The following is a 143,576-nucleotide window of genomic DNA, read 5'->3' as shown; positions in this document are numbered from 1 at the left end:
AATAGACTTTGACAGAAGTATTTTACCCCCTAGTTTTTTTTTTCTTTCAAATTTTGCCCTTGTTTATAAGTTTCTTATCTTATAGATTCTATTTCTTTTTATTTTCTCTAATGTGAGATATATCCCTCACACTTGTTATTAAGTAAGAATTAGCCCATTTTTTAGTTGCTCCCCTCCAAATTTAAATAAGATTATATTGTTTATCATTCTATAAAAGTTAGCTTTTATATCGATCTAACTGTTGAACTACAATCACTTATTATAAATTAAAGATCTTTTTATATAAAATTTGAACATTCAAATCAAAAGACTATATTCCAACATTTCATTTTCATTTTCATGTACATTTTAAACTTCTATATTACGATCAATATTGATTTATAAAAGGGTGATCAAATTATTTTAGATTGATATGAAATTTTATAACCATAATGATCGATCACATTATACAAACTTCTAAGCCAATGATAGATTTTGCATAAAACTATTTAAATATAAGAAATTATTCCACAATATGACATGGAGTGAAACGTCCACAAGTGTCATTATATTATATATATACACACACATTATTCATCCGAGTGTCATTATATATAAAAAAAAAAATTAAGATTTCAAATGATAATTTTTTAAAAAAAAATGAAAACTTTTGTCTTTTGAAATCCTAAATTTTTTTTTAAGAATATTTTTTTTATTTTTTTATTCACCGAATAATGTTATTTTTCAAAAATACAGAATAAATTAATTTTAAAAATTTAATCTTTTTAAATTTTGGATCACATAATATTAAAGGTGCGTAGAGAGAGTGGGAGAACAGAGTATAGAAGTAGAGACAGAAAAAAAAAAAAGAGAGAATTCTAATTTGCTCAATGTACAGAATGATGAATCTAAATTAACATTGTTACAACAATTAGCTATATATAGTGTTCATCTAACCAACCGAGTTAGAATAATTAGGGGCTAACTGAATTCTGTTATACCCATTATGACTAACTAATCAATTAGTGCTAGGTTACTTGTCTAACTAAACTTGTTACTACAATTAATAATTCAACTAACTACTTGCTAAGCGGGAACATTAGGTAACACATAGTAAGAGTACAAAGACGTATAGAGAAAAAAAAAAAAAAGAGAGAGAGAGAAAGAGAAACAATGATACATGTAGATCCTTCTTTTAGGAAAAAAAAAAAAAAGAAGAGCATACCTTTATATACTATGTAAAATTGTAATATGTGTGTGATTGTAAATCCATCAAAAAGCATGGTTGCAATGGATAGTGTTGGTGAAAACACCACTTTGAATTGTCACAATAATTTGTTCATTATTTGTGTAACCTAGGAGGAAGTAGGAGCTAGCCAAAAAATAGCTTAAAATAATATAATGAATTGAACCAAATGGTGTTGCATGTTGGTCAAGTCTTGTTTCATATAATGGATGCACAAAAACAAAAGAGACGTCTTGTTTCATATGTTAAGTACTATCTTAGTATCTTCTTTGTCTTTGGCTGGCAAAAAGAAAATTCCAATGGGAGAAAAGTGAAGACTAGAGTTAATTCTGGAAGACTTTCATCCCGAAAAAAATAAAGCTTTTGTTTTTGGCTTTCCTTTCACAATGCTATCCCTCCTTATGCGCTTCGGTTCAATCGCAAGTTAACATTCAACAGTGATATTTATTTGTAAGAGGTGCGGTGTCTATTCTGAATTAATTCTGTACTATTTTAAAGATTGCGATAGGGTTAAAGTAGTTTGGAATATCCTCTATTCTTTGTTCATTGAGATTAAAAAATCGTCCGATTTAACTCCGTAGCTCAAACAGAACATATCGAGTAAAGACTATCTCTTCGCATCGAGAATATGATGGATATAGAGGCATTAGTTGATGTCATGAGGTTTTTAACCCGCATGAAGTTTGATTCGATAAAGTGGCAATACTAACTAGAAATATGAGTTTTGATCTTAGAAATCTTCGGTACAACCAATTTATCTATTCAAATATTCAATAAAAATTCAAGTGGGAGTCTCCATCCAACGGCACTTTCAAGGTCAATTGCGATGCTAGCGTTCTTTAGGGAGCTCAGCGAGCTGGTTTTGGTTTTGTTCTAAGAGATGATAAAGGGAGATGGGTGGTGGGCCATTCAGGTGCTCTTCTTTTTTGGTCTATTTGTCGTTGTGAGCTGTTGGCATCTTGGCACGGGCTGATGATAGCCTGAGAAGTTGGATGCACGCATGTTATTCGTGATACGGACTCGATTCATGCTTATCTTGTGTTGAGTAATATAACCAGTCACAAAACAAATGGGAGAAGAATATTGTGTTAAAACCCCAAGATCTTTTGTCCAAAGACTGGGAGGTCCAGTTCCATCTAATTCTAAGAGAAGCTAACAGTATTATTGACTGGTTGGCTGAATCTGGAGCAAGAAGTGAATCAACTCATGTTTCCTGGATCAAGCCTAGTATAGATTTGAAAAGCAAATTCTAGTGCTTGAGGCTATCATTTCTAATTAGTTTGGCTTGGCTTGTATTTTGTTTCTTTATCTTTTGTTCTTTTCGGTCACTAAAAAAAAAATTACTATCTTTTTTGTCATATTTTCTAGCTATTTTATTTTAATTTTAGAGATTATAGTCCTAAGTTTATAACAAAAAAATTTGGTAACTAAAAATATTAGCCAAAAATAAACATAATTTATTTTATTTAATATTTATTAATTGTTATAAATATTAAATAAGACATTTAATTCTAGTTTTTTTTTTTGTTTCTCTAACATTATTACCGTTTTATAATTAATAACATACAAATTTGTGAAAAATATTTTCCAATACTGTAATGCTAAGTAAACGAAAAAATAGTCCAAACTTACTTTATTTAACATTCATTAATTGTTACAACCATTAATAATAAATACTAAAATTTAGCTAACTTAGGTAGGGTTTCAATCTTATACGTCTTAATAAGCTAACTAATCTTATTTGAAATTATCATTGAAATTTTTATGATATTGCGTAAATATATTAGGTTTAGTTTGGTAAACAATTTAATTAAACTCCTTTTAAAAAAATAACTTAAATAATATTAAAAATAGATTATAAATAAATTGTTTGTATTTGATTTTTTAATTCTAAAAGTGCTTATTTTAAAATAAATATGATAAAAAAATTTATTATAAAAAATTTATTTTTTTAACTTCTTCATAAACATTTAAATAACTTTTTAAAAAACTACAATTTAATTTTAAAAATTATACCAAATATTAATATTATTACCTTTTATAAATTAAAAGCTCAAGAAAATAATTTTAAAGCTTTTCAAATGGCCTTTAATCCAAGAATAAGGATTGAGTAACCAATATAACGGAAAGGCAAAGCAAAACTCAGAACTAATAAACATTACCAAAAGTATACAAATTAACTATTTCTCAATGTGATTTTGTGATATACGAGTAGTTGAATCCGTAAAAACATATATATATAAACCCTAAACCCTAAATTAGAGACTCTTGTAGTGTAATACTAATTTTGTGAAAAACATTTCTCAAGTAGAAGTCAATGAAACAATCTAGGGTTAGTTTCAATCTTATACGTCAGCTTGCTAAATAATCACTTTGCTGAATTGTCGTGTCTGTGTGTCGGACACATTTTGGACACGACACTCACTGACACTCGTCCGACACGTGTGTCTGCTGTGTCCAAACCGTGTCTCAATAAAAAATAAAAAATTCTTCTCCGGACACATTTGGACACACCTAAATACCATCACGTGTCAGTGTGTCCGGTCTTATTCTTAATATATATTCTTAAAATAAATTTAGATATAGTATATATTATTATTTATTAAAACAAAAAATATTTTAAATACTTGATATAATTAAAATAAGACATTAAAAACAATTTAAAAATTAATTTATATTTTAATATCAATAAAATATAAAAATATCATTACGATTTATCTAAAAAATACTTTATATTTTATATGTATGCGTGTCCCCGTGTCATGTCTCGTGTCCGTGTCAGTGTCCATGCATCATAGGTCCAAAGAGAGATATATATTACTTTATATTAATTAATAATTTTCAAATATCCAATAAAAATTTTTAAGAACTTATTAATTGATATTTTAACTATTTTCTGTGTGATTTTACTAAAAAAATAAATAAAAAGATAGTCGGGTATCATGTGTCGATAATTTTGACATATACTATTATATTTTATGTTTTGATTCCTTAAATTGTTAAATTAATTTTCTTCAACCACATTATCTTTTCATATAATCTTAATTAAATTAGAAATAATTATTAAGAAGTATAATTCTTTCAATTTGTTGTTAGACAAAAAATTGTAATTACTAGAATTATATAACCCTATTTTCTTACAAATTATTGACATCAACACTTAGTAAATTAAAGAACTACACTTATTACAGACATCATAAACGAAAATTTTAAGCTGGTAGGAGGAAATTGCAGTTAAATATTCAAATCAGCTTATTTTATATTTCATCACTATAACACTTGTTATAAATAGCGGCGGTTTTTTTGGAATTTGCAGAGAAGAATTTTTTTCGTAAAAAAAATTGAATTAAAAGTAAATTTTTTATTAAATTTATAAAAAATATATATATTGCACATTTTTTTTTGTGTAAAATTTTTTTTCTAAAAAAAATAATTTTCACTTTTCATTAAAAATTCACTGATCACCATAGCATTATCTTTTGCGGCGGTTAGCTAACTGTTTAGAAGTCTTTTTTATTGATCTAATTATAAGTGATACATACAATAATTTATGTATGCATGTCAATATTAACGTTAATGCCTATTGTATATAATTATAAAATAATAATAATAATGTTTTTAAAGGTTGGATAATATCAAAATATATATGATAATGATATTCATATACAAATCAAAGATGAATACGCTGTTTTAAAAACACTAGCTAGGGTTCTTATTTAAAGCTCATTTTAGAGAAAACATAAAAGCGTGTACATCATAACTTTGAAACAATTGAAATGAAAAACAAACTAACTAATTAATTTGATTTAATAAAAAAGGTAATGACAAACTTTCACTGTCTTCTCTAATTTTTGAATATTTTGTTTTTATCACAATTTACATGGTTCATAGTTTTCCAGCAATAATTGTAATATTAATCCCCAAAAGAAAATCAATTGCGGTCACTTCGGTTCCATATTTTTGAGTCTGATCTTTTTGTTTGTTCATGAACATTAATTTGTAAAAACATAGTATAGTAGATAAGTTTGAACACCAGTATGTTCTGGATATGTATACTGTCATATAGCATTTTTTTTTAAAGATAATAGTGATATTTTATTCAATAAAAAAATAAATATAATATCTAAAAATCAGGATAAAAGAAATAAAAAAGGAATTCTCAACTATTCGTGAATAGGTGAAATTGTAAGAAAAAAATAATATAAAAAAAATATAGAAGAAATATTAGGGCACTATGCATAAAGCAAAATAGATATATAACTCCTGGTTTAACTTAAGCGATATTACTAGCACTTTTTTCGGAGGCTCTTGGACATGTTCAAAAACTGGTCGACACCTCTCCTTTCAAATATTCCAAGTTATATCAAAACTAGTCGAGTTCTTTGAGAGCTTGTTCCTTGAAATCTAGTTTGTATAGTAACACCGAATCCCTCCACCAATTGAAGAACAGGGAACATCTAGAATCTGAAATGAGGTAAGACAAAGAACTCTTCTTCCACAATAGATTAGCGTCTCCACATAGACAATGCATAAGTGATTCTGGGACTGACTTGCAGATTGGACAAGTTGGCGGAGTGGATGGGAACTGTTGCTGGATAAGAAGCAGAACAGGAAGCTTACTATGTAGGATTTTTTACGCAAAGAATAAAATCTTATGAGAGATTTTCAATTTTTATAAATGGCTTCAAACTGGCTTCTGTTGCATGAAGTTCGGACAAAATTCAATGGACTAAGTATGGTAAAATTGATAAGCAATCTTGTACCCTGATACAACATCATATGTTTTTTCTTTGTTTATCACCCATTGAATTGTGTCTTTACCTTCTCTTAAAGTTATGGAAAAGATTTCCTTAGTAATTTCTAGAGAAAAAAATTTGAGATTAATATTTAGTTCTGCTGTTTATTTGATAAAAACAGATCTTTCACTCATAATAGATAGTAACTATCTGATAATAATGCCGCAAATAATGGTACAGTGAAAGAGTAAGGAAGAGGGAGCCATGGTTCAACAAAGATTCGAATATCACCAGAACTTACTTTTTAATTAATATCTTTCTTTATAATTCGCCTTCCTTTAAAAATACTTTACCAACCCTAAAAAAGTAATTTTAGAGATAAATCTTCTTTTGGTCTTTATAATTTAGAGTGGAAATTAAATTTGTCCATAATTTTTTTTTTAATAAAAAATCATCCCTAAAATTTGTTTTCCGTTAGAATCATCCTTTTGTAATTTGCATAGATCAAAGTTGATTGACTGAAACATATAAAATTAATATACAATTGAATTAAATGTAATCTGAAATTAAATTAAAGAAGATGTGTAATGTCATATGCGAATTATATTATTGTGAAGATAGAAAAGCACAAAGTTGAACAATGTCATCAGCTATTTTGCCACTTAGGACATTTTTTTTTCTTTTTTTTTAAAAGAAAGAAACAATAATAAAACATCGTCAAGAGTAGAGCTAGTCTAATTTTGGGATATTTAATTAATTGGTTTGATTTCTTCTGTTTCTAATAACCTATATCTTTTTTAATCATTTATTTGTTCTTTTTAATAAATATTTTTTCCAATATTTAAGCTCAATCTTATTGCTTATGATACTAAAAAAGTTTATCGTTTATCAACTAATTTCAAATTAATTATTATCATTACAAATTGTATTTAAATTATAATATAAACAGAAATGTGAATCAATAACACACAGAAAGTAATGCTTATTATTAATCCATTAGTCGTATATATGTAAAAAATAAATAGGCGAAAATTTTTAATTAATAATTACAAATAATTATTCAGGTTATTTTAAATACAGAACTCCATATATACCTTTCTTTCTAGTATTTATTTTCTAATAAAATACAACTTAAAAATGAATACTTTTTCCAAATAATTGCATTTTAGTTATATATTTAATAATTATACATTCTCATATTATTAAATGTTACATATACAATTATATGTCTTGAAGTCTTAATTAAAAATTAACTAGCTAATTTTTTCTTTTTCGTTTAGTAGTTAGAAAGATAAATTATGATAATTACTTTTTCATGATTATTTGTTTTCTTGGAGTGGATAAATTATACGTCGACTCTTTTAAAAATAGCGGTGATAGATACTGTAAAAGTACTTCAACGTTCAAGTTAATAAGATTGTAAAGTAGTAAGAATGATATTTAGAATGAATCACGTACCTCTATCAATTAAGTCTTGTTATATTTATAAAGTTGTTGCATCTGTAGACAATTATCATTATTTTCGAAACCGTTAAGAAGCTTTTGCCAATTATATGGTAATTGTGTTTTAATGATTCGTTTAAATTTGTGTAAAAATATTTACGAAGAGTGATTCTTGCGCTGATTTGGACTTACGCAAGGTTATTTGTATTTCGTTCGGTTTTCGAGTTCATAGGCTCTTATTGAGGCCGAGTTATAACAAATGGATCAATATATATAAAAAGTTGAACAATGACATGTATAATCTTATTTTTTTTATATTATAAATGATATTAATTAATTAATTAATGGTTTTCACACGGTTATTTTTTTTTTAATTTTCCTTTCCAAAATGTCCACAAAATATTAAAAATATACAACAACATACATAGCAAATATCTAAGAAAATTATCTGTATTATGATATTTTTCACCCTTTAATATTTTAATACCCTTTTAGCAAGAGATAACCATGTAACAACAAAGTGCCAACTAAAGGACAGTGGCCACTAAAGGATAGACATTCCAAGACCTATAATTTCCACTATGCAAATTTTATGGGGCGGTGTAGATTATGTAACAACATTTTTTCTATACATAGAAAGGGTTTTATTGATTAAAAATATGGTTCTTTTATATAACTTTTAAGACCATTATTTCATGGTATAGTTGTTACTAGACATTCTTGTATGTATAGTGTACTACACGTGCCTTTGCTTAATTAACTATGTTTTGCTATTGGTACAAAGTTTAATTAATTAATTAATTATTAAACCTTTTTACCAATGCTAAGTGCCTATGTTGTGATTGGCCAAGCCTAGCCAATAAAATCAATCTATTTTTGCTGGAGAATCTAGTGAGTTTTTGAGTTGAGGAGTTCAAAACTCTTGTCCAACCCAAATTCTCTAATTTATTGCAAAAATATTGGAATGACCTTTCATCATCAAAACCAAACCCACTTTTTTTTAATTAAGGCTCTCTCTTATTTTAATTTCAAGGGTATTTAACTAATTTGAGTTATTCAAACAATTAACTCACTTATTTATTTAAGGGTAAAGTATATTTTTTGTCCTTGAAGTTTGAAAAAAATTTCAAAAATATCCCTAAGTTTTATTTTGTTTCAATTTTGTCCCAAAAGTTTTCGATTTGCATCAAATATATCCCTACCGGCTAAATTTTCAAAAAAATTAAGACCAATCTAACAATAATGTATGAAAATTATGCTTGATTTGCTTGTGTTGAGGGTTGTTCTTATGAAATTATTGTTGAATTGGTCTTAAATTTTTTGAAAAATTAGCTGTTAGGGGTATATTTGATGCAAATCGAAAACTTTTGGGACAAAATTGAAACAAAATAAAACTTAGGGATATTTTTAAAATTTTTGTCAAACTTCAGGGACAAAAAATATACTTTACCATTTATTTAAATAAGTGATAATAATTTAAATTTTATCTTGTATATATAATAATTTGTTGACCAACAAATAAAATTCGTATTTATAACGAATTAATTTTTAATTTTTTAAATTGAGAGATATGATAAATTAAAAAATTCAAAAATATAAACAATGTTGCTTAATTAATTAACTTACTTCTTGAAATCAACATATTTAATAAAATTAATGATAAGTTATATTTTTTACTTCATACATTTTTGACATTTTTATCTTGGGTGGATTTCATATTCTAAAATTGACTTAATAAATAATGGGTTAAATTCCTTTCTTATTTTTTATTTTATTATTTTTCTAACTAGGAGCTTATTTACATAATAATTTTAGTAACAAAAATGAATTTCTTCTAAATACTTTGCCACTCAACATTTCAACTCCATGAGTCATAATTTTCTCCAACATTAGGTTCCTTTTTTTGTGCAACCACTAGAGTATGGTTTTGGAACAAAAAAACTTTTGGTCATGAGAATCTCTAGTTCTCTACTACTTCTTTCTTTGTTAACTTCTTTTTGCTTCATTCCTTATATGACCAAAACTCTTTTCCCTTATATGGGAGCCCCACAAACACATTGAAACACAAAATATATATGCTTAATTGCTTATGAGGAATAATGTGACACAAAAACATTGTAAAGTGGGGTTGTGTTCAATAATGGTGATGCGTGTTTTAAATATTCGTGATATAAAAAATTTAAATATTATTTAAAATTATTTTAATTTATATTTTTAGAATGTTCAATTTAATTTGATATATTTTAATTTTATTTATTTAGTTATTAAATTAGACTTTATATTTATGGATCTAGAATTTTTTTTTTTTTATTTTAACATAATATATGCTTACGAAGAATAATTGTGACACAAAAAACATTGCAAAGTGGGGTTGTGTTCAATAATTGTTACATCAAAGTGTTACAAAAGGGTACCATGATGATGCAACAAATGTTAATATAGTTATGATCACAATTATATTGTTGGTCTACTATTCTACCCTACAAAATTGACTTTCAATTTCTTAGAACCCTAGAAAAGAAAAACACTACTTTATTTTATCCTTGCAAAGATGCTATATATATACACTCCACCTGGTTTACAATGCAATTAGAAGGAGTTGAAACTTCTCTTTCAAATTAAAATTGGATTGTTACATGCTCTCTAGTCTCCACTAATGTCGGGCACTAATTAAGCATTTTGGCATAACATCACCATGCAAGAACCCTAAAAACATAGTATTAAGATAGCATAATGTGATTAATGCATTGGACCAACACCAAGGTATACATCAATCATATCATAATTTTTTATAGGTCGTCTTTACTCTAGAGATATAATCATTCGTATGTCTCGTTTATTTTTATTAATTTAAAGTTTTAAGAATAATAATAATTCTATGATATAGTATTATAAAGTTTTTATAACAAAAAAATTTAAAATTCAATCCATATTAACTCTAAAAAAAAATTTAGTATATATGACAAAAAAAAATTATACATAATTCATGCAAATTCAAAAAAAAATTCTTATATGAAGAAGATATATGTTAAAGAATACAACTATATTTATTTATATGTCTCTCCAATTTAAATTTTTGAAAAAAAATAATTTCATAACATTAGCGATATAAAAAAAAAATATTATCATATACAAATTGAATTTTTCGATTCAAATTTATTTCAACTCTCAAGATTAAATAAAGTCTTAAATTTGGTTACATTAAACATTGGCATGCCCAATAACTCTTGATAACAATAACTAAGGCTTATCTTGGTAGATGGATCACAAAAAGCACTTTTGCTTCAAAGTGAAATTAGACTAAATTCCATCAAGGTTTAATGAATTCATTATGATATCCTTTAATTTATTTGATGTTATATTTACATAAATATTAACTTATATTTTACAAAATACCAAAATACAGTACCCAGATGCATGATAAATATTAGAATAAACATTAAAATCAATTTTCAACGAATTTTAGATTAATTTTTTAGTAAATATCGTTTTTGTCCTTAACGTTTGGGGTAAATTCTAAAGTTGTTCCTAACGTTTTAACCGTCCTATTTAAGTCTCTAACGTTTCAAAATTAGCTCAATGTTGTCCTGCCATTAGGGATCTGTTAACAGAATTGACGGTGAAACAAAATTGAGACTATTTTGAAACGTTAGCAGGGACTTAAATAGAACGAAAATATTGGGGACAAAAACGATACATAGAAATAAATTTTAATTTTATCTTTCAATAATATCAATTTTTTACTGTACGTAATATTCAATTATTTTTTAATCACATCTAATAAGTAAATTACACTTAATCACCTTACTTTTATTCTAAATAATTTTTTTTTATATTTTTATATTAACTTATAACTTTAAGTGTAAAATAAAAAAAAAGATTTATTTAGAATGAAAGTAATGTGATTAAATGTAATTTACTTATTAGATGTGATTAAAAAATAATTGAATACTATGTACAGTAAAAAATTGATATTATTGGAGGATAAAACTAAAATTTATTTCTATGTATCATTTTTGTCTCTAACGTTTTCATCCTATTTAAGTCCTTAACGTTTCAAAATCATCTCAATTTTGTCCCGCCGTCAATTCTGTTAACGGATCCCTAACGACAGGATAACATTGAGTCAATTTTGAAACGTTAGGAACTTAAATAGGACGATTGAAATGTTAGGGACAACTTTAGAACCTATTCCAAACATTAGGCATAAAAACGATACTTTACTCATTTTTTTTGTTGGCAAATTTTTATTCTATAAAATTTTTGAAAATTACTTTTACCAAATATATTGGTTCCGTGGTATTTTTAGTGCGTGCTGAACAAATAAATCTTTATTAAATTTTATTATAACCTAATTTAAATATCTAGAAAGATTATTATAAGATAAATTAATTTTTCTTTAAAATGATAAAAAAAAAACTAGTTTGTATAACAAAAGTAATTTAAAGACTTTTAGAGGATAAAATTTATGAAGCTAGTACCAATAATTAGCTCTATATCACCAATAATCATTAGTCATTATTCCTGCTAAATGGGAGTTTATGAACTCTTCTAATACCTGCATTATCTGATTCAATTCATATAGAAAACTCTTTCATCATAATATTATTAAAGAATAGTTCAAGTCCAGGAAAAGTGGAAAACCAATGGAAAATGAAGCATCATGAACAACTTTATCAACTTATTAATGGATGTAACACGATGACTAAACCAGAATTATTTCAACACAAACCAATAGATCTTATGTAATTTTACTTGGGACAAATCAAATAAATGGAGTATTCTACATCACTATTAATGCCTAATGCGGTCAGCAGTGACTAGATCATCAAATATAGAAAACATAATAAGTACTAATTAAACAAATTACAAAAATATTGACATAAATAATTATTACCGACTAACACTTATAACGATTTTGATTATTATTTTATATGTGTGGTGAGTGGTCCCTGCTGATTCAGTTAAAATATAAATACTTTATCTGATCTATCTAATAATTAATAAGCCAGAGTAAAAAGTTCATTTGCTACCCAAATAAAAGGATCAGAACCAATGACATGACAAAGTGTGAAGATCATGCGTTATTCATTGAGATAATATTCAAATTGTTCTCAAAATTATACTAACGTCTGTTTTAGTTTACTTAATTATTTTTCAACCTAACATTTATGACTCATCTTAATATAGATAAGTTCTACCTTATTTTATTTTTTTTAATTTTAAATAATTTTGACTTTTGTGAGTTGATTTTGTCCTTATTGCAAAATGTTAGATTGTTTGACTATGTTAGATAGTTAATATTCAATTTGGTCATGAAGTTATACGCGAATCTCAATTTAGTTCTTGAAATTTTAATTATTTTTATTTAATCTCTAAATTTTATAAATGTGTCTGATATTAGTCCTTAACATAATTTTTAATTCAAAAATATTAATAAAGCGTTGAAATGGACAATCAAAAGTCACACTGAAACTTGTAAAATGATATAGTTTTAGTTTTGGCATTCAAATAACTCAAAAATGATGTCGCATCGCTTATTTTGTTAGGTAAAGTTTCAATAAACACCACTTATAATGTTGTTTTTGATTTATTTGAGTGTCAAAACCAAAACAACATCATTTTACAGAGTTTCTATACATTGAAAATTATTTCAAGGACTAACATGAGTCATATTTACAAAATTTAGCGACTAAATAAATACAATTAAAACTTTAGAACTAAATTAAGGCTCGTATGCAAATCCAGAAACCAAATTGAATATTATCTCATCATTAGTAAAGTAAAAAAAATCTTTCACATAGAACAAAAAAAGGGGCAATATGTTTTTTTAACTCATTTGGATAAAATAAAAAATAAGAGTAATATATCAAATTAATCTCTTAAAAAATTTTAATAAGACAGTTTAATCTTCAATAAATTTTAATTACGAAATTAATCTCTAATTTTTTATTTATAAGACAATAATTTTATATTAAATTTTAATAAAAAATTAAACAAATTAATTTTTATTGTTTATTTAATAAAGATTTGACACCTCTTAAAAATTTTTAAAATTTTAAAATATAATTTTTTATTTAAACAAATATATATTTTGATATAAAAATAAATTTGTCTAATAAAATAAAAAATTTTGAGATTGATTAAAATGTTCTACTAAAAAACTCTCAAGAACAGGTTTGGAATAGCAGCAAAAGATAGTGTTCATTTTATGGGACCGGATCATTATCAAAGTTTTTTTTTTTTTTGGTGACTGAAAATATTAAAAAACAAAGAAACAAAACACAACCAAGCCAACTAGTTAGAACCCGTTGCCTCTTGCATTAGGTATTGCTCCAAATCTGCACCAGGTTTGATTCAAAAAACATGAGCTGAATCACTTCTAGCTCCGGATTTAGCCAACCAATCAGCGACACTATTAGCTTCCCTTCGAATCAGACGGAACTGGACCTCCCAATCTTTGGACAAAAGATCTTGGAGTTTTAACACAATATCCTTCACCTCATGTGTTGTGTGGCTGGTGATGTTACTCAACACAAGATAAACATCGAGCGAGTCCGTTTCACAAATAACCCTCTGGCAACCAGCTTCCCAGGCTAACAACAGCCCCTGCCAAGAGGCCAGCAGCTCACAACGACAAACAGACCAAAAAGGAAGAGTACCTGAACGGCCCAACACCCATCTCCCTCTATCATCCCTCAGAACACAACCAAAATCAGCTCGCTGGGCTCCCTGAAAAACACTCGCATCACAGTTGACCTTGTAGGTGCCGTTGAGTGGAGGCTCCCACTTAAATTTCCTTTCAATATCAGAATAGATAATCCGGTTGTAATGAAGGTTTCTAAGATCAAAGCTCATATTTCTAGCTAGGATCGCCACTTTCTTATCGGACCAAACTTCATCCGGGTTGAAAACCTCATGACATCGATGCCTCCATATCCACCAAATTCCGGATGCGAAAAGGCAGCCCATACTAGATATGCCCTGTTTAAGCCAAGGAGTTAAATCGGACAATCCTCTAGTTTCGCTGAACGAAGGATCAATGATATTCCAAACAGCTTTGGCCCTATCGCAATCTCTAAAACAATGCAGAATTGTTTCCGAATGGGCACCACATCTCTTACAAATATCACTAGGTGTTAACTTGCGCTTGAACCGGATCGCATCAGTAGGGACAGCATTGTGAAGAGAAAGTCAAAGCAAGAATTTGATCTTCGCCGGGATGAAAGGCTTCCATATCCAATTCCAATCTTCGCTTTCATCCCATTGGAATTTTCTTTTCGCCAACCAAATATATCCACTTCTAGAAGAATACTCTTTTGTTGCGGCAGCAGCCCAAATCCACCCTGGGCCATAGTGGTTGTTACCAGGAACAGACAACTCAATTAGGGACGAACGGATATGATGAGGAAGAGGAGAATAGAGGTTGCTAAGATCCCATCGACCATTGCAAATAACGTTATCTAGAGAAAGGTGGAGGTCAGTTATATGAACATATGGAATTAAGTCTGCAAGCTTACCCAAAGGAGACCATTCATCAAACCACAAAGATTGATCCAAAGTACCACAGCACCACGCAAAGCCATCTTTCAAGCTATTGAACGCTTTAATCACACTTTTCCAAACGTAAGAGGCCCCAATAACCTCCACAAAACTTTTTCCAGCAGCCAGATACTTCTTGGTTAGGAGTTGTACCCATAGTTTCTCTTTGCAATGAAGAAGTTGTCAAACAAGCTTTCCCAGAAGGGCAATGTTTGCACACCTAGAGTTCCTCACCCCTAGGCCTCCATGTTTTCTCGGAGCGACAACCTTAGTCCAATTCACAAGGGGTAGTCCCCTCCCATTAGTCTGACCCTTCCAAAGAAATTGTCTCATCATCGAGTCAATTTTTTCACAAGCATACGAGGGAAAAAAGGCTACTTGCATATTATACACTGGAATGGAAGTCAATACCGACTTAACCAAACATAACCTTCCTGCCTTATTAAGAAGCCTACCTTTCCAGCTAGCTAGCCTCCTTTGGACCTTGTCAATAACCTCTTGCACCATCTTTTTCGCCGCTCTATCATGGCCTATGTTTACCCCCAAATATCTGTCTATGTTCTGAGTTAAGTGAATCTGAGAAACCCTTGACAAGACCTCCTTCCTCCGATGAGTGATGTTCTTAGAGCATTGAGCCTTAGATTTAGCCAGATTAACTTTCAATCCAGATGCCTTTGTAAAGAGTTCAAGAACCTGTATAACCATTTCAACCTGCGACCTTGTTGCTTTGCAGAAAAGGAGAAGGTCGTCAGCAAACATAAGGTGTGAAATCCTAGGTCCCCCTTTGGAGATGGCAACAGGCACCCAAGATCCATTAGACACATAATGAGAGATAAGGCACGCCAATCGTTCCATACACAAAACGAAGAGATACGAAGATAGAGGGTCACCTTGTCTTAGCCCTCTTTTAGGATTAAAATTCAGTAATCTCTCGCCATTCCATAGGATTGAAAGAGAAGAAGAGCAAACACACCTCATGATTAGGCTAGTTATAGTCTGAGGGAAGCCAAAACTAGTAAGAGTATGTTGAAGAAATCTCCAATCTACCCTATCATATGCCTTCTCTAAATCAATTTTAAAAATCATAGTACCTTATGATTAAGGGTGAAATCTTAGTACTTTTAATGTAAATTTAATAATTAAGAGTTACTCAATTATCAACTTCTCATAAAATTAAAAATTAAAATTATTAAATAATTTAATAAATTTAATTAAATCATCATCTAACAACTCTAAACTATGAATTTCATTCGATGATAACTAAAGCACTAATCTAACCATGTAAAAACATGACCCTAAACCCATATTGAAATAGTTACAAAATGCAAAACATAATTCCCAAGAGGAATTGTGGCAAGGATCAGTATGAAGGCTTTTAATCAATGCTGGAAGTTACATTGGAAGCATTAGACAGTGCATTGAAAACAAAAAAACACAATCGACAAAAAGTGTTGGGAGAAGTCTAGGTTGTCAATCCATACTAGAATGCAACCCACGCCTTTTTCTTAACACCCTTTTTTTTATTTAGAAGAAGTTGCGCAGTGTCACATTGCAATAGCTTTGCAAGGAACAGGGGTCTTCTTCATTCATCATTGACCAAATTGCCCTTTTTGCTTCAAAAACACTGCCATTACTACCCAATGTTTGTTCTTCCAGCTCAAACCTTTTACTATAACCATCATTTCCATGCCAGTCTTTTTCTCTTTTTAGATACCCAATTGAAAAAAGATTTGAACTTTACCATCAAACATGTCGAAGTTTGATTGATTTTGTTGTTCCCAAAAATCCAAACAGAGAACCCTAAACCAAAAGCAATTAAAAAGAAGAAAGAAAACAAAGTATTTTGAACTAAAGGAATAGAAATTGAAACATAGAAGTAGAGAGTTGTTGAGGAAAGAAGAAGAAGAAGAAGAAGAAGATAGAAACAGCGCCGCCACAGGACTGAGGATTGAACCATGGAAGTGTGATGAAGTAGAAGTGCACACGTTGTGTTGGGGTTTTTCTGCAGGCCTAAAATATAAGACCTTGTTTATATTGGGCTTTTTGGTCTAATGGGCTATGGGCCCAAACATTCTCAAAGAAAAAAGTATAATACCCTTTTACACAAGTATCCATCTCTGATTTTTAAGTTTATAATACTTGCTAGACCAAAAAAAAAAGGTTTACAATTCTTGCAATAATCTATTCTATTATATAAAAATCGGATGTCTGCACTTAATGATAAAACTGACGTAGCATATTTTGGAGAATGTTTCTCGATTTAATTATTTTAACTCATTCAATACAATTTATTGCACTGACTTAATTATATCAACTAATTGATTTGATTAGATATTTAAATATTAATATAATTTATTATAATTTATATTACTTAATTAATTATATTACAATTAATTCGTTATATTAGTGAATTAGTCTTTTCATTTATAAAGTCTAAAATAAAATAAATAAATTGTTATTTATTCTAATTAAATCTATTTATATACTATATATGAATTAAGGTTAAGTTATAAAACATAAAACTTGTGGATTGTGATAAAAACGCAAATCAGGAGGAAAAAAACGCATACAATTATAGAAGAATTAAATCTATCCTCTTTATTTATTTCTAACCATCGTTTTAGATTTTAATTTTCTTTAAAACCAGTGATAGCGGAATTTTATTGATGCTAGATAAAATTACAGAAGAATCAAATCATAATTTGCATTTATTGATGCTAGATAAAATTATAAATTGTTGCTCTTTCAATCAAATCATACCACATACAAAAATAAATTAAATTAAATAAATCGAATTTGCATCTCTATATAAATCGAATTGAATAAATTCGATTTAGGTAAATACGTGGTAAATTAAATTCATAAGGTTCGAATTATATGCAATTCTGAATAATTATAATGTTATGGGCATTTTATATAAAAATTAATACAAAAATAATTTAAATTCTGTACAATATTTTTTTTTGTATTTATGAGCTATTAAAAATGAACGAAAAAATATTATATGAAATTTGATTTTTTTTGTATGGGTTGTTGTATAAAATACTAATATCATTATAATTATTTATTTTGAAACAGAGTACAACTAAGATTTTATTAATAATTTTAAATAAAATATTTTTATAAAATTTTAAAATTTTTTATTATGAGCACTTTTTGTAATTATTATAAATAATTTTATAAAATTTAAAAATGGCTTAACAAATGTTATGAGTAAATCGTCTGACAAAAAATTTCATTACAAAATCGGTCGTATATGTGATTAATCGGTGAACCGTTAGAACTGGTTGGTTTTTTTAAAAGGTTTCCGGTTTGTTAATACTCCTCCAAACGGTGTCGTTTTGACTTAAAAAAAAAAACTGAATCCCCAACGACTTAAGCCCGTAACCCATTCCCACTCCCACACTTCTCTCCTCTCCTCTCTGAAATTGATGTGAAAATTAAAGGCCAAATCTATAACAGTTGAGATTCTTGATGAAAATGAAAGGCCAAATCTACATGGAGCTATTCAAAATTACATGGTACATGGTCCATGTGGTCCGTACAACAAGAATTCACCTTGCATGAAGAATGGATCATGTTCAAAGTTCTATCCTAAAGAGTTTAGACAGCGAACACTCATTGATGAGGCTGAATTTTCCAAATATAGGCGTACTTATAACAGTCGAACAGTGAAGAAAAGGGAATGTGTACTAGACAATAAGTTCATTGTTTCGTATAATCTAGAATTGTTGCTCAAGTTCGGGTGCCACATAAATGTGGAATACACATGCCAAACAAGTTCTATTAAGTATCTGTTTAAGTATGTACACAAGGGTAATGATCGCGTAACAGCTACTCTATACAATGCTGGTGATCCGTCAGAAGCCACACAAGTTGTTGACGAAATTAGGAATTACTATGATTGTAGGTACATTTCAGCATGTGAGGCAGTCTGGCGTCTATTTGGATACGAAATCCAAGAGAAAGAACCATTTGTAATTAGACTTCCATTCCATTTGGTGAATGAGCAACCTGTGGTTTATGGTGAAACTTCTAATGTGAATGATATCGTCGAAAGAGCAATATCTCATAAGTCCATGTTTTTGTGATGGATGGCGGCAAACATGTCATATCCTTATGCTTAAAGTCTGACTTATGCTGAGTTTCCAACCAAGTTTGTTTGGAAGGACGATTCTTCAAAGTGGTTTCTTCGAAAGAAAGGTTTCGCAATTGGAAGACTCATATACCTACAGGTAATGACGAGTTTATATTCAATTTTGATCTTACTTATTTAATGATTTAAATTTAAAATCTTAACAGCCTATACCCCACGTCCATTTTATTCGATTTATCTACACTAAAAAATAAATGTTCAAATAACTTTCAACAGTTATAACCTGTAGATTATACAATTTTTTTTTCTATATTTTTTAGGAAAATTATTCTTATGCGGATGTGTAGCTACATAATAATTAAAATAGCATAGCTTAATCCATTTAACAACTTAAAAGTGGAATTTTAACCAAATTTTTTTCAGCAAATATTGAAGAATATTACCAACGACTTCTCTTGAATACTCAGAGAGGATGTATGAGTTTTCGAGATATAAGAACAGTAGGAGGAACAATTTATGCTATGTATAGAGATGCATGCTTCGCCCTTGGACTCTTGCAAGATGACAAATAATTCATTGATGCAATTAAGGAAGCAAGCTCATGGGCCTCAGGATCATATGTTAGGAGATTATTTGTCATTCTATTAACATCCAACAATATCTCAAGACCAGAACATGTCTGGGATAGATGTTGGCATGAACTCTCAGATGATATTTTGTATCGACAAAGAGCTGTGATGAACATGAGGGGTGAGTTTTTATTAATTATAATGATAAAAGTTCTTCCTTATTGATCATTTTTAGTTTGATTGAATTTTTACAGTATCGTATAATATGCAGAGTTAACAATATCAGATGATGAGATTAAGCAGTTGTGCTTAATGGATATAGACAAGATCTTACATTCCTATGGTAAAACCTTGAAAGACTATCCTCCAATGCCTTTAGCAACTGAAGTTGATAGTTCTTTGTTAACCGAAAGGGTTATTAGGGAAGAGCTAAACTTTAACAGGGATGATTTAAAGAAAAATGTCTCAGACATGTTAGCCATCGCAACACCTGAGCGGAGATATGCATTCGATAAAATTGTTACAGCTGTATATTGTGATGAAGGGGTTTTTTTCTTTGTGTATGGTCATGGGGTACTGGAAAAATATTTCTCTGGAACCTTATGTCTGCTGAGATTCGCTCAAGGGGTGATATAGTGTTAAACGTTGCTTCGAGTAGTATTGCATCTTTACTTCTTCCCAATAGAAGAACGGCACACTCAAGGTTCAAAATACCGCTGAATATAACTGAGGATTCTGTATGTAACATTAAACCTGGTTTCCCTCAAGCAATGTTGCTGTTGAAAGCCAAACTTATAATTTGGGATGAGGCTCCAATGATTAGTAGGTACTGCTATGAAGTGCCTGATAAATGCTTGGGTGATATCATGAGGTGTTCTCCAACATATAGCAAATATTTGCCATTTGGAGGAAAAGTGGTTGTACTAGGTGGAGACTTTAGACAAATTCTTTCTGTCATTTTACAAGGATCGAGACAAGATATCATTCATTCAACCGTGAATTCGTCTTACCTTTGGAAGTTTTGTCAGGTGCTCAAACTAACAAAAAATATGAGACTCTCTGTAAGGACGACTGCTTCAGATCAAGATGAGACAGAGCAATTTGGTGAGTGGTTATAGAAAGTTAGTGATGGTCTAATAGGTGACAATATGGATGGTGAATCTGAGATATGTCTTCCAGGAGATATTGTTATTCCTTCTTCGGACCAGACATTTGATGAGTTGGTTCATTTTTCTTATCCAAATATTTTAGAAAATATGTCCTCAAAAGATCTTTTCAAAGCAAGAACTATACTGGCTCCCACACTAGACATCGTTAAAGAGGTCAACAACCATCTGATGGCTATCATTCCTGGAGAGAAAAAATTATATCTTTCGGATTCCATTTGTATGGATGAAGGGAATATAGAGAGTCAGCTAGATCTCTATAGTTCTGAATTACTGAATAGCATAAATTACTTTGGTTTGCCTCCACATAAATTAATACTCAAGATTGGTATTCCGGTGATGTTACTGAGGAATATTGACTAATCCAGTGGTCTTTGTAATGGTACAAGGCTACAAGTTAGGAAGTTTGGAAATCATGTCATAGAATGTGAAGTCTTAACAGGTAACAATGTTGGTCATATTGCTTTGATTCCAAGAATGAATATGGTACCAACAAATGAAACCGTCCCAGTTAGATTCTAACGAAGACAGTTTCCTATAATAGTATCGTTTGCCATGACAATTAACAAGTTTCAGAGACAAACTTTATCTCATGTTGGATTGTGCTTGCCCAAACCAGTTTTTACACATGACCAACTATATGTGGCACTTTCAAGAGTTAAAAGTAAGAGAGGTTTAAAAGTTTTACTTATGAATCATGTAGGAATATCTGCAAATTCAACCATCAATGTTGTTTATAGAGAAGTCTTTGAAAAAATAGTATTCTAATGTAAATATTTTAATTTTATTTTAAATTCTGTATCAGTGTATAATTATTTTACCTTAAAAAATATAAAATAATTATTACTTACCTTTTTTAAGTTAAACTTTGATTTTAATAATAATTTTATAAATTTCTTAAAATAATAATTATTTTGTACTTTTGTTTTAAATATCGAAACATATATTTTTTTTTTTACTTTTATAAATTTTTCCGTGCTGAACTCGGGATCATACACTAGTTATGACAAAAACAGAAAATGTAAATAAATAAGTAGGATTGTAGGAAGAGTATTTTTTAATAAAAAAGGTGAAGATTATTTTTTTCAATGGATAAAAAAAAAAAATAAAAAATAAAAATATTATATACAATGCACAATTTTTTAAAAAAATTATGATTTAAATAGTTTTATTTGGGTTTTAATCTCAATTACATTTGATTATTATGATAAATCAAACATATTTTGTTAAGTTATATCTTCGTATATTAACTCATAATTCTTTTTAATTTTTATTGTTTTATATAAAAAATATAACTAATAAAATAACATCGGTTAACAAAAAGAGTATTTAACAAAGCGAAAGGAAATACGCGTAATATTAATTAAAACAGATTTTTTTTCAATTATAGTAGTTTCTTTCTATTATTTCACATAAATTTCTATTTCTCAAAATTCTTTGTATTTTTTAATTTATTTGATCTATATATTCTTTTTTTTAAACAATGATTTAATTAATCTATATTTTTTAGATATATGTTAAGATTATTATTAGTATATATTTTTTAAACTTTTTATTTTAATAAATATACATCAAAATATTAAACACTAAATTTGTCCATATTTTTTTGTATTTTTTTAATTAATAATTTTAATATGTATTTTTAGAACAGATACTAATTAAAACCCTTCAAACCATTATTACTGCTTACTATGAAATAGTTGACTTATATTTCTTCAAATTCGTCATCCGTTATTTTATATCTTTTACAGTTATTATTATAAGATCCATTTATGAAAGGGAATTATTTAATTTTTTTATTAAATTTAAGAAAAATTCAATTAATTAATTCTCAAGCAATAGCATACTCCACACACACACACACACATAAATATATCACAACACAAGCTTCTGTTTTCTTTATGCGTTTTTCTTCTCTCAAACGCCAATTTCAAATTGTTTGTTTCTGGGGAAAATTTATTTCTCTTTAACGCTTCCTTTTTCCCGGGATTTTTTCTTCATCGTTCTCGTCCCAATCTGTTGCCGAAATCCAAATCAAACGCTTCCAAACTCTCACAACGCGATTCGCAAAATCCAAAGAACAACAACGACAACAGCAATTCGCTGATTTTTCCCCCTTCTCGTTCCTCCTTTCGTTGGTCGCGTCATTGTTCGATTCCGAGGGTTTTGGAATCGAAATTCTGCGCGCGTTCTTGTTGTTTTTCAGTGTTTTTTTAATTCGTCAGAGGTGCGAGATTCCAACGTGTTAGTTGGTATAGGAATTAGGAAACTGATGTTGGCTTGAAAGTTAAGTCCTGAATTCTTGGAGGTTCTGTGTTGCACATCGTTTCGATGTGAAATTAGGGTTTTTGTGGACAGTATGATGGTCAAGCGGACAGTGAGAACCGAAATGCCAAACCTGAAAAGGTGCAAGCTGGAAGAAGGAGAGGAAGCAGAGCATGATTCTGAGAGCTATGGTTGTTCCGGGAATCAGAAGAAGCGGAAGGTTAACGAATTATGCTCTCGCGATGCTGAAGATTTCAGCAGTGGTTCTGGCTCTTGGTGCAGCGAAGGAGCGTATTGGAATGGTGGTGCTGAGGTTCAGTCCAATTCAAATTCCGTACAGCTGAACGGTAAAATGGCACCGCGTGACGGCGGCGGAGATGGGACTCGGCCGCCATTGTTGCGGTCTACACGGGGCCGCCATCAGTCCTTGCCGTCGAGGTTCAATGACTCGGTTCTTGATTCATGGAAGAACCAAGGAGTCAAAGTGGAGGACACGGATTCCAGCTTTGAGGATGATGCAGAAGAAGAGAAGAAAAAGAAGGGTGATAATTATTGTCGTCTTGAAGTGAATATAGAGATGGAAAAGAATGGTTTTGTTAAAACTGAGAGTAACAGTTCTGTGCTTAGTTTTGAGGGTGGTGTGGAGCAGAAGGTTAAAACTACTGCGAATGGTGGTGAAAGGAGGAAACAGGTTTACAGGCCGGAGGATTTCGCGTTGGGTGATATAGTTTGGGCGAAGTGTGGGAAGAGGTACCCTGCTTGGCCTGCTGTGGTGATTGATCCTATCTTGCAGGCTCCGAAATCCGTCCTCAGCTGCTGCGTTCCTGGTGCACTCTGCGTCATGTTCTTTGGCTTTTCGAAAAATGGGACCCAAAGGGTAAGCTTTCTATTAGGAATTTTACATGTGGTGGTAAATTTATGTGTTGGTTATGTGATTTTTTAGTGAATTGAATGAATGTTGATTTGCAGGACTATGCTTGGGTGAAGCAGGGAATGATATTCCCTTTCTCTAAGTTCATGGAAAGGTGTGTGTTGTTGAATGGTTTTGGCTGCGGTTGTTTCTGCAAGAATGCAGAGCGGTTACTCATTATAAATTTTTGCTTATGTTCAGATTCCAGGGTCAGACACAGTTGTACAAGAGCAAACCGAGTGACTTTCGCATGGCATTGGAGGAGGCAATGCTGGCTGTAGATGGTCTTCTCAACTCACAGCTGGAAGTAGAGGAAGTAACTTATGTAAATGCTTATCCGAATGGACATTTAGAGGCCCCAGCCATGCCTGTTGATGATGAATACCACTGCGAGGATCAAGTAAGATTAATTTCTTTTGTTTTTTCATTTTGTGCTGAACGACATCATGGTTAGTGGAGAGCATTCATAAGCTTTGTTTTACTTTCTGAATAAGAAAGAGATATTTTACTCTTGTTGATATGTACTGGACCAAGGCTGCAGTAGTCGTTCCTACTAAAATTTGGATAATAGCTAAGTTCATAGAAATGCCTCTTATGTACACTCTCTTTGATTGTGAATTCTTATCTGTTGAATATATTCTTCAGGATACAATATCTTGTGCTGGCTGTTATTTGATGTTGCCATGCAAAACGATGAAGAAGATTAAGGACCCAAGTGGTGCATCTCAATTTTATTGCAAACATTGCTTTAAGGTTAAGCAGAATGGCTCATTTTGATTGCTTGAAAGTCTTGACTCCATAATTTATAGAAGTTAATTTTTAAAATCTTTTATCCTTTTGTTACAGTTACGAAAATCAAAACAATATTGTGGCATTTGCAAAAAGATTTGGCACCATTCACATGGTGGGAATTGGGTGAGATAATGCATTTCTTTTCAATTAGATGGATGTTCTTTAAATTGCTAATATATGTTTGTTTGAATAAACTCAAAATTTTAATATCTTCTGGGGCTGAACTTCTTGAATTAGGTGTGCTGTGATCGCTGTAATGTTTGGGTGCATGCTGAGTGCGATAAAATATCCATTGAACTTTTCAAGGTTCTGTACCATGATTACTATGTTATTTAATATCTCTTTCTCCTCAACTAATATTACTTTCTTACCAATTTCTTTTTCACATAAACTAGTGAAAGATAAACGAATGGTTTCTTGTTGCAGGATCTTGAAAACACAGATTACTATTGCCCAGCGTGCAAGGGAAATTTCAATAAGAAAGTACCCATACCCAAAACAAGCAAGTCAAAAAAGAAGTATAATGTGGAAGACAGATTGGTAGAGAATAGCCAAAAATCTATAGTACCTGAGACGGTAACAGTGGTGTGCAATGGCATGGAAGGACTCTACTTCCCAAAGCTTCATTTGTAAGCATTCCTTGCGCTTCTTGGAGCTGATAATCTGATTTGAATATTTCTTCTTGTTTATGGTTTAAAGCAATTTATTTTTATGTTCTGTCCCTTTTTTCCTGAAATTCATATTTCTGGAGATTCTCTCTATTTAAATCTTATCATTTGCAACCAGGAATTTCATAGAGCTAATCCGTGCAAATAAATCTGTTTTATCTGTATGAATTTTTGTGACACTCATGTACCCTCAAAAAACAAATTTAGTTGACAATGGCATTGGCATGATCCCGGGATTATCTTGATCCTTTAAGATACTACAATTAATATAGATATTTTATCAACCTAATTAGGCTTTGTATGTGCAAAACAGTTTCTGTTCGGACTCCCATAATTTAAAAGAACCATAGGTTAGCAAATTATTTGAAGATTTCATTGAGTTGCTTGTGGTTGCATGCAGAATTATGTGCAAGTGTAGCTCTTGTGGTTCAAGGAAGCAGACACCAAGTGAATGGGAAAGGCACACAGGTAGCAGAGCCAAAAAATGGAAACATAGTGTGAAAGTGAAAAGCATGATGCTCCCACTAGAAAAATGGGTTTGTATTCTTGCTACATTAGACTTAGAGACATCAAATATTTCCTATGGGTATTCTGTGAGGTGGTTGGCTATTACTAATTTAATAGTCATGAAGTAGATCTGTATCACTTGGATTTGCCTATGATGATACAGTGTCATATTGGGGTGTATTTATGTATTATTTTGCCTTTTTGCTCATTTTTTATTGGAAATAATTACTTCAGATCACAGAAAACATTTCACAAGATGGAGTTCCACAGCAGTTAGATCAGCAGCAGGTGCTTAGCTTTTTGCAAGGTAATTTGCACTTCATATGAACTTCTATACATTGAAGGCGTCAGTTTTTAGTTTCCCAGGTCCTATGGTACTTGCCAATGTATCCTTTCACTAGAATACATCTTGAAGAACAAATATTTATTTTTCCTTTACCTTATTCTCGCAGAAAATTATGAGCCAGTTCATGCAAAATGGACAACAGAAAGATGTGCAGTTTGCAGATGGGTAGAAGATTGGGAAGATAATAAAATTATTATTTGTAACAGGTGCGTCCATTATTGTTCATCTCTTTGTTCTTAATTCAGAATTATCGGGGATGCTTTGTATTTTGTTCAAAACTTACAAGGCTTAAAGATGGAAACGTCTATCAAGATATATGTTTTCTTTTTCATTATGCAGGTGCCAAATAGCAGTCCACCAAGAATGCTATGGGGCAAAGAATGTTCAAGATTTTACTTCTTGGGTTTGTAGAGTATGTGAAACACCAGATGTGGAGAGAGATTGTTGCCTCTGTCCTGTAAAAGGTATGTCATACTTAGTATTTTGTGCATTTACTCAGTATTATGTGCATTCTATGGGTATTCTGAGTCCTGTAAAAGCAAGACCTCTATGTCATGCAATATTTTACTTCTTGGGATGAAAATGCTTTGCAGGTGGTGCTCTAAAACCAACTGATGTTGAGATGCTATGGGTTCATGTGACATGTGCTTGGTTTCAACCTCAAGTGGTTTTCCAAAATCATGAGGCCATGGAACCTGCGGTAGGAATACTGAGAATTCCTCCTAATACCTTTGTTAAGGTAGAACTCTGAGCTAAAAAGGTTATTTTGGCTTTTGTATTAGTCATTAATTCCAAATTATGTTGGTAATCTTGACATTTTGGCATAATTTATTTATTTATTTATCACTATTGAAATTGGCACTTCAATTTTACTTTTGATTTTTTCCATCGACATATAGCTCATTCCTTCCAAATCACTTTGGATGAGTATTCCCAAATGTAAAACTAAATATTTTTCTGCTAAAAGTACATTATTATTCATCGACATTGCTCTCTCTCTCTCTCACTCACATTATGTTTACATGGTTTCTTGTCATTGTAACTGCAGACCTGTGTGATCTGTAAACAAAGCCATGGTTCCTGTACAAGTTGTTGCAAGTGTGCTACTTATTTTCATGTGATGTGTGCTTCGAGAGCGGGATATAGCACAGAAGTAAGTTTCACACTTCTGATAAATATGAGTAGGTTAATTTGAAACTGTAATCATGGGCTTTCTTTTGGAGGGCATGGGCACCCTCTACAGTTTGAATTAAGTTATATGAGGGTTAGAAGAGCTGTGGAAATATGTTAAGTTGATATATTAATGTTGTTTAAACTTACAGTTGCATTCTGTGGAGAAGAATGGGACTCAAATAACAAAGAAGCTAATATACTGTGCAGTTCACAGGTTTGAGCTCTGGCGATTGAATCATCTTTAATGATATCTTGGTGTTCTTTTAAGTTATGTATGTTTATGCTACTTTGATTTCAGGGTCCCAAATCCAGAATCTGTATTGGTTGTACATACTCCCCTGGGGGTTTTCTCTCCCAGAGCCTCTCTTGAAAATCATAGAAGATGCTTCCGGGGGTCAAGGCTGGTTTCATCAAAGAATGTAGAGCTTATTCAATCTTCAAACTCTGAAGGTGACAAGATTGAGCCATTTTCTGCTGCAAGATGTCATGTATACCGTAGATCACTGAATAAGGTGATGATTCTAGATATATAATTATGACTGTAATAATGTGTGTACATATTGAAACTTGCCTAATCTTTTGTTATTACTATGCTGTCTTCTTTTTCCCAGTTCCATTCCTTCATTAAGGCTGCTAATATTATTCTGTGCTAAGGATTTAATTACTTTCATTAACCACTTTCTTTCAATTTGGTCTGATTCAATTATTGTCTCACGTATTGCCAGAAGGCTGAAATACCAATAATTCACTTGCTGAAGGGACCCGGCCATCATTCTTTAAGTGCAATAACTCAGTTGAACAGCCATAAGGTAATCTTTCATGGTCAAGGGGTTATGTGTTTGATCTTCTTGTCCCTCTGATTGTGATTGTGTTATGTGATGAAAAGTAAATTTTGTATGTCTTGATCTGATAGGATGCTGAAGATTCTAAAGTATTTACTTCTTTCAAGGAACGACTTCATCATTTACAGGTTAACCCCGTGTGCTCCTGTCAATTACTTCATTTTAATTTCAGAAGAGGGGGGGGGGGGGGATTTATATTCTGTTTTTTTAGTGAAGTCTTAAAAGTTTTCACTTTGATATCTCAGAAAATGGAAAAGCTTCGAATTTGCTTTGGAAAATCGGGTATCCATGGATGGGGTCTTTTTGCTCGTAGAGATATACAAGAAGGAGAGATGGTAACTTACTATTCTAAGATGGTCAATGCGGATGACATATTAGATGAATAGTTGCTTCACCTTAATTGTGTTTACGTTTGTGTGAAGGTTGTTGAGTATCGCGGTGAGCGGGTAAGGCGAAGTGTTGCTGATTTAAGGGAAGTGAAATACCGTGCAGAAGGAAAAGATTGCTATGTGAGTCTCTTGTGATTTATGAAACATCCTCCATTATTTTCTCTGTGCTTGAAATGCCTGTTTCAGACAGGTTACTCTTTTATTTCTGATCTTAACATGAAACAATAAATAATGCAGCTGTTCAAGATCAGCGAGGATGTGGTAATTGATGCAACGTACAAGGGCAATATAGCACGGCTAATAAACCATTCTGTAAGTTATAATCAAACACTGCTGTAACTTTATAAATGTTATCTCTGTATTCCTTCATCAATGGAATGCCCCATGGATTTGCCCAATTTGCCCTACACCTTAATCCTTATTTGTAAATAACGGAGTGGTTGGGCAGGCCGTCGCAGCAACCTAGGGTGCATTTGGTTTTTGTTTTTATTTTCTGAATTTGGGATTCTGTGAAGAAAAAAGAGAAAACAATAAAAATGATAAAAAAAAATTTCCTGTTTTTTTAGTTTTACCTTCTGTTTTCTCTTTTCTCTTTACAAAATTCTGAAACAGAAAATATTGAAAATGAAAACAGAAAATAAAAACTTACACCAAACGCACTACAGTCTAAGGCTTTTATTCTATATTTTGATTGCTAGATGAAGTATTGATGTTCATCCTGACTTGCTGCAGTGCATGCCAAATTGCTATGCAAGGATTATGAGTTTGGGTGATCAAGAGAGTCGGATCGTTCTCATTGCCAAGACGAATGTTTCTGCTGGCGAAGAATTAACGTACAGTTTGTTCTGTCTCTACGTATTTATGTTAATGGCATTATTCTTCATTGGCATTATATTTTGGATTAATATGATATGTAATCCCTTTTCTTTGATGTTGCAACAGGTATGATTACTTATTCGATCCAGATGAGCAGGATGAACTGAAAGTTCCCTGCCTTTGCAAAGCCTCCAATTGTAGGAAATTTATGAACTAGGGTTGACATTTAACTTTTTTTTTTTTTACTGGAGCAATAGCAGATTCCTAACCATAGGCCATAGTATAGAGTAAACAGTAGTCCATTGATAGGTATATCGTTTTTGCAATCTCATTATAATTGTATATCCTTTTGCTCATCATAAATTAGGAAAAAGATATTCAGATCAATGAATTAGAGGCATTTTTGTAAATTGCCTCTCCCATTCTTGTATATTCTCCAAAATTTTTGACATGACATTTGGAAAACAAAATATGCATGAACAGAGCATATTCTTATGTATATTCATTTCAGGCTCAATAATGAATATACAGCATTTTTTGCATGCAGAACTCTTGTGATTGTGTGGCTAAAGTTTACATTTATCTAATGCAAGAAAGATATGGAGCTTGAAATGATTAAAAAGAAAAAGTCTGGTTTAAATATTTAAGGGTTTAGATTTTTTGGTTAATTGTGACTAAAGTGTGATTGAATTAATTTCATTGTTTAATTTGATTAAACTTTGCAGCTTTTGTTGTAATATAATCTTAGTATACTCTGGGATATCCAAAAAAGTACAATAAAATTATGCTCTTAATATTATTGGACAAACGGTACAACTAATTATCACTATCATAATTCTCTTGACAGGTATCTTATAATCTTTATGTTATTATTTTTCTACAGCTTTTGAATCAATATTGAGTTGTCGTATGTTAAAACATAATACTTAAGTGATGACATTACCAAAGCATAATACAGGAAGTTAATTACAAAAAAGAAAATTAAATTAAATTAAAACGATGAGCATAAAAAGCATATTCAATTTTACACCACCTAAAATAATATTCATTTAATAATTAAAATAAAATACTATCTCCGACCAAAAAGAAAAAAAAAAGGGTTATTTACGTAGCGATTTCAAATTACGGTTATATCTCTTATGAAATTATTTATTCATTTGAAATGAGAGGTTTTGGCGCGACTATATAAAGTGTGGGAAGCTCTGAGAACCGTTGTGTTTAGAGAGAGTGGTGGTTCTCCTTCCGCAGCTTCAACTTCTGTGAAGTTCAGAGAAAGAGAGAAGAGAGAGAGAGAGAGAGATAGAGAGAGAGAGAGCTAAGCTTTGATTTCCGATCAAGCATGGGGAAGCAACTTCGCAGTGACACTACTTCCCCCGCCGTGGATGTGCCGGCGGCAAAGAGAATCCGGCGAAGCAAGACTATCTGCTCGTGCTCCTCTCCTCGTCCTCCCTTCCTCTCTGCTCATTCTACTTTCTCATGGTTCTCTCTTTCGCTCTCTAAAATCTTTTTCAACTTCGAAATTTCTATTTCAGCAACTTCGCGCGTTTATATATTCATAGGAATTTGAATTATAAATGTGGATCTGTGGTCGCTGCTTGCAATGTATGCATCTCCGAGTTACCGATCGGATTTTCGTCTGGATCTGTTGCTGTTTGTGATTTTTCTTAGTAGCGATGATCCGTTTGGCTCAGTTAGCTTCTGTCATTCTCAATCGTTCTTGTTCTGTTAGCTGGTTTTTTCTGCTTTGAATAGAACGAACCACTGTGCTTGTTATGACTTATGAGATTCGCTCTTACAAAATATCATTTATGATATATATACGTTAATTCTGATATCTCGGTTGGTTTTGAATATGCGGTGTTTTGATCTATGATATGGTGCTCGTTTTGCTCGATGAAATTTTGAATAGGATTCCGGAAATCGGATTCGGATTTTGAAATTACTAGCTGAATATATCGTGTTCTTGTGAGATTGTTTGAGGGAAGAGGAATTGATGAGAGATCGCATCATCCGTAGCTGGTGTATGATTTTTGTGATTTGAAACATTTGCTTCATTCCGAATGTGTAGATCGTTCATCTCCCTTATCAGTGAGAGCTATCTGCTCAATAATGCACGCGCGTTTTTTAGACCATCACTCTGCCAAATCTTGTTTGTGGATATTTGAATATTTGAAAAATTTACACTGCTTGATCCCGTTAAACTCTGTTTTTGTGTTAGAATCTGTGTTTGGTTGTGGCAGTTTTTTTTTTCCATTCTAAATAGAAATGCTAATAGAAACGTTCAAATCGTCGTTGTCTATAGCTTCTACTTTTAGCAAAATAATTCATGCAATCTACTAACCGAGTCAATCTTTTTTCGCCCATTAATGTTTTTTTAATATTAAATTTTAAACTCTAAATTTTAAATTCTGTAAAAAAAATTAAAAATTTAAAAAAATAATTTTATAATAAAAAAATTAATAATATTACCTAAGTAAAGATTAGTTTCTTGTACTTATCTTTATTACCTGAGAGTAATACTATTCGTTAATAATAATTTTGTGAGATTTTTACTAATACAATAAAAATAGAGCTTAACTAATATTTATCTTTAAAACAAATATTAAGATTATCATAATTAAGAGTTTTAAATATTTTATTTTAATAAATATAAAATAAATATATTAAAAATTTAAATTTCTTATTTTTTTCATAAAAACTGTTTTTCATTGATAACCTTAGTCTTAGTATGTCTTAAAAATACATCTTAGCTGAATCTTAAAAATAAATACCAATCTCACTACAATTAAATACTTCATTTCTTTTAACGTATATAGCGTATACTTTTTAATGTCTACTCTTGATTGGTTAACGTTGTAAAAATAATAAATATCATTATTTTTTCGATAAATGATTGTGAATAACTTCAATTTATTATTATTATTTTATTCTCTGAATTAGTATTTTGCAATTCCCAATGCTTAACGTGAAGGTATGACGAGGACATTTGGACAGAAATTGCTAAGTTTTTGGATGGAAAATCTCTTATTATGCTGGCAGCAACAAACCAATGGTTCAGCCGCGCAATTATGGATGATGGTATATGGAAGTTCGTTTGCATTCGTGATCTTCAGGTCCCACCCCCTCAACGCGTGGCATTCAGTTGGAGTCAGCTGTATAAATCAGTATTCGGTAAGATCTAAAAACCCTTACCCTTCTTGAAAGTTCAAAAAAGTTTTTTCAATACACTAACAAATAGTGTATATTATACGAGTCATAGTATTACTATTTGTAATTTTACTATATAATGAACTAAGTGAGTGAATTACGATTGGCCAAGAATGGGTAAGGAATTCAGAGTAGGATAACTGGGAACTCGAGAAAATATGAATGTGTACAGTCAAAGGGAAATTTCTTTAGAAAAAGGAAATTTGCTACTTCCTATTATAACTAAGTCAACTTATATTGATCCAATACCTGTTACAATGCATTGTCACTGCCCAATTTACTTGGATTTTAAAATGAATTATGCAGATGGAAGCCACTCCTACATGTTCCGTCAGCAGGAGAAACACATTGGTGAGTCGGTTCTATGTTACCCTGACATCACTCCACGCCAGTCGCCAAAGGATTTATCTATTTTTGTATTTATTTAATGAAACTAGAGGTTTGAATTTTCTCAAGGAGCGATGGAAAAATACTGCCACAGAAGAAGACAAGAATTAAACGTAGGAGACGATAATATTATTGCAAAGGCCGTGTAACTCACAACAAATTGTAGTAGATTCCATGCACAATTGTTAATGTGTTCACAGGGAGCATAAGCAAAATTATTGATCTTGTAACTAACTGTTTCCAATGTGCTATCAGATTGGATGCGTATTGGCGCTTTTTCTTTTGATTCTTCAGTAGCCATCCTGGCTGAGAGGCTTTCTTTTCCGGGGAAGATCAAGGAGCGTGAAACCTTGGAAAAGATGTTGCGGTCCCAAGGTTGTTGCGTGGTAGAAAACGTTAAACCTGGAATCTGGATAGCTGGTACCTCCCAACCAAGCCAACTTCTATATCTCAGGACTATAGTATTGAAACCAAATTAAATCATTTTCAAAATAAATAAATAAATCATCAGGAAAAAATTAAGAATGAACTTTTTTCAGCCAACAATCATTGAAGATATCTTTCCCTTTAATTTTTTTTCTCCCTTTAATCTTTACTCATCCATTATTTTGTTGGCTGAAAAAGGTTCCAAAACTTAACTTATATTTGTTGGTGCCATTCTTATACCTATTGAAAAGAACTTATATTTGTTGATACGGTTAAATTTTCAGACCTGCAGCTTGTACGATGCCCAGTTTGTGATCTGAATACTTGTGATGGTAAATTGAATATTATGAATGAAATACTGCACATCCTATTATACTGCAATTGTCTTTGTAATTTGGACATGATAAATAGAATCTTCACGAAAACTTAGGTTCTGCCATTAGGGTGGACAAGATTAAAAATAAATTTGACAGATTTTTCTTATTTGATATAGGAACAATGCAGACATTAGATGCAAGGCACATAGAACTATTCCTCTGTGAAGGGTACAAAAATGGGAGCTGGGATTACCAGTTGGTGGGATCTCATGATATCAAGAAGCGAGCAGATGGGGCTGCTGGCGCCATTTTTGACGCCAAACACTTGGAGGACTCTTCCACATCTGGTAGCCTTTTGATACTTCAAGCCTCATCAAATGTGTTCTTAAGGATAAATTAATGTTAGTGCATAAGGAAATCACATTCGGTTTATAGGACCAGAATTATTTGGAAATTTTCAGTTTCAATTACAAAAGTTAACTTTGCAGAAAAAGAGTGAATTCATATACAGATAATCCATAATAAAAGAATATTATTAGCCTCAAACAATCTGTTTTTAATTAATTTCCAAAATTATATGACAGCGGTATTTGATTACAAGTCATGGATTGGAAAACCAAATGACTGGCAGCCCAAGGCCATGATTGCTTTTCATGCAGTTGCTGTGAACACTAATTTACAAGAAAATGAAGGTAAGAGGCTTAAGATTTCATATATTCCTGTATTTATCACTGGAATGAATCTCAATCTCAGCAAAACCAAAATCCCAAATTTCTTAATTACATTGTCCTTAGTCCTTAGGCCTTAGCAATTTATCAGTTTCATTTGATTTTTATTTTTAATACACTTACCTTGATTTTCATGATCTTTTTCATCTTTCTTTTAATATAAGCAGGTATTAATGTGAAATACCATGCCATGAGGGCAGGACCTGATGGAGAAGTTGTCTCCATAAGAATCTCTCAGCAGCTCCTGTGATTCAATCTCCATAGTTTCTACATTAGCCATTAAGCTGCCTTAGCTTCTTGACATTTTTTTATACTACTATAGGCTTATACCTGAGAACAATTATTTGTATGGATTTTTCTACGGTGCTGAAAGAGAAAAGCATCCGCTGATGCTAATGATGTAGTGTCACAATGTTATACTTCAGACGTGTTCCATAGGTATTTTGACTGTAAGAAGTGTTGAGTGTTGTGTTAGTATAGGGTCCCACAAGAAAGAGTTGTTGTCAGTAGATAAAAAAAAAAAAGAAATTCACTTGAATAAATTGTTCAAAGATTAAAATTATGCAAATGTCTTAAATTTAAATTAGTTACAGGTAGATCCTAAATAATTCTATATAAATTGAAGTTAGTAATTGAATTATATCCATACAAGTAAATCGAATCAATTGAATTTAATTTACACTTTATGCTAAATTGAAATAACTAAACTTGACTTGGTAAAAGAAAAAAGTTTTATAATAAATCGACACAAATAAATTCGATTTAGCTGAATTTATATCACTAAATATAAATCGAATGGATTTACATTTTTTTTTTCTGACGGTAAGACAAAAGGAAAGAGAGCAAAGGAACAAATTTACATGGTAAGACCTATCCTTCAATTCAACTTCAATTAATTATTATATTATTTTTCACTTCAATTGCTTTCAATGCAAATATATGTATTTATTTATTAAATACTCGTATTTATGTATACATCATATTGTATTATATAATATAAAAATATAAAGCGAACTCAATTGATTCAATTTATGTGTATTGATATAATTTTATTTAACTAGATTCTATTTACATAAAATTATTTAGCACAGACATATAATCAATTTAAATTTAGAATGTCTATATAATTTTAATCTTTAAATAATTTATTCAAGTGAATTATCCATTATAAAAAAGTAATTAGGATTGAATTTATTCATTGTAGTGTGTTAATGATTCCTATAAAAATGAATTTAATAATAGGTGGTGTGTGTAAACCAAGTGAACCCTAACAATTTTTTTTGGTGAGGTGGGCCTAAGATGTTGTATTAAAGATTTATTTAGAGAATTTTCTTTGGGCGCTATAGGAAGAAAGACATAAGATGATCCATAATAAAAAAAACTCATTATGACATGTGTTGAATTAAGAAATTAACTAAATTAATTAGTGATGACAAATATTATTTTTGGGCAAAATAAATAATTAGTGTTGTTTAATTTTAATCACTTATTTCTAATTATTTATTGCAGATCTTAATTCAATATTAAGCAGCCCAAATGAAATGCAAAACAAATAGCAAGGATGATGGGCTGAAAGCAAAAATCAAAAGCCCAAGAAAAAAAGCAAAGAAAGAAGCCAAAGGAATCAGATGGGCTGAACGGGTTACATGAACCAAACCGATCTAAGTCCAAAGTGAATTTCAATTCCCTCCATCTTGCCTTACCAAAAGTAACGTTACTCTCCTCTCTGATCAAGTCAAATCAAAGCTTCAGAAAAGTAAGAAAGAGAAAGAGAGAAAAAAGCTTCTTCCCTAAGCTAGTAACCAAAGAAGCAAGAGAAATAAAGTTTAAACTTGAAACACAGAAGCTAAAACAGAAAATCCAAACCAAATCAAGCTTAGGTTAAAGGTAATCCATCTCATCTTGCATGCATCAGATCTTCTTCTCTTCTTCCCAACTCTTTGCTATATCCGAAAATGGCATTCAAGGAAAAGTTGTTCTCTGCCCTATTCTGGTGTACATCTACGGTCACAAGTGATACTTGGGGACCAAGTAGTTTCTCAATGGCTAAGATCAAGTTGATTATGAGAAGATTTCTATAGTTACTGTTTTATGGCTTTCGGTCAAGATGAAGAAGTCAGAAGCAAAGTTTCTACTCTAAGGTTTAATGTGAAAAAGTGAATCTGTGGGTTGGTGAAACTCAAGGCTCAAGGTGTTGATCTTAGAAGAAGAACCAAGCAACATGCAAGAAGATAAAAGAAGACCTTCTGCTCATTTAGAAGCAAGGAGAGAAAACCAGTGAATAGAGGTTTTGTTCTGAGAGAGCTCTTTGAAGAAGTTCAACTAACTGGACAGTGTAACTTAATCAAAGGTGCATTCCGCCAGTATGAAGAACTGAATCAGAGGCTTGCCAATCTGGTTTTTCGCATAGCACAGAGGCTGTTGATGAAATCAATCTCCTTCATGTTTTACAGATTGTAATGTACTTTTCAATGTTTATCTTTCTGTAATTTCTTGAGAGAAAAGGCATTGTGAGAAAGCTCAAGTAAAAGCCATGAGTGGAAAAAGGCTGAGTGAAACACTTGAGAGAAAAGCCTAAAGTTATTTTCAGATTTCTTTAGGTATGTTTATGTCTTGTATCTTGTACCTGTGAGGTATCTCTTTTTTAGTTGGGTTAGCACTAAGAGTGAATAGTTAGGTATTAGCATAGCCAATGTCAAGTTAGGTTAGAATTTGAATGTGAAAGGATTGAGTCAATCCTGTGAAATTGGTGTATGTAATACTGTTAACTATAGTAAAATTCTTAGGAGACTGGATGTAGATTGCATAACACAAGGCAACTGAACCAGGATACATGCTGGTGTTAGCTTTTCTCTTCTCTGCTGAGCTCTGTTTTCTGATATTCATGAGACAAAAATAAATTGTCTCATAAATTTCCGCTGCTGAGTTCAAACAAAACTTGAATTGAAAGTTTGTTTTAAAATGGTAGTAACAGCAACTTAAAAGGAAGGCATAGATTCAACCCCTATTCTCTAAGCTTACCACAACCTTCAACATGAGACACTAAATAATTTTTCACCGAAGATATGTTTCTAAAAACTGAATGAGCCTATGATCCAAAGAAAAAAAAAATTGAATAAGGCTATGAGCCTATGACAAAGTAAATAGTTCCTAAGAGTTTGTCATTTATTTGCCAATTAAAACGCATGTATTTAAAAACAAATGGAACTGACATTATTATTTAGTTATCAATTAAAAGTGACTGTAGTTATTACAATTCATGGTGTGTATAGCTACAATAAATTTATTTGGGTTTAAAGTTTGATGGTTTGTGAAGGGCCATAAGTCGAAAAAGACAGACACAATGATTGATGCATTAAGAGTATAATTAAAGTGATTTCAATTTTTAAAATATTGGGACATTTGGTTATTTCAATTTTTAAAATATTGGGACATTTGGTTATCAAATATTTTAACGTGAGTCTAATTAGTGACTTCATAGCAATTCGACAGATTAGTTTTGGAGTAGTCATGAAAAATTTTAGTGGAAAGAGGTTTATGGTTGTAGTTATAATTAGGGACGATGTTCGGATTTGGATTTAGTGTTTAGGTTTAGCAATTAATTAGTTTGATTTGGGAAAAAATTAGGATTACATTCGGATTATGGTTACACTTGTGGTTAAAATTAAGATTAGGATTAAGTTTATAGTCAGGGTTAGAGTAACGGCTATGACCGTGGATAGATTTAAGGTTAGGATTGTACTTAGGGTTACAGTTATGATTGGACTTACGAAAAGAGTTGTCATAGAATTAGAGAATAGGAGAAATATGAGATGGGCTTAGAATTAGGGTATATTCATAAAGAATTTTCAGAGGGTAGGATTAAGAATGTGGTTAGGATTAGTGGTTTAGTGCCAAGATCAAGTTTAGGGTTACATTCTGATTTAGAAGGTTTAACTGTATTTCAGTAATTCATTATCAATGCCTAAATTTACCTCATGTTCAGAAGAAAAATAAAAATAAAAATAAAAATAAAAAATATTAGTTTTTTTTTTTAAATATTGACTTTATTAAAAAATGAGTTAATTTAACTTAAGACTTATCAACTATGATGCACGGACACTGACACGGACATGGGACACGACACGACACGGGACACACCGACACGCGAATTTTAAAATCATACATGACACGGGGACACACATATATATAAAATATAAAGTATTTTTTAGATAAATTGTAATGATATTTTGATATTTTATTAATATTAAAATATAAATTAAAATTTTTAATTATTTTTAATGTCTTATTTTAATTATATCAAGTATTTAAAATATTTTGTTTTAATAAATAATAATATATACTATATCTAAATTTATTTTAAGAATATATGTTAAGAATAAAACTGGACACGCGGACACGTGATTGTATTTATGTGTGTCCAGGCGTATGCATATCCGGAGAAGAATTTTTTTTTTTTTTTGTTAAGATACGGTTGGACACAGCAGACACACGTGTTGGACGAATGTCGGTGAGTGTCGTGTCCGAAATGTGTCCGACACGCAGATACGATAACTCAGCGAAGTATCCGTGTTTCGTAGCTTATCAATAATCCGAAAAGTTCTAAAAATTTAGATTTAAAAAATGAGATATATATAATTAATTAACTAAGAATTTTTAAAATAGAGAGAGTATTTAAAATAAAATTTAGTGTATACAATTCTTTAGATAAATATAATATTAGGAAATAAAATAAATTCAAATGAATATAAAATTTTTTGTGGTTCTTAATCTAATAAAATGATGTTTTTGAGTTAATTCTTTGTGAAATGTATGACAGATATTGTACCAAGTCGGTTAAGTAAATATTCATGTTATAAATGTTAGTGAAGTATATACTGTGACTGAAAAATATAGATTAAATATTTGTATGATGGATTTTGTTAGATCATGCGTAAAATGTGTGAGCGTGATTAGAGTTAGTTAAAATATTGTGTGTCATAAAGTGTGATTGTTTGTGTATATATATATATGCACTAGATGAATAATAGAAGAGTGTGAGAATGTAATTACTAATTAACTGTTTAAACTTTTTTAATTTTTTTTATTAGTTTATAGTTTTATAATGGTTCAACTCTTTTTAAATTAAAAATTAATTAGTTAATTTTGTTCTGAATTCAATGGGATGTTGTGCAGCGTTATAGAATATTGGTATATTTTTTGGTGAAAACTCAAGTAAAGTGGACTTCATGTGAAGTTAATATTTGAGAGCCGTGAGATGATTTAACTGATTTGACTAAATTTTTATTTAACGGCTCTTAGGTATCAATTTCACGTAAAGTCGACTTCATCTGAGTTTTCACCATATTTTTTTATGGATATGAAATTATTTTTTTTAATTTAAAAATCACAAATTAGAGACTTAGATTTTGGGTGTGGTGAATTTAAATTTTTGGTTAGCATAGATTAGAGGCTTCAATTTGTGTGGGCCGGAGTAAATTTTTTTAAGTTGCAACAAATGAGTAAGATGGTTTTGAAGTTAAAAAAATTTTAAATTATAAAAATCTAAATTAGTGCTAAGAATTTGATTTCACCATGTTAAAAATTTGGAATTTTGATACTTTAAATTTTGTATTTTATTTTAGAGAATAAAGTATAATTTTTTACTATTTATTTTATAAATGAGACTAAAAAAATCAAGGTTGCGAGAACCGGACCGGTCAATAAACCGATGAGGTTACTGGTTCAATGGTTCACTGGTTCGACCGGGGTTCGACCGGAGTTCAACCGGTTTAATTAAATATTAAATAAAATTATTAAAAAATCTAAAAATAATTTTAAATATATAAATTCAATAATTTATAACTTAATAAAATTTAAAATTTCACGTAATAAATTATCCATAACTTAATATTAGAGGTTCACAAACAACTTCAAATATCAAAGTTTATAACTAAACAATTTCATAGATCATTAAGGAAGAGAAATATAGTGATACTAAGAATTTGAAAAGTACCACGTTCAACTCTTAATAGCAAGTTTAAAAACAGAGCAATTTCTAGAAATTTGGGTAGCAAGTAGCAGCAAAATATAAGCACATGAATCCAAAAATTGCAATTAACATGAGAAAAGCATGGATTGCATGTACAGAGGCAGCATCAAACTTAATTTCACATGTACAATTCAGCAAGGCAGCAGGTAGAATCAGGTCACATGAAACAGAAACAGCACAGTAATGATCACACCAACATCATTCAGCAAACAAGCAGTATTAAGCCATGTTGGATAATCAAGAACTGAGCAATTATCCGGCCTAGAATCCTCTAACCACAACCTAGCTTCCTAACAGCATATATATCTATCTATCCTAACAAACAGAATTAATCAGCAATCTAACAAAAATTAATAACAGAATTAATAAAAGAAAATAAAGAAACAGAGCAGGAAGCAGGGATGAGGCAGGGACCTGGAATGTAGCAGAGACAGACTGGGAAATAGAAAGGGGAAGAAGAGCAGAAGTAGTGCCGCCCAGAGTTGGTGGTGGCCGGCTGAGCTCGCGGCGGCGCAGAGGGCGGCGCGAGTGGCGGAACAATGCAGGGCAGAGAGATTCAGCTTCTCTCTGTGGCAGTGACGAGAGCTGAGTGAGGGCAGAAGCGTTCGAAGGGAGGAGGAGAGGCGAGAAGAGAAGAGGGAAGGTAAGAATGGTGGTCAGCTTGCCGGACGATGGGTCGCCGGAAACTGCTGTTGTTGGCTGAGAGAGAGACGAGGAGGCGGTGAATGCTGTTGGCTGAGAGAGAGAGGGACTGCTGGCGCCTGGCTGAGAGAGAGAGGGAAGTAGCGCCGTAGTAGGTTAGGGATTTGGGTGGGTGAGACTGATGAGAGTGAGGGAGAAGGGAGAAGGGAGAAGGGATGCCGTGGTGGTTGCCGTGGTCAACGCCGTCGCTGCTGTGGCCGTGGGATGCGGTGGCAATGGCGGTGGGATGCGGTGGCGAAGAGGGGCTGCTCGATCATGGCCGCGACGGTGAGCGACGACCCGCGACGGTGGCGCTTGCTCCGGCGTCTGTTTCGATACACGGCGTCCGTTGACTGCCGTCTGCAACAGCTCCAGCCTCGAGCCTAGGGTGGGAAACTGGGAATGTGAGTGTCTTGGAAGGTTTTGGCCTTTTGGGGGATTAGGGATTTTCGTGAAGTGGGCAAGTGGCTGTATCGATGGAGCTCTTCAGCATTTTTTAATTTTTTTTTAAATTCAAACGACGCCGTTTTCATAACATGGGGGGAGAGAACCGGTGCTTTCAAAAACCGGACCGGTTTGTCCGGTTCGCCAGTTAATCACTGGTTCGCCCGATTTTTCCACCGATTTTTTATAGGGCGGTTTTGTAGATGGACCGGACTGGCTAGGTGACTGGTTTTCGATTAATCCAATTGAACCGGCCGATCCGATCCGATTTTCAGAACATTGAAAAAAATTTAAAAATGAGAGATCACACCTTACCTTCTCATGTAAAAATTTAAAATTAAAAAATGGAAGATCAATTTTATACCCATCCAAAATCGAGTCTTTGATTTGTGATTTCTAAATTAAAAAAAATTAATTCTATTTCCATATATAAGAAATATACCAACACTTCGTAATCCTCCATAATACACAGATTCATTACGAAAAAAATTAGCAAGTTATCCATTAGTTATAAATGTTTACATATCATGCATAAAATTTTTACATATCATGTATAAATTTTTATCTTTATATAATAAAAAAATAAATAATAATTAAAAAATTTGTATAAATTTTACATGTCAAAATGTCTAAATTTGTCTCTGAGAGTTGTATTCTCAAAATGAAAAAGTATAAGTAGACAATAATTTCTGTGAACAATGTGAATAATGAGTTAAATAAAGTAAAAATACATTACATTCTTAAATTACTCACCTAAATTTTAATATTAGGATAATCATCCATACACTTAATAAATTGAACATCCGTTGTTCATATCGTTCAAAAAGGTCATTAATTACCTAACACTGCTCTCTCAAAATTTTTAATTTATCTGAATTTTATGTAGGTTTCTATTTGAAAAACGACCCTCAAGAGATGAGTATTCTCCTCAGTCGATTGAAGGAAAAAGAAAGAAAAAGTTGAAATAAGAAAGAGAGAGAAAGCGCTCATAACTGGCATAATAAATTCTCGAAATTTTATGGAACCTATTTTCACCTTCCCCTCTATTGAGAATACGAATCAGTTATATTTACAACAAAAGTAACAAAATTATTATAAAAAGATTAAATTTATTTTATTTTATAATATTTTATAATAAAAAATTATATATTAATGTAAAATAATCACATTTTATAACCCTATATATATTTTGTTACTAAATATTTGACAAATTGTTATATAATAGAGTTTCTTGCATTCAGTGATTTACTCTAACTTGTTCTACTATTCATAGTCTTTGTTATGCTCCTATTTATTTAAGTTATAACCTGTATTCAACAAGCAAATTTTGAAAAATATCTAATATTAGAGATTTTGTTCTTTAAAGAGTTAAGCTCATACGACATGTCTCCTTTTTTATAATTTGTTACAACGGATTACTTTATACCTTATTTTTATATAAACTGCTGCATTTTATAATCTATGGTCTAATTCTTTCAGAAATCACAATACTTGTAGTAGTTTTTATTTTGCACACATTTCAATAGCGAATTACATGCATATTATAATCGGTTACATATAGATTAAAAAAATATAACTATGTAACCTATTTTTTTTTGAAAGGAAGAGCTCAACACAGCAAGTGGAGCATAGAAATATCAAACAGAAAAGTCGCAATTCTAAAGGAGTACCATATAAGAAATACTAATTGATGCCCCTGTCATCTTTGACATTGTCATCAGCAACAGAAGGGATCCACACCTATCCTTATAGTTCATGGAGGACTGGTAGATGATATCGTCAACCCATTTTTCTTCCTTCTGAAAAATCCGCCTATTTCTTTCCAGCCAAATATTCCAACAGAAACATACCATCTACCTGTTGCGCTCCTGTTTACTAGTTGATAACTTAGTCCAACATTGAAAATGTTCCTTTAGCGTTCCCGAGCATGACCATTGCCTTCCAACAAAAGACATCCATGCACACCACACCTGCCAAGAAAATCCACAACCAAGAAACAAGTGGTAACCAGATTCAACACTTTCATTACACAACACACAGACAACATCTTCCTGGTTAACCACTCCCAGCCGACTCAGCCTCTCCTTCGCATTGACCTTTCCAGTCAAGACAAACCATATGAACAATTCAACTCTAGGTGGGACTAAACCCTTCCAAACTGTCCTAGTAAAGCTGTAGCTCGCTATATCCTCCAAAAGCATTTCCACCTGCATCAGTTGCACAAAGGAGTTAGTAGAAAATACACCCTGTTTATCAAATTTTCACACAACTCTGTCCTCTCCCCATATACTAGATTAACCAGTCTTAATGTTTCATGCAACTGGTTCACTAAGTCCAACTTCCATTGGAAAGGCTCTCGCTTCCATTGGAAGTTCCATCTCCACTCTAACCCGTCCCAAAACCCACAATCCCTTATGACGGATCCTCTTTGGTTTGAAACTGAGAAGAGCCTTGGAAAAATGATCTTTTAGGGTCCCACCACGCAACCATACATCTTCCCAGAACCGAGTTCCTCTCTCATCGCCAATCTCTATAGACAGCCCATTGATCATCTTCTGTTTTAGTGTTGATCCTTGAACTGTAGTTGACAGATATCCTTCCATGGCCCCCGGGTAGGTAACACCTGGGATGACAACATCACATTGGGGTTGAGGTTGTTACAAGAGCATATCACCTTCTTCCATAAGGGGCAATCCTCCTTCGAAAACCGCCACCACCACTTAAAGAGAAGGGCTGTGTTACGCACCATGGCATCCCCGACACGTAGTCCCCCTAGTTTTTGGGGGGCCTGCACCACCTCCCACCTAACCATTGCCATACCAAACCTACCATCCTCCTTACTCCATAGGAACCTTCTCTGTAGGGAAATCAGTTTCTCTACAACAGCCTTTGACATTTTATACAAACTCAAATAATAAACTGGTAGGCTATTCAAAACAGATTTAATAAGCACCAGCTTGCCGGCTTTATTTAGAACCTTGGCCTTCCAAGTTCCAAATGCTCAGCTTCTGCTCCACTTTTTCTATAACGGGCTTCCAAGTCTTCATCAACCTCAAGTTCGCTCATAGTTGGATCCCCAAATATTTTATCGGAAGGGAGGCCACCTTACAGCCCAGCACTCTAGACATACGGTGTATCCACTGAACATCACAATTAACAAGAATCAGGCTAGACTTATCAAAATTAATAGTCAGCCCTGACATGAGCTCAAAGCAACGCAGGATTTTCCTGTAATTTTTTATGGTTTCTTCCTCCGGGAGACAAAACAGAACAGTATCATCCGCAAACTGAAGATGTGACCGCTCAACGTGATCTCTACCCACCAATAACGGTGAGATTCGCCCATTTCTTACCGCCTCCCTGAACATCCTATGCAGAACGTCAGCAACAAGAACAAATAGAAATGAAGACAATGGATTCCCATGTCGCAAACCTCTTCCCATGCCACAAACCTATTTTAAAAAGTTGCAATTGCATAAATTTTAAATCAATTTGATTTATTTATGTAATTTGTTCTCAACAAAATTAACTCTATCTCTATATATAAAAAGTACACCAATACTTCACTCACAATGCTGCATAACACGCCGAATTGAATCCATTTCGAAAAAAATTGGCGAGAAGTTATCCCTTCTGACGGTATATGCTCACAATTTGAGCAAACTCGGCCATCTTCGTACAGGGCCATCGGACCGAAAAAACTATGGTCCGGATAAACAATTTCAAAAAAGACCTCACACTATTATTATATTCTTTTCCAGCTGCGTCATTAGAATCATCGTTACACTTACCATGTTCAAATCATCTTTCTTAATGGGATATTAAATCATAACTAAGAGACAGCTACTGTTAACTCCCACTTCTACATATGCCGCCATCGCACACAGTGAGAATTCACAGAAATTCACGTAGAAATAGGGATGTGCATGGACCGGGTGAAACCGGATTTGATGTGACACAGACCCGGCTCGAAATATATACCGGGCCTATTTGTTAGACCCGAACCCGACCCTAGACCCGATGAAACCTATACACTTTCGGGCCACGATTATACTAGGTAAAAACTAGGTGAAAATCGGGCCGTTAACATTATATTACCTTGATACTTTCTTGTAAGTTAGCATGTAAAAATATCCAAATTTCCAAGACTCCAACCATTATTTGACATGGTAAAATTCACTTAGAAAAATATAATAAAAAGTAACTCATCTCTAAAATTAAAGTATAACCATAATCAATACTGATATTGCCTAATAACACCAAATATTTAAATTAATACAAATAACACAAAATTATGCATTAGTCTAAAGTCTTATGCATTTTAAACATAAAATATTAACTTATAGTGTTATATATAATGACTAATAACACAAAATATTAAGGTTTACAATACTTAAATTTCACATAATAATAGCCATCATCCATCACTAATAACACAAAATATTAATTGTGTATGATGACCGGGCCGATTTCGGGTGACCCGAGTTATGGCCCGGACCCGACCCGAAATAATGACCGGGTCTACTTTTGAGACCCATATCCGGCCCTAGACCCGATGAAATCACATCAAATTAGCCCCTAAAGTGTTCGGGACCGGGCCGGGCCGGGCCATGCACACCCCTAAGTAGAAATTTGGGAGATGATTATCCTCGATGGGTTGGTACTGAGGATTGAAATCTAGAAGATGCAGCACGTTCGGATCAAATCCATTTCAATTCCTCCACTTTGCTCTAACGATGACTTAACAAGAAAATCAAGAAATGTTGAAAGGTATCATGTGAAGGATTTGAATTAGTAATTCCAAGTAATTTACTAACTTAGGTTGACATTGAATTAGTAATTCGCCGATGAGTTATAGCTCAAATGACATAGTCTTTTCATACTCAATTAAAAAGTTGTGAATTCGAGTCTCCTATTTTTGGTAAAAAAAAAAAGAATTAGTAATTCTTCACATAGCTGCCGTAAGCCATACTCTTACCTTCTATATATCTCTGTCACTCACTGTCAGTCTATTTTATTACATTAATACGCAATATAAAATATAATTTGACTTTCAAGTTTGTTATATAAAATTCGATTGAGTTTTGACTACAGTTTCTTCTTCTTTCTCTTCTTATAAAGTCCTTTTCCTATTGCCTAATTTGTTCACCTTAAGTTAGAGAGCAAATGGGAACCCTAACGAAGAAGATTCTTTCTCTTTTCTTCATCTACCCTGTAATATTAGCTTCTGACTGCGAATTTTCTTGGTGTGAAAGCATGCTCATTCGTTTCCCCTTTCAACTTCAAAGCAACCAGCTTCAACATCCTTATTGTGGTTACCCTGGTTTCAAATTAATCTGCACCAATGACGCCAAAACAGTTCTAGATCTTCCATTCTCTGGAGAATTCTATGTACGCAACATAAACTATCTAACACAGCAGATACAAGTCTATGACCCTGATCAGTGCCTTCCAAAACGTCTTCTAAGCCTCAATCTTTCGGGTACCCCCTTCATTGCCATGTTGAGTCGCAACTACACTTTCTTAAGCTGCAATTCTCGCAACGCAGCGTCGCGGTCCGTTCCCATTGATTGTCTTAGCAATTCAACATATTTTGTATCTGCTGTGCCTTCAGGGGACTTGGCCAATAATTCATTGCCAGTTTCATGCAAAGTTATTGGAAGGCTTTCAGTTCCATTTTCAAGCACAACAGTTGTGAGAAATCTTGGTGATGATCTTATCCAAGATCTTCAATTAACATGGAATAAACCTGATTGCAGAGTATGTGAATCACAAGGAAAATTGTGTCAATTTGAGAACAATACCAGTGATAGAATTCGTTGCTCCGATGATTACAATACAGGTAAAGATTTTCTGTTCTTCATTCTTCATTCTCGTAGGAATCAAATAACATATTCATAGGACTAACACAGGAGAATTATTTTTACCAATTATTTTTTGTGGAAACTCAGGTGCAGTCGACTTCACGTGAAGTTGATAGGTGAGAGCATTAGATTAAAATTTAGTCAAATTAGTCTAATCATCTAACGCTCTTAGATATCAACTTCACGTGAAGTCGACTGCACATGAGTTTCCACCATTATTTTTATGTTCAAAAATGTTATTTGTACACCAAAATCAGCCACTAATATATTTGTGTATAAATACATATGGTAGTTTCATTTATTTTCAATATATATTGATATTTTAACATATATTTTATACGAGTAATGTTACATGTACATTAAAATTAACCATCAAAATCAGCTATCAATAATAAATACATGTTAGAATATAAATATACATTAAAAATAAATTAAACCACACATATATTTATATACAAATATATTAGTGGCTGATTTTAGTGACTGATTTTGATGTACAAATAGTATTTTTGATTTTATAATGGTAGTTGATTTTAGTGGTTGATTAGTTGTTTTATGTTTAATTAACTTAACTCCTAATAAAGAGAGCAAGAATAAACATGGTATTCATTTACATGCTCAAGTTACAAACATCCATTCCAAAAATTTAGGTCAATGGTTTACCATCACTAACGATAACAATGGGAGTTTTCTTTTTTGTTGGTTTGTTTATAACGGTTGACTTTATGATTTAATTTGCATGTTGGCATTAAATTAATGAAAAATTATGCTAGATTGCTAGGTAAAGTGACATCCGTACATATTCAAATAAAAAAAGTCAAATCATCGCTGCTAATGAATATGTTGATTTGTTTTCTCAATCAAATTCATCCCTATACATACACAGTAGTACAGTACTACTATATTACTAAATTTTTAATAGCAAAGTAACAAAGTCAGATTAGTAATTTAAACATTAAACCCACCAGCCTATTGCTTACCAATTCCGCTACGTTATCAACATCATTTCTGCTAACTTTTGTCAACTCTTATTTATAACTGTATTTAATAAAAATGTTTTTGTAGATATATCTAATAAAAATACTTTTCTAGATGTATCTCTTTATATATGTATTTAAAATATAACAATTAATTATTATTAATAATAAGTTAGTAGATAATATATTGATATCCTATACTTTTCTATTGCTTACCGTGTTTTATTATATTATTATTTTGATTGCAAGTTACTAAGCATACAATAAAAAACTTGCCTGTATCTATCAGCTACGTTACTTCGTTCTTATGATAAGATTTTACAATAACCAAATTCTATTGGTGATATCATAATTAGGAAAGGCTAGCCATCACATTGCTTTCTAAAGTTATATACAATCAGATATATAAGAATCATATATATAAGAGTAACTCAACCTATGACAGAAAGAGAATACATTACTAATTACTATACTCAGATATTTATTCATTTCATTTTAAAAAATAGGTATATACAATAAAAAGAATGATTTCATTTGCATACACTGTCACTATAAAAAAAATTTACATGATCAGTTAATTATGTACTATCGCATTAATAAAAGTAACTAATAATTATTAAATTTATTACTTTAATAATTATCTAAATGTATGAAATAGATTAGATGATTGACTGAAAATTTTTACCTGTCCGTGCATTAAGAAATAATTCCAATAAAAATATAACAATACTTAGTACTTTATTAAATATAACTGCTAATCGTCACCAAAAAAAAAAAATATAACTGCTAATCATTATCTAAATTAACAGCTAATTTTTAAATAGATTTTGATAGAATAATAATCATTACTGTATCCATCTAAACTTTAGTTGATAGTGTAAAAAAAAATGGAAATGTTTGGTAACCAAAGAAAATTAGTCAAAAACAGCCATAATTTGCCTTATTTAGCATTCATTAATTGTTGCGACAATTAATGAATGCTAAATAAGGTAAATTCTGGCTGTTTTTTTTGTCTCCCTAGCATTACCCAAAAAAAATCATTTATAGTTACAATATTACATTTATTTACAAATACAACTAAATTGTCGAATTTTATTTAGGGTAATGCTAGGGAGACAAAAAAAAAAAATAGCCAGAACTTGCCTTATTTAGCATTAATTAATTATCGCAACAATTAATTAATGCTAAATAAGACAAGTTATGGCTATTTTTGGCTGATTTTCTTTGGTTACCAAATATTTCCGTTTTATTCATATATCAATTCCTAAAATGTGTGTCCAAATGATGCCTAAAGATTAAAGTTGCAAATATCATTTCCTTATGTATTATGTTTATTTGGTTTGAATCTTTATTAGGTGGTACATCAAAGGGACTTTTAGCCTTCAGAATAATCACATTATGCATAATTGGACCAGCTTGTATCTTTGCTGTTGTGTTAGCATGCTGTGTGTACTACAGAGATAGAGTTTCCAATGCTAATGCTGCAAGGAGAGCACTACAATTAGCAGCAATAACACCACATCCTCCTGAACCTCCCATTACCACAACTTTGGGATTGGATGAAACTACAATTGACTCTTATGAGAAGCTTGTGCTGGGTGAGAATTTATATAATAATGCATATATAAATATTTCAATTTTGCCCAGTATTCATATGTTACTAGCTACTAGGTTACAATTACATTAGACATTTTCTAAGATTGTATATTTGAAAATTAGGTTTAATTAATTTATCAGTCCCTAATTTTTATAGTTTCATCAAATTTTTAATATATTATATTTTGTAACTAAGTCCTTATTATGACAAACATGTTAATAGAATATTTTGTTAAACAAAACTAAATATTCAATCAAGTATTAAGCAAGTTGGTTTTGTTTAACGGAATATTTCTTTAGTTTCAATGTATAGGGATCCAATTGAAAAGAAAGAAAAATATAAAGAACTAACTAAAAATTTAATGAAATTATAAAAACGGATAAAATAATTAAACTTAAAAAATATTATACTCAATACAAATATGTATATAACAACATCTTATGAACTTGAAAATAACATTATAAAAGGGAAAGTGATAATATTTTTTGCTTTCTTGTTATTATATCTATTATTTAGAACAATTCATTATATATAACATATCATAATTATTAATTAAGACAATGCTATAAAAGCTTGATTAAGAACATTATAAATATTCAATATCATGCTACATAGTAAAATTTAACTTTTATATACAGTCAATGTAGGAGAGTTTTATACAAACAATTAATCATGTACTATCACCTCAGTGAATATAACTAATTTTTAACTACATTACTTAAAAAATTATCTTAAATATATGAATCTAATTGGATGATTATATAAAATTTTGTTATATTAACAGTACTATGAAGATTAAACTCGACTTAATAATATTGCAATATTGGTGTTTACATTTTATTTATATAAGAAAATAATCATATTTGTATTATTATGGAACATAGGTGAGAGTAAGAGGGTGCCAGGACCCAATAATGGAACATGTTGGATATGCTTGGCAGAGTACAACTCCAAAGAGACCATTAGATGCATCCCTGAATGCAAACATTGCTTCCATTCAGATTGCATTGATGAGTGGCTTAGAATGAATTCAACATGCCCAGTTTGCAGGAACACTCCAACTCCATCCCCTTCATGATATCATGTCTAGTAGTGCACCTTGATTGCTCAATCATTAAAAAGTTGTATCTATGTGTAGATACCATTGCAAGATTCACATTTTATTTGTTATCTAATAACTAATAAGATGTCGATGGTGGCAACTTGTAGGGAATGTGAATATAGGCAACCAAAGGATGAAAAAAAAAATCCCGTTAGAGAGCCAATAAAATATTTGTACAATGTGTATAATAAACTATTTATTTGGTCTAATATGAGTTAAAAAATGAACATTCAGGATAAAATACTATTAATTTCTCAAACACAATACACCCATATTATTCAGAATAACCATCCGGATACCAGGGATAATAAACATATGATATGAATCGAACATCTCTAAAATCCCATTCTACACATTGTAGAGATACTCCATTAGCTCCCTATACTTCTTCAAAAAAAAACTGCTTCATATAACTACCCATTCTTTGAAAAACTGCCCTTCATGGCATTAGATATTATTCTTGTCAAATATATATACTTTAATTTTGTGTATAAAAATAACATGGCGCTAAATCATTTAGAGATAAAAAAAAACATTTTTTGTTTACATCAAATAATAACTTTAACATTTATAAAGGAAAAAAAAAAGGACGATAATGAAGTACTATATACAGTCGTATCGAGTTGGTTTTTGTTAACATGATATATATAATATAGGAAAGTTTTCAAGTGGTCCAGACCACTTTTCTGGATCTCTGATGATCCATGTACGGCCGGTAACGTTTTTTGAGTTTGTCCTGTAGCGGTTTGTGAAATTACGTTAATGTCCCTGAAGAAAGGCAAAAATGACGACAGGAGGAGTGCTCAGCTCAAAGGAAAAGTGAAGCCGAGTAGCCCCTCAGCAAGCTGGCGTAAGAGGTAGAGTGCTTGGGCTGTAATACGCTGTCGTTTTGGAAAACCCCATATGCCCTAATCTGATAGTGTGGTCTCACCCATGGAGGCTTCGAGGCCGTCTTCATCCGTCATCGTTTGTGTTGTTTGTGTATGTAGTTAAAGTGACGGTGGCCTTCGACTTGTGGATCGGTGATAACGGCGGAGGTTGGAATGTAAGTAAATGGCTATCGCAGCGGAGGCGTTGTTTATCTCACCCGCCCGATCGCACGAGTTCTCACCATAGATCGCGGGTCGTGTTAATTAAAGGCGGTGGAGATCGCACAATTTTGTTCGTCGACGCGTGGGTCCGATCGCCCTGTGTAAGTCCGTCGATGCGTGGAACTCATTCTGCCATTTTCCGTTTTGTTTCCAATTTAATTTTTCCATTGTGACATTGTTGCTGAAAGTTTAATCTGTCTCTGAAATAATGGAGTTTTTACTACCCTAATTTGATGTTGTTGTTGTTCTTGATAATTATGAAAAGATATCGTATGCGGTTGTTGAAAATTTGTGTGATGTGTTAATGTTGTTTTAACCCCATTCTTGATCTAATGAGATGATTGAGCAAAAATTGTCGTCTGAAAAAAGTTGAGGTAATTGATTTTGTTGCTTAATCCGGTTACAAACCCTTGAATTTGGTGCTCCAAAGAATGCGTTATTGTACTCTGTTTTTTTAAGAAAAAGCCGTCGGCATTTATTTTTTTACAAATTGCTTTGTACCTACCTGTATTGTTAGTAATGTTAGGAGTTAACGGTGAACGTGTTTGCTTCTTTGTGTCGTAGTTGTAATGCATGTGGTGTTTTTGGAAGTTTGTGTATGTAGTAGGGAAGTGGAGGCTGTGAGGATGTTGGAAGCATGTTGGATAGTAGATGTGGTGGTAAAGTAAGGGTTTTTGATGTATGTAAGTGTCATAATTTTTCATTGATAGGCTGAGTCAGTTTTGATTCGGGCAAGTTGATTATAGTAACTGTGGCAAAGAAGTTTGTGCAATCCCTAGTTTATTGTTTGTTATAGTTTGACATGTTTGGCTTTCAGATAATAATGGCATCAAGTAGCAAGTTTTGCAAGGATGCGTGTATGTGGAATGAGCCTCTTGTGGACAACTGGATGGAGGGCAATGCTGGTGTGTCGAATCCACAGGTACGACGGGTATACGTGCCAATCTGTATAGTGTGTGAGTGGATTCGAATTGGATGGGAACGGTCTGTTACACCAGCTGGGTGGTATTGTTCATGGGGTTTTACTCTTAGCAGGGGTGAGGGTTATGCTGTGAGAAGTTATATTCTATGTGGTGACTATGATGTGACGAGTCTGATGCGTATAAGATTGCATCTGCAAAATATACACTGAGACTAATTTAAAATGCAAGGCTTTGATGTTATTTAGTGTTAATATGCATGGATATGCAATATTTAAACAGAATGCATTCCACATAATGGCAGCTGGTAGCATAATGTTTGTCTTCTTATTTCAGGACACAATGTATGATACCAGAGTGGAGGAAGATGCTGAGTCATCCGATTGGGAAGGTAGGGGGGCTTCAATGTTGCCCGTTTTTTTGGGTTTGGATGGGTTGCGAGCTGAAGATGTTCTTGAAATGGAGTTCTCTTCACCTCAGGAGGCTAGCGGCTTCTATAACAATTACAGCCGACTAAAGGGCTTTGCATCAAGGCGAGGCAAGACGGTTAGAAACACTGCCGGAGAGATAGTGCGGTACACGTTTGTTTGTAATAGGCAAGGATTTCGAGAGAAGAAATGGTTGGAAAAGGTTGATCGCAAAAGGGAGCATAAGGCTGTAACCCGATGTGGATGTTTGGCGGAGATGAGGATAAAGAGGAAAGAGGGTAGTGGGAGGTGGTATGTGTCGCGTTTTGTCGAGGAGCATAACCACGAACTTGCGTATGGGAAGCTTGTTGATTATCTGCGGTCACACAGGAAGATATCTGAGGTAGAAGTTGCTCAGCTAACAAGCATGAGAGAGATTGGGATTAGCATACCTAAGATTTATGAGTCCTTCGCAGCACAACTAGGGGGTTTTAACCTGGTAACATTCACAAAGCAAGATATGTATAATGAGATACGGAAACAGAGAGGTCTGCAAGGCGGAGACGTAAGTGCAGCTGTTAGGTACTTGGAAGGTCTGGCACGCATGGATGGGAAAATGTTTTGGCGCTACAAGTTGGGATCAGGGCAACACCTATGCAACTTGTTTTGGAGCGATGGTCGTTGTCAGGAAGATTATGCGATATTCGGCGATGTGCTAGCATTCGACGCTACCTATGGCCGCAACAAGTACAACCTACCTGTTGTAGTATTTTCCGGAGTAAACCACCACAACCAGACATGCGTATTCGGAACAGCAATGGTGTCATGCGAATCGCAGGAGTCATATATTTGGGTTCTTCGCCAGTTTCTGGAATGCATGCAAGGTAAGGCACCGCAATCAGTCATCACGGATGGCGACCCGGCCATGCGTATAGCAATCCGCACCGTTTTTCCTGACGCACATCATCGGTTGTGTGCCTGGCATCTGCTGAGGAACTCGACTGCTAACATAAGCGACCCGAGATTCACACAAATGTTTAGATACTGCATGCTGGCAGATATGGAAATCGAAGAGTTCGAAGCGTATTGGGAGTCAATGGTCAATGAGTGCGGTGTCAGGGAGGTTGAGTGGGTTAAGGACTTGTACACCAAAAAGCACGCTTGGGCAACCGCATACATTCGTGGTAGATTTTTTGCTAGAGTACGGACAACCTCTAGGTGCGAGTCACTACACGCCAAACTAGGGAGGTTTGTTGAGAGCAGGTACGGGGTGTTAGAATTTGTCAGAAATTTTCAAAGGTGTGTGGATTTTCTGCGTGACACCGAGGATGAGCTAGACTTTCGTTCATGGTACGGAACACCTGTGCTACAAACGGAGTTCGTTGAGCTGGAAAAGTCTGGATGGACTATGTTCACCCGCGAAATGTTTCTCAGATACCGGGATAGCCTGAAACGGTGTGTTCGTGTTAGAATATGTGAATTTGATGACAGTGACAACCCTCATGCATATACTCTTCAGAAGTATCGGAGGCCTGAGATGAATTGGAAGGTTTATAGGGACCATATCTCGAACAGATTTACTTGCAGCTGCATGCGCATGGAGTCGTTTGGCATTCCTTGTGTGCATATCCTTTCCGTTTGTGTAAGGCTAGACTTGGTGGAAATCCCTGAAAGCCTGGTGCTGCGTAGGTGGTCTAAGGCAGCCAAATTGGAGATACATAACCAATGTGGTGAGCAACACACTGCTGAACCAAGTGTGACCTATAGGACACGATTGGGTGCTTTCTCCCAGCTGTGCAAGCGTTTAGGGCGCGTTGCTTGCATGAGCGATGAAGACTTCAAGGTTTACTCAAACAAGCTTATGAGCGATGCTCTGTTCCTTGAAATAAAGTACGGCTTAAGACCATTAACGGATAATATGACAACAGCAAATGACTGCGGGGTGAAGGACCCCATTCGTGTCAGGACAAAAGGCACGGCTCGGATGAGTCAAGCAGGCGGTTCTGCGCCGAAAACGAAAAGAAAGTGCAGCACATGCGGGAAGCTCGGGCACCGGAGGACTAGATGCCCCATCGGAGGCGCGCAACCTTCAACGAGGAACAAAGAATCACTTGCTGGCAGAAATAAACGCAAGCGAACGAAGGTTACCACCTAACTTATTCCTGCATGGTCTATTTAGTATACGACGTTACCAATAAAACTAACTCTATGGAACGGTTTAATATTAATGCCATTTAAATCTCTGAACTCAACTAAACGGTGTTTTTGGAGCAGCAGTAGTTATTTCATTATTATGTTCCTGCACATATGTTTTCTAAAAATTTTAGAAAATTAGTGTGTGCGTAAATAAAATACAGTTAGTGATTAATGCACGCAGGCCATTCTCTATGTGTAAATTTTTTGATTCCCATTGAACTGTGTGTTAACATGTTACCTGTTTTGCCGGTATATACAATGCCCGACGATGGTATAGCGGCAGTCCTTGTTTTAATAAGATTAAACTCACAAGATACTACTGGGCTTTTATTAAGGCAGCGTCTTTACAAATCGTTCATGCTAATCATTGTGTGCATAAGTATGATTTAGCCACTACAATGTTCATGCTGCAAGGCGTTCCCTTATCATTGCCTAATTAGTGTCTTAACAGCTATGTGGTTTGACATGCTTGTTAATATGCAACAGGCACCCGTCGTTGTCCCAGATAATTGTCCGCCTGAAAATGCATGTCAAGCTGGATGCGACTTATGGGAACAATTTTCGCTTGCAGACCCCTGACGACGGTCGACTTAGTTGTGGGCTGTTATTCCAACTACGATGTTAAGGACGACATGTTAGCCTGAAACCGAATATTATCTGATTTCTTATGTTTGCATATAAGGATGTTGTTAATAATAAACTGGTAAATCTAATTTCTATGTTATTCGGTGGCTACAATGTTAGACTCTGCTCGTACTGACGTTTATTCATATGAACACTAGGTCAGTTGTGGTTTCTTATAATAAATTCCATAATGGACGGGATTATGCGGATTAGTTGTATTTTATGTGCTGTATTACCCATGATTTTGACGTTCTGCGTTGAGGATTCATGCATGAAGGTATTGATTTAGGTAATGTAAACCGTGATGTGTTCCCATATGGCCCCAAAAGTGACATAAATCGTGCATGAAGGTTTGCCCTTTCACCCATTTGGGTTATTTATATATTCAACGTCATAACCGGTAAACCGTTTCAGATGGGGTTTGTCCAGTTACGCAATGATCGGTGTTTCATTGGTCCACGAGTACACCGATCCAGATTCAGTATTTTAACTATATGCATTCATACCCTAATAGTTAAAAAAAAAATCATGTGAACAATTCATTAAATGCAGATATTCTAATATGGCCTATTTTTTGTTTTTGCAAACATATATAATCTGAAATTTTTTATCTATAACATTCAAAAATAAAGAAGCTTTAGCCTAGAAGAGCTGATTGTTATTGTTAAATATCATAATAGGTTACAGTTTCAAAGCAATGAAATTGAAATTTAAGAATATTAAAACTTTAGAAGAATAAAAAAGCTTTAATCTACCACAGCTTGCATTTACGGTAGTATTACTCTAAACAGATTAAGCTATGATTATTAATAGTGAACCAACATTTATTGTTTCCTAAATGTTATTCATATAATCAATAGTCGTATGGATGAACGAGTGTTGTGTATTTTTAATTAGATCTAAAATTTATTCCAAAACTATTTTTATGATTATCATTTCATACCATACCGTAATATTGCTTCAGAGTGGATATAGCAACAATTAGATATCATCGTTAAACCTTTTCTTAATGAAGGGGAGTAAAATCGACTGTCAGATTTTGATCCCTTTTCTTGTTCGACTACCATGTAACAAATGCAAAATGACACAGGTTCTGCTATTACTTCTAAAATAGCCATAACTTCATTCATTAATAAACTCCATACGGTTCACATAGTTTTCCTAGCAAAAGCAGGCAGCAGCCATATATAACATCAAGGGCAATGAAATTGCGATAACCTACGTACAAATATGTTTTGGCCATAGATCCCCATTCAATACCAGTAGGTGTACCTCGGGGGGTGTGGATGTTGTGCTCTAGTCTGTCGACAGGACCACTAGTATCCACACTCAAAAGTAGCCATCAAACACATATAGAACCAGACATACATGTACCACACAGTACGAAATAGAAGTTAGCCAAATAACTAATACGATTTCTACTTAGATCACAGTTTCCTGCTTGTAATCAAACGTTAATCTATAACAAAATGCAGTAGTCATTCGTGTTTCGACCAGATTTCGAAAGTTTTTCAGTCCTTCATGCGAATAACCTTCCTCCACGCTGCATCTGCCTTGGAGGCCACTGTTTCCTTCACCTCGTTACAGTCCAAAAGGACAATCTTTGTTGCAGTTTTCATCCTTAATTTCAACGGGTCCATCTACTTGTAAGGAAAACATAGGGTCAAAATGCATGTACTCCTTCGTAGAGACACAACATGCTAACATAATGGAGGACGAACCTGCCAGGGAAGGTTTGAAACTTTGAATTTGCCTTCTGTTTGGATCCAGTTCAAAATCCACAGACATGAATCATCGCTGCAAATTCGGAACATGTCATTTCAATCACGAATTATGTTGGCCATGTAGAGATGAGAGGTTATAAAAGAAATCATTACCATTCCTGGTAACTTGGGACTCCATCGGGATACTTAATTGGTCCCCAAGTGGTCGGATCAGCACTAACATGGGAAAAGCTCAGCATGTTAGATTCCAGCATGAAAAACTGGGCGAGCAACAGTAGCTGCATTCAAGAAAAGCAGAGGGGGGTAAGATGGCACGGAATGATAACCGCATTCACGTCTGTAAAAGTTATGGAAAATTTGCAGTGAGGTAGAATGTTGTGCAAATTCTATTAGACTAACAATGGTTCGCATGTTCCGTTCCCTCCGCTCCTTGTGCTCTGGAGCTCTTGTCACATCTAGGCAGTAGACCCTCCCATGCTTAACGTCCACGACCATCAGGTACCAGGTGTATGTTTTTTCGCACACCGGGACCAAAACCTGTCAACACAGCAAATATTAATGCTAGGCTATAAGTTGAATGAAAAATTGTAAAAATTGGAGTTAAAGGTTACGTTAACAACGTGTTCGAGACGACTAGTTGCCGGCATCCATCTGTTCATGTATTTTCTCCTAATGACCTCGAATGGCCTCATTGCTATGACGTCATCGGCAAATAGCGAAGGTGTGTACCAAACACGAGGTGGCAGAACGCAGCAGGCTCGCATGGAGGCGCTCATGAGGATTATGTTCATAATCTGTGCACAAAGGAAAAACAACTGTGTCAGTCTTCTTATCTATCTCATCTTTCTAATATTTTCGGCACCGTCGGGTTGTACTCACGTCAACATTGGGCATATAAACCGGCGATAACGAATGGAATCCTGCTCTAGGAACTTCCAATGTTGAGAACTTGAACAGCATTTCCCTGGAATTTGGGGAACAACATTCAGTTCCATTACAACGTTATCTACAAAAAATATATTAGGTACATTATAAAGATTCTAATAACCACAGATTATCCCTACAAATATTGATCATTTTTTCCAAAAATGTAAGCGGCCATCTTGCATTCGTCAAGTGTCAGGTCCATGTGAACGGTTGGCCTAAAAACCATTTGGAATCCCTTAAGAAGAGGCAATATAATGTTAGTTAGCCACAGCATACGATGTTCTAATAAATTAAATGCGTTATTAGTAGTATACTGAGCATTCAACGGTGGGGATTCTTGCCAGTGGAATTAGTAGAACGGGAGACTCCATTACGTTCATCATTCCATACGGTTTGAATGCACTCCCAACCCCTACAGAAGAGACATTAACATTCGCCTGGATATTCTGCTGAGTCGTTGCGGGCTTCCTACAGTCAGTCTGTTCTTCCCCAACGATATGGTTAGAATCGATTGGCTCCAGTTTTGGAATTTTCAGTGGAATGCCGCATGTTTCTGTGGGAGAGAACATCTCACATACTTTTGTTGTGCACTCAAGCTTAGACATGCTCGGTAGGTCCCTGTAAATCTGCACAGCCCCCGTTTGTTTTTTTAGTCGTTTGTTTATCAGACAAAGAAAGGCAGTTAGGTATGCTAGCAAGTGTGTAACTAACTTTTTCACAGACTCCGTCAACTGAGTCGAGTGTAATGGTCGCAGAGTGGGTGGTCCTTTTAGGCACACCAGAGCACCAGTACTGCGCAAGTGGTCGCTTTGGCTTTCCTGACCTGTCAACGCCCTTAATAGGGCGAGGAGTTGAAAGTGCCTCGTCTATGATGACGTCGTCGTCAAAACCAGGAGAGTTTGGCACGATTATGTCTAGCGACGGAGTAACAGATGACATGGCCAACCACTTTCCTTTCTCCAGGCTTTTCACTTGTTCTGCTGGTGATCCAATATCCTTAGTAACAGCTGTTAAACTTTGTCTTTGCCCTATTAGGTTGGGTTCAATCTCCGGGTAACGATCAGTTGCCATTGTGGTCTTATCTGTGGATGGTTTAGCGGCTGCTGAAGTTGGACTCGCCCCTTGGGTGGTTAGTAGTGAATGGATCTCAGTAACGGACTTCCCCGTCTGGTACGTTGGTCGCTCCAGCGCCGACATGCGACCCTCCAAAGCAACTGTCCGCGCATCGATCTTCTGTGTACTCAGTCAAGAAAGCAAAAAACACAAACATCAAACAACATCGCATTTGAATACCATTTTCGACCTAACCACCATGTTAGAATGGGTCAAATGTGGTGTTGGTATGACATGGTCACGTGGGATATTTTTGTTGCTCGGGTCAAACAATAGACATTAAAATTATTTTGGACGATAAATGGATCACCACATGTTCATTGAAACAGGGCATGTCAAATATATGTTAAGAAAGGTGGTGCCTTTGTTCCAAACCCAGGCACATTTCATAAATATGTCTTCGAACACAGTTGGACTAAAATTTCTTGGACGAAAAAAAAAACGGGTCACGTACCTCGAGCAGCTTCACTGCGAGGAGCAGTAGTCCATCATGTTGGGTCTTGGGATCTTCAGGTAGGTTTTCTCCCTGACCACCATTAGGGCTCTGTACCAAAAAAAAATGTTACACAAACATTATAACACACTCCGGTTTCGTACAAAGGTAAGAGGGTAGACCAATGTCAGAAAGACGGTTCAGTCGTACCACGTTCATCGTTAGCTCTAGATTAAGGGTCGACGTTCCATCTGCGACCGAGGCCTTGGGAAGGGTTTCCATGTCTATCGCGGGAACAACGCTGGAAAACAACGTCAAAATTGTTAGTAAATTAAACAAAGTGCTTAACCGGAGAACAAACACACTATTTTGAGAAACCCTTTAGGCCGAAGAAGGTGTAAGCTTCTGAAGACCCACAGGGGAGAAGCAACATAGACGAAGCTACATTTAACTTACGCATCATTGGTCTCAGTCTCCTGGGACTCCTCCGGCAGATTCTCCCCGTCGTCCATTATCGCCATTTGTTCGTTTAGGGTAATGTCTGCCTTTGGTAATTGGCTGGAGTACCGTGGTTACGCTTTCTTTTTGGTTGTGTGTTACACTCTTGCTTAAGCTAAGATTTGATTTTATACAGATCCCATGACTGAAGTGTTTGTGCTAACATTGATTGATGTGACCCTTTCAGGTTGACCCACCTATTTCTGTGCTACCCACCCCTTGACAATCTGTGTGGAAACACTCAATGTTCACAATATATTTCTTGATTCACTTGCAATTTTGTGTAGAGTTTGAACAGTCTAGCCTTCCACAGGTTGCCATTTCCAACGATAACATAACATAAGATCAAAAATATATAATTGTAAAACTAAATATTAAATAACAATTTTAACATTAAATTTTAATTCAGTCATTCTCATATATGCATAATGTCAAAGACATGTTTACTAAGCTAAACATTTAATAATTAAAATCTTAAGTAATGTGTTAATATAATAATATAATCAGCCATTGTTCGGTTTCGATTGGATTGGAATTTTTATGAATAGTCGATCCGAAATCCGCTCCAATTCAGCCGTATGTACAAAAATCCAATCAGATCAAATCTAAACTATTTCGGTTTAAATCGGTTCTGGTATGGGTGTAATTGTAATATCGGTTTCATTTGGATCGACTTTGATTTTAAGACCTTCGAGCAAAGCTTTTAACTGTAGGAATAAAAAAACTTTTTGCAGTTTCATTGTATTGAATTTCATCGGTTATTCACCAATTAATAAGAAAAAGATGATTTTGCTGGAAAGCTATTTGGGCCCAATTATTGGAATAAAGAGAATTTTTGACGCAATTCTGTTTAAATAAGCATTGGATAGATGTTAAACATGTTTTCCATGCAACGATAATATTAATTTATGGCTGAAGATGCAGCACCTTCGTAGGCAAATAAATATTTTGAAATATATATTTACTTTTGGTTAAATACTTAACTTGTTCAAAAAAGGAATTAATTTTACCCAAAGTCACATTTTAACAAACACATCCCTATCATTTTATTGAATGTAGTAAATTCAATATAAGCGTGGATAAATACTACAATTTCATTCGGTTCGTATTGAACACTAACAAGCCTTAATATAATTAAATTTGCAAATACAAGTAAATCGTAATTGATATTTTCAATTTTATTGAACTTTTGTTAACCGAACAAAGTATATGCATTTCACAACAAATTAAACTCTGGACGTGTCTGTCATTCAACTATTCCCTCCGCCAACCTGGCTCTCACAGAAGATAGCAACAACTTGAGTGAGAAGTTAAGAACACTGCTAACAAGGAGTGCCTTAGTGGGCCAACCCATCCCAACCCATGCAGCCAGGCGAATACAATCTGGACAAACGGGGCGGACTGGCTATAAAATCAATTGTACATGGGGGTGGAAACAGGCCGGGCCAGGTCAGGGGTTACATCTTAACAGGCCAGGCCTGTATTAGAGTATATTGGCCATAGCCTGAGCTGTTGCCTGGTACAGGTTTTTTTATGAAGATTGTGCCTGGCCTGTTATTAAATCTGGCCTGGCCTGAAGCATGTCAATAGGCCTTTTTTTTTTTAAATCATAATTAAATTTAAAAAATATTTTAATGTTTAAAGTTACAGAACATAAAATAATATATATATGGATAACATTGATGCAAAGTACACATATCTAATTAAAGAGACAAATGACTTAGTGGACAAAGGTATTATTATAAGAAAGCAAACCCAAGATCAAATCTTTTTACTAGCATTTCAACTAGTACAATAAAAGTCTCTATATATATATTTGCTGGCACATGCCGGCCTGACAGGCCCAAGAGCCTATTTCAAATGACTTGGCATGGCCTTTTAAATAATATAGACTTATTTAATAGCTTTAACCTTAAACTATTTCCTATCAGGCCAGACTAGACCAGGCCAAACACATGCCAGGCTGCAGGTCCCTGGCAGGCCGCCTTGCCTATTTCCACCCCTAAGCACATCTTAAAATAATTTCGCATACATGTCATCGGTTTAGGGTTGTAGAGTTAATTAAAGATAATTTCATAAACGCAACGACATAAATGAAACAACATTTGTAATAACTGGACCGGATCGCCCTATTGGGCTAGAAAAGACCAAAGCACGTTTGGTGACCTCGGTTCGGTTGCCTCTGTTATTATAATAAATACTCAAACCGCTTAAACTCTAGCAGCAGTTGACTAACTCGATGAAACCTGCCGGCGCTATGTAGTTTCCAATTTCAAAAAATGAATGCTCGCATTGTTCAACGCGGCACTGCTTGGGTCGTTCGAATAATTTACGCAACCATGTTGGGGTTCTCTTCTGTAATTATATTTGAAAATAATTTAATATATGTTATATAGCACAACTGCTTTAAGCATTGAGCCAGTGACCCACTCACCAGACCGGTTCAATAACAGGTTTGGTTTTGGCAACTTTCGGAGGAACATTAAAGAAAAGAGACTCGATTCACATATCAATATTTCAGTCGGGTTGTCAGTACGGTTGGGCTATCTTCAAATTTAACCCTTAATTGGTGGGCAATGAGCTTCAAACCAACATAATCACAACATAATATCTTACTCTAAACGGCCAAAAACCGTAACCATATATGTCATATATCTACACTAACAGCGAAACGTAACTAATTGTTTGTCCACGTTTGCCGAACTTTACTATTGAACGTAAGTCGTGTTTAACATCTTCAAATTATTTTTTCATCTTGTGTTCCTTGCTGACTCTACTTGTTATACATAGTAAGATAAAATAAGTGATACTTTAAATTAAAAAAGTTATGTTTGATGAGTAGTTTATTATCGACGTTGAAGTGATGTGTACGCCCCACATTATGAAGATGCCTCCCGAGATATTTATTAACACTTCTGGCTTGTTATACAGTTACTTGTGCTGGGTCTGGGCCATTAACGTTTTAAAGCGTTTAAATGTCTCGGGCCCAATACGTTTTTTATAACAGACTGGAACACGCCATGCCAAACAAAGGCCATGCTGCAGCTCCCTACCAGGAAGCCTTGCCAGTTTCCAACAAAATAATATTGCAGGCCTCGTTATAAATAAGTTTCCATCATAACCATTTTACTATCATGCTTACATTATCTGGTTTCTTTAGGTTAAAATTGAAATTTGCTTTCGTTACAGTAACGAAGATAACATTTGTTAGCGTAACATCACAGTTACTGCCAACATTCTCGTATTAAAAATTACGGTCCGCTTAAGTTTCATTTGTAAGCTGTACTTTAATCACCCATTTATTAAAAAAAGTTACACAGAAACAAAAAGAAACATATCCAACTAGATGTACTGTCGTTTTAAATTTATGTATACATCCAAAATCAGAGTAAATAAAAAGAAGGTAAATTTAAGGAACTAAAAAATTTACAATCAATTAATAATATTGAAGGGTTTTAAATATTAAGACACATATGTAAGGTCCGTCAAACATATACGTTATAAAACTAATATGTTCGATACACATTTATTGAATGAAATCTATCGAATTTGGCTTCATGATTCGCTGCAATAAAGAAATACATAATATAATAAATAAAAAATTGTAAGCTGTGTTTTTATTCGAATACTAATTATACATCCTGATTATTTTAGGTTAAAATTTAATTTCCGGCTTCATTAGTTTAGATGTGTTACAAATGGAAAAAAATTGTCTTTTTCGGCAATACAATTTAATAAAACTAAACCCATTGATATTCAAAGAACGGCTAATTTTTTTTTATATTGGCTAAATATATGTGTAATACATTGTTATGGGAAAATTAGGTGTTTTTTTTTATATGGTGTTTTATTCAAATCGGACGGTCCGATTTGTTTGATAAAAAAATAAACCACAAATCGGAGGGTCCGATTTGCTTGAAGAATAAAATAAACACGAAATCGGAGGGTCCGATTTGTATTTTTTATTTTTTTTAATTTGTTGAAATGGAAATCGGACGGTCCGATTTCAACATTAAAATTTTTTTTTATTTTTGAAATTACAAATCGGACCGTCCGTATTGTAATTTTAACTTTTTTGATTTTTTTTCAAACTGAAAACGGAGGGTCCGTTTTCAGCTAGCACCATATATATGTAAAATATCTCTCTTCTCCACATTGTTGTATTACTGCATCCTCTTCTCCATATAAAAAAACAAAAGTTCTTCAAAGAACCAATCTGAAAATAAAAAATATTACTTTAAAAAAATCGTTGCTAACCTTTACTTTTTCTTTCGGTGGTCATATCTGTTCAGTGTAGATATAACGTTTAAAACAGTAAAACAAGGACAAACAGAAAACAGAAAGTAATATCTAAGGTTTGAAATGGGAATTAATATAAATTACCATCATCGTTACCTACAAGTTACAAGTAAATATCATTAGTAAATATCAATATGCAATTTGTTGTCACCAAATTATTTGAAATTCTGTATAATTTTTTTCTTCGAATGTATATAAATCTCGAATTGAAGTGGCTACTGTCTTCAATACAAATAACCGGATTTGAACCGAAATCCCTCCTCCTAGCACGAGTCTGTGGCCCATAAAAAAGCATGGATTTGCAACCAAACATCGTCTGCACTCACGTACCGTAGTTCCCTTTCAGGGAAATTAACTCTGATAGCCTTTACCAACCTAGTGGCCAAGGCCTGAACGCAACCAGGTACTTTTAGGGGAGCAGGAGAAGTAGGCATTAAAAGTTTCATTACACGTCAGCACATACTCTTGTATCAACTTGGCCAACACCTACATGATCCGGGAAGGGTACGTGTGTCGAATTACCAGTGACACATCAATCAGATAAAGATTTTGATGTGACGCGAGTGAAGAGAGGAGGCGCTGATTTCATGCTTTTGAGGGTGTTGTTACCCAAAATATCATTTTCAAAGCTTCCCCAGGAAGACTGCTTAACCCTACAAAGACATTATTTCTGATGACGGGGGCGGAAGCAAAACCAAACAAAATTTGAATCCCCAAATCCTCCCACCGTAAAAACCCAAAAAGTAAGTCAGCCTCCCTTAGCTTGTCCTGACCCAATGGAGGAGACCATGAAGCAATTCACCTTTTTCGTTGTCACGAAGGGTCACAACACGGGAGTATACATCTCCTTTGAAGAAGCCAACAAGCAGATTCTCGGCCACCCCGAACCGGAGTACGCAGGGTTCAACAGTTACGTCATGGCACTTCACGCCTACGAATCAAGGATGGAAACGCTGCAGGAGGACAAGGAGGCAACTGCGGAAATGATGTCCGAGACGGGCACAGTCGAATCACCGATGCGGACGCCCCGAACCCTACCAACATTCGAAGGGCGCGTTGCCTGTATTGTTGGTGGTAAAGTTCAGAATGACCTTTCCATAAATGTCACTATATTCACAATTAGTTTATTATTGACAGGCAAACAATTCCAAATTCAGGCTAATTTTTTTTTAAAACTTACAGGAGCACCAATGATCCCGGCGGATGAGTGTGCGTCGCATAACTTCGCCCTTAGCAACAGCATGGAGCTCTGGCTATCAATGTATTGCTACGACACTAAAATACCCAGCCCGTGTTTCTTTCGTGAGGAAAAATTCCACCGGGAGCTGGGACCAATTTATGCTTTCAATGTTATAATCCCTGGAAACCCGTTTGGGCCAAACCTACGGGCGAAGGGTCGTTACACGGTTCTGGAGGATGACGCGAGGGAGGACGCTGCGTTCAGCATGTTGTGGGTTCTTTTAGCATACACGGGTAATGACGTCAGAGACTTCAACTATCTTCGTGCTAAGTCTCTGGAGAGGGAAAACGCGGTTCTTCGGGAAGAGATCACGAGGCTGGAGTCTAAGATACACATGCTTGAATCTATTTGCGACAATAGCCTTGATTGTATGACCCCATAGATCGAAGTTAAAATCATGGCAACAACCCAGCCATAAAGGTTGCTTTATTCCTGCTAATCCCTTGGTTACCTAAAACTTTGTTATTTCCGTGTCTCTAGGAGGAGGTTTATGTAGGGTTGTCAAGACTTTTATGTTTGACATATTTTGTATATCATTGTGTATCTTCAATGTCCTGATGAAGCATGGCATCGAGAAACACATTACGTTAGGGTTAATCTGCTAATGATTTCCCGTGCTTAGATTGTGAAACGATTATGGTGTGCAACGGTAATTACTGGTGTATTAGTGTCTCCCAAAAGTTTTTCTGATTAAAAGATCGTTCGTTGAACTAATGTGTTGCGAAAAAAGAACATAAAATTGATGTTGCTTAATGCTCTATGAACTGATTAGACGAGATGCAACTATGCTATGCAACTGTGCCAAATAAACATTGTAGTGTTGAACCCAACGTTTTACACCTGCAACAACTAAGCAGAGATGAAATTGTGCATACCAAAGTGTAATCTGCAAAACGATAAACAATAGATATTAAAAAAAATTTGTGGGTTACTTCCAACCGAGGAACCTGTCTGTTTGCATGCAAGTAAACTAATCGGAAAACTCATGCCTTGTAATCCGGATCAAATTATGGTGACGCCATTACAACAATTAACCGAACCTGCACCCTCAACCAATGTAGAAGAACAAAAACCGATGAGAAAGATGGAAAGCTTCCACTTTTACCCATGTTAAACAGTAATAGTCAAGCACGAAGACAAAACAGTTCAGAAATATGATGCGCTTGTCCAATGCTAACTAAGGTTTCAATGCCAAAAATATAACATAGCAGAATAATTGGCTCTTCCCCACAAAAGTGCACACAGTCGAAGAAAAATGGAGAGTAACCGCAAAAACAACAACTAAAGAGATGATTGCACCGCGCTGGAGAAATTCATATGGTAGAGTAATCTAAGGCACACAGATTATGTCAAAACTACTTAGTTAAAGGACAGAAAAACTTAAGAGGAACAAAATGAGTTAAGCGTAGCCGTCGCAATACAATCACCATTCACAACGCAGGACAAAAAGTTTTTGACAAATGAAACAGGACAATCCAAAACAAGAAAGTCAGCATCCTCTTTAACCCATGTTGATTCATTCAAAATCAACAAATTGGACCAACAGCTCCACCTCAGGTTGGGTACGGGAGATCTCAAAGACGGCCAGCTTGGGGACAGTTATGTTGCACTTCCTCAAGAAATCCCCCCACCCTTGACTAATGCTGCCACAATTGCGCCTTCTTTTGCCCACGTATCTTCCGTAGACTGCCTGGACGGAGATCTCCCCCGCTCTCAGATTTACAATGGCATCATCGTTGACGTCGTCTCCAAGGTGCGGCACATTTGGCTGACCAAACCATAATGGACAATCATATGTAATTAAGGGGAATAAAACAGATAATGTGGTCCCCAAACTTAAAGAAAGAAATAGGTGTATATAGAGTGTAGAGACAAAGCCATTACCAGGAAGTGGATGCCCAATAGCCTTTTTGTGATGTGCATGATGAAAAAGGGGTGCTCGGACTGAAAAGTCTGCTCCACCTCAGCTGCAGCCGAGCTCCTGGGGACATTGATACATCCCATTCGACGCTGGGGCGTTTCAGTAGTGGTTGTGCGTTTCCTGGGCGCCTGGGGGGGTGTTTCGTCGCCGGAGTCATCACCCGTCGTATCATACGTCCTTTCCACACCCGGCGACTGAAAGATGCGAACGCTGAAGTCGTCTCTGCCCTTGTGCTTGAACAGCAAAATGTTAGATGGATGTAGCTTGTATTCATGATAGAACCTCTGCCATCCCCTGCCGAGAGTGATCTCTTTCCACCCATTGGGGGTGCATGCAATCTTGTAAGAATGGTTTGACCCATCGGCGACCGTAATGTACAGATGGTTGCTATCTTTGGGGAGGAGCCCATTCGGTATAGGCAGACGCTGCATAAAAGGGAACATGAGGAGTGCGAGTAAGAGATAAAACAAAATCCCGTGATTAGAGTAAGAAAAAATCGCAAAGATAAGAAGCGGAGTCGACAACCTACCATCGGCCGCGACATCTCTCCGGCCGCTTTGATAACCCTAAGGCCGTCACCTTTGGCGTGAGCTTCGGCCATGTCTTCGTCAGGGCACCAACACAGTGGATGAAGGGGATATTCTGAGTTAGAAGAACCTGTTCAGAGTCGATAGCTTATGAATCAGGCGGATATCTGGTGGAGATCTTATCTAACTCATTAGATGTATTGAGAATTGCAGTACCTAGAAGAATGTGCCGTGGGCTTTTGATGAAGTCTTCTGCTAGAAGCCGATTGGTTGCCTGCCTCGTGGGACCCAAGAAGAAATTATGGTGTAGCCAGTTGCCACTCAAAATTAATAAAACAAATTTCTTTAAATGGAAATTTTTTATTTTCGGATATATGAAAAATTTTAATTTGAATTTATGTGCTTTATTAGGTTATTAGGCTAAAAAATTTGTAATGTGATTGAATTTAATAAAAAAATTACTAATAAATGAAGACATTATGTTGGTAATTTGCACTATTTATAAATTAGAATTTCCTTTTTACTCTTCTTATGTTATAAATCACCCTTTAATTAAACATGGGAGAAATAAATTATAGTTTTATACGAAACTAAAATCACATTATAACTACCATATATTTAACCAAACGTAGCGATATGCATGTATTTTTTGGAACGTTAATTACCCTATAATATATAGTTAACTCTTTCAGTTTCTACAAACTCGATAGTCACGGATTCCTTTACATTTTTTTTATTCCATCGATTTTTTTTAGCAAGCATATAGAGAACAAAATCTAAAAATTTATTTGCGTTAGTGGCTTACGTTGTAACTTTTTTAAATTTTAAGTTATTTACAACTTATTGTCTTAAATTATAGACATTTTTTATTTAGGTTGGTATTTTTAAATTTTAGGTTATGTTGTTAGGTTGTTATTTTTGAATTTTGAGGTCATCCACATAAATGGTAACAGTATGAATTTTAAAAGGGAAGTTCTATGGTGGCATTGGTTTTGATGGCTAAGGGTGGCATAAGTTTGACTAACAAATTAAATATTAACATATGGTAAAAAAAAATAAATTTAAAACTAAAATGATTCTCTCTTTCTTATAATTTCTTATCATTATTTTTATCAAAATAATTTCTTATAATTTTTTTGTAATAACAAAAATAACTTAGTAAAATATTAAAATAATTTTTTAAATATATTTTTAATTATAACTTTATTATTATTTTTATTTATAAAAAAAAATTCTTATAATTATTTTTACTAAAATAATTTTTTTATAATTATTTTTATTTTTAATTATTTTAATTATTATTTTTTATCAAAATAAATTTTTTTATCATTATTTTTTTTGTAATTTTGGAAAACTAAAACCGGAATAATATTCTTTCTCTTGTCATTTTGGTGTTAGTTTTTTGAAATTACAAAAAAATAATTATAAAAATTAATTTTTAGAAATAAAAATAATAATAAAAATGATTAAAAAAATAATTTTTTATAAATTACTAAAAAATAATAATAATAAAAAATACTTAAAAACTAAAAATAATTATAAAAAATTATTTTAGTTCAAATAATTATAAAAATTCTTTTTCAAAAATAAAAATAATAATAATAAAATAATTATAAATATAATTATAAAATTATTTTGGTGTTATATTTTTGAAATTATTTTTTATAATTATAAAAATAATTATAAAAAATTATTTTGATAAAAATAATCATAAAGAATTACAAGAGAGAGAATCATTTTTATTATAGATTTAATTTTTTTGCCAAATGTCAATATTTTACTTGTTGGTCAAACTTATGCCATCTTCAGCCACCAAAACCAATGCCACCATAGAACTTCCCATTTTAAAATTCACGATATGCAACCCGAGGTTCGTTACGTAATGTTTGCGTGTTATTTTTAAGTATTAATTTCCATTGTTCTTTACCCATCCAGCATCATAGTTATATTGTATTTTAACCACAATAAGAATGCTATTTCTAACTTTATTTGTTTCATCAATAAAAAAATTCAAGCATCGTTACTATCCATCTCTTGAGACAAATTTTAGATCGAATAATAATAAACTCAACAAACCTAATCATTTTCATGTTGCTAACACATTTCACATTATTAAAAATGAAACGCAAAAAATATCTGAACTTTCAAAAAACCTGTGCAGCATCTGTTTACAAAATTGTGAGGTAGACAACGTGTTAAAAACAATTTTATTGTTATTAGCGACCCGGGTACTTAATTTAGAAAATTACTAATAACAAAACTAGGGATATATTGACTACATAAACACCAAACACCAAACAGCAAAGCGCAGACCACGTCCTAACCGTCTCCATTCCAATTGGAACTGCCTAATGATACCAGTTCACGAGGGAGTTATTGCAATTCCATAATAAATACAATAATTGTCCATAAACCGTTTTCACAAACTCCAACTAAACACTTTCTGCCGTCTCAGCTTCCACATTTATGATAATAAGTTGTATGCTCTTCAATTTACTCCATATTAAATGGTATACTACGTTCTCAAAAAAAATTTTCTACCATCACTGGAATCACTTTAAATTTAACATCATTTGAAAGCAATGCACTGTAATCTATAACAAAATAACGCCTACCTTCATGACTATATATGGACTGAAAATAATATATCATATAGATTGTAAGTATTACATATTATTGTAATAACTAGATTGATGTTAGAGTCAGGAACCAAAAACATGAATAAGAAACCCTTGACCACAAACCCTAAAACCGTCAACCACGAACCGTAACCAACAAACCCGAATCCCCAGAAACTGTTAAGGGTATGCCCAACACCAAACCAACCTTATCCACGGCCGTGCAAGGTCTCCCAAGAAGCCAGGCGCTCCCTTAAGCGAGCGTTCTCAGCCTCCAGTTCAGCGACACGGGAGTCGACGGACAGACTACATATCCGCTCCAACTCCACAACACGTTCCCTGCAACTCTTAGCCACGTAGTAATTGTAGTCGAGGATCTCCTTCCCTGACTCTCCAACAACCGCTTGCAGGGATGATAAAGCGGCATCTTGCCTGGCCATGCGTTCATCGCGGGAGAACCTGCCGTAGGCAACAAAGTTGATTCCGTCGGGTGGGCCCACCACATGAACCACAAACCCATAGTAGCAGACGCCATGGACGGAAACGCAATCGCGGGCCTTAAACACTGGAGGCTCTGTCTTAAGGGCGTCGCATGCCCTCCGCAGCGTCTGCTCAAGGTCCTCCGTGATGACAAACTGGTCAGGACTCACGGTGGGGACAACTTCTAGACTTCGAAATGACAAAAAACAATAACAATGAGCAGACGTAAAGGAAAACCGGGAAAGAAGATAATGTGAAACCGCCTACCGTCGTCGCCGAGAGGGTCGCTAGGGCCAGGTCCTCCGGAAGAACCACTTGCATCACCAATGCTGGGGCTCCACATTGTTCCAACCCAATGAACACCAACTCACTCACTGGAGGATGTATAACAACCTTCGATCTTATTAACAAATTCCGCAACAACGAAGTAATCTCAAACATCAAACTTATATATATTTATATATGGCGTGCCCCATCACATTCTCCAATCCAATTATGTATACACACTTATCTCATTAGACAGTCACACCGCTTCCCCAGGGCTTTAAATTGGATAATAAATGCATTAACCTCACCTAACCGTTTTTCCCACCCTCCACCAAATGTTGAACGCTTTTTGATCTCTCATTAGACGCGTCTCATCATCTCCTCTCTATGTGATAAAGAAAACAAATTTCAAAAACACGAAGTTCAAATACGTGATATTAAACTACCGTGCACTATGCAGATAACACAAGTAATTAACGATTAACTATTCAAATATTAAACGGCTAAGTATCTGCCCGAAACTTTAACATTCTACTAGTTGCACGTGGAATAATGTATACAACAACAGCTTAACAAAAATAAACCCATATTTACAACTTTTGTTTAAGAACGGGTGAACAATGTATTATAATAGAATAACATTAATAGAGTTAATTTAATTAGGATAGTGCTAGGGGAACATTGTTAAAACATTTTCTGGTTCATCTATTCTTTTCCAATAATTAATACCATTCCCCATACAGTTTTCAGTTTTCAAAACACTACACTTATGCTTACTCTAACGTTTAATATAACGAATGCGATACTCACAACGTATCCGCTACACTCAGGTTCAGGTTTCCAACGGGATAGGTGGACTTATAAATATGGAGCCTATCTACACTCCTATGCGACACTCAAAACACCATACTCTAACGACGTATCCCCATCCACATCGAAAGAGGAACCAACAGGAACAAACTGAAAATGACAATCGACTGTTGTTCAAATATCGCTTTCATTCCGGACGACATATGGGAAGCAATAACCATTAAAGTTGCGACAGACTCCATCCGATCCCTGTGCAGTCTCAGAATGAGCTGTAAGGCTGCACACGATGCGGGAGAGGCCGATATCGTTCACCGGAGTGTTTCCATACCACCCCCGCATGCTACGCCCTGGTGGTGGTGCCTCAACCCGGAGGCAAAGAGATTCTTTGATCGCTGCATGGCAGCTGGCAACCCAGAGCTTCTGTTTCGGGAGGCACTGCGGGAACTCTTCATCAGACGCAACGAAAACGTTGGCATCCGGATGCTGAACAGTGCATCAAGTAGAGGCCATGCAGCAGCCAAATACGCAATGAGCATGATGTTGATGCTTCGCACGGACTACAACGTAGAAAAACAAAAAGGGCTGGAACTGTATCGGGAGCTTGATGCGGCTGGTTTACTCGCTGACAGTAACGCGAGGTGCTTTTCAATTCTGACAGTATCGTGGCCAGGTGAGGTCCAAATGCCCCGTTTAGAAGAACAACACACTGTCTGTGCCTCACCTACGTGCTCCACCAGGGGCCACATGCCTCTTCTATATGATTATCGCAGACGTGCGGCAGAGCGAAACTCCGTCCATGCTTTCGGCAGGGCCTCTCATATCCCCTGCATCCAGTGTCGCGCAGACTACGACCTGCAAGCCTTTGTCAATCTCCCATGACTTAATACAATTTAATTACAACCTGCATATTAAACATTAAATAAATGACTTGCTACAATTGAATTTCCCACTTGTTTTATATTTAGTTTTGGTAATTAAGTTTCGAAGTTTATAGATTATTTCATAATATTTAATTTCAATAGCAACCCTGCCCATCATCGAAGCAAAATTAGGCAGCTTTATGCTCCTATCAGAACGACACATGTGAGCCCCACATTCGCTAACTTTCCTACCGTTGGAAATATTACAGTTGCAAAATTTTAATTTCCCGTTCAAATCACAGGCACATTCCTCGTTGCCTATAAAAACCACCAAAACCAACCTCCCATCTTAAACATGCGCAACCTCTTAACCTCCCATCTATACTCTCACTTGGAATCTCAACATGGTCCGTGCCAAGAAGAAATACTATGTTGTTTTCATAGGGAGGGTCCCTGGTATCTATAGTTCCTGGCCGGACTGTCATAGGCAAGTTAACGAATTTAGCGGCAACCTCCATAAGTCTTACGAAACCTTCGATGAAGCTCGTTTGGCGTTCGAACAATTCGTATCTGCCAACCAATTACAGACTCAGCTCACTGACAATGGTTCTCTAGTGCATCCAATGCATGCAGCATCCATTCGACACAACCCATCACAGATCCCTGAGCAACTACTACCTTTCGACCAAGGTATACAGGAGCAACGTCAAATTGAAGGAGGGGACAACCACTCAACTGTCCGTCAAAGCAACCGATCCAACCAGAGCCGCCGCCAACAAAATCCCTACCACTTTATCCTGTTTATCTTCGTAACCATCCTCGTCCTATTCTTAACTCTGGTTAGGTTGGTAGGCTCCTCTTAACCTTACATATAACAGCACCTACAAGCATGTGTTACCTGGTTTGTAGCAGTCTTACTTTCCAATGTCTTGCCTTGTTTACTTTTTATCGTATATTCTATTGTATTAATTAGTCTAATGCTCAGTTCACGCAGAACATCAGCTTATTATTCGACGTGAACTGTTATTAACTCAGCGAAGTCTAGTTTTTCATACGTGATTTTAGCAACTTAATCCCTTAATCCATTTACCCTCCTCCTCTGTTCAGGACATCTGAACATTTGCCGGTATATGCAGGCTAAGATTTATACAAATCGACAAGTTTAACTTGAAAAGCGATGATTTTTTGTTCATTCTGATTTTTTACATTCCTATTATGATAGAATGTAACGTTACTTCATAAAACTTCTTTTTTTTTAAAATATAAAAAGACAAAACGTCGTTACTGAACAATGAAAGATTGCTTCTAATTATGAAAAGCGACTACGTCATACGCGTTTTGTTAAAAAGACAAATTTGTTATACTGAAAACAAAATAACTTACCCAATGTAACTAACGACAAAAAACCACAAGAATCATACGATCTGGTGCAATTGGGGATTGAGAATGACACACACTTAATTAATGATAATAATTTGAAGAATCACGCACAGCGACAAAAAATTTTATAAACTGAAAACTGCCATACGAAAGGCAAACTGCATAAAACATTATATCGTAGTGCAATGCAACGATGCAAGTAAGGGAAAAAGACGACTACATTCTTTACCCACTCTATGACACCTACAACTAATACGCAGAGATTATTAGCGGAATAAAAACATGAATGGCGGAAAAATGTAAAAAACTTCCATGACAAACACAACTGCTTCACTTGCTAAAAGCTGCGTGAAAATGTATAGCACAAAGTAGAGGTGTAATTCATCTTTCAGCCCGACTGGGAAGTAGAAAACGAGAGTTGATGAAATGGACGGGAGGAAAAGGAATGGCATGTCATGAACTTTCCAAGTTAAAACACCTCCATGATGGTTAGATTATTGACAGTCATGGATCCGATTGAGACTGTGTTCCTTCATTGAAGAGATGTCTAAATACAAACAAATTCCGTACAACCCGGTTGTAACATGAATAGGAACCAGACATTTCTTGTATAGTTTCACCATTCTGTAATGAATTGGAGCAGATCTTTCACCAACCCCCTGTCATGAAAGTGACACATTTGAGTTAAAAGGGTTGAAAATTTAAGGCATGTTTGGAAATCTAAAAAAATATCAACGGAAAACGACAATACAGAAGATTTAGTTGGCGAAAACCAAGTCCAAAACAGCTAAAGTGGTTCATCGGCTTCTGTATTTTCTTCATCAAATAAGAAGAATAGTTTTGAAAGGGACAATACAAAGTCAAAGGAGGTTCTTTAAACGATTCATAAAAATATATAAATTTTCAAAAAAAGGCAAGAAGAAACATTGGCATAACGATGGAAAAAACAACAAAAAAAAAACAAGAACAGAACATAAGCATACCTGAACCGGATTAGCATAGAAGACAAACATGGGTTCCAGCCAACACAGCAAACCGTGTCTTTGCCTTCCACTAAACGAAACACAAAACCCGTGGTTTGTTTTACAAAGCAAAACAGAAAGAACCAGACTTGAACCTTCAAACAATGTAAAAGAACAGAAGCAACCGAACCTATGCTTGCCACTAAAACTGAAGAACCAAGGCAAAGCAATGCAGGAAGATGCAACATTAGTCTGATGCTAATAAAGCTTTCACTGCAATAAAACTAGCAAAACTGAACAAAAAAATGGGCCACAAGAAGATACACAATCTAAACAAAAATGAATTAACGTTATATTCAGTAAGTTTATTTCCAACAGAGAAAAAAGGATGAATATATACAGCCTCATGGCCCCAGCGAGGTCAACAAACACAGTCACCTGTTCGGCATGTCACGTGAATGAAATTTATAAGGTACAAATACTGAAACAACATGGCAACAACATATATGTACCTCTCCAACAAAATATCCTTTTCATGTTGCGCAGAATGTAAATCCCGTTTCTGACATTTGCTCACTTTAAATTGCTTCGCTCTTGCCTTCCCTCCTGACGAAAACAGGATTTATAGCCAAAGACGACGGTACATGTCGGCATAAACTTTGCATTCTTCCCCGTATTTTCCAATGCGCGCACGCAACATTTTCTAATCCCCCGTTGTGGGCCTCGTCCTCGGGAAGTCAGCGACAATTACATGCACATCAAAAAAATTTTCACTGTATATATTATTTCTATTGCGTAATTTTTCGACGGCAAAAGAGATTATACATCATATCAGTTTCAATTTCGTGCATTCCTATTGGATTTTCGTGCTAACAACAATCATTAGAAGACCATGTTGGCAACATCACGAGGTACCATCGAATTTCTTAAAACAGAAATTTTCGAGTAGCCTGCGGAAACAAATATTGTTGGAGCTACCAACGGGGATAAAATAGAAGTAAAATGGAGCAAGAAAAAAAATGACAGTGTTTGACTGAAAGAACGCTGAGACAGAGTTGTAGAGTGATCAGAACTAAAGCAAGAGTTTCTCGTGGCATTTAAGTACAAAGGAGAATCCAAATTTAAATCCGCGGCGATTCGTTTGGCTGCCTCCGAAATTGATTACTCAAGTTTCAGAGGTTTCCATAGTGATCACCATCATATGAATCGGAAAATTATTTCCCACACAGCGGTCATCTTCATGGAAACTTATCAAACTTGAATAATCAATATCGGAGTCACTCAAATGAATCACCAGGAATTTGAATTTAAATTCCCCGTTGTTCTCAAAAACAACGAAATAATCTTGCTTTAACTCCGATAAGTATACAACTCCGTAACGACCTTCATTCAAACAAACGCTAAAATCTTCTCTCTACCTCCATTTTACTTCTATTCCATCCCCAGCTGGTAGGTCCAACAATATTCAAGTTTTCAAATTACATTACAATAATTCTTTGATCTCTAACTGGCATAATAAAACATAACCAAAAACCCAGCAACTTCTGATGCAACATGAAACAAACCAAATCATCAACTTATACACCCTTTTCGGGCACCAAACAACTATTTCTAAATTTATTTACCAGCACTAATCCCCTTAATTAATTATTTAATATTTGTAAGGCAGTCATCAACTGATTCAAAAATATAAATGACACAAGGACAAACTTCAACGTCACTCACCTCGCCAATTGATACACACGAACTGAATGCCCTATGGCAGAACAATATCGGTTTTGCATCCACATCTCTCATCCCATACATTACGCCAGTATTCTATAACCAAAAATTTATATAAAATAAATTCAAAAAACGAATAAGCTCATTCATAACCAAAATTAGAACTTCAGGATCTCCGAATACAGGTGGTTATACTTACAGTTTTTCCAACGTCTGGGTGTGCTTCCTACACTTGTCCCACCACACTGCACACTCGATCGGTAATCGCTGACATAAACACTCGGGATTTCATCCACCAAATACAACCGACTTCCAGATCCGTCGGAAGGCATCTCTCTCAACCTCTATCAAACAGATTTCAGATTAACCAAATTTAGAGGAAGTTTGACATCAACAAAGATAAAGATCACACACCTGAATGGGAGAAGATGGGCCCCACAACTTACGTAGCAAACAACAACGGCAACCCATTTCTATCCGTATCATGCATGCAGCTGGAACTACTAGATCTGCCAGGTATTAAGTTTCAATTACAAACACTGTTAATGACAATCAATCGGCTATTTGAAACAAAATAAAATGACAAATTCAGAGAAGTTCAAAAATTCAAAAACCATGATAACAGTAACAATTACCAGGAAATTCAAAGAAAGCTACACTGGATTACACACCAAACAAAAGAAATCGTCCAAATTAATACCTAACTTGGAGCCTCCATATCTGGAGTCGAACGGGTTCGGTTCGCCGGTATGCCACTGTTGGGAGGGGATGGTCCACGCTTCATCTTCGCTGTCCGGCGCTGCTTCGACGCCGTTCTTCAACGGGACTCCCATGGGATTAGGGGCCGTCGGTTCCTGGGACTGGGAGTGGCTGTGGGGTGCTGCTTCCGCGCGACTACGACGGTTTGCGAGGGACTGGGATGACTGCGTCGGGTTGGGTATCGCGTTTAGAGAGCGGGGTTTCTAGTTTCTTCTACCATGGCTGCGCTAGGTTACGACTACTGATATTTAGGAAATCAAATGGGGGTGGGACATGGTTTTTATACCTGACCCGATCCAACATCAACAACCAGGCCCATGCCTTTTACTGCACAAAAAAACCAACTCCATGCTACCACTCTCCACTACCGCGCTGGCTTAATAGCTGCGGCTCAACTCCATAATTTAACAACACACCACAGCTGGCTCTGGCTGCCCCCCATAACAACAAATTTCTGTGGGTTTCCTGGTCACCTTTTCAATATGTTTTCAGAACACCTTGCACCCTTTTTCTATGAGTCTACACCATAATAATCCCAATAAATCTACACCCTCAACATTTTTAATGATATATCTCAAGGGTACTGCATCCTGGTTCACCAAAGATCCAAAAAAGTGGTCTGGACCACTTGAAAAGTTTCCTATAATATATGTCTTTTCAAAGGTTTTAGTTTCATCAATCATCCATGTTTCTTTGACAATTAAGTATTGCATCAAGCAATCCCCTTCCCAAATGCAACAAGATAAATAATTATAAAAATAAAATCATAAGCATAAATTTATACTAGTAATTAGTTGAATAAATACCAATACAATCTCTAACCATTATTTCACTTGATAATCTAATTTTTAACTAAAATAAAATAATAATTCAGTTTCTATCACAAAAAAATATGAGAAGAACTAATTTATTTGTGGTTGCGGGTTAGAAATTGAATTGTTAATTTTTAAATAAAGTAATATCTCACCCTAAAGGCATCTAAGGTCCCATGGTCTAGTGGTCAGGACATTGGACTCTGAATCCAGTAACCCGAGTTCAAATCTCGGTGGGACCTTTTTTTTTTTATTAAGTAATATCTCACCCTAAAGGCATCTAAGGTCCCATGGTCTAGTGGTCAGGACATTGGACTCTGAATCCAGTAACCCGAGTTCAAATCTCGGTGGGACCTTTTTTTTTCATTATTATTATTTTAAGTTTTTTCAGCTCAACTCGATTGCTTCAACCTCTTAACTACGACAGTGATCATCAGTGCCAGTCTGCCAGAAGAAGAATGAGAACCACGTTGCTCATTGATCGATCTTCGTAAGGTTCGTTTCTCCATTCTCTACAAGTAACCGCAACTTCATCTGCATCTGATTTCAATTTCCTGCAGTCATAATTTTTTATTACACTATTTAGATTCCCGAAATTTCAACAGATTCTGTGTGTGTGTGTGTGTGAGAGAGAGAGAGAGAGAGAGAGAGAGATCTAAAATTTATGTGATTGTTTCTGTAAATGAATATATTTTCGTCTTGATCATTGTAGAGGCTGCAATTTCGCGTATTGATGTACATTCTTAAGCTTGTTAGTATGGGAGTTCGAAAAAGTTTTGGCGATTCCCTCAGAATTCTCTTGCATTTGTTGTTGGTGCAGATTTACTCTAGCCATGGTTGCATAACACTATTTGTTGCAGCTGAAATTCCTATCATAATAGCTGTTGCGCAATTTCGACTAAAGAAGGTTGGCTTAGTCTTGTCAATCCGGCACAACAATTTTTTTATGGCTAATTTGGACTATTGTTGATTATACTATCTTTGCATATTTCTCTTAGTTTCAGAGAGTATCCAATTTCTGATATTTTTGTTGATTATACTATCGTTGCATATTTCTCTTGGTTTCAGAGAGATAATTTAGACAAGAAACGAGTGTAGATTTTGAAGTTGAAAGTAAATGAGATGAATGTGAATGAACAAGTGGAAGTGTGGAACATAACATACAGGTCAGTTTTTTTGGCTTTACATCATCTTCTTTTCATCCATAATACTCCAATGTTCTTTCTGAAGAATGCAATAGATTTTATCCTGAGCATATGATATACATCACTTTGGTCTATGGCATCCTCTTGCGCTTGCAACTTCGTGTGGGTTGTAATGCTTTGCATGATAACTTAGATACAGGTACTTTGGATGCAAAGCTTACTGAGGAGCTACACCATTGCTCGCTTGCAATAGCATGCAGCTCTTGTGCTTCATGTATGCTCTCTTTGCCTTCTTTTTTTCGATGCTGACGCCAAGCTGCTTGTATGAAACATGCAGCCCATGTCCTCCATTGCGGGGAAAAGAACCTGCATTAACAATGCTGAATAAGCTAACAAAACGTATTTGCTTTTTCTGTTTTCAGGTAAGATGGTGGTTATTCTATGATCTTATGATATAATTCAAAACATTCTCTCAAGCACATTTCTACATACAATTGCAGTTATCAGTGATGACTCCTGTATCAGGTTGGTCCTCAAACACTTAAATTATCGCTATTAATACTATTTCTAATTTGTGGCTAACACACTTGAGGGAAAGTTGTGTCTGTATATTCACTATAAACAATCATATACAAGATGTATCACACATATATGATAAAACGATATGTAATCTAATCCTCTATAAGATAAACCACATCCACATTTATCTTAGTTATCCTATAACAGATTCTAATCTAATGCCATACATAATCACTCTACGGTTGGTCCAAGTGATTTGCCACTTATCTTATGAACTGGGGCCTTAGGCTTGAGTCTACCGAAAGAAATATTGAAATGAAATAAAGAAAATTAGTGTTCAAGACTCTTACTTTTCATACTAACCTGACCCAACCCTAATCAAATTAGCTAGAGTCTAATAGAATATGAATAATGGTGGTTTAGGCCCAAAAAATATATGATGGGATGACCTAACCAAATTCCTTAGATTCTAAACAAAAGTCATAATTTTGGATAGTTACTGCACCAGGTATTCTATTCTCTAGACTTCTGTACTAGATTGTAATGATGAATTATCAACGAGATAAAAAAAAGAAGGAAGACATATAGAGAAGCCTTGCCTGTAATAGTGACGGATCTTTTCGTTGTTTTTATTAAGGTCTTGAAATTGTGAAAAAACAAACTTCAAGTCATCAGCCATGAGAACAAAAGCTTCAACTTCTGTTATTGTTTCAATTGATCTTCTTGAAATGGGTAATTGATTTGAGGAGTTCGGATAAAAGGCCCACGTAATAAGCTCTTCTCCACAGAAGTCACCAGCCTTGAAGAAAACATTTGTTGTGGCACAAGCAAGTTGTCCGCGTATAATAAAGAGCATTTCATCAATCAGATCTCCTTTGCAAACAATTCTGCTGTTCTCTGTATAAAGGACTGGCTTTAATCTGGCACACATGGCATCCAGTAGATGTCTGTCCATGATCTCAAGGATTGGTACCTATAATAGTTTTGGTGCACTTTGAGAGTAAATTTTTATATATATTCATCTAATCAATGCTAAGTTTTAAAAACAAATCGGCATCTATCATCACTACACCGAAGACACAAAAGATATATTTAGTTGATGGGATACAAAATCAATATTTAAATTGAGCGAAGATGATTATGAATGGTACCCACTCTTCTAAGTAAATCCGAGCAGAGATGACGCTTTATGTCCATTCTGAGATCTTTAGGGAGACTGCCAATTATTCCTTCCTCCTCAACACCCCTATTTTGTTGCCACTTGTATTGTTCATACCTCCTAATTCTTTCCTTCAAAGTGTCTGGTAGCATGCGGTGGGACATCCAGCGCTCTATGTCTCTTCTTTTGAATTTCATCTCATCAAATCTTATCTCTTCGACTCTTAGGGATGTAGATTGTAGATATTTCTGTTTTAGTGTTCAACACAACCCATGAGCGCATTAGAATCTAACTCATTACCATTTTAATCTTTACTCCATCACAAGCATCATTTTACTGTCTCAACAACATAGGAAAAAGGGTAAAAAAAAGTGACTGATGAATTGCAATATCTGTGGCTACTTACGAGTGTTGTCAGTTACTTGCACAGATATATGCAAGAACTCTGTCATATATACTCCTAATAACCAAGAATTACCTGCATGATTCCTATAAGTGATGAGAACAGAATCAATCCCAATACGGCAATGAAGATAGCAAAGATATTCTCCCAAATGTAAGTACTGCATTGAAGGTTCTGCCCAAGAGAACTGCAAAATATGATAAACATTATGACTTCAGGAATGCTTTTAAGCCCAATCTTCAAATCATTGTATAAATGTATTGATTGTTAGGTATCATACAAATTGATGGATGATAAATCCATTAAAAATATTAAGAATGAAATACAGGCAAAGAAATCTATAAAATTTTCAATTCATAGAAAATGAATCTTGCTTGTGCAGTCAATTAAGATAAGAGAAAAGTTGTTCTCCACCTTAGATTGCAGAAACCCCACCAGAAGCAGAAGAAGAACTTCTGAGGAAACTCTGTAACCGATTCAACCACGCGTGATTGTAAAGCTGTTGTAAAAATACCGAAATTGAAAACTGTTGAATCTGTACTATTATCAGGATCAACATGAGCGCATGTTGAAGTGTTCAAAAGTGATAGAACATCTTGCTTGTAGTGTTGTCCACAGCTAAGGTAGGATGCAGTGGAGTATTTATTATGTTTCAAGTGTGTCTGCCAACATCGAACCTCTGATTCTACTGAAAGTAGATACCAAAAAGCTCCAATTCCCTGGTATGCAGCATGTCCATGGCGGTCATAACATGGTAACTAGGAACATAGATGAGGTGATAACAAGCAATAAAATTAACTTACATGACTTGCTAGCATGTAAATGAAAAGATTAAAGGCTGCTCCTGACCATGCTGTCTAGGTCAGTATGCCATAAGTTCTGGTTACTTCTTTGAATAACAGAGAGAGTCGCAAAACTCTTGGCACATACTGAACTATTATTGTGTACTTCAGCAAGTTCTTTGCCATGTATGGAACTGAGCAATTTGGGATTGGAATGATAGCTAAGGTGACCATCTAAGAAAACATTAGAATTGTAAAACTCCACCAAATTTTGTCTTTCACATCAAACTGAATTGAAATATTATTAGTGAGTAGTGATGCATTCAACTTTGATGCCATGATACTTCTCATAGGAAAATATTTTGCTTCCAGTAACTTAGAGGAATGTTCTCCCCTCTTTTGTTTAGGATATAAAAATCATTTCATGTGGTTAGCTATATACCTAGAGGTTCTAACGATCCCTGGTTCAGATAAAATATGGATAATGATTCACCAAAAACAAATACATCTAAATTTAGAAAGACTCAATGAGCAGAAGAGACATATACCTGTGGAAGTGGAATAATTGATAGAATGTCAATGATGAAATGAGAACCTAAGTATCTCCTCACTATAGCACTAATGTTGCCAATCAGCATACCCGTTCTAAACACATTAGTAGAAGGGGGAATGAACTTGATTCCAAACTGAAATATCATGCGAAGAATGTAGAAAAGATCAAAGAATGTGCGAAGAACACATGCGGTAATCTTTAAGTTTCTATTCAAACTAAGGCATTTTAACTCTTCATTGATCACTGGGACATAAAAGAAAAGAGGGTCCACAAAGATTGCCATCACACATGTAACCACACAAATTTTGTTCCATTTACGAAATAGAGGCCCCTGTGGGTCAAGAACTTTGATCCTAGAAGCAAAACTTTTTGTTGGTCCATCACTTGCAGGACTTGTCCCTGATTGAACTTGTCTTTCTTGAAATCCATCAATAGCAGAGTTATTCTTCTTAGCCCTCTTTTTCTGGTATCGACGCCAAGCTGCTTGTATGAAACATGCTGCCCATGTTCTCCATTGAAGGGAATAGAACCTGGAGAAACATTGTTGAATAAAGTTAGGAAGCATATTCACTTTCTTCAGTTTTCATATTTAAGATCAAACCTATTATGCCATCTTTAACGTAGTTCTGAGTCCCCTTCTTACAACTACAATTTTGAATGATGACTGCTACGTACTACTATAAGGAGGTTCATCAAATAGTTTCGGTCATCATGATTGATATTATTACTAAAGTTGTGCCTAACATGATTGAATATCCACAATAATGTTGATTCAAGAAATTCAGAATTATTCCCTCTTCAATAAGGTTCGGTTTGATTCGCGTGAATAGCAAAAATTATGCTGGAACTGCTAAACTGTAGTAAGCCAAGTATAATATAACCAAAGTACTCTTAGAATCTAAACATAAGTCTTAGTTTTGGATGATTTCTACACCTGGTGTCCTATATGTGTTACTTGTGTAACACTTTTAAACAAGAATGTACTGATCAATGTCCAAGGTGAAAAAAAAAGGGGAAAACATTGTTAAGCCTTGCCTGAAAGTATGCTGGAGATGTTTGCTGTTTATGAGATGTCTAAGTTGGGAAGCAACAGACTTCAAGTCCTCAGCCTTGATGGCGAAGGCTTCAACTTCAGATATGGTTTCTATTGTTCTAGTTGAAATAGGTAGATTTGAGGAGGAGTTAGGATTCAAGGCCCATGTCAGGAGCTCTTCTCCACATAAGTCACCAGCCCTGAGCAAAGAGGAGTAGAAGAAACCAGGTCTTCCACTATTTGTTGTGCCACTAGTCAGGTTTCCATGCATAATGAAGAGTATTTCATCAACAGGATCTCCTTCACATACAATGCAGCTATTCTTGGTATAAAGAACTGCCTTTAGTTTATAACACAGAGCATGCAAGACCTGTCTATCTATTATGCTCTTAAATGTTGGTACCTGAAGCAATAACAATGTAAAAGTTTAATATATAATTATACAATTATATAATAATCTTGCCATTAAAACTTGACTTTTATTGTAACTACCTAATTGGATTAGGAACATATTATGAATGATACTCACTCTTCTAATTAAATCCGAGCAAAGATGATACTTTATGTCCCTTCTGAGGTCTTTAGGGAGATTTAGTATTAATGCTTCCTCATCAACACCCCTATATTCTTGCCATTTGAATTGTTCATACCTTCTAATTCTTTCCTTCAAACAGTGAGGTAGCATACGGTAGGACATCCACCATTCTATGTCCCTCCTTTTCATTTTCATCTGTTCAAATCTCATCTCCTCAACTCTTACAGTTGTAGATTGTAGATATTTCTGCAACAACATTCAACACATGAATTCATTACTTGAGTGAGGCTCAAATAATGTAGTTTGGTTCTATTGGAAGGAGAGTGGACTTTGCCCATTTCTAAAGTCCAGAACTTTTTGCCATCTTGATCATCCATCAGAAACATCATCCAAGTTTCTCAACAACAAAAGTGAGGGAAAAGAAAGAAAAAGTAAAAAAAAAAAATCATAGAAAAAGGCATACAAATAGCACTATGTATGGCTACTCACTATGGCCATGTACTGATATGATCACACTATGTGCAAGACTATCATCATTTGTATAATTTCATGTCATGTTCACAATCCTATGTCCTAACCAAGAATTACCTCCATGTTTCCAATAAGTGATGCGAACAGAACCGATCCAAAGATGGCAATGTAGATAGCAAAAACATTCTCCCAAATATAAGTACTAGACAGGAGGTTTTGCCCTAGAGAACTGCAAAATAGTAGGACAAAAATTATTGCTTTAGGAATGCATTAATTGTATACATTTTTCAAAGGTGTCATAAAAACTAATGAATGATATATTTTAGTTTCGAATGAAATTAAGAAGATAAGGATATCTAACTTAAGTTCATGGAACATGAAATATATCTGCATATGTAGGCAACAAAATAAAGGTAGTTCACCAACCTTAGATTGCACAATCCCCACCAAAAGCAAAAGAAGAACTTCTGAGGAAAATTTGTGGTTGAATCTACCACACGAGACTGTAAAGCTGGTGCAAAGATTCCAAAATTGAAAATTGTTGGATCGATGTTATTAGGATTACTGTAAGTGCAAGAAGTAGTACTATTCAAAAGTAATAGAACATCGTGTTTGTAGTATTGTCCACAGCTAAGGTAGGATTCTGTAGAGAATTTAGTATGTTTCAACTGTGTATGCCAACACCGAAGCTCTGATTCTACCGAAAATAGATACCAGAAAGATCCAACTACCTGGTATGCAACATGTTCGTGGTGGTCATAAAACTTAGCATGATGACTACGAAAATATATAAGATGATAACAAGCAACAAACACTGCTTACATGGCTGGCTAACATATAGAGAAAAAGATTATAAACAGCTCCAGTCCATGTCTGAGTCAATATCCCAGAGGTTCCTGTTACTTCTTTGAATAGTTGATAGGATCGGAGAAGTCTTGGCACATATTGAGCTATTATTGTGTACTTCAACAAGTTCTTTGCTACATATGGAACTGAACAATTTGGGATTGGAATTACGGCTAAGATGACCACCTAATAACACATTAAGATGTTAATATCATCTCGATACTACTGATGCCTTCTAGATAGCAAGTAACTTGTCATAGAAAAATAATTCACTATGAAGATAACTCAATAGGCACATAGTTCTGTTTGTTGGGTTAATTATATAGTTAGAGGCTCTAAACATTAATGAATCAGAAAAGTCCTAAATGTTTTATGCTACATAAAAAATACAAGCACTTCTGACTTGAAAAGACTGAACTAGAGGCAAATACCTGTGGAAGTGGAATAATTGATAGAATATCAATAATGAAATCTGAACGCAAGTATTTCTTCACAGTGGTAGTAGTCTCATCAATCAGCTCACCCCTTCCCAACATACATGAAGAAGGTGCAATAAACCCTGCTCTAAACTGAATTATGATCCTAAGAATGTATAAAAGATCCAAGAGTGTGCGAAGAACACAAGCAGTGATCTTTAGTTTTTCATCCAACCTAAGGCATTTCTCTGTGTCATTGATCACTGGGAGGTAAAAGAAAAGAGGGTCCACATATATTGCCATCACACATGTGATTAGAAAAATTTTGTTCCATTTCTGAAATAGTGGCCCCTGTGGATCAAGAACTTGGCTCCAAATAGTCAACTTTATGGTTGGTCCATCACTTGCTAGACTCAAACATGATTTAACTTTTGTTTTTAGAAATTTCTCACTAATGCAACCACTCTTCTCAGTTATTGCAGTTGACTCTAATCTCTGATCCTCAAACCTGCATAGAAATATCAACTCAGTAAGAAAGTAGCTTGAAATACGACTCATCTATATGTTAGTATCAACTAGTTTCCATCAACAAATATCATAAGATCAAATATCTAAGAGGCCAATTCAGAATTCACCGTCTGTATACTGTTATCCAAAGTTAAGATGATATGATGATCAAAGCTCTGGATGTAATAATGGTGTCTATGGGCTATGGACAACCTACCCCATTGTCGCTGAATAGTTAATATTCTAGATGAACAAATCAGTTATGAAATTGAACATAAGATCAGGAACTTGAACTACAAATAAAGCTGTTAATCTTGTCCTAAACTCATATTTGGCCTTACCAATTTAAACTTTTAAACTGCTTGTAATTAATTATAGTCTTGTAGTAATCTTTGTAACATCAATCATAATTGAATTTTTTTTATTTGGCAAATCAAATCATGCGGAAGAGCTTTTACTTTTTTTTTTTTCTACGAGTGAAGGAAATAAATAATTGCCACTTCACGCAGGTTGGAAAGCACTGGAAGCAAACCTTGATACATATACAGATGTAGCAGAGCTTGGTGAAGATGCATGCCCATCCTGATTTGCAAAAGCATCTAGTTCTTGTGCTTCACAAGAGGCCCTCTCAGCCTTCTTTTGCAAGTATCGACGCCATGCTGCCTGTATCATACATGCAGCCCACGTCCTCCACTGCTGGGAGAAGAACCTGGAGACACATTGCTGAATAAGGTTTTGAATTCTATCTGCTTTTTTCTAATTTTCATGTTTAAGATGGAGTTAATTAGAAGATCCTTACCCTAATAACATGAGCAAGTAGGAATAATGACCTACAATAGGGTTGGTCGTTAAACGTATTTTTCATCACTATTGATAATGTTTCTATCTTATTTCGAATGCAATTGAATTATGTTGGTTTTGTACTCATCCCTTTAATTAAGGTCTCGGGTTTAATACTCTTCAAATGCTGGTGGTGGTTTAAACAGACAATACACACACACATAGATCCACTTCAAAATCTAAACAAAGGTCATAATTTTGGATGACTTCTGCACCTTGTGTCCTATTCTCTAATACTAGACAAGAATATAAAGATGCATTATCAAGGAGAGGAAAAAGTAAAACATGTATTGTCAAGCCTTGCCTTAAAGTTTGCTCGAGTTGTTTGCTATTTATAAGATTTCGAAATTGAGATACAACAAACTTCAAGTCATCAGCCAATAGAGCAAATGCTTCAACTTCTGATATAGTGTCTACTGTTCTAGTTGAAATTGGTAATGGTAGATCTAAGGAGTTAGGACTCAAGGCCCATGTTAGAAGCTCTTCTCCACAAAAGTCACCAGCCGAGAGCAAGGATTTGACAGAACTAGATCTTCCATCATTTGCTGTGGTACTAGCAAGTTTTCCACTCATAATAAAGATCATTTCATCAATCAGATCTCCTTTGTAAACAATGTTGCTCTTCTCCGTGTAAAGGACTGGCTTCAGTCTATCACACATGCCATCCAACAACCTCTTGTCCACATTCTCAAGCATTGGCACCTGGTGTCATAAGAATATAAATGCTTAATTTATGCAAACGATATCCAGCCTTATGATTGTTGAAACAGTTATATTACTACTCCAGAAGGTTTAAAATATATGATCTATTGATGGTAAAACATACATTATGCTGATAGTTTTAATTAAAGATAATTTATAGATTGGATGAGATGATCATAGATGATACTCACTTTTTTAAGTAAGTGCAAGCAAAGATGACGCTTTATGTCCCTTCGGAGATCTTTGGGGAGGTTTGCAATTAAGTCTTCCTCCTCAAGACCCTTGTTTTCTTGCCATTTGTATTGTTCATACCTTTTAATTCTTTCCTTCAAGTTTTTTGGTAGCTTACGGTGGGATATCCACCGCTCTACATCCCTCCTCTTGAATTTAATCTCCTCAAATCTCATGTCTTCAACTTTTACAGTTGCGGATTGTAGATATTTCTGTTACAGTACAACCCATAAATCCATTACTTACAGGAAATTCAAAAACATTTCCTAATTGGTTTCTGTTTTCATTTTAGTGTTTTCTATTTCAGCATTATGTTTCGAAAAAACTGGAAAAAGTGAAAACAGGAAATGGAAAAAGAAACTAATTAGGCTTCTGGTATTGCACCGAATATATGCAAGAGCCCTATCATGTATAAGATTTCCTAACCAAGAGTTACCTGTACGTTTGCTATAAGTGAACAGAACAGAACCAGCCCAAAGATGGCTATGATGATAGCAAAGATATTCTCCCAAATATAAGTACTACACAGGAGGGTTTGCCCAAGAGCACTGTAAAATATGACAAACAAATCAAGGATATTATAAAGTTTCAGGTCAAAAAAAAGATCAGTCTTGCATGTGTAGTCAAGAAAAGAAAAGATTGTTCACCAACATTAGATTGCGCAAACCCCACCAAAAGCAGAAGAAGAACTTCTGAGTGAAGTCTGTGGTTGATTCTATCACACGAGATTGTAGAGCTGGTGTAAATATTCCAAAGTCAAAAACTGTTGGATCTATGTTGTTTTCAGTATCAATGTAAGGGCAAGAAATAGAACTATTCAGCAGTGATAGAACATCTTGCTTATAGTATTGTCCACAGCTAAGGTAGGATTCGGTAGAGAAATTAGTATGTTTCAACTGTCCCTGCCAACAGCGAACCTTCGATTCTACTGACAATAAATACCATGAAGCTCCTATTACCTGGTATGCAACATGTTCTTGGTCATCATAAAACTGTTGATGATAAATAGGACCATTGATGAGTTGATAATGAGCAATAAAATCAGCTTACATGACTTGCAACGATATAAAGAAGAAGATTATAAGCAGCTCCGAACCATGCTGTCTCAGTTAATGCCCCCCAAGTTTTTGTTTCTTCTTTGAATAACTGATAGAGTCGCAGAAGTCTTGGTACATACTGAGATATTACTGTGTACTTCAACAAATTCTTTACCATGTATGGAACTGAGCATCTTGGGATTGGAACAATAGCTAAGATGACCATCTGAGGAAAAATAAAATTAGGACTGTCAAAATTAACAGTGAATTCAATTGTTCTTCTCATCATAGGAAAGTATTGATGCCTTCTTTCTGGATATCACGGTACTTGTTGTAGGAAAATACTTTCATCTAAGGTTAACATGAAGGAATGTCTTCCTCTCTTCCATCCAGGATATAAAAATCATTTCATGGGGTTAACTATGTTTCAAGGGATTCTAACCATCAATGGTTCAGATACACTCAAAATATTTTGCTAAACTAAAGTCTTTTATTTGTTTAATGATGGCCACTGTTGTCATAGCCATGAGTTGCTGCCACTAGTTAGGTAGTTACTGCAACAAAAGTTAACATTGTTCATTTCAGCAAATTATGTAGGGTTATGATGATCACTTCTTATCATTACCCTGTCTTAACCATCTTGTATAAGTTTCTTTTGTAGATGCATGTTGTGTGTTCAAGTTATTTTTCAGAAAATTGATTTCTGCACTAATAAATACCGTAACAGCCCCAATGAGAATAATGAGGTCAGAGGAGAATGGAATAGAAGTTTCTAAGAATCATAAAGGGAAGATTCCTCCCTGCCTTTTTCATTACAGTAGCAAGAAGACAGGAGTAGTATGGGAAAAAGTGCAATTAGGAATATATTTGTAACAAACTTGCCACATGGGCCAGGGAATGAGGAAATCATGAGGAGAGTATTTGAGTAACAGAATAGAGAGTGAGTGAGCAGATTTTTGGTGTGAGTATTGGAATGGGCATCGAGAGAGGCTGGCTCTCTAATCACAGTCCTATCATTTTCCCTTTTCTGTATTTCTGCATTATCCTATATTCAATAATAGTACAGGGGTGAGATCATCTCGATCCATCCTTCTGTTTCTTCTTCCTCTGTGTGTGTGTGTGTGCACTCTAATTCGTGCAGGTACCAGTTGTTACAAATACACAACAAAGCAAGCATGCCTGAACTCTAAATTAAGAACAACATAACAAGTAAAAGATGCAGATACCTGTGGAAGTGGAATGATTGATAGAATGTCAATGAAAAAATGTGAACTTAAGTATCTTTTGATTATAGCACCAGTGTCATCAACCAGCATACCCCTTACAAATACGCGAGAAGAAGGAGCAATAAACCCAGTTCTAAACTGAAAGATGATATGAAGAACATAGAAAAGATCAAAGAATGTGCGAAGAACACATGCAGTAATCTTTAGCTTTTTATCCAAGTTAAGGCATTTCCCCCTGTCATTGATCACTGGGATGTAAAAGAAAGAGGGTCAACAGATATTGCCATCACACTTGTGATCACAAAAATTTTGTTCCATTTCTGAAGTAGTGATCCCTGTGGGTCAAGAACTTTGATCCTTGTAACCACCTTTTTTATTGGTCCATCACTTGATAGACTTACTCTTGATTTATGTTTTCTATTGTGAAATCCAACATCAGTAGAATCATTTGATGATGTTGACCTCTCATCATCAAGCCTGAACAAAAATATAAATTCAGTGAAGACATTGATTGAACACTTGGTAGCATCAACTAGCTTTCATCATTAACAAAAATCATAAGATCAAATCTCCAAGATGACAGTTATGTGGCTGAGGACTCTGTTCTCCAAAGTGAAAATAATCGGATGATCAAAGCTCATTAGTAGCGGCCATACATTGGAGTAGGCTAGGGTTTGTGTGGTAGGAAGATGTAACCCTTTGTTGTTACTTGTTAGTTAGTCTAAATGACATTTGAACAAATTTTCAGCAAACTTAGGAAGATCAAGAACTTGAACCACAAAATTAGCATTTTAAATAAAGGAAAATACTTTAACTGACAGTAAGAGTGTGGCAATAACATCAATCATAACTGAATTATTAGTTGCACTAATTTGTGTCAATTTGTCATACATCAGAGAATACCTTTTAGAAATAGGTAATATTTTTATACTTTTAGGCAAATCATTAAAAGTAACTTTCATCCTTTTATTTAATTTTTTCATGAACTTCCCAAGTGAACTAAATGAACCATTTATTTTGGGGGAAATTGTATTCACCTCCCCGCCAGTTAGGCAATATTACAATTTACACATGACACTTCCATTTTTAAAAATATACATAACCTCCAATGAGATTTAAGTTATATAATACTCTAGCATTCTTGTATTTTATAAATGTGATACTAACATCGAAAACATGATACAGACTTCCTCTAAAGATGTCATGTGTAATATCACATAATTTCAAGGAAGTTGGTGTAACTTAGCCTTTTATTATGTGATACAAGTAAATGGATGCATTTCCTGGTACTTTGACAGGAGATGAAATCTATTGGATGAATTGACAGGGGATGTAATCCATTGGATGAAAACTTGATGCATATACAGAAGAGAGCGAGTGGGGGGAATACTTGATACATACCCATCCTTACTTGTAAAAGCTTGTATGCCACGTTCTGCTTCATGTATTGCCTTCTTAATCTTCTTTTTCTGGTACTGACGCCAAGCTACTTGTATGAAACATGCAGCCCATGTCCTCCATTGATGGGAATAGAACCTGGAGATACATTGCTGAATGTGGTTAGCATATTTTTATTTTCTTATATTTTCATGCTTAAGATGGAGTTGGTTAAGATCTTTGCCATAATCTCATATTCCCCACCATTTTTTTCTACATGCAAATGCAATTATGAATGATAGCTTCTACTATATGGTTCAAATGGTGTTTTTTGCTATTGATATTATTGATAACTTGTGTGTGAGTATTGACTCATTGGTGATTCAATTACATTGGATGTTGTTTCCTTTAAAGAAAGTTGCGGATTTGATTCGTTTGAACTTTAAAAAAAAAAAATACAAAATCAAAATAAAAAAACTAGCAATGGGAAGTCTTAATCACATTGCAAACCAACTCAACTCTAGCACCATATGAGAAGACTTTAAACGATGATGGTTGTTTAGACCAAATAATAATTGATAGGGTGTTTTAAGTTCTAACCAAATTACTACCAGAATCTAAATAGAAGTTGTAGTTTTGGATTATTTCATCACCAAGTTCCCTGTTTCAACACTTCTACACCAGAATGTAAAGTTGGAGAAACGTTTATTTATTTATTTAATACTCCACCCTTTCTTGTACATTAAGTTTAATCACTCTACTTTCTACCATTGGATTAGTATAAGGCCCAAGTGATTTGGATTCCACACACTTATCCAATGGTAGAAGGAACTGAGTTGGCCTAATGTACAAGGAAAGGTGAAGAATACATGTAACACAACTATGAAAATGCAATGATGCATTATCTTATCAAGGAGGAAAAATATGAACTAATTGTCAAGCCTTGCCTGAAAGTGTGTTGGAGCTGTTTGATGTTCATAAGACGTTGAAACTGAATAGCAACAAGCTTCAAGTCATCAGCCATGAGAACAAAGGCTTCAACTCCTGTCAAAGTCTGTACTGTTCTAGTTGAAATGGGTAGATTTGAGGAGTTAGGATCCAAGGCCCATGCCAAAAGCTCTTCTCCACAAAAGTCACCAGCCTTGAGAAAACAGTTGAAGAAACTAGATCTCCCTCCATTTGTTGTTACAGAAGCAAGGCTTCCATCCATAATGAAGAGGATTTCTTCGACCGGATCTCCTTCACAAACAATGTAGCTGTCTTCTGTATAAAGGAATGGCTTCATTCTAATACACATTGCATCCAATAACTGGTTGTTCATGGCCTCAAGCATTGGCACCTAGAGAAACAAAAATATGAAATTTTCTTTTCATTACTCAGCGTAGATAATATAAGTCTAAAATATTTTTCAGAATTCATTGAATCATATATATAATACCACATCATAAAACTTGATTGACTTTTATTGTTTGAATGATTGTCAGCATAAAACATTTCCATTTTATAAATGGATGTACTCACTCTTCTAATTAACCGCAAGCAAATATGGCGCTTTATGTCCCTTCTGAGATCTTTAGGGAAGCTTCCAGTTAATGCTTCCTCCTCAACACCCCTATTTTGTTGCCATTTGTATTTATCATACCTTCTGATTCTTTCCTTCAAGGAGCTAGGTATCATTCTGTAGGACATCCAGTGCTCTACCTCCCTCCTTTTGATTTTCATCTCTTCAAATCTCATCTCTTCAACACTTATGCTTGTAGATTGTAGATATTTCTGTAACAATACATAAATTCATTACAAGTGGTGCAGCAGTTCAAAACTAGTTTAGTCAGTCTTTCTAGGTGACTGCTGTTTTCCCATGTTTAAAATCTGGTGGAGGATGACTCGTGAATTATCTATGTATGTCTGTTAGGCTATGTTTGGTTTTGAAAACAGAAAAAGATAGGATGCTAAAAACATGACATAAAAGATAGAGACACAAAAAATTAGTGTTTTGTATTTTCTTTGGTGATAAACCATATAAGTTGAAACAAATTATAAAAAGTCCAATTTATACGCATTTTCTTTCTTACACAAAATTTAGGAAAAAAATATAATAGTAAAAAAATGTAATTATGAAAAATTAATAGGGACATTGAGAGGAAAAATAATAAAATAAGTTGTGTCCTCTTACTGGTGTCTCTGTGTCTCTCTTATCAAAAAGAATACAAAATACATTAATTTAGTGTCTCAGGACATAAATGTCTGTGTCTATGTCTCACTTGCCAAACATGATTTTATGTCTCAGTGTACTGTGCTTGTAAACAAACGCAGCCTAAGACGACAAGGTCTTTTATATGATTGTAGTCCTAACTAAAAAATCACCTGCATGTTTCCTATTAGTGATGAGAACAGAACCAATCCAAAGATCGCAATAAAGATAGCAAAGATATTCTCCCAAATGTAAGTACTACCCAGGAGATTTTGCCCAAGAGAACTGCAAAATAATATAACAATCTGACTTTAGGAATGATTTTAAGTTGTCTCTTCAAATAAGAAGTAATGAATGATAAATTATAGAAACACTAGGAATGAAATTATGAACTAAAAGAATATCAAAAGTTTATAAAACATGAATATTGCATGCAAGTGAAGAACAGAAAAGTTATGTTCAGAAACCTTAAATTGCGCAAACCCCACCAAAAGCAGAAGAAGAACTTCTGAGTAAAACCTGTAGTTGATTCTACCACATGAGACTTCAGAGCTGGTGTAAATATCCCGAAATCGAAAACTGTTGGGTCTTTGCTGTTTTGAGGATCAATATCAATGTAAGGGCAAGTGTTTGAACTGTTCAAAAGTGATAAAACATCTTGTTTGTAGTGTTGTCCACAGCTAAGGTAGGACTCAGCAGAGAATTTAGTGTGCTTCAACTTTGTGTGCCAACACCGGACCTCTGATTCCACCGAAAACAGATACCAAAAAGCTCCAACTACCTGGTATGCAACATGTTCTTGGTGGTCATAAAACTGTGCTTGATAGAAGATGATACGTGTTCAGGAGAGGTAATATTTAGCAATAAAATTAGCTTACATGACTTGCTAGCATACAGAGAAGAAGATTATAAGCAGCTCCAACCCATGCCGTCTCAGTCAGTGTGCCAAAAGCGTTGGTTATTTCTTTGAGTAGTAGATAAAGCCGCAGAAGCCTTGGCACATACTGAACAATTATTGTGTACTTCAGCATATTCTGAGCCAGATATGGAAGAGTGCGTTTTGGAACTGGTATGATAGGTAAGATGATCATCTATGAACACATTAAATTTGTTAAAACTGGCATCAAATAATGTTTTTCACATCAAGCTAAACTGCAAAATATTGTTCCTGATGCCTTCATATATTTTGGATTCCATGGTACTTGTTATAGTAAAAATGTAAAATGTTTTCCTCTGAAGGTAACTAATGATATACAAAAACACACGCATTGCTAACTTAAGGATTAGTGAATGAGTAGAAGAGGCAGATACCTGTGGAAGTGGAATAATTGATAGAATGTCAATGATGAAATTTGAAGTTAAGTATCTTTTCATTATAGCAATACTGTCATCAATTAACTCACCCCTTCCGAACACTCGAGAAGAAGGGGCAATAAACCCAGTTCTAAACTGAAAGATGATACGAAGAACATATAAAAGATCAAAGAATGTGCGAAGGACACATGTGGTGATCTTCAGTGTTTCATCCAATTTGAGGCATTTTCCCTTGTCATTGATAACTGAGATGTAAAAGAAAAGAGGGTCCACAAAGATTGCCATGACACATGTGATCACAAATATTTTGTTCCATTTCTGAAGTAGTGGCTCATGTGGATTAAGAACTTTTCTCTTAGTAACCAATCTTTTGTTGAATTCATGACTAGCTGAATCATTCTTCTCAATACTCACAGATGAATCTGATCTCAAATCCTCAAGCCTGCATAGAAAAAAAAAAAAAAAAAAAAAAAAAAAAAAAAAAAAAAAAAAAAAACTAAGTAAAACCTAGTTTCCAAAAACAGCAAAAACCATAAGATAAAGCCTCTACATGGTATGCAACATTGTTTCTTGTTAGCCCGAATTCTGGATGAACAAAATCTGTGACCGAGTGAAGTCAAGATCTTGAACCACCAATATGGAAGTTAACTATATTGTTCTTTATCCAATTCTGGGACTTGCCAAAACTAGGCAACTAGGACAGAAGGTAGTCTAATTAATAATCATAATAGCATCAATCTTACTTGAAGCATGAATTGTCTCAAGTCTTGGTTGAGTCAAGTGTTTTGGCACTTATTTCCCCTTATACAAGGGATCTCAGTCTTGTGAATTGAAGAAAAACAAAAATGTTATTCGGCTATTTGTACAGCTATTAAAAATGCAGTTTTACTTCAACTTCTTGAAAGGTTTGTAATTTCTGAAAAACAGGAAGCAAAACAAAGTTAAGAGATAGAATGAGTGGGATTCGTAGTGCAGTTGCTCTAAAAAAATTGTCCAACAACTTTTAGTTGTGTCTAAAAAAGATTGTTGTAGGTGAATTTGATCATTTTTCTTAGGAAAATCATTGACATGAACATTCTCTGAGTGAAGGATATGAAAAATAAGTCAATAACGTATTTTCTATTATAAGGAAATAAAAGTGCAATAGTTTTGGCAAAACCAGGCTTTGACCAAACAAACCTTTCAAACTTCTGTTCCTTTGCAGCCATGATGATGCTTCTGCTGCTATTCTGCATTCATTAAGTGAGAAAATTTTAAGCTTTATTTTCTTTTTAAAAAAATATATGTCAATAATTTATAACTTTGAAATTGATGTTGCAAAAATATAAAACCAACCAGAAGAAGTCAACAACTTAGGTGTCAAGTCAACCTTCAAATAAAGCATCGAGAAACAAAAAAATATATATAATTAAAAAAGAAAGGAAATCTGATTCATTTCATCTTCAAGAATCATGAGCCAAAGTCCAAAACCCTATTCTGAAAAGAGTAGAAAGAGAGGGAGAAACACAAAGAAAGGGAAAGTGCCATCTGCATTTAACTTCCTTACCAGAAACCAAAGCAGATATGGTGAAAATTTTCTGAAAATAGAAAGTTCTACAGTAGTAAAAACAGCCTTAACAGAAGCATAATCACAGGCATTGAGTTCATGCAGCAATGATTATGAGAGAGAGAGAGAGATGAGAAAAAAAGAGGGGGGGGGGGGGGACATACATACAAAAAGAAAAGTAAAATGAAGGATGTAGCATTGACCGAGAAGTGGACTTTGGAGTGATGTTATTGAATACAGATCATAATCAAAAAATGGTATCTTCATATGATTTTCACGTTCATCTTTCAACATCCAACTTTCACTTTAAGATAAAATAATATCACTTGGTGGAATATGGACCAGAAGTGTGGAATTCGGTTAATTTTTTTAAAAATGGAAAAAAATTGTGTAAACCAGTATCATGGTTAATTGGTGTCTTTTTCTTTAATATGGGTTAAATTTTTTTTTTAATTTTAAATAACAAATCGGACCTCAGATTTGAGAAATTGGAGGGTTAGATTTCTATAGTGCACAAATTAGACAGTTCGATTTGTGGTGAGATAAATTTTTTGTTCTTAAGCAAATTGGAGGATCCGATTAGTATGTTTAAAAAAAATTTTAAATACTACGATATAAATCTAACCCTCAAATTTGTATTTTAAAAAAAAATTTAAAAACTACAAATTTAACCCTTAGATTTGTGGTATCCATACAAAAAACACCACTACAGTCCCAATATTAAAAATAAAAAGCGGTGGAATTCAGCTAGCTACGACAAAATATTTGTGTCTACTATTTGAAAATAATATCACGTGAAATGGGGCCTTAATTTTGGCTGCACATTGTTGATATTAGTGTTTTTCTAATTTCTACTATATCATTTATACTCAAACATCCGTGAAGAAAAATCTAATGGTGTTTCTTTCACATTAATCACATTTTTTTTATTTGTTTATCATTTTTTTTGTCAATTATCATAAAATATGTGTATAATAATGGTTGGTTTACAAATTGGTTATTGAATAGTTCTTCAATCAAAACTTGGCCTTCTTTCAACTTGGCAGAAAACTATCACCAGAAAAATTCTTAGTGCTGATTTGCTTTCATGGCATATCCATATAAAGTTGTATGAAACTTTTTCTTAACACTTTCCAGGTACAGTATTTACACACACAACTGCAACATATACTTGAAATTTATTACCACTCTCACTCTTAAGGATAACGTTTCTATAATGTTTATAAGTTCAAGACATTCTTCAGCCCTTGAACTAGCTTTCAAGGCTGAGTTATGTCCACTAAATTCTAATATAATATCAGAGCCTAACCGATTCAATATTGTTGGCTTTTAATGCTTCTGAGAGGTGAAGTCTGGTTCAGCTGGTTTCTGAGGCAGAAGTGGTAGTAACCTCTGTGTCGGAGGCGGAACTTTGTTGGTGCGTTTGCCACTTCTTATGGGTCTAAGAGCATTGGCTGCAAACTTTTGTGCATAAACTGTGGCAACAAAGCTTGGTGATGATGAGCTGCTGTTGTTGCTATATCCATCCTCCATTCCAAAAGATTGCACCTCTTCGGCTTCGCGCAACACTCTCTCTGCCTTCTTCTTCCGGTATCTTCGCCATGCTGCTTGGATGAAACATGCTGCCCATGTCTTCCATTGTAAGGAGTAGAATCTGCACACACATTGCTTAGTAATAAGGATATGTGAACCATATGTACCATACTTACTCTTGTATTCTATTTTTTTTTAAGAGTGTTAGGAACCAATAGGTTTTGTGATTTATAGTCATTAATTAGCCATTATTAGTGTTTTTTAATAGTGTGAGATTACTATGAGGAATACTAGGGGGCCAGCAATTTTGGTGTTTTGTAACCATTAATTGACCATCAATAGTGTTTTTAATGGTGTGAGATTACATCTAATGGTGGGAGATCACTCACTTTTGTTTTGATGGTTAAGTGCTGGCCAGAAAACACAAAAGTTGCTGGTCCTGGACTTTTCCTACATCTAATGGTGTGAGATTACTCATTTTTTTTGCTGGTTAAGTACTGGTCAGATTTTAATAAAAGTACTGACCCTTAGAGTTTATCATTTTTTTTTCATGTTTAGGAGTTAAGACAGAAAAGATTCTAGTAGAAATGTATCTATTGTTACAAAACATGAAAATTTAGTTGAATTATCGAGACTGCGTATCAGATATATTTTAGACATGACACTCAAATACTATTTGATGTGGAATCTTATTTTCAATCTAAATTTTTTAAATGAATTTACAAATAATAATATATTATCATTTATTAATACAAAAATTATGTTTTGTATAATTTTAAAGACACTAAAAATATTTAAAAAATAATTTATATTTTATAATATATGTTGATTTTTGCAAAAAAAAAAAAAATGAAAGTCTCGTCTTGTGTCGTGTTTCATGTCTGTAAGTGTGATCAGCATAAGTGGTATTTAAACAAAAGGCATGGTAGTTTCTGGTGATGATTTATGCTTCTATGCACCTTATGTTCTATTATGTATAACACTTTTCCACATGAATTGAAATGATGCATGGTTATGAAGGCTTGCCTGAAAGTATGCTGGAGTTGTTTGCTGTTTATAACTCTTCGAAATTGCGAAGCAACAAACTTCAAGTCATCAGCCATGAGAGCAAAAGCTTCAACTTCAGATATGGTTTCAACAGTTCTTGTTGAAATTGGTAAACTTGGTGTGCAATTTGGATCCAAGGCCCATGTCAAAAGCTCTTCTCCACAGAAGTCACCAGCCCTCAGCTCAGAGGAGTTGAAGAAGCCTGTTCTGCCGCCATTTGTCGTGGCGGTTCTGAGGTTTCCCCGCATAATGAAGAGCATTTCGTCGACCGGATCGCCTTCGCAAACTATGTAGCTCTTCTCTGTGTAAAGAACTGGCTTCAGTCTGTCACACATTGCATCCAACAATTGTTTGTTCATGTTCTCAAACATTGGCACCTACAACAAATGAATAAGTCTAGTCATATAAATCTATCACACATTCAGCAAAGCTTTACTTTGATCGTCAATTTTAAGTATTATTTTTGTCCTTAACATTAAAGAATTATCATTTTCGTTCTCTCATTTTGAATTTGTTTATATTGTTGCCACATGGCATGCTACGTGTCGAAGGAACCACATGGACGAATAGAATGATTGACGAATTTCATTTTCAAATATTAAAAAGCGAATTTTGAAATGCTATACCTTGTGTCAAACTAAAAATAAAGAGATAACAGAGAATACAAATTTTACCAAAAGAAGAAAACAAATATAGAAAGTCACAATTTGACAAATGACAACATAAATAGAATCAAGACATTTTTTTATTTTTTATTTTTCTCTTATTATTTTTTATGTTGAGACACTTATCAAATACAACTGTAGAAAGATGAGCATTAAAATGAACTGAAAGTTAAATCATTACATACTATATAATAACATGTAATACGTTGTTATAAATAATAAAAAACGTATAATATGAGGTGGAAACTCAAGTGCAATCGACTTCACGTGAAGTTGATAATTGAGAGTCGTTAGATGATTTGACTGATTTGACTAAATTTTCATCTAGCAACTCTCAGCTATCAACTTCATGTGAAGTCGACTGCACCTGAGTTTTCACCATGATATGATTAGTTGACTGTATAAAATAGTTTGCATTATTAATTAGATGACTTCAAAAGACGAAAAAACTTACTCTTGTAAGTAATTTCAAGCAAAGATGACGCCTAATGTCTCTTCTGAGATCTTTAGGAAGGTTTCTAATCAATGCTTCCTCCTCAACACCCCTATTCTGTTGCCATTTGTACTGCAAATACCTTCTGATCCTTTCTCTTATGCAATCCGGTAGCATCCGGTGCGACATCCACCGCTCCGCGTCCCTCCTTTTGATCCTCATCTCTTCAACTCTTACAGTTGTAGATTGTAGATATTTCTACAACAACCATGTTCAACACAAATAAAGTAATGAATTCATTTCTTGAAGAAGAAGCAACAAGAAGTATTCTAGGTTTTTTTTTCTTTTGCCTTATTGATTGATATGATCTTTATTACTAATTAATAATAGTTGTAGCCAAGAATGATTTATACCTGCATGTTTCCAATGAGTGATGAGAACAGAACCAATCCAAAGATGGCAATGAGGATAGCAAATATATTCTCCCCAATGTAAGTACTACACAAGAGGTTTTGTCCAAGAGAACTACAAAATAGGACAAACATTATGACTTTATATGAATGTGTTTTTCTCTTTTTTTTTTCAAAGTTAGTGTATTATGTAATGTACCAAGTAGGGGTGCACATGGGGCCGGGTGAAGCCGGGTTCGCCGTGACCCGAATCCGACCCTAAATAATGATCGGGTCTATTTATGAGACCCTTACCCGACCCTAGACCCGATGAAATCGTGTTACTTTCGGGCCACACTTAAGCCGGGTCTAGACCGGGTGAAGCTCGGGTCTTGATCAACTTTATCACGACATTACCAAAAATTAGATTCTACATCTTTTGAACCTCTAAATTTTAAAAAATAATTATTCCATAACAATGCAACATTCGCATAATAATAATTTAGAATCTAATAATAATAATTTAAAGTTTCATAATAATAATTATATCAATTACACATTAAACATTCAAAGTTCAAAAGACAATTAAAACAAAGTTAACAACCAACACAAGATTAACATAATAATAATAATTTATAGTATCATACCAACCAATAACAACAAAATATTAAGTAGCAAACAACTACACGGGTCTAACGGGCCGGGGCCGGGTGACCCGAGACTTGGCCCGAACCCGATTTAATAAATAACCGGGACCATCTATTGAAACCTCGGATCTGACCGGGTCATAACGAAGCCGGGCCAAATTAGCCCCGAAATCATTGGGTCCGGTCCGAGTCTTCGAGCCGGACCGGATCTTGTGCACCCCTAGTACCAAGTTTATGTTAGAATTCTCCCTTCAGATAAATATGTGCAAATTTTTCATGAAAATTAGGTCATTAACACTAACACTAAATAATGATAAATCCACAATATTAAAACAAACAAGGATATAACAAAGTGTTAGTTAGAGGTAATAGGTTATTTGGTTTTCTACTATATTCCTTTGAACTCCATTTAAGAATTTATTACTGGCTAATAGGTTGTTGCATACACAGGATCGGATTCGAACTTTCAACACTTGTTTAAGCCAACGGATGCTGACCAACCCAAGTTGGTTAGAGTGTAATAGATTATTTGATAAGTATATAGATACAATAACTAACATTTCTGTGTACTTATTTATGACTTACCACCGTAGGATAGAATGCGACTCTCATTTTATCCTAAGATGATAAGATAATAATGAGTCTTAAATAAGTACACACAAAATGAATTACAGAAACATTTCTTTTACCGACCTTAAGTTGCGAAAACCCCACCAAAAACAGAAGAAGAACTTCTGAGGAAAATCTGTACTTGATCCTACAATATGAGCCATTAGAGCCTGAGTATATATTCCAAAATTGAAAACATTTTGATCTTTTATGTCATCAGGGTTCTCAAGCTGGCAATAATTATCCTTGCTCAAAAGTAATTGAACTTGTGGATTATTGTTGGCCATTCCACCACAGCTAAGGTATACATAACTGGAGTAATTATGAAATTTCACCACCTTGTGCCAACACCTAACCTCTGCTTCTATTGAGAACAAGTACCAGAAAGCTCCAACCACCTAGTATGAATCATGAAACTTAGCATGACATATTAATGAACACAAAGAAAATAATGAGTATAGTACTATCATTTTAACATAGATTTTAGGGCAAATTTCATTAACCTGTCCTAAGTTTTAGTGAACTTATTCATTGTTTATATCCTGAATTATCCTTTACAGAGAACTAGTGTTATGTTTATATTTTAAAATAATGTAAGGATATTTTGTGCATTATTATTATTATTATTTAAATCTTAGGAGAGATCAATGTTTGTTTTAGAAAATGAAAATGTCAATTTGAATTTTCAAAATTTTGTGGCTCGAAATCAAGTTTGAATTGAATACATATTTTAACTATGTTACTAATGAATCTGATATGCAAAGATATAACAAATTCAATAATTCATATTATTAACCATTAGAAATTCCAACTATCTTTTTACTTTTGAATTTGGTGAAAAAATACTGAGTGCATTTGTTTCTTATAGTATTAAGCTTGATGTATTGTGTCTAATTAAAAATGTTGTTAAACGTTTCTATAAATAAAATTGTTTTCAAAAGAAAAAGAAAAATGAAAGAAATTTTTATCCGTTATTAATATTGCATTTTTTTTATTTTTGATATTGGGTTGAAAATGGTGTTTTTTTGGATTATGGATTGTTGGGGTGTTAATTTTAAACATGACACTCAATTTTTGAGAGGTACAGAAATTGAACTATTCGATTTCTGAAATACAAAAATTGGACCTTTCAATTTCTAAAATGAGTAAAATCGAACCGTTTAATTTCTGTTTTGACAAAATTAAAAAATTTGAGGTACACAATTTTAAAAAACACTAAAAATTATAATATTTTAGTATATCACTCATATCACTTTCGTAGATAAAAAAATTAGCCTTAATGCATTTACCAATAAAAGTAATTTAAATGCTTACTTTTTGCATCTGAGAGTTAAAATAATTTACGAATATTATTTATTAAGAAAAAATTTAAAAAAAAAAACCAAGGAAGGAAATTTCTCTAATGTGAGTAACAAATTAAAATGAACTTACATGACTTGCAAGCATATATAGAAAAAGATTATAGGCAGCACCAGCCCATGCTGTCTCAGTGAGAATACCACAAGTGCTTGTCACTTCTTTGAATAAAAGATACAACCTCAGAAGTCTTGGCACATACTGAGCTAGAATTGTGAACTTCAACATGTTCTTCACCTTGTATGGAAATGTGCTTGATGGTATTGGAAGGATAGCTAAGATGTACATCTAACACCACAATTTTCAAAATGTTAAAATCACCACAAATTATTACATCTTGAGTGAATACCCCACCCGACTCCTCACAATTATCTCGAAAGGACAACGAGGCCCCAAAAAAAAAAAAAAAAAACACTCAATCTGGTCTCTGATCTTTTTTTTTTTTTTGACTGATTAGTCCTGTGTAAAAAAAACAACATTCACTTTTTTTGGCACAGGGGCTAATCAGTCCGTAAAAGTAAAGCTCATGGGCCAGGTTGGGTATTTTTTTTTTGTCAAGGACATCGTTGTCTTTTGAGGTAATTGTCAGGGACTGTTTTGGATTTTTCTCTTACATTTTCTTTTACATGAAACTTAACAAACAAGTTATTTACCTGAGGAAGTGGAATAATTGATAGAATATCAATGATGAAATCTGAGCACAAGTATCTGATGACAATGGCTTTTGTGTCATGAATCAACTCACCCCTTCCAAACACACGTGAAGAAGGTGCAATAAACCCTGTTCTAAACTGAAACAAGATCCTAATAATGTAGAAAAGATCAAAGAATGTTCTAAGAGCACAAGCAACAATCTCCAATCTTTTATCCAAACTAAGGCACTTCTTCTCTTCATTGATCACAGGAATGTAGAGGAATAGAGGGTCCACAGAAATTGCCATAACACATATGATCACAAAGATTTTGTTCCATTTTTGAAGCAATGGACCTTGTGGATCAAGAACCTTGATCTTGGTACAACACTTTTTATTGGTTGATTCTTTTCCATCACTTTTATTATTAGTAGGAGTTGCACCTGGTTTTTTTATAACTTTTCTTTTGAAGAATCCATCAGTGGATAGATCATACTTTTCAATAATGCTTGTACTTGAATCTGATCTCCAATCCTCAAATCTGCATTTTTTTGAAATTTGTAGTTAACTACATTGCACAAATACAATTAGAATTGGATATGATAGGATAGACTTTGTTTTTAAACCAAAGAAATTGAATTTAATTTTGATGCACTATAAGACTAAAGTAGTTTTACACGTGCATCCAATTACGTAATGCTACATTAATAAAAATAATTACCTTTCATATTGACTACATAAATGGTCATCCAAAAGAACAGATATGATTACACGACACTGTCAGTATATCAAAATTAAAATAAAAAAATAGATAAATTTAACATCCATATACTAATACATATATCAAGACCTTTTGAGCGCTCACAATAGTAGGCGAAAATCATTAGATAATTTGACAAATTTGACTAAATTATCATCTAAAGATTTTTTATTATCAACTTCACACGAAAACAACTGCACGCGGCCTCACAATAACTCTAAATCCTTTTGTCTGATTTGACTTTATTTCTTATTAATTGTTCCAACCATCTTTTATTATAATTAAACCGATCTTTAAGTTGCTAGCACAAATTTTTCTTACCAGTTGTTCCAACCACATTAAAATCATCAGATTCATCAACTCTCCAACAATGACAATAAGATAAAAACTTTGAAAAGGCCAAGTCAATGATTGAATAGTGTGTAATGTGTTGTCCAAAGTTAAAAATGTGCTATAATTAAATCTCACTAGGTGTAGAATTTCCATATAATTAACAAAATCAGTAACTTAGGTTTAAAATGTATATTTGTTTAACTTTGAGGGACTTAAATGCAATTTTTTATTTTGGTGGGCATCTTTTCTCAATTTCTCGTGGTTGTTTGCTTTCGCCTGTATTATTGTGCTTTTTGGGTTTTGCTTCAAAAGGAATAAAAAGATAATGGGAGTGTGCAATTTAAGGGTGAAGAAGGGCTAAAATGCAAATCTAAATATTTAAGGTTGTTAAATACAATTATAATATTATTTCAGCTGTGTCGTGGTTGTTTTGCTTTTTTTTTAACTTTTTTTAAGCCCAATACTAAATGGGCTCGTCTGTGCTTTATCTTATTTTGGGGATTATTCTGGCTCCTTGTTTTGGGCTTTGAGCCCATCTTGATAACCGAAACTAAGAAAAAAATTTATTTAGTTCAATTGTTTTAAGTAATATTATATTATTTTTTCCACTCATCATACTAATTTCACCTACTAATAAATGTTTCAATTTAAAGTATAAGTAATGGAAATTTTACATTAATTGAGAATGAATTATGCAAAAAAGTATAATATAATTTTAGCTATTGTCTCCCTAGTATTACTATATTAAAAATCAGAAATTAATAAAGTTTGACATACATGAGACAAATATTTTTTTCTTTTTCATAAAAAAAAAATTAGGTGATAAATTCGTCCCTCATCAACATATCAAATTTCAGATATGCCCCAATGTTCACAATAAGAGCTTATAGAGATGAAGTCAATTATTTTTGGAGGTCAATAATAATTAAAAGAAATTAACCTTATTTTTCTTTAATTAAGTGAAAGAAACAAATAACTTTTTCCTTGTGGGAAAAAGAAAAAACTCTAGAAATATATGCAAAAAAAAAAATCAGCTTTAGAAACACAAACCTAACAAACTTTTTCTCAGTCATGATTAAGATTAGAAATTTGTACTTAGCTCAGTAGAAGAGTCCACCCTGCCAAAATAAAAACACAAATTAGAATATTCTGTCTTTGTTTTTATTCTCAATTTGGTAGGGGAACTATTTTTAAAATAATTAAAAAAGAAGGGTAGTATTGAAGTGGAACTATTTTTTAATTAGAATAAAGTTCATACCAAGATAAAATATTGAATCATACATAGAGGTGAAAATTCTCAAAAAATCACATGAATCAAACTCTTAAACTATTTTCTGGAGATAATAAAAAAAAAGTTGACAAATAAATAAATAAATAAATAAAAGAATCAGATGCTTATAATAATAATAAAATGATAAGCAAACATTCAAAACTACTTTGCATTTAGTTATTAATTATTTATTTTTCCATGTAAGTGAAAGATAATAATACTCTAATTTGCAAGAACTTGCAGGGTTTTCCCAAAGAAAAATAAAAAGAAATAGAATTAAATTGATGACACAACATAAAAGAGTATACTAATAATAATAATAAGAAAAATAATTCATGAAAAACCAAAGTAATAGCTTCTATTAATTACCATGCATTTTGCTAATTAATAATATATAATAATAAGGTTGCATGGTATAAATATGCAAAGTACCTTGTATGTAATACAAGTTCATCAAAACTCAAAGGAGCAACAAATTATGTAACACATACCTTATAGCATGAGGAACTTTGATCCTTTAATTTTTCATGAATAATTGAGAAAGAGAAGTTTTTCAAATATAGAAATTTTCCATAAGTAAAAGCAGTATATATTCACTGTTTATAGAAAGATTTCTTTGTTGGCAATTATTGTTTTCATGCAGCTATGAGAGAGAAAGAGAGAGAGAGATATGTGGAAGAAGAAGATGATAGTGATGAGTAAATTGAAGAGAAGAAGCAAAGACTTAGAAAGTGAAAATTGTTGGTCTATGAATCAATTAGTGGTTTTCTTTGACATGTACATCATAATAAAAGTTGAAATAGAAATTATCTCATGATCTACAATAATATTAAAGTTATATTAATAAAGCTAAACTAAATTGACTATATTACGTGTATGTTAAAATCAGTCACTACTATAAAATTAAATAAATGTTTGAATATAAATATATATTAAAAATAAATTAAACTTTACATGTATTTATACACAAATATATTGATGACTAATTTTAGTGTACGAATAATATTTTTTAAACTCAATAAGTTGCTGAATTTTTTTTGTCGGTCTATGTTTTAGCATTTAAAATTACTCCAATAACAATAACTTAAAAGTGGTTGAATCAAATTATATTAGTATATGATATTTAGATATATAATATATATACCATTATATATTATAAATAATTATATATATTATGAATGTCAATGAGTAATAGCTCAAATGACATAGTCTCCTTATACTCAATTAAGAGGTTGTGGGTTCGAGTCTCATATCTTTTTGGTAAAAAAAAATTATATATATTATGAATAATAAAGTAATAATAATATATATATATATATATATGCACAATAATAACTCAAATGGCATAGTAATTAAGAGGTTGTGGGTTCGAATCTCATATTTTTTGGTAAAAAAAATTATATATATTATGAATAATAAAGTAATAATATATATATATATATATATATATATATATATATATATATGCACAATGATTATTCCAAATTAAATTTGCAATCATGCATAAATCATTATAATTATCAACATGATTGATATATTGATAACTGCATGAGTATGAAGTGCATCAAAGCAGAAAAAAACAATTAGGTTATATTACTATTATGCTTTATATATATCTCTTTAATCTTTAAATCATGGTCATTGAGCATGCATGGCCCCATAAGAAAAGTTGAGAAGCACCAATATGCCAATGTTTCTCCATTCCTTTTTTACTTTTCCTTTTTTTTTTTTTCTTTCTTTCTTTTTCCCCCCTTAAAACCAATTATATTGGTTGCACTCTTCAAAAAAATTCACGATGCATGTGAGGCATCAATAATTTAATTTGTTAGGTAGGGTTATTTGTAGCTTGAAGACACCATATATCCAAGTTTAATTTGTTCTTCTTTATTTTATAAGGTTTAACACTTTTATCTTATGGTGCAACACGTTTCCATTATTTATGTAACACTACATATAAAGTGACTGCAATATTTTTTACAAAATTTTTTATTCACTTAGATAAAATATTGCGTCTAAAAGGTGAAAATTAATGTATTATTATTATTATTATTATTATTATTATTATTATTATTATTATTATTATTATTATTATTATTAGAGAATATCAAGATATTTAAATATTAATTAGATGATTCTTATTGAAATTTTTATTAATAATAGAATATTAATTAAACATTTATTATTTGATTGTTTTATGATTTGTTCACTATCTATAAATAAATAGTACTTTATATTATATGATACAGCATCTAATTATCAAATTTATTATTCATAAGTTATTATCATGAACTCCAACAATAATTTACAAATCTAGAAAGAAATCTTTGATGCATAATGCTTTTACGTATTGTACAAACTATTTGTCACTTTATCTATTTGTTATTAAGGTGGAGCTGTAGTTTGGTCACCGAACATAATACAAAGAAAAAAGACTTAAGAAAAAGAGTAGCACTCTTTTCTAATAATAGTGTTTAAATTATTAGGAGACAATAACTATTCTAAGTACACATGTTTGTTTAAAGCAGCAGTTTTAGCTATTAAATCAACTGTTCTGTTTGTTGTCCGCTGGATGAGCACTAAAGTAGCTGTCCAATTGCGTTGGAGCATCTCTTTGATTTTGTCAAGCAGATCAGAGTCATTCATAATCATGCTGGTTGTGCTTCGCGAAACAAGAAGAAACGTATCAAGATTATCAGTTTCACATATGACCTCTTTGCACTCGCAATCCCAAGGCATAACAAGCCCTCTCCAAATAGCATGAAGCTCACAACAGATCAAGAACACTAGAAAGAGATATACTGGCAAAACAACCTTTTATCCAAATTCTCATGCTGTCTCTAATAATACATTCAAAGCCAGCTAATTGCTCATTTTCAAAAAGACTTGCATCGCAGTTCACTTTACAGACATTTATTGGAGGTGGTTCCAATTATATTGCAAAGAAAAAAGAATAATATATTTTTTGGTGGTAACAACATTAGAGAAATCTTGAGCAGCATGTTTAACTAAGTAAACAATTTTTTCCTTACTCCATGGATAATCTTGATACGAATTTAGGTAGAGCTATAGTTGTTACGCAATTACAGTGGCTATACAATTTTAGTAGTATTTAAAAATTATTATACGAATTTGTATCTATGGATAGAGAATTAAATAGAAAATGAGAGAGAATAATAGAAGAAAAATCTTTAAAATTAAGGCCAAAGAGAGAAAATAAAATTTTTTATTACATCATAAATATCCTACATTATTATATCGTACTTTTATTTATAATATAATTTTTTAATTGAGTTAGCCCAATAATAATTCTATCAAATTATTGCTAAAAATAAAATTATAATTTTTAATATTTTTGAAATACTTTTTACTTTTATTTTTAAATTAAAAATATTTTTAAATATTAAAAAAATATTAATTTAATTTTAGCACCTCTTTTTAAATTTTATCAAAATTATGAGTATCGTAATAACTATAATAAATTAATAATAGGGAGTCACTTAGATAAAGATGTCAAAAACGTCTTTTTTAAAAAATTAAAATTTAACACATATAATCAATTAAATTGTATTATTTTTATTAAAATTAGACTGGACAAATCAGTTTAGCAAAAAAATTAATAAATTAAAATTTTAAATCGGTATAAATTAATATTTTTTATAAAAAATTACTACAATATTCCTATTATAAAACACAACTAAAATATTCCTATCAGGAATTAAAATTATATATATATATATATATATATATATATATATTAAAAGCTTTAAATTCTGACTCTATAACGATAGAGAAGAAAAGGGCTAGAATTTAGAATTCTCAAAATTAATATATATAATAAGATTATTTTAGTCATTTTATATAATAGGGGTATTGTAGTCATTTTTTATAAAAAATAATATTAATTTAGATGGATTCAAATTTTGATTCACTATTTTTCGATCAAATTAATTTGTCTGACATAATTTTGATAAAAATAACATGATTTAAGTGATTATATGGGTTAAATTTTAATTATTAAAAAATATCTCTAAAAAAAGACGTTTTCTACTTCTTTATGGACCATCCCCTTAATAATAACCATTTTATGCCTATGGCCTGTATAGCATACACCTATTATTAGACCTACTTGCACTGTTTGTACACATCAGCATAACATTATAAAAAAGTTTTTAAATATATCTAAAATATTAGTGGTCCAGTAATCTTAATTTGTTGATTTTAGTTAATATATATTATAAGAAAAGTTTAGGGATTAGTAATTTTGGTGTGTTCTGGCCAGCACTTAACCATCAAAATAAAAGTGAGTGATTTTTCATCATTAGATGTAATCTCACACCATTAAAAATACTATTAATGGTCAATTGATGATTACAAAACACTAAAATTACTGACCCCTAACATTCTTCTATATTATATATATTTTTTATAATTGACATTAACAATTAAAATTATTGAAATATCGATATATTTGGGACACTTAAAATTTTCCAACATTATATTATATGAATAAGATGGTCGGGTCAAGATTGAAGTGTATATGTGGCATGTAAAATTGAGAAGACAAAATAATAAAGGAAGAAATAAAGTAGAGAGGAAGAGGATTGTCACCATTCTTTAATTTCTAATCGACCAAACGTGTCTCACGTGAAACCTTTTCCATTGTCTTAAAGAAGCCTTACATGGGGAAAAAACCTCCTTAAATCAACCCTTTATTAAAGTGTCATTAGATAAGATTAATACGTAAAGTTATTGTTGTGTTGTCTATATATATTATATAGGCTCTCCAACAATTAGGTTTATATTTTTTTTTCTCACAATATCTTCTAATCCGATTTAACAACGATTTTATTGTAAATTTAAACTTTATTTAAGAATTTATTAGTGACCGATGAATTGCTGCTGCATAAATTAGTTACTCTCATAATTTTTTTTTATTTTTCACGGTATTTTCCAACCCGACAGGTCAAGGACTAATTCGTCGCAGATCTGAACTCCATTTAAAGATCTACCGTTGGCTAATAAATTGCTGCATGCACAAAGTGAGATTCAAACCCCAACACTTACTTAAGCGGACGAGGCTAATAGATTGCTGCATGCACAAGGTGAGATTCAAACTCCCAACACTTACTTAAGCGGACAACACATGAATAAGCTGACCACTTTACCAATCTCAGTTGGTTCACTCCCATGATTTATTTTATTCTTCGGTAGAGAATGAAACCTCATGAAATTTATCAAATATATCTTATATTCCTACGTATCAATTTAGGGTACACAACAAAATAAAGAGTAATATTAATAATTAATACTTTTTCAAAGAAGGAAAATCAATCAATTTAATTATACTATAAACCAAACCAATTTAGCTAAATTTAATCGATTTAAATTCATTCGAAGTTCAATTTTTTTATTGAAACTTTCATAAACTTTTTAAATTGATTTCTAACCTTACTATATTAGAAAATTATTAGTAATTTTGTAAAATCATATACCCATAAAATCTAATAAGTAATATTAATAATTAATACTTAATACCTAGTATTAGTGAATTAAATAAATAATAACCCATTTAAAGAAAAATAATAATCATATATTTAAATATATAAATTCATTTAGTGATAATTTATATATATTCAAACCATTTGATTTAGTTTACTTTTAAATTAAAATTAAGGGGAAAAAAAAAAGCTAAACCAATCTTTTTTTTTTTTTTTCTATTTTCTTGCAACAAATTAGAGGTTTCAACCAAATGAATGCAGCCTAATAATAATAATAATAATAATGTGGAACTCTAGAATATAAAGAAGTCAAATCAACATTTGGCACCAACAAAAGTATCCAAGAGTATAAATCCAAAATGCATAAAATAAAATAAAATAAAATTACAAAAGAACAGAGTTCCCAACACTTTCTTCATGAACAACAAATCTCTCCCAAAAGAATACAAAACATTGCATCTAGAACCCATTTAATTTAATTAACATAGAAATAACATTTCTATCCTCATTTATATGATAGATAAAGATTTCATTCAGGCTGTTATACATGTCAACTATGCTATATAGATGACATTTAATTTTTTATTATTAGTCCTAACTTCTTTCCTTCTTTTTTTTTTTCCCTAAGCTAACATTTGTTTTCTTTAATGTGAAACATAACTTTGATTCATCACCTTCATTTAAGATTTCTCCTCATCTGATTGGGAGCATGGTGGCTCAGAATTAACAAAGAAGTCATCCACTGAAAAATAAAATAAAATAAATATTTAGTACAAGCAAGTATAGAAAAATTATAAGATCATATGTATTATAAACCAAGGTTTTATTATGAAATATTTTTATCCAAAACTACAAGGATTTTAGACTAACCAATTCAGTGTAATACCTAATGAATTTTGCTCAATTAAAAATTCTAAAAATTAAAAAAAAAAAAAACTTAAATACTTTGTGGATTGAATTGAATTATCTAGAGTGATAGATATAAATATATATACCTATATCCTGTTGGTCTGGAGATTCTAGCAAAATGTCTGAATCAGATGGCAAAAATGGTGAACCGGGATAATTTCCCAAAGCTCCTAGATCTGAAAAGAAAAATCAACAAGATTTATAAATATAAAACATAAAAATAATATAATATTAAGAATAGCCCTTTTATTAGCATCTATATTAAAATCGAATACAAAAATATTATTTACACACTAAAATTTAGTCATTATATATTTTTTGTAACAAATATATATTTTATACAAGTGACTAATTTGGTGTCTGATTTTCTATGTATGCGTAACATGATTGGATTGAATATCCATCAATTAACTATTCTCAATGTTATGTGATATTACATTCACACCCTTTAATTTGTCATATTTACACTAATCTCCCTTAATGTTTATTATTGGGAAGGTTAGTGTCATATATAGTGACAGAAAAAGGTTACTGTCATATTTTGTAAAAAAAAAAGTGTCACGAATAATATCGTCTAACCTAACATAATTTACCCTATATATATATATATATATTATTTAAGTTGGATTCAAGAGATCTTAATGCAATTTCATGGAAATGAATTCAGTGTTCAAATCATCAAATGACAATCTAAAATGATGAAATACCTCCCAAGTTTGGCAAATCAGCTGTTAGATCAGACAGGCTAAAATTCCACTGAATTTGATCAAGTGATCTCGAGATTCCGGCACCACCGTCTGCCGCAAGCTGTAGCCCTACCGAAGTAGCGACATCCGATGTAAAAGCTGTGTCAAGAGCCGATGTATCCGTGCCCATTCCTGATATCTCTGATGCAGTGAAGGGGAAATGGCCGGTGGATGCTACAGATGTTGGACTCACCGGCATGTCGGACACTGATGACATTGCACCATTCGGTGGAGCAACCGGCGCCATCTCGGGACCACTGTGGTCCATCACCATACTTCAACAAGTACAAAACCGGACGCGGTTAGCCGTTCACATCAAACAAATTACTTCAACAAGGGAGGGTGGAAAAATGCCTCCACCATGCCACCAATATAACTAGTACACAACAAGGACAAAATGGCAATAACAATTAATTTAATTACTCCAGAGATCCCTATAGTTTCACTCAACTTTCAATTAGATGCCTGTAGTTTGAACATTTGTATTTTAAGGTTCTTTTTTCCCCCTTTTCTGTACAAAAAATTTCAATCAAATCCCTTAGTTTAAAACATTTTTCAACCGAGTCCCTCTAGTTCCAAAATTTTGCAATCAAGCCCCTATATTGTACAATTTTTTTTTTTTTACAAAGAACTGTGATTATCATCCAACATAGGGACTTGAGCACAAAACCTTTAAGCTTAAGGGGTGGTCCAGTTGAGAAACGTTTGTCTAGTATAGAGACTTGATTACAAATACTTGAGCTATAAGGACTTGATTGAAAAGTTTCAAACAGTATAGTAAATTGTTACAAGCATATATAGTTATATACCATAAGCACCTCATTGAAAAATGAGTATAACTATAAGGACCTCAAAAGTAATTTAACATAACAATTCTAGCATAACCATTTGTGCAAACATGTAAGAAACATAAGATAAAAACACTACTATAGAGTACAATGCTGAAATCAGTTGTTACTTCTTAACCGGAAAATACCATTTAAGGGTGTGTTTGGTTTGCGTTTTCATTTTCTGTTTTACAGAAAATACTGAAAATGAACACGCGAACCGAACACACCCTTAAGCATTTCAGAATACAAAACACAACCTAGCTATGAAAAGAATTATCTGAAATCGGAAAAGAGTCTCACTCATTTCCGGAATTCATCCGCATGGGATGAAAATTGCTCGGCGCAGGGACTCCGTTAACCACATGGCAGCTCGATATACCCATAGAGTCCATATGAGGTTGACCCGCAGCAGCCATCGGAGGCTGTTGTAGCACTGGATATCCCATAGGTAGGTTGTTAACTGCACTGCAAATAAATTGAGTTAAAAGCATAATGGGAAAAGAGAGAAGCAAATAAGTGAATAACAGAAGAAGTAAACTTATGCAACGACATTACTCGATTCGCAATATCAGTCACTTGAATTATTTGCACACTAAATATTACTTGAACTGTGAGCATATGAATGTGTATCAAGCCAAGATAGTTTCTCTAAAATGACAGATAATGTGAATCGGGAGGAATATTCGACAAATGAGACAGTATATGCAGAACAGGAAAGGAAACAACAAACCTCAACATTCAACAAAGAAAGCATCTGTTTGATTTACCATTTGACAATTGAAAAAAGTACTTTTATGTTTTGATGGAAGATATTACTTCCTATAAAAGTTCTTAAATTAAACAAAGCCAACACGGAATCGGCTACCAATAATCACCAGCAAAATAGATAATACACAGAAAATTTTCAGTAACATGGCCACTAGAATGCAAATGTTAATACAAGAATTTGGATTATTGGCCAAATGTTAACTCTGAAGACTCCTAACCTATAAAACTCAAAATCTTAAGTAAAAAAAGAATGCAGATGTTATTTGAATCAACATACACCAATGAGAGGGCAAGAATTTACCAGGCATTGGATGGATTCCATTCTGTATTGGAGCCAATGGAACCTTTGCTGCCATGGGACCCTTCATCAGATGATACTGATGCTCAAGCAAATGATTAAACAGGAGTATTTGCTTTTTCAATTTAAGCCTGATGTAGTACGCCCTGAAGAAATCGGCATTCTCTTCCTCTAACTTCTGCCAAACTGAATCAACAAGAAGCATTGTTTAGAATAACGGCTTTTATTTGCAATATATATCACATAGTGTTGATTCTTGATAAAACAGAAGTCACTCATTAATTTGGATAAAAAGCTTCTTAGAACAACTTATACAATAGACTATAAATCTATAATTATCACTACCAAAATGCTAAATAAAAAAGCATTACAGAGAACTCAAGATACCTACCGAGAGTTGTAAATCCAGGATCTATCTTAGCACGAGTCAGTAGTGTTTTGACCACTTCATCTTTGTTCATATATAATTGTAGGCACCTTTCTATTAAATTTTGGACCTACAAAAGTTGTTTGAATATTTAATCAAGAAAGAAAAAAGAAACATATTAGATTAGCTTCTATAAATTATCACTGCAAAAGTTCAAAACACTAGAAAACAATTTGTAATGCTCACAAGCTCGATATCCTGCCGCGAAACTTTCTTGTTATCATTGCTCGAGGCGGATGCCGAACCTGAGTCGGCAACGGGAGCATCACTTGTGTGATTGTTTGGCGGTTCGCTCTTCGGCTCATGAGATGCTTGAGTTGGTGACTGCAATTCCTCTGGACTCTGCGAATCCATATCATGAGTTTAGTTATTTATAAGATGAATCTAGAAGATCACAACGAGAGTGGAAAACACGGCAATATTACATAGTCTATAATACAACAAGATCTAAGATGATTATTATTATTATTAACCTTTTAGAGAACAAAAAACATTGTTTAGCAAAGCACTACCGAAAACCAGAAATGTTGAATTACTGTGAGAACATAAGTGCTTTGTGTGAAAATTGTGAATTTTTCTTCTCATTAAGATGAAACACACATCATGATGAATTTTGTTGGAAAATGGAAAATAATTGCAGCTATGGCAAACTAATTAAATACCAAATATAAAATGGGGAAAAACAAAACCTGCAAATTCTTCATTTCAGCTGTAAAAAGGCTGACCACATGTCTTTCGGGAATTTGAGTAATTGCAAACTGCCTTTGAATTCAATATGGCATTCCAACAAGTCTACAAAACCCTCAATTCAACATAGTTTATATCTGGAAAACAAGAAGAACATTGTTAGGATTGTAAAGTATACTCAACTAATAAAAAAAAGTCAAATCCTTCTTAATACTACCCTTAAACAAGTATATGAAATCTTATCTTCCAAATCAAAAAGATCCTTATATGGTAAATGAAATGTGGTTTCTCCCAATGTTAATTGTTGCAACAAAGACATAAGCAGGTCATTGTAGTAAGTATGAGATGCAATAAAAAATATGTTTCCATAATCTTTTGTTTGAGTCAACTTAGCTTAGAATTTCCTTTGAAAGAATAGTCTGATGTTCTACCATGACATCTAAATTTCTTCATCTTGAAAAATAAAATCTGAATTTTACCAACCACATCAGCAGGGTGAAAATATGCAATAACTAAAAAATAATGTAAGAACCACCAAAAATAATGTAAGAACCACCAAAAATAAAATAATAAAATAAATAAACCAAGAAAATTGGAATAAAACCAGATCTCTATTGTTACTAAATTATTCTGTGCTGTGAACACAAAATTCAGACTTGATTGATGAAGCAAAACAACTTCTTCATAAAGGAACAAACTTTCACAAGCAGCTACCACAAAATTCCAGATTCTAGAACAACCAATGCCACAAACCAAAATCTAGATGCCCCTGAAGCTAGAACTTTATTGATGAAGCAAACAACCCTTCCAAAAGGAACAAACTTTATAATCTACCAAACAAAGGTTCCAGAAGTTCCCAATGCTTCAACCCAAAATCTACATGCCCATGAACCAAAACAAAACAAAACAAAATAAATAAATAAACAAGAAATGAACATCTATGAAGCATATTGTCACATACCCAGTTCCGGAATCTCCAAAAAGAGTGCAACTTTGGAATCAGAATGGTGTATATCTAGCTAAATTCAGAAAACCCCAACACTTAGCTGAATCCAAAAACGGTTTTTGAAAGATAAAAATAGAAACTTGAGGTAAGAGAAATGAAAAATCAATCGAAATTAGGGCAGAAAAGCTTGAGATAAAGGCTAAGGTAAGTGATGAAAGTGGTGAAAGGGTTGAATAGTGAGGCTGATGAAGAAGATGAAGAAGGAGAAAAATTTGTCCATGGAAGCTGAAGAGTGAAGTAATAATAAGAACATTGAGAGAGGTTTAAGGGACAAAGATATTTTTGAAAAGGGTTGAAAACATATTTTACTTTTTTACTTTGTGGAAAAAATTAGAGATAGTGAAGGATCCATCTCCAACCAAAAAGGGTAAAAGTAATCTAATTTAATTTCCAAACTAAATGGAGTCAATGATGCTAAATTTTAATTGGCTTCTTACAAGATTTGATGGAAAATTTAGCTGAGTAATAATATTATTATTTTTAATATTTTTAAATAATTATCTTACATATATACTAAAAAATCAGTCACTAAATTAATTATTTATATAAAATATATATTAAAATATAAATTATAAATTAAAAATAAATTAAATAATACATATATTAATATATAAATATTTAATGATTAATTTTTTTGTACATAATATTTTTTTAAAAAAAAAGGTCAAATATATATACAAAACATATTTAATTTCGTATTTAAATAGTTAAAATGAAAAGTAAGAAGTCATTTTAAAAAGATGTGATTATTCAATTTGTTTTTTTGTATAATGGATTATTCAATTTAATTATATTAAGGGATGCTAACATTATCTCTCACCTTATTTATAAAGTGTCTTATCAATATCTTAAATAGTTCAACTAATAGTTCTTTTTAAGTAAGTATTTTAATGCAATTGAATTTAAGTTTAATAGTTAGTCTTTTATATAGTTCTTTGAATTTAAATTTCTCTCTAAGATTCTTTCTTTTTTTTTTTTCAATACGTTTTAGAAATAATTTTTTGCTTTATTACCTTTACTTTAAAAATATTATCTTAAATTGATGAAAAATTACTCAAATCTGTCCAACAAATTTATTCCAAAAAAATATACTTCTTGAATATTTAAAATTATATCACATACACTTCATTTTATATTTTTTTTATTTAACGTCGATATTTTCTAATTATTTTTTATCAATAGAGTTCTATTATAAAATTAATTAAACTATCTCTTTTTTAAGGATGGAAATACTACCCGAACTTGCGGGTACCCACTCCGCCCCTATCCGCTCGGGGCGGGTAATTACCCTCCCCCCTCGGCGCACCGGGGCAAATTTTTTGCGGGGCGGGTTCTTGGAAGGGGCGGGACGGAGTCGGGTTTAGGTAATACCCGCCCCTACCCGCCCCGCTATATATATAATATATATAATTTTAATATATAATATGTATAATATATGTAAAATAATTAGTAAATGATTAATAATATTATATTATATTTAAATTTTTACTTTAATTTATGTTATGTATGTGATGATAGTTATATAAATTTTGAAATTTAATTTTATTTATTAGATTTTAATAATTATAAGGACGGGTAGGGCGGGGCGAGTATCCGCAGGGACGAGTTAGAGTTTAATGTTTTACTACCCGCAAGTAGAAATAGAACAGATTCTATGCGAATTGTTATACTGCAGAGCATGATCGAATAGAGCAAAAATCCGTCCCTATCCGCCCCGTTGCCACCCTACTCTTTTTTTGTTTTGATAGTGTTCTCTTATTTTATGGCATTCCATTAGTCAAAAATAGAAAATAATTTGCCGTGAAAAAAGGGAAAAAAAATGTAAAATAAGTTAAGAGTTTTATTTGCACAAAGGAAAAAAAGAAAAGGCAAAGACGAAAAGGAGAAATAGATATTTGGGCTGAGAGCCAGAATCAGAAGGCGCATGTCACGCAACCCCAAGTCATCATTTCTTAACTTATGTCTTATTTATTTATTTATTTATTCCGAACTTTATTCCTTTAAGAAAAATATAATAAAAGGTTTTGTAACTTGTTAGAAACGGATAAGTACTTTTTTTGCACTGAGATTTGGAATTAAAATCTAAATGTTTTTTAATTTTTTGTTTAAAATTATCTTCAATGTTTGGTATTAAAATTATTTTTTTAATAAATTTACTTTTTATAAAATTTTTAAATTAAAAAATATTTTTTCTCATTCTCTTTTATTCGGTTTTTTTTTATCCTCTAGTTTCTGTTATTTTTTATTGGTTCGGACTATTTTTTTAAGATTTTGTTAGATAGATAATAGTTTTTATGAATAATGTGAACAATGAATTTTAAAATTGGCCCAATAAAATAAAAATACACTAGACCTCTAAATTTCTAACTTAAATCTTAATATTAGAATAATTATTCACACATCTAATAAATTAAATATCTAATATATTTATTGTTCACATTATTTATTATTTTTATTATTTACCTATATTTTTTCATGTTTTTATTATCTTTGACCAATCTCTGTCATATGATTTTCTCTCACCGATAGTGTTTTATTGTTATCATTATATTTGGATTTTCCTAGAGATGAGAAAGAGGGAATGTGATGACTAATTTAAGGTTATAGTTTAAATTTAAGTAAACTAGGTTCGGATTTTAAATTTTCTGTACGGTTTAATTATTATTTCTAAAGTAAGGTTTTTTTCAGCTCTATTTTTTTTTTTTTTGGTTGAATTTAAAGAAAAAGTTATTTGTTGTTGTTGTTATTGAATTTGAAGAATTTGAACTTTGAAGTATGAGATTATTAGTAATGATGAAAGGTGATCTTAAAAAGAGGGTAATAGTATGATAGTCATGCAATGTAATTGAAACATAATAAAGAGGTATTTCTATTCTTTAAAAAATATTATATTTAAAAAAAAATTTTAATATTAAATATAATATTAAAAATTATTTTAAATAAAAAAATTAAGGATAATTTAATTTTTTATCTTAAATCTTAAAGACCATATTCGTTATCTCTGTTAAGAATAAATAGAAGTTGTAAAACTTTTTTTAAGAAAAAAATATTTTTAAACTTTAATGATAATAAATATATAATAAAGTAAGCATCGAATTTAGTTTATATTTATTGACCCGAAAGATAATGCATAATTTAATAGAGAAAGAAACAAAAAAAAACAAAAGACAATGTGATCTTCATCTTTTTTTTTTTTGGTGACTTAAAAGAAAAATAAACAAAAACTAAGAAAGAAAAAGAAAAAAACAAGAAACTGCTTAAGAAAGGCAGTCCCGCTGAATACTACTCTCAAACTCCTTCCAAGGCAATGGAAGCTCCACTTGGGGAGAAATAGTCCTCATTGCAGTCTTTGCCATGATGTCTGCTACTGTATTTGGATCTCTCAAGATCAACCGAAGATCAGCACGCCATTTCCAAGACATGATATCTCGGATTTTTAACACCAAAGGATCAGTAAACCCAGAGCAATCTTGTAAATTATTGACAATAGTAAAAGCCTCCACACAGTCTGTCTCACATATAATGTCTCTTTGTCCCGAGTCCCATGCTAAAAGAAAGCCTCTCCAAATAGCAAACAACTCTCCTTGCAAAATGCTACAACTCTCAATTGTTCCCAGACAGCCTCGTTGCCACCTTCCCTTCCAATCTCTGTTAACACAAGCAAAACCAACTCGAGCACCACTGCCAGGATAGCTAGCATCACAATTAATCTTAAAGGTACCCACTGAGGGGGGAATCCAAGAGCCACTAATGGTTGAGGGGATAGATAGTCGTTGCAACTCAAAAATATTTCGGAGTTCCTTTTCTAAGGACAAAGCCATACCAATCACCTTATCTGTGGTCCAATGCTCGTGAGGATGAAAGATCTCGTTGTTTCTCGAACACCAAATCCACCAGAGACCAGAAAAGAATCTAAAGGGGCACTGTTTGCTATTATGTAAGAACCAACTCATCAAATCCACTGGTTGATCGGAGATCCCTAAAGCTTTCCAAACAAGTTGGGCTTTTGGACAATCTCGAATACAATGTAAAACCGACTCTTGACTTGAGAAACATCGTGGACAGCTATCCGTGTGCGAAATGCCCCTTCTGATCTTCATCTTTGATAGTCATAAAAAAATTCACATTTCTATCAACTTATCCGTTGAATATAGAGAAAAATGATTTAATGGTAATTTTATCGTATTTTTCTTAAATTTAAAAATCCCAAACAAAAGCTACACACATGAGAATCAATAATTATCTTAAACTCTTTTCTTTTTTGTCATTATAATTTTTATTTCTATTATATTTACTAATGGATAATTTAGATATACATAAAAATATTATATTAATAATATTTTTATAATTTAAATATAAATACAGTACTCCAATAATACTCTTATTCATATTTTTATTAGAATAAAAAATTATACATTCTAATTTGTTAAAATCATAAATTATACTTTTTTAAGATAGAAAATATTTAATATAATTTTATATAAAAATTATATATATATATATATATATATATATATATATATATATATATATATATTCATGACTAATAGAAAAATAGGTTAATTTTTTTACAATATTACCACACTTTTTTTAAATAAACTTCCGTTTGCACTTATAATGCACGAGTTAGACGGAGACTAGGGATTTATTATCAATGTTAAAGTTTGCATTGTCATTCTTGTGAAGTGTGAAGTTATATTCATACACAAGAGTTTCATTTTTCCATTTCAGATAAGATACACCTAAGTTTTACTTGGCTAACAGAATTCACAATGTTCCAATATTAATTTTGGGAAAATTTATATGACTGTCTAGAAACTTGAAGTAATTTTGGAGCTCCCATTTTTTTGGTTATTGTTGACCTTTTATGGTCCCTACGGACGCTTAATTTTTTTTTTTCATATACGAAAGTTCCTTAACTTTAAACAATGTATATTAAGAATTTTATTATTATTAATACAAAAATCAATATTTTACGTTTGCTTAATATTCATACTCTAGTCCGAAAATAAAGTTAAATTCAATTAGAATAAAAGATTTATTCAAAAAAGATAGTCAAGTTTATTCGATCTTTTTAAAAAGGTTGGACACAGTAAAAAGACTAATTTGTACTTACTTAAATGAGTAATTGTCCTTTCGAATTTCTCTTACTTTTTTTTTTATCAAAAATAGGAGACTCGAACTCGCAACTTTTTAATTAAGTATAGGGAGATTATGCCATTTGAGCTATTACTCATTGGCTTCGAATTTCTCTTACTGTCTTTATCCTCATTAAAAAGTAGATTCTAACTAGGGGTGTGCATGGTTCAGTTTTTCCATAAACTGAACTGAAACTGCACTAAACCATTTTAAATGGTTTAGAAACTGAACCAAACTGCTTTGTCATATAAGAAACTGGTTTTAAACCAGTTTATAATACAGTGCACCAGTTTAAACCAGTTTAAACTGGTTTATGCCTAAAACTAGTTTTCACACCCTCTCTCTCCCTCTCTTCCTTTCCTCTCTCTTTCTCTCTCTCTCTCCTTCCTCTCTCTCTCCCCTTTTCTCTCCCTTCCCCTCTCTCTCTCTCTCTTTTTTCCTTTTCTCTCTTTTTTTCTCCTATTTCTCTCTCCCCCTTCCCTTATTTCTCTCTCCTCTTCTCTCTTTCTTCGCCCTCCTCTCTCTCTTTCTCCTCTTTCTTTCCTTCCCTTCCTTTCTCTCTTTTCTCTTTCTCTTTCAACCTTCTCTCACTCTATATCCCTCTTCTCTTTCTCCCCCTCTTTTCTCCAAAATAAGAGAGAGAGAAGATTGAGAGAGAAAGAGAAGAGGGGGAGAAGAGAGAGAGAGAGAGAGAGAGAAAGAGGAAGAGAGAAGGGAAAAAGAGAGAGAGAACAGAGAAAGAGAGAGAGAAGAGAGAAAGAGAGAAAGAGAGAGAGAGAGAAAGAGAAAAGAGAGAAAGGAAGGGAAGGAAAGAAAGAGGAGAAAGAGAGAGAGGAGGGCGAAGAAAGAGAGAGAAGAGGAGAGAGAAATAAGGGAAGAGGGAGAGAGAAATAGGAGAGAGAAAGAGAGAAAAGGAAAAAAAGGAGAGAGAGAGAGAGAGAAAGAAAGAGGAAGAGAGAAGGAAGGGAGAGAGAGAAAGGAGGGAGAGGAGAGAGAGAAAGAAAATGGGAGAGGGAAAAGAGAGAGAGAGAGAGAAAAGAGGAAGAGAGAGAGAGAGAGAAACAAAATGGGAGAGAGAGAGAGAGAGAGAAAGAGAGAGAGAGAAGGGGGAAGGGAGGGAGAGCAAGGGAGAGGGGAGAAAAAGGAAAGACATGGAGAGAGAGCGAGAGGAAAAAGAGAGAGAGAGAGAGGAGGGTAAGAAAGAGGAGAAGGAGAGAGAGAGGAAGAAAGAGGGGGAGAGAGAGAGGAGGGAGAGGAGAGAGAGAGAGAGAGAGAGAGAGAAAGGGGAGAGCGAGGAAAAGGAGGGAGAGAGAGAGAGAGAAGAAGAAGAAGAAGAAGAAGAGAGAAGGGACGAGAGAGAGAGAGAGAGAGAGAGAGAGAGACGAAGAGAGATGGGAGGGGGAGAGAGGAGAGGGAGAGGAGAGAGAGAAAGTAAGGGGAAGAGAGAGGGAGAGAGAGGAGAGGGAGAAAGAGGAGGAGAGAGAGAGGAAGAGAGACGAGAAGGGAGAGGGAGAGAGAGAGATGGAAAGGAGAGAGAGAAGGGAGAGAGAGATAGGAAGAGAGACGGAGAGAGAGAGATAGATAGAGAGAGAGAGAATGGAGAGAGAGAGGAGGGAGACAAAGAGGAGAGAGAGGGGGGAAAGAGAGAGAGAAGGGAGAGAGGGGGGAAAATGAGGAGAGAGAGAGGAAGAGAGAGAGGCAAAGGAGAGAGAAAGAGAGAGAGAGACGAAGAGAGATGGGAGGGAGAGAGAGAGGAGGGAGAGGAGAGAGAGGAGAGGAAAAAAGAGGAAAGAGAGAGAGGATGGAGAGAGAGAGAGAGAGAGAGAGAGAGAGAGGAGGGAGACAAAGAGGAGAGAGATAGAGAGGAGGGGGAAAGAGAGAGAGAAGGGAGAGAGGGGGGAGAAAGAGGAGAGAGAAGGGAAAGAGGGGGGAGAAAGTGGAGAGAGAGAGAGAGGAAGGGGAGAGAGAAAGTGAAAGGAGAGAGAGAAAGAGTATGTAAAAACTAATTTTAGAGTTTAAATAAAACCAGTTTTAATTTGGTTTAAAACTAAACTGAACCATAAAAACTGGTTTTTAATAAACTGGTTTTCATAAAAACTATGGTTTCAGTTCAGTTTCAATTCAGTTCAGTGAAACCAGTTTTTTTTTGCACACCCCTAATTCTAACTAATTTCCAAAATAAAATAAAAAAGTTACCCATCAATAAAGGTAGAACTACTTTAAAAAAGGTGGTTATTAACGAACTCTACTATAAGTACACTCAGGTATACTCACGTTCTATTCTACTAAAACTCTATTTAAAGCCTTTTGCTAACTTAAGTATCGGAGTTTTTTGTAGGTACCACTTCCACCTCCCCCACGAAAAACTTGGACGGCGACACGTCGACACTAAACAAATCGGATGCTGCCTCATAAAGATTTTAAACCTTAAAACCTACATCAACATTTCAGATAACTCTCGAAATACCTAATATCTCCCCTTTAAAAGATTCCGGCAATCAAATCAATTTAAGATATATATATGTATATATGAATTAGAAAAATTATGGATCTCGGACAGATACAATTCTCTAATGAGCTGGCTAAATGTTTGTCGACCCAGTTTAGTAACTAAACAGTAACAATCATCATCACCATTTAAGCAAATCATAGTACTATTTAAATTTGCGAACAAGAAGTAGTTCTTAAGAGATTAATAAAGGAATTTTTATATTGTAATAAAACAAATAATTATTTAATTCAACATATAGTATAAGTATAACATGAAGCTAGCTAGTACTATATTATGGAAATTAGATATATTGATGGAAATTGTTAGATTACCCTCCTAGTTAGCTAAAACTAGCTAGGGTTTTAATTAAGATATGAAATTTTCTCATCCAATAGACTAGTATATATTTTGGTTCATCAACTCCTTTTCATGATGAGCTTGATGAGTTATAACAATTGTTGGCTTCATTGAGAATTAATTACGAAGCATGGATACTTTGCTGAGTTGCCGTATCTGCGTGTCGGACACATTTCGGATACGATATTCACCGACATTCGTCCGATACACGTGTCAGCTGTGTCTAAACCGTGTCTCAATAAAAATAAAAAATTATTCTCCGGACATACTTAGACACATTTAAATACCATCATATGTCAGTGTATCCGGTCTTATTCTTAATATACATTTTTAAAATAAATTTAGATATAGTATATATTATTATTTATTAAAATAAAAAATATTTTAAATACTTGATATAATTAAAATAAGACATTAAAAATAATTTAAAAAATTAATTTATATTTTAATATCAATAAAATATTAAAATATCATTACAGTTTATCTAAAAAATACTTTATATTTTATATGTATGCGTGTCTCCGTATCATGTAAAATTTTAAAATTCTCATGTCGGCGTGTTCTGTGTCCGTGTCCGTGCATAATAGAGAATTAGACTATATTAAATATTAAATAATGTAAAGCCACTATAAATGCCTAATCTTAAAGAGAATACATATATATTAGTAGTAGTGTTATATGAGAATCACATTAAACCCTAAACTACAAAATTATGCTTCCACTCAATACCTTTATATATTTTGGGATGGAATCTTTCCATAAGTATAATTATAGTCTTTCTATATAAAGATGATCCAAGAAATGAAAAAGCAACTCCTATCAAAACTAGGGTTCAAGGATAGAGATATCTCTAGCTAATATAGTATACATAATGAACTAAAACAATTTCCCTTATATTATAGCAAGAGTCTTTCATAATAAGCATTATTGCTTAACATAGGTTGATCAAGAAAAAATAGTGATCAGAAGTCTTTGGTTTAAAATTCCCTTCTCATAACAAAATTACAATCAAATCCTTAAGCATAAAGCACACATATATTTATGATGCAAGTGTCACATTGATTGTATGCCCTAATTGTAGAATCTAAAGAAAATGACAAAAATTCCTTAATGCAATCCCAAGTTGTTAATTGTTGTTTTTGTAGTGACACTAACTCTATGCCAAAATCATATTCACACTTATTTATTCCATTTCTTCCCACTTCCAAATTATTTGTCCCCAATTGCATCCGCGTGGTCCATTAGATCCGGATCTACCTTCACAATCAACCCCCAAAACTCATACTTAATTTTAAAAAAAAAAAATTATAGATTTGTTTGTTTTAAGAAAATGGTTTTGGTTTTTTTTTAAGCAAAAAAATATTGAAAAAATAAAACAAATAATAAACCAAAATAGTTCCTTTTGAATTAAATTTTTTGAATTTGTAACCAATTAAAAATATTTTGTATTATGTGATAAAATACTAAAAATAAATAAAACCGATTACAATTATAATAAATATATATTTTATATTATTACTATAATTTAAATCAATCAATTAACTAATATATATAATGATTATTGATAGATATTTTAGTCAAATAAACTAAATATATGTTATTTTAATCTTAAAAAAGTAAATTGTATATTATAAATAGAAAAAAATATTTTGAGCATCTAACCGAAAAAGAAATGTCATTTTTCCAAGAAATAATAATAGTAATATGTATATAAGTACATGTAACTTAATTGTATCACCATAAATGTATCAGCATCGTCCTTTAAAATAATATTTTGATGTGAATCCAATATTTATAAAAATATAATGTAATCTGATCTAAATCTAATAAAATAATTGAATACTTAAATTAAATAATAAACAAGTCAAAAAGAAAAGTAAAAATATGTGTAAAGGTACCGAAAGGCTTAACAATGAGAGAGTGACACGTAAGAGAGAATTTTGTTTCTTTGTAGAAACCAAAAATCATTGAAAGAGAAAGCTTTGCTCCATGCTTGGAAGTTACTTCTGGCTCACAACTTCACACGTGTCATTCATTTAGAGGATGAGCGTGGTGAACGCATGGCCGTCAATTATATTGGAAAATTTCGAATCATCTATGTAAATATAGTAATTTCTAACCAAAAAAAGGTAAAATATATTTTTTATTTTTAAAATTAGTTAAAAAATTTAAAAATATTTTTATATTTTATTTTATTTTATTTTTTTTTATAAATTTTGATTTGTATTAAATTTATTTTTAATAGTTAATTTTCTAAAAAAAATTATAACTAATTTAGTAATAATTTTATAAAAAAAAATTTTAACACAAACAAATCAGATCTAATTATCATATATTATTGTTATATTAGTTCTAATTTTTTTGAAAATTTAGCTATTAACAGTATATTTGATGCAAATCGAATATTTTTTGGACAAAATTAAAATAAAATAAAACTTAACAATATTCTTAAAATTTTTGACAAATTTAAATGACAAAGAATATACTTTATATATTTTAAATATATTTGTAATAGAATTATATATAGAAACTCTTGGAAGCCAATAATTTTGTCAAATATTTGATCAACACAAATATTAAATTATTTTTAACAAATAAATTTTATTAATTTATATGTACAAAGTTTAATAAATGTGGATGCGAGTTATATTGACTCATGTGTTCAAATTTTAATAAATACAAATACAAAATATAGAATTTTTTGTGTACAAATTCTATAAATATAAATGCAAAACTTTAATTATTAAGTGCTAACTAAGCTCAAAATAATAATATTTATTTGCTTATAACATTGCAAAACTAACATATCAAAAATAATATTTAAGTAACTAGAACAATAATTGACAATTCTCTAATACAAATATGTAGAATTAAGAATTCATATATATATAGTTTTAGTAAACATATAGCCTTTTGAATTTATTAAATAACAAATAATTAATATTATATTAAGTTTGGTCTCTAAAATGGTATTAGTGCTTTAAATTAGTTTCCAAAATTTTAATTTATTCAATTTAATTTTTAAAGGTCCAAATTTAATATCCGTGATTCACGTTAGTTCTTTTGACTATTTTTCATTAACCCATGCTAAAGTAAACTATTAGAGTCGTGTATCAGAAACACGATAGTTAGTGACATGTGGTATATTGACGTAGACAATAATATTACATGACAGAACACAATTTATTTATATGTCACTAATATTTTATCATTGAAGTACGAATATAATTTTATAGATTAATTTAAATACTAACTATTTAATTTAGTACATCATGTTATCATAAAAATCAGAAAAAAAATGACATGTTTTTATAAAATAACATGTCATTTTTTTATTAAATAAATTATAAACACTATTTTGTTATTCTATTCATATAGACATATTTTTATTGCAAAATTATCCATCTACTTTATTTTTCTCTTTCTTTTATTTGAACCTTTTTAATATAAGAGCAATTCTAATGAGATATTATTTGGATATTAATTTTGATTTCTATAGTAATTAAACCGATTTGAAATTAAAATTTATATTGGATACAATTCTTGAAATGATAGGAGTATCAGTAAAAAATATCATATATATTATTTAAGAAAAAACTAATAAAAAATGTTGTCATTTGTATATTTTATCCATTAAATGAATATTGTAATTTTGTTATATAACATTATTAAATTAAAATAAAATCAAATATTAAAGTAATAATTTCACATTAAATTTTAAATTAATTTTTATAATATATATAGCTTTATAAATACTTATGTAATATTTTGTATAACTCAAAATAAAATAAAATAAAAATCAAATATTAGAGATATTCTAATAACTATATGACAATAAATTTGTATGTAATCCATAATAAAAAATTATGTTTTAAAACTTTAAATGACACATTTAATATATTAAATAATACCAATCACACCTATAGATTAAAATATAGGTTAAAATATGAAATATATAAAAACTATATAATAAATGATTTAATAATCAATTTTTATAGTAAAGATCTATAACATAACAATATATCGATTTACCTTTCATATCATTGTAAGTTTCATTTCCATATTTTCTTATGTTGGTATATAATATAACAATTGTTTAATAATAAAATAAATAAAAATAATAATTGCATAAAGAAAATAAAAGGGGAACGAGTTTCAAAATTCCCGCTAAGATTGCAATCTCGTCGTTTATGTGGCGCCTTTTGTCTTCAAGTGCCAACCCATCTCTCTCAAATGACTCATCATATATGCTCATTCTGAATTTTTTTTTTTGTCTAAAAAAATCATAAATGGCATATAAATTTTTGCTGTTATTGTATTAAAAAACTAATGAATATAAGTTGTTATTTCACTTGTATGATATTATATGATAATTGTTTCGTCTTTGTACTGGGGTGGCCGAGCTTTAACTATTTCGAGTAGGCGGTTGTTGGAGAAGAAGAGCTATACGTCGGCCTGAATCAAATACCGCAGCGAAAATACCTGCAAAAGATACTCCGACGCTCAAGTTAATAAGGATCCTAAGTAAATTAGTCAAAGTGAAGAATAGAAGACTAAGAATATAACCTGAACCTTAGCCGAGGATATTAGTTTGGCTTTATAGGAGTTGTTTTACCCGTTTACTATGGATAAGTCATAGTTTATAGGTTGGTTATGATATTATATTTTGGTGATTAGGTTTGTTGAGCACGTTTAATTTCTTATTTTCAAATGGATAAGACCGAACTTATCTGCCTACGTACCGAGCTTATCGGACAGCTGGCATGAAGCCGATCTTATATGCTCACGTGCCGAACATTTCGGACAGCCAAAATTTGAGGTGACGTATCAATAATATATCATTAGACGTTTGTATGTTAAATATTTATTATATACTGACAATAGATTAACCCTAAATCCTAATTTTGATAAACAAAACTAAGTAAAGAAAGTAGTAAAAAATTATATGAACAAAATGAAGTTTGTGATTCTTGATAGATTTAGATTTCTGAATCCATGTAATGAACGCTTCAACTCTTTTACTCCCCACCTTGAATTGAACTCTTTTATATAAGAAAGTCAAGATGATAATTAAGATATTAATATTTATTATATTAAATAAAATAGTTTGTCAAATATATTAAACTATGCATGAATATATCTTTATATATAGATAATAGTCAAAAACTATTAAATAATTAAATTAATATTTATATTGGTACTTTAAATTATTACACTTGACCCTTAATCTGGTTTATAAAGTTTTGATTTACTCATTTGGCCTCTTAATTTACTATTTGTGATTTACATTAGTACTTAATTTTATTTTCGTCACAGAATCGTCAACAATGTACTAATATGGATCGGTAACTATTATGCTAAATTTTCTAATAATTATTTGATATGATAATTAAATTTTTTTTATTTTAATTTTTTTATGAATCTTTAAACGTTAATTCTAATTTCACTTAAGCATTCTAAAGGCTTCATAAAAAATAAACTGAGATAAAATATTTCGATTGTCACATTAAATAACTGTTAAAGAGTCTAACGTAACATGCATCAATTTATTTCAACATACACGTTATTAATAATTTTGTGATAAAAATAATACTAAAACTAATATGAGTTATAAATACGAAATTAAGAGGACCAAATTGAATAAATTAAAATTTGAGGATGAAATAATTGAGATGCAAATGTACCTTTACAAACTAATCTAAGTATTATCGCTAAATAATTTTACATACTTAATTAAACTGTTTAAATAATACCGCATAAAAATTGAAATATATTAGAGAAGTATGATTGAAGCAATAGATTACAAAGGTAGAAAACTTTTTGGCATTTGAAAAAGTTGCAACACGTTATGCATTTATTATTTGTGCTCATGCTTTGTAGGCCAATGCATTATGCTTTTTTTTTTTTTTAATATATCGACAAACAAATGAATAATACATTGTGTTTAACAATTTTTTTCTGTTGATATGTTTTGTCAATGTCATGTTTGTTTGAAATTGTGAATGAGATAATAATTATAAATGTACTTTCAATACATTCACATGTTAAGCTTGACTAAATTCTGTTCACTACTTTTCCATGGATATCACTATCACTATCATACATCTTCATATTCTTATATATCATGCATGAAAGGATGAATCTTCATTTTATTCATTAGCAAAACTATGGGCACATTACTTTTTTAGTTATAAAATATTTGTTATCATATTTTGGTACATCAAAAGCTCTGTGTATTTATATATTAATTATGCCTAAATATATTAAATTCTTAGTATGCCTAAATTTTAAGATAACAAAAAATTTTAGAAACAAATAATAAATATTAGATAAGTTTAAAAATAAAAAAAATTAATTAATCTTTGAGAAATTTTAAATACTCTTTGGTGTATATATTTTTTCTTTTTTCACATTGATATTAATCACACACTAAATGATAAAAGTAAAGGAAAAAAAAATAATTTTTATACACCGTCAATATAAAAAATTTTACACAGATAATCAAATTATTATATTAGTAAAAAAAATTCAAATTTAATACTTAAATTTCTTAATGCATAAATTTAATTAGATAATCACATATAATTTTTTAGGACATTAAAACTAAACTTAAAAGATAATAAAATATTATATATCATTAATTTTATGATTAAAAATTAATGTATAGTATCTAAATTTTTTCTTCCATCAAATTTGAAAAATATTAATGGATAATTTAGATATACATAAAAATATTATATATTTTCTATCTTTAAAAACATAATTTATTATCTTAACAAATTAGAATACATAATTTTTTATCTTAATAAAAATATACATAAAAATATTCTTAGAGTATCGTATTTATACTTAAATTATAAAAATATTATTAATATAAATTTTTATGTATATTTAAATTATCCATTAATAAAAAACTTCTCTATGAATTGAATTAATCAAATTTTCATAATAAAATCAAAATTCTAACTTCAAAAAACTATGGGCGCCAGCAAAAAATAAATTATAGTACCAAGCTCTCATCATTCACCTACCGATTTTGAGCCACTCAAATTAATTAACAAAGAATTAAAACAATAATTTCGTGAATTATTTTAGCTTAATTAGACAGATAACCTTCGGGAATATGGACATATGTAATTAATGGCGTCATTGTAACTTGTAACATTGTCTGGGAAAGAAAACAAAAGTTAAATCACACATATAGTTTGAATTTTATGTATTTTAGCTGCTATATAGATAAGTATAAGGTTTGCTAGCTCAGCTACAACAATTCAAATGTAGATATTTTCTTATAAGGTCTAATTATACATATTTATTAGTTGTTTAATTATTCAAGCTTTGAATTATTTCATCTTAGTCCAACACATAAATATATGTATAATTTTTTCAGCATCTATGTTACTCAAATATTTTAATTTCTCTGGTTTAATTTGCATATAGTTTCACATTTTCTTCTTACTAATCTCCACATCAGATTAAAATTAACACGTGTAACTAACTTACTTTAATGCCAAAATATGTTTTTTTATATTTTTAATAGTTAAAATTTAGTTTAATTATTATGTGAATTCTTATAATTTTATTGAATTTTTAATTAGATTTTTATATTTTTTTAATTAGGTTTTGTTAGGATTTGGTTGAATTAGTCCCACATTACTCAGGATAGCAAATGGAGTGGGTGGCCTAGGCTATAAATATGAGGCTAAGTTCTCCATTTGTTTTTACACCAGTCAGAAACACTTTAAGCTTGTATCTGATTTTTCTTTTTCTCTGTACTCTTTGATTAGAGAGTGTTGTGAGGTGTAGTTAGATATTTGCTTTGAGAGAGTGTGGGTGTACTGGGGTGCCGGTGAGAGAAAGAAGTCTATGTGTTGTAACAATTTTCACATAGTGATATTCTCTGGTTGTCATTTGACAACGGCCGTGGTTTTTTCTCCGGTAATTGGAGTTTCCACGTTAAATTCTTGTGTTGTGATTGTGTCTATTTTATTTCTCTGTCAAAGGTGTTTTCTCAAGGGGGAATGGTGTATTATTCCCAACAAGTGGTATCAGAGCCTGGTTCGGTGGGATTTATTCTTAGTATGCTTTGTGGTTGCAGCTTAGTCTGACCTTCCACATCAGAAAAGAATTTTGTCCTGTGACTTGAGGTTGATCTTTGGTTGCTGTTGTTGTTGCTGGAAGGCAGTGTGACACTGTGAGAGTGCTGTTTGGAAAGATTCTGGCTAAGGAAAGACTTGGTATTTAAGTGTGTCCATTGTGACCCACCTCTCTTTCCTGGGGACCCTTCCTAGTGCACGGTTGAGTTATACTATTCCAGTATACGGTTGCAACAATGTCAGGATATTCAAGTGCTGTGAAGCTTGAAATAGAGAAATTTGATGGAAGAATCAATTTTGGCTTGTGGCAAATACAAGTCAAGGATGTGTTGATACAATCAGGTTTGCACAAGGCGTTGAAGGAGAAGATCTCTGGTTGCTCTCTCTATGAGAGAAGATGATGTTCTCTAGAAGACAAGAAGTATCCTCATGGTATTACCGCACTGCCATGGATAAGGATGAGTTGTGGCAATCGGGTCCACAATTGCACACGGGCATTGGTTGGCGTTGAGATGCAAGGTGTGTGGCAGAGTTAGGTCGATGGCTGAAGAACTTCCAGGAAAAGCCAATTTGGAAGTTGCATCATGAATTTCAGCAAGGTTTCGATCTGTACCAAGGTGAAATGCTTGGAGTGGTCTAATTCCAAGTGAGTATACTTTCATGGTGGAGCGAGTATGATAGTTCTCTAAACTATGATTGTCGGTATAGACAATGGCAGCAAAGAATTGTCGGTGTTGACAATGGAAGCTGAAGATGTGTGACTATTTCAATCAAGGTGGAGATTGTTAGGATTTGGTTGAATTAGTCCCACATTGCTCAGGATAGCAAATGGAGTGGGTGGCCTAGGCTATAAATATGAGGCTAAGTTCTCCATTTGTTTTTACACCAGTCAGAAACACTTTAAGCTTGTATCTGATTTTTCTTTTTCTCTGTACTCTTTGATTAGAGAGTGTTGTGAGGTGTAGTTAGATATTTGCTTTGAGAGAGTGTGGGTGTACTGGGGTGCCGGTGAGAGAAAGAAGTCTATGTGTTGTAACAATTTTCACATAGTGATATTCTCTGGTTGTCATTTGACAACGGCCGTGGTTTTTTCTCCGGTAATTGGAGTTTCCACGTTAAATTCTTGTGTTGTGATTGTGTCTATTTTATTTCTCTGTCAAAGGTGTTTTCTCAAGGGGGAATGGTGTATTATTCCCAACAAGTGGTATCAGAGCTTGGTTCGGTGGGATTTATTCTTAGTATGCTTTGTGGTTGCAGCTTAGTCTGACCTTCCACATCAGAAAAGAATTTTGTCCTGTGACTTGAGGTTGATCTTTGGTTGCTGTTGTTGTTGCTGGAAGGCAGTGTGACACTGTGAGAGTGCTGTTTGGAAAGATTCTGGCTAAGGAAAGACTTGGTATTTAAGTGTGTCCATTGTGACCCACCTCTCTTTCCTGGGGACCCTTCCTAGTGCACGGTTGAGTTATACTATTCCAGTATACGGTTGCAACAATGTCAGGATATTCAAGTGCTGTGAAGCTTGAAATAGAGAAATTTGATGGAAGAATCAATTTTGGCTTGTGGCAAATACAAGTCAAGGATGTGTTGATACAATCAGGTTTGCACAAGGCGTTGAAGGAGAAGATCTCTGGTTGCTCTCTCTATGAGAGAAGATGATGTTCTCTAGAAGACAAGAAGTATCCTCATGGTATTACCGCACTGCCATGGATAAGGATGAGTTGTGGCAATCGGGTCCACAATTGCACACGGGCATTGGTTGGCGTTGAGATGCAAGGTGTGTGGCAGAGTTAGGTCGATGGCTGAAGAACTTCCAGGAAAAGCCAATTTGGAAGTTGCATCATGAATTTCAGCAAGGTTTCGATCTGTACCAAGGTGAAATGCTTGGAGTGGTCTAATTCCAAGTGAGTATACTTTCATGGTGGAGCGAGTATGATAGTTCTCTAAACTATGATTGTCGGTATAGACAATGGCAGCAAAGAATTGTCGGTGTTGACAATGGAAGCTGAAGATGTGTGACTATTTCAATCAAGGTGGAGATTGTTAGGATTTGGTTGAATTAGTCCCACATTGCTCAGGATAGCAAATGGAGTGGGTGGCCTAGGCTATAAATATGAGGCTAAGTTCTCCATTTGTTTTTGCACCAGTCAGAAACACTTTAAGCTTGTATCTGATTTTTCTTTTTCTCTGTACTCTTTGATTAGAGAGTGTTGTGAGGTGTAGTTAGATATTTGCTTTGAGAGAGTGTGGGTGTATTGGGGTGCCGGTGAGAGAAAGAAGTCTATGTGTTGTAACAATTTTCACATAGTGATATTCTCTGGTTGTCATTTGACAACGACCGTGGTTTTTTCTCCGGTAATTGGAGTTTCCACGTTAAATTCTTGTGTTGTGATTGTGTCTATTTTATTTCTCTGTCAAAGGTGTTTTCTCAAGGGGGAATGGTGTATTATTCCCAACAGGTTTCTAGCTATATTATATCAAATTTTGTAACTAAATTTTTACTGTGACAAAAATATTAAAATTAACGAAATATTCTGTTAAATTATATAGAATATTTAATTAAATATTAGGTATATTTATTTTGTTTAACGAAATAATCTATTAATTCCAGCATTTTTATCACATAAGAGACTTAATTACAAAATTTTACATGGTATAAGAACTCAATGAAAAAAAATATAAAAATCTAATTAAAAATTTAATAAAATTATAAAAATTAATAGAATAATTAAATCTTACAAATTCGATTTCAGAATAAATAAAGCAAATGATATAATACTATTTTTTAAAAATAAAAATAAAGGTTCTATAAACATAATAAGTAAACTTAAAAGGCAACGGAGTTTTAGATTATATGGGTAAATTATTATTTTAGTTTTTAATATTTGAGTTAAATTTTAATTTTATTCTTTACGTTTAAAATATTATATTCTTATTTTAAGTATTTTATTTTATTTTATTTTATTTTATTTTTTCAGTTAAAATTATTTTTTTTAAGTTAAAAACTAAAACATTACTTTGCCTTGGAATATATTAATTGATAACAAATTAGTGAAATTACATCTAACTTTTATCTAAGAAAAAATTAACTCTACTATTACAGACTAAAATAATACTTATTAATTACCTCTAATATATTAATAACAACATCTAACTCTTACTTAAGGAAAAAAAGTATACTAATTAATATTAGGTTTCTCTTATTATTTTAATTTCTTGAGTAGACCATAAAAATTATTCCTAAATTAATAAGTTGCTGTCACCAAAAAAAAAATTAATAAGTTGCTAATAATAGATTGTTCTCCAAAAATATTCCTAATTAATTTGTTAAGGACCAAAATACCTCGAGATATATTAAAGTGTGATGAAAATATTATTAAAATATTGTAAAATGAGATAAAAATAAGAAAAAATATTTTTTTTAAGTGATAAATAACTTTTATATTTAACAAATTATTTGTACATTTGATCCAAAATTTTGTAGAAATATTTAAATACCTATTTAAAAAGTACACAAAAAAAAACCAAATTTCAATATCTACTATTTGTTTTTAATTTTTTAAAGTATTATTGGTCGTCATTGACAAAAAAATTCAAAAAAAAATCTATTGGTGTAAAGTACTTTTTGAGAAATATATATTTAATGTTGAGTATTTATTGCATTTTAATATATTTTAAAAATATTTTTGTCGTCAACAAATTTAAAAAATATTTTTTGTTAGTAAATTAATAATTGAGAGGCATATTAAGGGCCCCGCTACACATACATGCAAATAACGCATATAATCCTTACAAGTTGGCCCAATCCAGGTTTAATCCACGCGCACTCCCTCCCTTTAAATGGAGCGTCAATTTCACGCGCGTCACTCAAACGATTACGCTTCGAAAAAACCGCTCGTTATGGCTCACTCTTCCTCTTCTCCTTCAAAGATAACACAAATCCTCAAGTTTTGAGCAACATCCCAAATTGAAGAGACATTTGAACTCATCGCGAATAATAACAGAAACCATCAACAAAATATTATTCAAGGTACGTTATTGTTTTACTCATCTTGTACATTTTCCACATTTCTGTTTCTGATTTCGAAATCGAAGAACTAGGTTTTACTGTTCTTCTAGGTTTTATTGATCTTCTTGTTCTAAATCTCATATCACTGTTTTTACTATTCTTCTTATTCTAGGTTTTACTCTTCTTGTAAGTTCCTCTAGATTTTACTGTTCTTCAAAGTGGTTCTAGGTTTTACTGTTCTTCTTGTTCTAGTTCTTCTCGTAACTGATTTTTCGTTGTATATTGCTTAATTTATTGGGTGTATATGGAGTAATTTGTATGGGTGTATATGGTTGATTGTTGGGTGTATATGGTGTAATGTGTTGGGTGTATATGGTGTAATGTGTTGGGTGTATACGGCGTAATTTGTTGGGTGTATATTCCTGAACCCATATCATGTAATATAATCAACTGTTGCAACTGTTCTAATATTGCTTGTCCTTGGGTGTATATTGCTTGACATTGTAATATTGCTAGAACTTGTATATTTATCCATGTTTCAGTAAATTGAACATAATTTTGAACTGATCTAATTAAATACTTATGAAATCGGTTTGGGTGTATGTACCTCATCTAAGTTTTTACCGTTCATCTTGCTCTAGCTTTTACTGTTCTTCTTGTTATAGTTCTTCTTCTAACTGATTTTTGTGTGTATATTGAGTAATTTGTTAGGTGTATATGGCGTAATGTGTTGGGTGTATATGGCGTAATTTGTTGGGTGTATATTTCTGAACTCATATAATTTAATATAGTCAACTGTTGCAAATGTTCTAATACTGCTTGTCCTTGGGTGTATATTACTTGACATTGTAATATTGCTTGAGCTTGAATATTTATCGTTGTTTGAGTCAATTGAACATCATTTTGAACTGATCTCATTAAATACTTATAAAATCGGTTTGCGTATATGTGGTTGATCTATGGGTGTATCTGACTGATATCTATGGGTGTATTTTTCATTGCAGTAAAAATGGAAGGCAAAAACCAAGCTGAAAAAAATATAAGAACAAATATATGTCTTCGATCAAATCAGTTTTTCATAATAGAAATATATCTAACTCTAATTTTGCTTTGTTTACAACAAATCAAGGACCTAAAGTGTGCAACCCATCTGTTGAGTGAGAAATTCAGAAATATGAGCGAGGAGAAGTGATGCAATAAGACTGTCCAAGCCATCCTCATTGTTATTGAGTCCATTTTGTCAGATAAATTCTAAAGATATTATCACTGATTAATGTAACTGTTATATACTCTTGTAAGAAATTGAACACATGGTGTAAATATATTTGATCCAATTATAAGTAAATTTTTTTCCATAATTAAACTCTCTCTGGTGTATTCAAAATGTCTGATTTATAGGTACTATAATATGAAGGAAAACATCAAACCAAATATACACCCATAACCTGGCATTTTACACCCAAAGAATGTTGATTATACACCCAAAACCCTAAAAACCTAAATCCTAAACCCTAAACCCTAAACCCCTAAATCATAAACCCTAAAACCTAAAACCTAAAACCATAAACCTTAAACCACCCAACCTACTATACCCAAATCATTAAATTTTAGGGTTTAGGGTAATTATATTATTGTTTGACGAATTGAATAAGCGAGCTGTTCCGGGTAATAAACTTGTTAAAAAATGAATGCATGCTCTCGCTCCTTTGTGTGCTTCTCATCCCTGCCCAGAAGTGGTGATCCAGATAGATTGGAACCCATATATGATAGTCTGCATAGAGATCTGCATAATACACCCAAACACAGACTATAAATACACCCGATAAAAATTAAATTTACACCTCTGCTGCAGATTTTAACCCAACACTATCTGAAAGTCACTTGTTGTCCACAAGACCAAAATTTAGGAGAAAATCATTCCAATTCCTATCAAATGAGTCTTTGCTATGAGAGTTTCATTTTCTCTCTCTGCTACATGTAATCAATTGATTCTTAATCTCGTTTTCCTTCCTATTTGTGCTCCGAACTCTTGTAAAAAAACCTGCAGCCTTGGCGTAGTTCCTGTAAAATTTTTCAGCATCTTCAAGGGTGGTAAAGGTCATTCCAACCTTCAGAACAAACTGGTCATCAACAACAGAGAGGCTGCAGAATACACCATGTCAAAAACTATAAATACACCCGATCATTGCTAATATAATACACCCGAACGGCACCAACTCAACTAAAATGACAATAAAAGCCATAAGCTATAAATACACAGGCTGTAGAATACACCATGACAAAAACTAAAAACACACCCAATCATGTCTGATATAATACACTCGAACGACAACAACTCAGCTAAATTAATATAAAAAGCCATAAACTGTAAATACACCCACACTCCCGAAAAAATACACCAAAAAAAGTTTTGATCTACACCCGAGCGTCTACTATAAATTCCAGATAATCAATCAAAACTAATACATTACATTCAATCCACAGATTTATGTTCACGGGGAAGTTTCACAGTCAATGTTCACGAATTATTCAGCTACACAATGCTATACAAATGACCGCAACAAAATTCAGAGTAATCGTATGTAAATCAAACCTCATAAACTTCGTTAGATTCAAATTCATAATCCACTTCGCCCTGATTCAGCTGACAATCTGAGGTTGAATCATCCATTATCTTCAAAATGAGCTCAAACTTTGATTTCAGAAACCAGAAAATCGAAAAGAAAACGAAGCTGGAGTTACAGAGAGAAGAACTAACGTCAATGACGAAGAACAAACCAATGAGAAAGGAGAGGAAAAGAACGGTCGAAAAACCAGGGGAAGACGCGCGAGAAGAAGAACGATGATATTTGGAAAGAAGGAAAACAAAGAAGAAAATAAATCTTTTAAATTTGGTAGTTATACAAACGCGAGATCTTTATATAGCGCGTGTAAGTGACGTAGGAGTTGCAGCGCGTTTTGGTAGATTAAGCGTTAATGAACTAGTAATAGTTACAAACCCTAATCGCTTGTATACTGAGCTTTTCTCTTTTTGTTATTATTCTTATTTTCTCTCTCCATATAATCTGTTTTTCTTATCTACATTTTGGGGTTTAACACTTAAAATAAGTTCAAATACTTGGCTGATTTTTTTATGTGTGGTTGAAGACTTTCAAGTTTCAATTAGCTACGATTTTTGAGTCAAATAGGAGGTGGTACTTGTAAAAAATTCCAATAATTATATCAGTCTAAATTCAAAAAATAGATAAGTGTTGTGATATGGATGACCACGTAGACTCACCTTCTCAATATTGAAGGAATCATTCTCAAGAGAGAATGGATTTAATGAGGTTTGAAAAAGCTAGTTTTGTATGCCTATAAAAGGATGTACGGGCAAAAGGAATAAACAACAATAACAACAGAACAAAAATATTATTCTTCCTTCCTTTTCATACAAATAAATTAATCCTCTTTTATGCAATCAAATACCCTTCTCCTTATATTACTATTACAATTCTTTCTCTTCTTTTATTTTATAAGTATTTTAAATTCTATTTTCTATTACTCTTTACATATAATATTAATAGCAATATTAACCATCTTTATCATATTGAGATAGTATCAAATGCAAATCTCTCTCTTTTTATTTTTAATACTTTTTCTTATCTTTGTATATATATACACAATACAACATATAATATTATTATATATATATAATAATTATTGAGCTAATTACATTAATAATAGAGTCTTCTATTTATACATCTTTATTATATATATATATCTTTTATTTCACAACACGTTATCAGCACGAGACTCTGATCAAATTTTTAGGAAGACTCAGGTAACAAATTTTCATTATGTCGAAGCTCTCTCATCTTGAATTCAATACTCTTGATATATCTGGAAACAATTATTTATCATGGATATTAGATGCTGAAATCCATCTTGATTCAATGGATCTTGGAGATACCATTAAGGCTGAAAATAATGCAT

The 143,576-nt window shown here is 32.9% G+C and overlaps 12 protein-coding genes, 2 long non-coding RNA genes and 2 other non-coding genes across 25 annotated transcripts; 9 read left to right on the top strand and 7 right to left on the bottom strand.

The window, feature by feature from the left end:
* Nucleotides 1-18,464: 18,464 nt before the first annotated feature.
* On the top strand, nt 18,465-20,247 carry LOC148572882 (uncharacterized). Its single transcript, XM_088505563.1, has 4 exons — nt 18,465-19,007; nt 19,116-19,181; nt 19,633-19,792; nt 19,883-20,247. The coding sequence occupies exons 1-4, from the start codon at nt 18,465-18,467 to the stop codon at nt 20,245-20,247; spliced, it is 1,134 nt and encodes a 377-aa protein (XP_088361689.1).
* A 2,386-nt stretch (nt 20,248-22,633) lies between these two features.
* Nucleotides 22,634-30,027, top strand: LOC107623567 (histone-lysine N-methyltransferase ATX3). 3 transcript variants are annotated; one of them, XR_015905210.1, is made up of 22 exons: nt 22,634-23,919; nt 24,012-24,067; nt 24,154-24,352; nt 24,598-24,705; nt 24,799-24,867; nt 24,982-25,050; nt 25,171-25,373; nt 25,813-25,948; nt 26,154-26,226; nt 26,372-26,471; nt 26,605-26,729; nt 26,859-27,004; nt 27,314-27,418; nt 27,588-27,652; nt 27,737-27,950; nt 28,164-28,247; nt 28,352-28,408; nt 28,526-28,615; nt 28,703-28,789; nt 28,907-28,981; nt 29,368-29,502; nt 29,612-30,027. XR_015905210.1 is itself a non-coding variant. In XM_016325896.3 (22 exons), the coding sequence occupies exons 1-22, from the start codon at nt 23,137-23,139 to the stop codon at nt 29,700-29,702; spliced, it is 3,036 nt and encodes a 1,011-aa protein (XP_016181382.1). In that variant the 5' UTR covers nt 22,634-23,136; the 3' UTR covers nt 29,703-30,027. The 3 variants fall into 3 exon arrangements, 2 of the variants coding, with proteins under 2 accessions (XP_016181382.1, XP_016181386.1); XM_016325896.3 differs by having other exon boundaries at nt 29,402-29,502; XM_016325900.3 differs by having other exon boundaries at nt 28,167-28,247; nt 29,402-29,502; nt 29,612-29,955.
* A 731-nt stretch (nt 30,028-30,758) lies between these two features.
* Nucleotides 30,759-34,821, top strand: LOC107626663 (putative F-box protein At3g61730). Its single transcript, XM_016329560.3, has 8 exons — nt 30,759-30,964; nt 32,457-32,656; nt 32,999-33,043; nt 33,335-33,499; nt 33,790-33,837; nt 33,999-34,169; nt 34,407-34,514; nt 34,718-34,821. The coding sequence occupies exons 1-8, from the start codon at nt 30,825-30,827 to the stop codon at nt 34,798-34,800; spliced, it is 960 nt and encodes a 319-aa protein (XP_016185046.1). The 5' UTR covers nt 30,759-30,824; the 3' UTR covers nt 34,801-34,821.
* On the bottom strand, nt 33,187-41,744 carry LOC110268648 (uncharacterized). Of its 6 annotated transcripts, none has more exons than XR_002356924.2 (3): nt 40,996-41,744; nt 33,746-34,997; nt 33,187-33,535 (listed from the first exon to the last, which is right to left on the bottom strand). It is a non-coding gene; the product is annotated as an uncharacterized LOC110268648 (long non-coding RNA). The 6 variants fall into 6 exon arrangements; XR_015905464.1 differs by having other exon boundaries at nt 33,792-34,997; XR_015905463.1 differs by having other exon boundaries at nt 33,187-33,938; nt 34,076-34,997.
* A 1,645-nt stretch (nt 41,745-43,389) lies between these two features.
* On the bottom strand, nt 43,390-45,394 carry LOC110269141 (uncharacterized). The gene is made up of 5 exons (XM_021116796.1): nt 45,278-45,394; nt 44,837-45,158; nt 44,028-44,329; nt 43,677-43,913; nt 43,390-43,446 (listed from the first exon to the last, which is right to left on the bottom strand). Exons 1-5 carry the CDS (start codon nt 45,392-45,394, stop codon nt 43,390-43,392), a joined length of 1,035 nt encoding a protein of 344 aa, XP_020972455.1.
* Nucleotides 45,395-46,825: 1,431 nt separating this feature from the next.
* LOC107628128 (putative RING-H2 finger protein ATL21A) lies at nt 46,826-51,438 on the top strand. Its single transcript, XM_016330933.3, has 3 exons — nt 46,826-47,548; nt 49,903-50,145; nt 51,029-51,438. Exons 1-3 carry the CDS (start codon nt 46,873-46,875, stop codon nt 51,220-51,222), a joined length of 1,113 nt encoding a protein of 370 aa, XP_016186419.1. The 5' UTR covers nt 46,826-46,872; the 3' UTR covers nt 51,223-51,438.
* Nucleotides 51,439-52,008: 570 nt separating this feature from the next.
* Nucleotides 52,009-56,439, top strand: LOC107626661 (protein FAR1-RELATED SEQUENCE 5-like). The gene is made up of 6 exons (XM_088505562.1): nt 52,009-52,096; nt 52,236-52,291; nt 52,945-53,016; nt 53,155-53,259; nt 53,540-55,807; nt 56,347-56,439. The coding sequence occupies exons 1-6, from the start codon at nt 52,009-52,011 to the stop codon at nt 56,437-56,439; spliced, it is 2,682 nt and encodes an 893-aa protein (XP_088361688.1).
* Nucleotides 56,440-57,995: 1,556 nt separating this feature from the next.
* On the bottom strand, nt 57,996-59,168 carry LOC110268647 (uncharacterized). The gene is made up of 6 exons (XM_021115223.2): nt 59,088-59,168; nt 58,829-59,002; nt 58,608-58,745; nt 58,362-58,486; nt 58,206-58,281; nt 57,996-58,124 (listed from the first exon to the last, which is right to left on the bottom strand). The coding sequence occupies exons 1-6, from the start codon at nt 59,166-59,168 to the stop codon at nt 57,996-57,998; spliced, it is 723 nt and encodes a 240-aa protein (XP_020970882.2).
* Nucleotides 59,169-73,497: 14,329 nt separating this feature from the next.
* On the top strand, nt 73,498-74,220 carry LOC148572881 (putative F-box protein At1g67623). The gene has a single exon (XM_088505561.1). The coding sequence runs from the start codon at nt 73,498-73,500 to the stop codon at nt 74,218-74,220; it is 723 nt and encodes a 240-aa protein (XP_088361687.1).
* A 5,786-nt stretch (nt 74,221-80,006) lies between these two features.
* Nucleotides 80,007-80,078, top strand: TRNAQ-CUG (transfer RNA glutamine (anticodon CUG)). Its single transcript has one exon. It is a non-coding gene; the product is annotated as a tRNA-Gln (tRNA).
* Nucleotides 80,079-80,120: 42 nt separating this feature from the next.
* On the top strand, nt 80,121-80,192 carry TRNAQ-CUG (transfer RNA glutamine (anticodon CUG)). Its single transcript has one exon. It is a non-coding gene; the product is annotated as a tRNA-Gln (tRNA).
* A 40-nt stretch (nt 80,193-80,232) lies between these two features.
* LOC107623558 (uncharacterized) lies at nt 80,233-90,615 on the top strand. The gene is made up of 6 exons (XR_002356919.2): nt 80,233-80,331; nt 80,657-80,743; nt 80,905-81,002; nt 81,175-81,255; nt 81,404-81,506; nt 88,715-90,615. It is a non-coding gene; the product is annotated as an uncharacterized LOC107623558 (long non-coding RNA).
* On the bottom strand, nt 80,913-92,374 carry LOC107623542 (uncharacterized). Of its 3 annotated transcripts, XM_088504642.1 has the most exons (19): nt 92,242-92,374; nt 91,029-91,241; nt 90,630-90,937; nt 90,415-90,526; nt 89,939-90,190; nt 89,350-89,747; nt 88,738-88,914; nt 87,714-88,206; nt 87,259-87,468; nt 86,863-87,167; nt 86,554-86,665; nt 85,960-86,211; nt 85,433-85,833; nt 84,393-84,927; nt 83,477-83,781; nt 83,138-83,249; nt 82,656-82,907; nt 82,100-82,473; nt 80,913-81,347 (listed from the first exon to the last, which is right to left on the bottom strand). In XM_088504642.1, exons 1-19 carry the CDS (start codon nt 92,329-92,331, stop codon nt 81,113-81,115), a joined length of 5,136 nt encoding a protein of 1,711 aa, XP_088360768.1. In that variant the 5' UTR covers nt 92,332-92,374; the 3' UTR covers nt 80,913-81,112. The 3 variants fall into 3 exon arrangements, 2 of the variants coding, with proteins under 2 accessions (XP_088360768.1, XP_088360769.1); XR_015905102.1 differs by lacking the exons at nt 80,913-81,347; nt 82,100-82,473; nt 82,656-82,907; nt 83,138-83,249 and adding an exon at nt 83,866-84,078 and having other exon boundaries at nt 83,641-83,781; XM_088504643.1 differs by lacking the exons at nt 80,913-81,347; nt 82,100-82,473; nt 82,656-82,907; nt 83,138-83,249 and having other exon boundaries at nt 83,687-84,078.
* A 6-nt stretch (nt 92,375-92,380) lies between these two features.
* LOC148572879 (cyclic nucleotide-gated ion channel 1-like) lies at nt 92,381-98,438 on the bottom strand. The gene is made up of 9 exons (XM_088504644.1): nt 98,303-98,438; nt 97,121-97,565; nt 96,688-96,900; nt 96,277-96,590; nt 95,983-96,094; nt 95,140-95,391; nt 94,566-94,957; nt 93,643-93,777; nt 92,381-92,718 (listed from the first exon to the last, which is right to left on the bottom strand). The coding sequence occupies exons 1-9, from the start codon at nt 98,356-98,358 to the stop codon at nt 92,487-92,489; spliced, it is 2,151 nt and encodes a 716-aa protein (XP_088360770.1). The 5' UTR covers nt 98,359-98,438; the 3' UTR covers nt 92,381-92,486.
* Nucleotides 98,439-99,708: 1,270 nt separating this feature from the next.
* LOC107623551 (cyclic nucleotide-gated ion channel 1) lies at nt 99,709-109,165 on the bottom strand. The gene is made up of 9 exons (XM_016325879.3): nt 108,835-109,165; nt 108,124-108,191; nt 106,002-106,521; nt 105,424-105,636; nt 104,077-104,390; nt 102,761-102,872; nt 102,369-102,605; nt 101,229-101,626; nt 99,709-100,323 (listed from the first exon to the last, which is right to left on the bottom strand). The coding sequence occupies exons 2-9, from the start codon at nt 108,144-108,146 to the stop codon at nt 99,999-100,001; spliced, it is 2,142 nt and encodes a 713-aa protein (XP_016181365.1). The 5' UTR covers nt 108,147-108,191; nt 108,835-109,165; the 3' UTR covers nt 99,709-99,998.
* A 4,977-nt stretch (nt 109,166-114,142) lies between these two features.
* On the bottom strand, nt 114,143-119,784 carry LOC107623534 (uncharacterized). The gene is made up of 9 exons (XM_016325856.3): nt 119,468-119,784; nt 118,509-118,643; nt 118,006-118,161; nt 117,784-117,889; nt 117,396-117,578; nt 116,627-116,786; nt 115,458-115,771; nt 114,837-114,926; nt 114,143-114,583 (listed from the first exon to the last, which is right to left on the bottom strand). Exons 2-9 carry the CDS (start codon nt 118,521-118,523, stop codon nt 114,522-114,524), a joined length of 1,086 nt encoding a protein of 361 aa, XP_016181342.1. The 5' UTR covers nt 118,524-118,643; nt 119,468-119,784; the 3' UTR covers nt 114,143-114,521.
* Nucleotides 119,785-143,576: the final 23,792 nt, after the last annotated feature.

This window comes from Arachis ipaensis, chromosome B2 (assembly GCF_059453495.1).
Source record: "Arachis ipaensis isolate K30076 ecotype BB chromosome B2, ASM5945349v1, whole genome shotgun sequence".
NCBI lineage: Eukaryota > Viridiplantae > Streptophyta > Magnoliopsida > Fabales > Fabaceae > Arachis > Arachis ipaensis.
Note: the sequence above shows the minus strand (reverse complement) of the source record. Positions and strands in the feature narration are given on the sequence as shown.

Bases quoted from the DNA above. Each gene is read 5' to 3' on its own strand.
- LOC148572882 (XM_088505563.1), top strand. From the start codon at position 18,465: ATGGTACATGGTCCATGTGGTCCGTACAACAAGAATTCACCTTGCATG. The intron at 19,008-19,115 runs GCAATATCTCAT...TTTGTTTGGAAG, and splicing joins TGAATGATATCGTCGAAAGA to GACGATTCTTCAAAGTGGTT. The intron at 19,182-19,632 runs GTAATGACGAGT...GATGCAATTAAG, and splicing joins GAAGACTCATATACCTACAG to GAAGCAAGCTCATGGGCCTC.
- LOC107623567 (XM_016325896.3), top strand. From the start codon at position 23,137: ATGATGGTCAAGCGGACAGTGAGAACCGAAATGCCAAACCTGAAAAGG. The intron at 26,730-26,858 runs GTATGTCATACT...AATGCTTTGCAG, and splicing joins TTGCCTCTGTCCTGTAAAAG to GTGGTGCTCTAAAACCAACT. The intron at 28,616-28,702 runs GTAACTTACTAT...GTTTGTGTGAAG, and splicing joins ATATACAAGAAGGAGAGATG to GTTGTTGAGTATCGCGGTGA.
- LOC107626663 (XM_016329560.3), top strand. From the start codon at position 30,825: ATGGGGAAGCAACTTCGCAGTGACACTACTTCCCCCGCCGTGGATGTG. The intron at 32,657-32,998 runs GTAAGATCTAAA...TGAATTATGCAG, and splicing joins GCTGTATAAATCAGTATTCG to ATGGAAGCCACTCCTACATG. The intron at 33,838-33,998 runs GTAAATTGAATA...TATTTGATATAG, and splicing joins TGATCTGAATACTTGTGATG to GAACAATGCAGACATTAGAT.
- LOC110269141 (XM_021116796.1), bottom strand. From the start codon at position 45,394: ATGGCCCTGTACGAAGATGGCCGAGTTTGCTCAAATTGTGAGCATATA. The intron at 44,330-44,836 runs GTATGTCTAGAG...TTGTCATCCCAG, and splicing joins TGATGTTCAGTGGATACACC to GTGTTACCTACCCGGGGGCC. The intron at 43,447-43,676 runs GTGTGGTGTGCA...CTATAAGGATAG, and splicing joins GTTGTGGATTTTCTTGGCAG to GTGTGGATCCCTTCTGTTGC.
- LOC107628128 (XM_016330933.3), top strand. From the start codon at position 46,873: ATGGGAACCCTAACGAAGAAGATTCTTTCTCTTTTCTTCATCTACCCT. The intron at 47,549-49,902 runs GTAAAGATTTTC...AATCTTTATTAG, and splicing joins CTCCGATGATTACAATACAG to GTGGTACATCAAAGGGACTT. The intron at 50,146-51,028 runs GTGAGAATTTAT...TATGGAACATAG, and splicing joins TTATGAGAAGCTTGTGCTGG to GTGAGAGTAAGAGGGTGCCA.
- LOC107626661 (XM_088505562.1), top strand. From the start codon at position 52,009: ATGTCCCTGAAGAAAGGCAAAAATGACGACAGGAGGAGTGCTCAGCTC. The intron at 53,017-53,154 runs GTATGTAAGTGT...TTTGGCTTTCAG, and splicing joins GTAAAGTAAGGGTTTTTGAT to ATAATAATGGCATCAAGTAG. The intron at 53,260-53,539 runs GTACGACGGGTA...ATATTTAAACAG, and splicing joins CTGGTGTGTCGAATCCACAG to AATGCATTCCACATAATGGC.
- LOC110268647 (XM_021115223.2), bottom strand. From the start codon at position 59,168: ATGCTGTTCAAGTTCTCAACATTGGAAGTTCCTAGAGCAGGATTCCAT. The intron at 58,746-58,828 runs GTTGTTAACGTA...CTGTGTTGACAG, and splicing joins CAACTAGTCGTCTCGAACAC to GTTTTGGTCCCGGTGTGCGA. The intron at 58,282-58,361 runs GTAATGATTTCT...CCGAATTTGCAG, and splicing joins GTCCCAAGTTACCAGGAATG to CGATGATTCATGTCTGTGGA.
- LOC148572881 (XM_088505561.1), top strand. From the start codon at position 73,498: ATGACAATCGACTGTTGTTCAAATATCGCTTTCATTCCGGACGACATA.
- LOC107623542 (XM_088504642.1), bottom strand. From the start codon at position 92,331: ATGCTGGTTGATGACACTGGTGCTATAATCAAAAGATACTTAAGTTCA. The intron at 90,527-90,629 runs GTTGGTGAACAA...CATATTTTACAG, and splicing joins TGGGGTTTGCGCAATCTAAT to TGCTCTTGGGCAAACCCTCC. The intron at 87,168-87,258 runs GTAAGCAGTGTT...GTTGCATACCAG, and splicing joins TCTATATGTTAGCCAGCCAT to GTAGTTGGATCTTTCTGGTA.
- LOC148572879 (XM_088504644.1), bottom strand. From the start codon at position 98,358: ATGCAGAATAGCAGCAGAAGCATCATCATGGCTGCAAAGGAACAGAAG. The intron at 96,901-97,120 runs GTATCTGCCTCT...ATGTGTTCATAG, and splicing joins CAATTATTCCACTTCCACAG to ATGATCATCTTACCTATCAT. The intron at 94,958-95,139 runs GTGAGTACATCC...TTGTTTCTCTAG, and splicing joins GCTTGCGGTTAATTAGAAGA to GTGCCAATGCTTGAGGCCAT.
- LOC107623551 (XM_016325879.3), bottom strand. From the start codon at position 108,146: ATGACTGAGAAAAAGTTTGTTAG. The intron at 101,627-102,368 runs GTAAGTTTTTTC...CATTTGTTGTAG, and splicing joins GCTTGAAATTACTTACAAGA to GTGCCAATGTTTGAGAACAT. The intron at 100,324-101,228 runs GCAAGCCTTCAT...ATGTGTGTGCAG, and splicing joins CAACTCCAGCATACTTTCAG to ATTCTACTCCTTACAATGGA.
- LOC107623534 (XM_016325856.3), bottom strand. The intron at 117,890-118,005 runs GTGAGCATTACA...CAACTTTTGTAG, and splicing joins CGCGGCAGGATATCGAGCTT to GTCCAAAATTTAATAGAAAG. The intron at 117,579-117,783 runs GTAGGTATCTTG...TTGTTGATTCAG, and splicing joins TCCTGGATTTACAACTCTCG to TTTGGCAGAAGTTAGAGGAA.